This window comes from Pecten maximus, chromosome 10, assembly GCF_902652985.1.
Source record: "Pecten maximus chromosome 10, xPecMax1.1, whole genome shotgun sequence".
NCBI lineage: Eukaryota > Metazoa > Mollusca > Bivalvia > Pectinida > Pectinidae > Pecten > Pecten maximus.
The window spans coordinates 31,347,014-31,467,929 of NC_047024.1; the positions used below are offsets into that span (position 1 = coordinate 31,347,014).

Here is a 120,916-nt window from a genome sequence, read left to right on the forward strand (position 1 = left end):
TGATGTAGTGTGTGATATGCCGTATCAGTAACGGAGAATATATTAATAGTGTGTGTAATATCACATCACTTACTCCGACTCTGACATATAATGGTAGAGTTTTAATTTACATAATAATCCCCGTGTTAAATCACGTAGGTAAAACTCTCCATTCGTATATTTCAATAACATTTACAACTTCATCGCGTAATTTCATCGGTGTATTTTCAGTGACTTTTCATCATCGTGTGAAAGTGATTTTCGTTCACTTCCTATGTGACTTTTTAAAATATGTATAAGTATATTCAATTATCGGTGGCTTATTAATTCAATATGTGAAGAGGAACTTTTTTTTCAACTTTATGCTTAAACCAATATCTACGAACTGTGCTGTTTTAATATATCATCATATCACATATAGCTCCAGATCATTATACTTATGTCATCTCTTGGAGAGACTTTTTTTTCATTTGTTCAACATATATCACCATCTAAAATGGAGAGTTTGCTCACGTGATTATACAGGGAGTTTTAAATTGTTATATAAACTCTGCCATTATATTACATGTCAAGAGTCGGAATTGAGTGAGATGATTAAACATCCACATATTATTTGTTTTTCCGTACTCGTACGACATTTTTATTTCAACTACACTGTACTATGGTTTCGACGGATTGGGAACACCCGATGCAGTTTTATGCCGGGATGAAGATGTTTATTACGTTCACCATATTCAGACATTCCACTATTGCCTTTACATTACTGATTTAATTTTATATATCTGGAACTTTCGTGATAATATTCATCATTTTCGCCCTATATTCACAGCCTAATTGATGTGCGTGAAGTCATCTTTGGGAGAAAAGTTGGTAGTACAACAGAACCAAGAACTCATTAACTTTTCATTTGTGTTATTACTGCAGAGCAGAACTTTTCGACTGATTTCAAGTTTGATGTTTCCTGTTTCGGCCTTTGACTTTACAATTGACTCTTCACCATGATTAAACAACGTCTTAAAATTCAATCTTAAAACTATATATATGTATTATATTCACCGTTAATTTAATAGTGCATATTTCTTTATCGTATATATTTCTTAATTGCCATTATATATTCTAATGATAAATGTAAATTTTATACTTACATTTATGTACATTATATATATATTACCATGTATATGTATTTTTATCATGATGTGCATTCGTAATGGCCGTGACAATAGTTTATAGTAATATACTGTAGTATTTTTATTAACTTTTCTGTTATTGTGACGTTTTACTACAACGATAATTATTATAATGATAATTTCAAAGTAAGGTTATCATTATGTCATTAATGTTACAATTACATATACATGTATTTACATTGACAATATTATCAGTATCAGTATTTGGTAAACTATTCATTTTAATACGTTAAGGATAGATTTCGTTAAATTCTACAAATACTTTTTTTATATTTATTGCATAGAAACGTTCATGTACTACATAGTTTTGATTTATTTAACCTGTTAAATTTACCTGTTCAAAATAAGTGTTAATTACGACTATTTTGCTTACGCTTGATGTCAAATTATATCTAATTTGAAATCTTTTAAATTGCATAGAAACGAAATGTACTGTAATATGTTCAGTAGAAGTTTATATAATTATATATAGAACCTGTAAATAATCATATCTACATGTGCACTTGTTAGCTAATTTGCCAATAATTAGATGGACCTCGGTTCTCTAAACAACTTGGATGTTAGCTATACCGTGTTTATGTAATACTGGTTGTATCCAATTATCTTCTTGTAGTTATAATTAATGTGGTGTTTACATGTAGACTTCATGTCACGAACCCCATAACCATATTAAGTGAGGGGAAATATATCTGTCCGGCCGATGCACATCATGATCATTATAAAAGCTAGCCTTCCATTCATACTAACGTCGCTCTTAGCCGTCTGCGTACGGACACATCATATACCCACCTGCACCAATAAACAGAGGAACCTCAACTCTACGACTTCATCTTTATTCAACTCTACAACTACATCTACAATCTAAACCACAAAAAAAACACATAAGATTATTATATTTTAACACCATTCAAAACTTGTTTGACATGCCAGTTCCCTGATACAGGATCTGGATACCCCTTTGCTTTATGAATGTGTTTGATAATATTCAAGTAATTCACAATCGTGCAATATTTAAATTCCTTGTGATCTGCCAGATAGGCTATATACAAGCACACATTGTCAGGCGTTGTTGGATATATCACCAGTCCACTAAGAACACAAAAGTTCTCATAACACTTCAGTTGGACACCGTAAGTCCGCAATGTTCCCTCTGCCCAGCCACGTTCCTGATACTTCACCACGCTACTAGCTAGGGACGCCTGTAGCTCTGCCCCACCTAGAATGTATAAACAACCAAGACATATGGCTACTCAGTTCAGTTAAGGTTAAAGGAATCTGTCCAACACAATATACAGGGTGTAATGACCACAGTTTTGTCAACATCTTTGGTGCATGTAGGCGCGAAATGGTATCAGCTAACACATTGTTTCTCCCTTCCACATACACAGCCTTAACCGAAAAATTATAGGTGGTTTCCATCCAGAACAAATGTCTAAGCAGGGTCATTACATATGGATATTTACAGGTACCTTTATTAATTATAGAATTTGCTGTCATGTTGTCTGTAAACACAACCACATGTTTATTTTCAAATTCTTGGTGCCATCTATACAAGGCTAAAATCAGCATCACAGTCTCCTTAATGTTAATATGCTGATTTGCCACACTCGGTAGATCAATAGGCCAATTAACATACAAATAGTCTCCGGCATAGAAGGCTCCACCACCGTTATTACATGCATCGGACACCAAACTTGTAATGGGTTTTTTGTCTATAAAATGCACTGTGCCATTAAACACCTTCATAAAAGAAATCCACCAATCTAAATCCTCGAAAAAGTCTGTGGATAGTAACACTTTATGGTTGCTGCCAATAGTTTGATGTTTCAAGTCCAATAAACGCCGTAAAAAGGTACGTCCACCTTTAATCACCTGGCAGCTCCAATTAAGTTTCCCTATTAGTGACTCTAGCTGAGTCCTACTAGCCCTACGTCGACCTCTGAACTCACACAGCAGTTCAAAAAAATCAGTCAATTTATCATTTGGTAGACTTAAAGTCAGCTGTACCGTATCAATTAACACCCCTAAAAAAACCAAGCACTGGCATGGACCTAGAATTTTGGAAAAATTTATGTAAAACCCAAGTCTGCGTAACAGTTTCAAGAGGCAAAACAGGGCTCTGGTACATCGATTGTAATCTTTTGCAATAATGAGAAAATCATCCAAGTATGAAATAACACAAAAATTATACCTAACTTTCATAATTCTACACACAGCACTACTTAACCGCTGAAAAATACTGGGACTCTTTGATGCCCCAAAAGGAAGTTTAGTATCATAAAAATACTGGTCTTCTGTCTCCCCTTTAAAACGCCAATGAAGACCTGTATACTTGTGATCTGAAGGGTGAACTTTGACTGACCGATATGCCCTGGACAAATCGACTTTAGCTAAAAAATCACCTGGCTTAATAATATCGCATGCATCACGAAGGTCCATGTATCTACAGGAGCTATTTACAACATATGAATTAAGGCAATTCCCAGTAGGTTGACTAGCATCATGAATTAATCTCACCGAACCATCAGATTTAGGCACTGTCCCTAATGCACTAACTAGTTTAGGAGGTGTATCACATTTTACATAGTTACCCTGAGTGAATTCAATATCTAATTGTTTCTCAACTGCCTCCCTATTTCCAAAGGCTGACTTATAATTAGCACACTTAACACTAACAGTTTCTTCAACATCCTCATCTGGCCTTGAGTCAATAATTTTGAAACCTTGTTGCACTCCCTGTATGATATAATCGTAATCATAGTCTGTTTCAGGGAGCAGCTCTAACCAAGCTATCACGTCTAGACACCCGGCTGGTTGTCTTCCCTTTGAGTTCTCTGATGTCGATCTCGGTCGCGTGCGTCCCTGCTCTGACCGTTTGGGCGTCCTCCTGTAGTTCCATTAAAACCTGAATGTTGTACAGCATTGTGTTTTTTTTTGAATAACACAATGCACAATGATGAGCCATACGACAATCCGATCGTGTACACTCGCCAGTATTAAAGCGACGACATATTGTCCGACCATCAGGTAAAAATGGACCTTTCCCTTTCTTTATCGAGTACCCTGACCGCGTTCCATGACTATTGTCCCGTATCTCATTCATTGCTTTAGCTGTGACAGCGTCCTGTTTTTGTATCAAGTGAAATTCGCGCAAATTCGGTAAAAACGAATAACATTGTTATTCATTTGCATTTTAATAAATTTGTGCATTTGTTATTTTCAAAATATCAAATACCCACCACTTCCGGTTTGAATTTCAATATGGCTGCCATTTCCTGTGTAGCTGTTTGTAAAGTTTTTCGAAATGCGTTCTCAAACAATGAACATAGCGTCATTAACAAAATACAGTTTTTTTGGAGTGTTTCAATTAGTATTTTGTAGGATTTGTGCCTTCTTCAATTTTCCTCGCTGTTGCAGTTTCCTTCACATGCGCACAATGCTGTGCATTCCAATGAGAATTTTAGGCACTTACAAGCCTTTTTGCAGCCCATTTTACAAACACACTTGATTAGTTCCTGTGCTGTAAGTTCTTGAAAAGCATTCCATGTATCCCAAGCAGATTACTTGCCTCTTCCGTTAAATGATGAGACAGTATCACACCCCGTGAAAGCGTGGAACAGCGGCAGTGTATTTGCCTTATCATTTCCTAAAGTTTTCACCATGTCATGTATAGGAAGAACGCTGAAATGCTTCCCTACGCCAAATGCTATCCATAGCTTGTCAATATTAATCTCGCTGTAGTTGGACAATGCCAACACGACCACATCTGTGTCCACTGTACGGAGATTCACATTTTGGTATTTGTTTGCAATATCTGCAGTATGAAGCAGCATTCGAGTGTCGGCCTCTTCATGATTACAAACAGATAGTAAAGTAATCCCTCCCAACTCACTTCGATTGGATTTCACATTTTCATCATATGTCACAATAAGGTCAATAGGACTCTCTGTTGCAGAAATTTTCTCAGCTAGGAAGTGAAAGAGTTCTGTTTTGTTGTCATTGCGAAGGAAATCAGACCAACCGCTAGGAAGTGGAGTAGAACCACAAACACGCCTTCTTGTTCCTGATCCTCTGTGAACCCGAATGACAGCTTTCAAGCTTTCTTCTCTATAGACATCAAAAACAACATCTACACGCTTGACGCTTTTGCTCTGGTTTAAAATATATGGTATGAATACTTTGTCAGCATACTCGTCAAAGGTTTTTGCTGTCCCAGGTTGCTTGTAGTTAACAACAGCCGCGCCATCAAATACCACAGCTTGCACCTCGTGATCAGGATGATCTTCCCTTTGTGGAAGTACTTCAAGGCACTTCATCAGGTCTTATTTGGTTGTGTGGCGAATTTGTCCATTCACTGATAGAGAAGGTGGACAGCTTTGGTTTTCATGTTTGAAAAACTCATCGAAGTTACCGTTCCTTGTTTGACAGGCGATGTATAGCTTTGCAAATAACGAACAGTTGCTCTGTATAATTCGCAGATTCTGTGAATCTCTTTTCACAATGACTTCTTTGGGACTTGAGAATAGTGCCAGTTTGTTTCTCTTGATGGTAGAAAATACAGATGTTGTTCTTTTTACAAGTCTCTCTTCAATGAATTGTTGAAACTGGTATCTTCCAAGCTTTTGTATTTCATGCACAGTTTTCACCATGCTTGAAGTGGCAATTTCTTTTGAATCCAGCATAAGAAAGTCATCACTTTGGTCCAAAAATGGATTGCCTAAATCCTCAAAGACAGTGACCAATGACTCCACATCATTCAAAAACTTTGTTTGGTAGCTCGACTGTTGTTCGTGATGTCTGAACTCTTCTGGATTTTCATCAGAGTTATCAATACTTTCTTCAAACTCTTCTACAAGTCGTGCAATCTCAGGTCCTGCAACCATCATCTTCTTAAAGCACCAGGGTCCTCAGTCAGTCCAACAGCACCTCCATCAGACTTCACAGTGGCATTGTTCTGTTCATGTGCAGGGTCGATTGCTGTGGCTGAAAATTTTCTATTTGTCTTTTTCACAACAAAGAGGCCATTCTGGAACTCTTCAAACACCAAGGGATGAATTTTCGCCAAGTTTTCCATGTCACGTAGATGCACTGGCAACCATCTTGCATAGGTTACATGGTTTAAGGCAAAGAACCACGGGATCATCTTTTTCAGGGCATCAATGTACAAAGAAAAATTGCGTTCTCTGATAGATCTGACAAAGAGAAGAACTGTCAGTTCCATATCAAGTACCATATTCCAATACTTAAACTGAGGTGACAATCCTGATCTCGTCTCTTTCCAATCTTTGAAATCAGGAGGAGGATCATCAATCATGTTGTTTTGAAAAAAATCAACATGAGCCTTTTCTTGAGGTATGTGCAAACATGCTGCAGTAACTTGGTGTGCATATCTTGTCTTCCAATATGGGTTGCTTTCAGAAATGAATCGGCCATCCCAGACGTTGCGATTTGTGCTTCGGTGAGTGCAGAAACCCAGCCACTGCCATTTAACCAGTCACCGATAGTTTTCAAAGCTGCCATTTCGATATGTAGTCCTCCGAACATAATCACAAATCGATGCTCACCATATAATTTTGGCCAATTCCACTGCACCAGTTTTGCCAACACGTACAATGGCTGATCAAATGCAATGACAGGAACCTGACCTGGATTTAGTGTGTCAGTAGCTTTCTTAATGATATCCATACCATGTTTAATCATTGCAGTACTCTTGGCACTTTCGTGGAACAGGGGCAGTAGTGCAGAAATGGCCAAATGTGAATGGATATCTTCCATGTTGTTGGAATGAAATGATGGCCATGTTATATTCCCTTTGTCATTGTCGTGGCCATCAATGCAGTCCTTGATTCTACCCAACCACCTGAAACAATTGATAATAAGAAATTATTACAACAGTTGACCATTACAACTCTCACCTAACATCCCTTCTAAACATAGGTGGCATAAAGATCAAAAAGTGTTTCTTTGGGCCTATAGTCTATTAATTTCCCGGACTTATTATGAAAGGATAAAGACAAATCCATGTTTTTAAAAACAATTAATACATGAAATTAGCAAAATATTGAATATATAAACCAAAATTCCAAATTTATTATATATACAAAATCAAATGGGTCATGTAATTAATGCTTAATTGAAATATTATTAAAATGGTGTAGCATTTGCAGTAGTTGAATACCCTACTGAAGAAAATATCATGCTTCTATTACACTTTATCTACAATTAGCATACCTTAGTTCGTCGTGATATGAAGAGGATATCGTTGATGAACATTCCTGAGAAGTTTGGATGGACATGTCAGGGACAGCAGGCTCTTTGTTTGGCAAAGTGGCTGGTTGAACCTGTGTATATTCCTCTGGTAATGGACTAACAACCTTACCACATGTATGGTTGTCTGGGTTTATCGAGGTAACACAGCTTCGTGGTATACCAGGATTTTCATTTGAAGTGTGCTGGAAGAGCGAAATACCAGTGCCATGGAAAGAATCTCTCGATGTAGTTGAGGATGGGTTGTAGTCAATATTGTCAATTGCCGCCGTTGTGAAGAGGTCTTTTCTCAGTTTTGGAGGACAAACTGTTCCTTCTGTTTCATACAATTGACATACTGATTCAGCAAGTTCAGTAGAAATATTCAGTACCCTATCATATGAAATACTTAGACCTAATCTGTAGAATGTGTCAACAAGTTCACGTTTTCTCGTTTGACTGTGAAGAGATATGCCAATATAGATACAAAGTGGAGTTTCCCGAGCTTTTTGGTGACGATGAGAATTGGCAGTCTCTTTGACCTTATGAAGCATATTGAATTGGATGATTTGAGCTATTGTCAAAGCCTCTTGTGTACCCGACTCCCTCTTTATATTAGGGCCTTCCAAAAGCATGCTAATCAGTGAAAGGAGAGAGGAAGACAAAGATGACTCCTGGCAATTCTTATCAAATGATCCTTTGAAGACTGACTGCATGCTTAATACATCCAGACGAATTATCTTTGCAGTTTTGACAAGATGACTGGCTTCTGTGTCAAAATCCTCGTCAATTACTTGTCGTAATGCTGGGCCAACGTTGTTGTTGAAAACAAGTAAGGTATCTCTCCCTTCTCTATGTGCTTGCAAATCTGGGATTTAAATAAGGATTCTTTCTTTAAGTCGTGTAGTATGGACGTCAGTGGTTGGTATGTCAAAGTTGTTTAATCGATGGCCATACAGCTCAGATATGTCAGCCATTCGAAATACTGGTGCTGTTTCATTATTTCTTGACTCTTCAATATAATTCACAATCTCGGCAAGAGCGATACCATGGGCTTGATTTTGGGCGTTTCCCAAAAGAGTCTGTGAAATAGAAGGTCTGGATTTGTTATACAGTTTCACCAAGCATTTTGTATGATATTTAGCATCCTGAGCTACCATATCTCCAGAACTAAGTTTTGCAAGCAGTTTCCAAATGATCCTCCACAAAAGTTCCTTATATATTTGCTAGGAACAAAGTAGGGAAAGAGCATTTTTTACAAAATTTCTTATCTAATTGTTTTTTTTTGGGCTTTGTTATCACTATATCACAAGATAGTTAAATCTTTAGCCATAATATGTATGTTATGTCATTTGTTTTTAAATAATTGCTTATGTGCAATCCATGCTTGTTCCAGGGGCCATCTTAAATTTCATCGGAATTAAGAATTTTCAGCATTTACACCTTCATATGAACACAGTAGATAACTAACTAATATTTTTTTTAACTAATTAACAAATTATATTGCATTTAACAATGCAATATTAGCCAAAATAATTAATTCAAAGGCAGATTTCATCAATTTTCCATGTTGATGGTGGCCATCTTGGATTTTACCGGAAGTAGATTTTTTTCAGGATGCCTCCATATCTTAAAAATATCTTTACATACCAAAGGCCTTATGTACCAAATTTCATACTTCTATCACAAAGTGCAGTATTTCTTTGTATTTGGCTCTTATCCGCTGCACTATATTTGACGTCATTGCGAGAATATCAACGTAATTCCGGAAACAACGAACAAAACTTTAAGGTTGGTGACGTAGTATTGGTGTACAATGATTCTCCAAGGAACCAATGGCCCTTGGCCATTATAGAGAATTTTGCTGTCGGTGGAGATGGTCTTTTCAGATCAGTGACAGTAAGAACCAATAATGGAACCACGACAAGACCAATAACTAAGTTTTCATTAGAAATCAACACAGATGATGATCACAGAAATTCAGGAAGACATCCAGCTTCCTCGTAAAGCAAAGACTGTAGCCATGGACAAGATCAAGGAGATGACAAAACGTTAATTTGTTCAATCATATATTTCCATTAGAGACTGTTTAATACTTATGCATAGTTCATAATATATAAATACAGTAAACATTTCAGAATTATTCATTTTATATATTTAACTCAGATAATTGTAATGGTAAATATCTTTATACTGTATAATCAATTTATTTAGTTTGCATTCGCGTGGCCCGAGTATATTGTAAATGTACACCAAACGACAACGTTATAAATTGTACCATGTACTATGACGTCATCAACTTGAATTCAGTTGAAAAGATGAATTGGACGTAGTTGGATTTATTCTCTCAATACATTGTGTATACCTATAGTCTCCCCGCAAATACACAATAACATAAACATTTTGCCATACTTTTGAAAATATCCAGGTGAGCGGTACAAGCCCTCTAGGCGTCATGTTTTTTCTATTTAATATCTTTTTCTATGAAACATTAATAACACCATTGATTTTTTTTAAAGAGTTAACATGTAAGAAGTAATATCTATAAAATCTATTCCACGAAGATTAAAAATAGAACATTTAAAGACGCAACGCCTTTCCTTGACACATTTTCTCAAAAAAAAATCAATTGGTTTTGTTTGGTTTTATTTGTTTAACGCCCTATCAACAGCTAAGGTCATTTAAGGACGGCCTCCCATGCGTGCGATACATGTAATACTTATGTCTATGTATCCAACTTCACAGTACCAGGAGTACCAATGAATAAAGCAATGAGTAAGAGTTATCTCGCTTGTGGCCTTCTGTCTCGACTCATTTGAAAAGGCTCTTCCACTAATGCAACGGTAGTGAAAAATGTTCTTATCACCATATATTAATCACGTTTGTTGACCTCGATGGGAAACGCAAGGGGTACCGGAGTACTCGGGTGAAAAACCCACGTGGTCCAATACCGCCCGATCAGGGGATCGTAAGTAACGCAGTGGAAACTTATTAACAGCAAATTCGTGTTAATTTACAACTACACAAATAAATGATGTGTATAATCGTGTGTCGAGCCTAAAATAACAAAACAATATTCATCATTTTTAAACGCGAGGTACTAAAATCTAAGGACAACAACCGCCTACACTTTGCGGAAAGGATTGACAAAGGATTACATATAATCATCTATAATGAATTAGGATTGACCAGTTCCTCAGAATGGCAGACGTTCAAGATAGTATTCTACGTTAGATGGACTCCAAGGTGGCTTGACTCCAAGGTGTCTTTGATTTTGACCCCAACACAACATTTATGATGGGGTCTTTTTATGGTTTGGTTTGGTTTGATTTGTTTAACGTCCTATCAACAGCTTAGGTCTTTTATGAAAACCATATGGAGCGAAAGTAGATGAAATACTCTAATTAACCATTGCCGTGTATATACTTTTTATACGTCAGTCAAATCTGACGGTAATATTGGGTTATCGCGACATTCGTACGGCTTTGAGGAAGGCTTTGGGTCATGTCCCCTGGCCGGGAGAATGCTTAGTACTTATAACCGCATGTCCCGTGATCGCAATACTTAAGACAAGCAGTCCAGAAAGGGAAATCAATGGAAATCGCGTCTGATCATAAATAGTCTGTTGTTAGCCCCCACCACGAACCTTGTATATTATTGGATTGTGTTCATTTGTCCTTCCTTACTTTATTTTCTCCTGGTTCTATCTCCTACACTACTTATCACTTAATCTTCATACTGGTTAACTTAGTGAAGCGGTTTGATTTAGTTTATTGTTGCTAAACGTCCTATCAACAGCTAAGGTTATTTAAGGACGGTCTTCCGTGCGTGTGACATTCCTGCGTGTGGTAAGTGCGTATGCGTATTTTGGGGGGCTGCCGTATGTTCGTGTTAAGTCTCCTAGTGATAGCCCGGAACTTTTTGCGGATTTATAGTGCTGCCTAGGTGAAGCGGTGTGTCATGTACCGAAATTTGCCACTCTGTATTTTGAACCATCGTTTGATGAGGCATTTCAGTAGAAGGCTTGAAATACTTGAAATATAGCTTAAATGAGAATATTTTGCCATAATTTTGGAAATATCCAGGTGAGCGGTACAGGCCCCCTGGATATCATATCTACTTGTACCGATTGGACCAGAACATTCTTTTTCTATGAAACATTAATAACACCATTGATTTTTTTAAAGAGTTAATATGTAGGAGGTAGTATCTATAAAATCTATACCACGACGATTAAAGATAGAACGTTTAAAGACGCGACGCCTGTACTTGACACATTTTCTCAAAAAATCAATTGGTTTGGTTTATTTTGTTTAACTCCCTATCAACAGCTAAGGTCATTTAAGGACGGCCTCCCATGCGTGCGATACATTTAATACTTTGTCTATGTATCCAACTTCACAGTACCAGGAGTACCAATGAATAAAGCAATGAGTAAGAGTTATCTCGCTTGTGGCCTTCTGTCTCGACTCATTTGAAAAGGCTCTTCCACTAATGCAAACTTTGCAACGGTAGTGAAAAATGTTTTTATCACCATATATTAATCATGTTTGTTGACCTCGATGGGAAACGCAAGGGGTACCGGAGTACTCGGGGGAAAAACCACGCGGTCCCATACCGCCCTTATTGATAGCAAATACATGTTAATTTACAATAACACAAATAAATGATGTTATAATCGTGTTTCAAACCCAAAATAAAACAATATTCAGCTTTTTTAAACGTGAGATACAAAAATCTACCAACAACCGCCAACACTTTGCAGAAAGGATTGACAGGGGATTACAGATAATCATCTACTATAATGAATAAGGATTGACCAGTTCCTCAAAACGGCAGACGTTCAAGATAGTATTCTACGTTAGATGGACTCCAAGGTGGCTTGACTCCAAGGTGTCTTTGATTTTGACCCCAACGCAACATTTATGATGTGGTCTTTTTATGGTTTGGTTTGGTTTGATTTGTTTAACGTCCTATCAACAGCTTAGGTCTTTTATGAAAACCATATGGATCGAAAGTAGATGAAATACTCTAATTAACCATTGCCGTGTATATACTTTTTATACGTCAGTCAAATCTGACGGTAATATTAGGTTATCGCGACATTCGTACGGCTTTGAGGAAGGCTTTGGGTCATGTCCCCTGGCCGGGAGAATGCTTAGTACTTATAACCGCATGTCCCGTGATCGCAATACTTAAGACAGGCAGTCCAGAAAGGGAAATCAATGGAAAGCGCGTCTGATCATAAATAGTCTGTTGTTAGCCCCCACCACGAACCTTGTATATTATTGGATTGTGTTCATTTGTCCTTCCTTACTTTATTTTCTCCTGGTTCTATCTCCTACACTACTTATCACTTGATCTTCATACTGGTTAACTTAGTGAAGCGGTTTGATTTAGTTTATTGTTGCTAAACGTCCTATCAACAGCTAAGGTTATTTAAGGACGGTCTTCCGTGCGTGCGACATTCCTGCGTGCGGTGAGTGCGTATGCGTATTTTGGGAGGCTGCCGTATGTTCGTGTTGAGTCTCCTAGTGATAGTCCGAAACTTTTTGCGGATTTATAGTGCTGCCGAGGTGAAGCGGTGTGTCATGTACCGAAATATGCCATTCTGTATTTTGAACCATCGTTTGATGAGGCATTTCAGTAGAAGGCTTGAAATACTTGAAATATAGCTTAAATGAGAGTATTTTGCCATAATTTTGGAAATATCCAGGTTAGCGGTACAGGCCCCCTGGATATCATATTTTCTTACTAATATCTACTGGTACCGATTGGACCAGAACATTCTTTTTCTATGAAACATTAATAACACCATTGATTTTTTTAAAGAGTTAATATGTAGGAGGTAGTATCTATAAAATCTATACCACGACGATTAAAGATAGAACATTTAAAGACGCGACGCCTATACTTGACATATTTTCTCCAAAAATCAATTGGTTTGGTTTGGTTTTATTTGTTTAACGCCCTATCAACAGCTAAGGTCATTTAAGGACGGCCTCCCATGCGTGCGATACATTTAATACTTTGTCTATGTATCCAACTTCACAGTACCAGGAGTACCAATGAATAAAGCAATGAGTAAGAGTTATCTCGCTTGTGGCCTTCTGTCTCGACTCATTTGAAAAGGCTCTTCCACTAATGCAACGGTAGTGAAAAATGTTTTTATCACCATATATTAATCACGTTTGTTGACCTCGATGGGAAACGCAAGGGGTACCGGAGTACTCGGGTGGAAAACCCACGTGGTCCAATACCGCCCGATCAGGAAATCGTAAGTAACGCATTGGAAACTTATTGACAGCAAATACATGTTAATTTACAATTACACAAATAAATGATGTGTATAATCGTGTGTCAAGCCAAAAATAACAAAAAAATATTCATCATTTTTAAACGCGAGGTACTAAAATCTAAAGACAACAACCGCCAACACTTTGCGGAAAGGATTGACAAAGGATTACATATAATCATCTATAATGAATTAGGATTGACCAGTTCCTCAGAATGGCAGATATTCAAGATAGTATTCTACGTTAGATGGACTCCCAGGTGTCTTTGATTTTATCCACAACACACCATTTACAATGGGGTCTTTTTATGAAAACCATATGGAGCGAAAGTAGATGAAATACTCTAATTAACAACTGCGGTGTTAATACTTTTTATACGTCAGTCAAATTTGACGGTAATATATGGGTATCGCGACATTCTTACGGCTTTAAGTTATGTCTCCTAGCCGGGAGTGTGCCTAGTACATATAATCGAATGTCACATGATCGTAATATTTAGGACAATCAGCGTTTAACAGAGCGAGGTGTATTTTTAGGTCATACGATGTGAAGCGGTGTCATGTAACAAAATTGGCCATTCTGACATGAATATTGATCTATAGACACATTTAAGGAAAAGTTGCCCAGGCTCAATATCCTTTACTACTTATCGCTGGATCTTCATGCTTGGGGCATAAATCAACTAGATGAGCTTGATTAACTTGCACTGACGAGAACCGCATGATATTCAACCAAAGGTGGGCACGTGTTGTAAAAGTAGTTTTTTACTACATATCCTCACATTTATCATGACTGTGATCAACCTTTAACTGTCAAGCATGTGTAGGTAGTTTCAAGTGACCTATTCTAATCGCCTTGTCCTTCGTAAACAATTTACATACCTCTTAGAAAACTCTGAACTAATTTCAATGACATATAGCAGATACTTTCCATGGCCAAAGTCGAACAAAATGGTTGATTATATGGTGGACATCAATTTCATTCCAGTTTATATTATAGGGTTATTAATCAGCCCATATTGCGGCCTCATGCTAATGTCACAGACCGAAGCCTAATAACAAGGTGGAATTGGCTGATTAGTGACGCTTTCATTAACTTACAGCTAGCATATTTTTGGCAATAACATATATTGTTCTATCAATTTCTCATTGCAAACATAGAATAGAATGGGAATATTGGTCATGATCATAGCTTAATATGACGTCAAGCAGTGTTTGACTCACCTCTCTCATATCTACTGATGCCGTGCATTGCCACAGCCAAAAGGCCAGTAGTTAAATAATAAGTAAATAATTTGGAGCATCAAATGTTTAATTGCCAGGTAAATCATCAAAATGGTTAGAATTATAAGTATGGGATGGCAGTTTGATGGTATGCCTATATTTGCTCTTACTGACACAGGGACTGATGGCGGGGACAAAATGGTTAAACTAAGAACTAAGATCACCGTTAAAGCCTATGGGCCCTTTGTTCGAGTGCCCCGATTTCAGAATCGCGATACTTCTTTAACGTTGCGTCAATGTAATGATAATTCAATACTATTTCTGCATCCCCCATATTTAATTATTTACGTGCAATAGAACTATATGCTACAATATAATGTGCTTTTGTAACTAGTTGATGCAATTGGTTTCTTTACTTTTAACATTTTGGTTATAGTTTAAAGTATTTTCTTTCTCTGGATGTCCTTATCTAGAGCTGTTTGGCTCTAAATAACTTAAATTGTCGATGGGCCGTAAACCATCGCATTGCAATACAATACAGTCATATTTCGAACATAGGCCACTTTCAACATCATTTGACTTTTTACCTACATCAAAAGAAATTGTTCTTCGTGCTTAATCCCCTGCACTACTTGTCACAAGAAGCATGTCACTCTGAACTACATCAAAGAATAAAAGTTTGTCTGGGTTAAGACGGTCTTGGGTTTGGTTTGGTTTGGTTTATTTTGTTTAACGTCCTATTAACAGCTACAGCTGTATCTTACATTGCACTTGGAAACTGGATTCATTTGCACTGAACGTGTGATACCGGCAACTAAACTGAGTTATGTTACCGATTTCATTCACATTTATGCAGGCAACTGTTGGTGAATTATGTGCTTTGCATGCAATGAACAATTTACTGTCATCCGTATTTTATTTGATTGTATTGATCTACAACCTGTAGAGATAGTTTATTTCTTTTCGAAAATTGTAACATCTAAAAAATGTTGAGGTTAAAAGCTGCTGGTCTGTACTTGTAGATATGAGTGACTATAGAACGAGTATTTTAAAAAGGATATAGTGAGTGAAGCGATACATTTTTGTATTTCGTAGGCCAGTGTAGCAAAATACTCAAGATATTTCGTTTGTTTGATGTTTCGTTTTATACCCATTTCAACTTACCACTTTTTGCCCTAATGACCTTTTCAGTGTGATGGGTTATTAAAAATGTAATAACTAACTATTGAATACCGTCGGTCTGTCAAACATGAAGTTCTTACACGAATTCATCAGATTCGCATTGTTGGCATATTAATTGTATTCATTGCATTGTCTTGTTTTAAGTTAAATTAAAAATTTCCCTGAAACTACTACGGTTATTATTTTACAGAAATCATGGCAATACTAATGTCAGGAACATGGATGCTTCACGTGATCTCTCACTATAACCAGACAAGTGGAGATATGCTTTTCTCAAAAGTTAATTCATCTTTGCGAGAATGTGCCATTCTCTGTTTGGTACAGATGAGTTGCTACATGTTCGAATTTTTCATGTTGACTAAAGTATGCGACGTGTTCACAGGAATCGCCCCTTCAAACACTTCAATAATTGGATTCGGCGAACCACGTGTAGTACACAAAGAGATAACAAGTAAGTTGGTATTTATTACAAAAAGCATATTGACATTAATGATCTATATTTTTTGTGCGTTTTTTACTTGTTACAATGATGTCTTGCAGGGTAATATATCATACAATGGGAGAAGCAAGAACAGTTTTTCGAAATATGCTAAGTCGAATACACTTAGCCTGCTCTCGTATTGAAATGGAAGATATATTTAGCTTAGCAGTCAAATAAATGGCATATCAGCTCTGTAAGTAGTACAAGTGAACAAAACAGGCCCATTGAGCCTGAAGTAGACAGGACCCACAGCGATCATCACAAAGGCGTACGCTCGACATGAGGGCAAACGACATTAAAGGGGTATAACTGAGTTGGAATAAAGTTTATGTCGTCAAAATAGGACTTATGGAAAATGTGTATTTTCCCCAAGTATTAATACGCCAGTTTTACTCGCATGATAAACCGAAATTCTTAAAGTATTAAGTCCTAAAAATTCTTCATTCGCCCAGAAGTATCACTAATTACCGCAAAGACGGACGGTATTTGTGTACATTTCGTTACTAGTAGAAACACTCATATAATCCTTGTTCGGACATATATTTCATCAATAGAAATTTTGCATGTTTCTGCTGTCTGAACGAAGGAATGTCCCTTAAGGATAATGAATGGAAAATACAAAGAAGAGAAGATATCACATCCCAAATTAAGTCTCTTCTGAAGAGTTATAGGGCAGTGTTTATTTGGCAGAAGTAAACAAAAGATCGAAGAGGGATCTTGGCGCCCGCCTTTGAATGATCTTTATTCTTTTGATGATCTTTTTTCTGCTGTAATCATTAGCAATGCTGGGCTTTGGTTTTGTTTTATTTGTTTAACGTCCTATCAACAGCTAAAACTTTTGCTGTTTTATAGTGCTATCTCACTGAGGCATACTGCCGAAGACACCCATCAGGACACCCCACCCGGTCACATTATACTGACAACGGGCGAACCAGTCGTCCCACTCCTAATATGCTGAGCGCTAAGCAGGAGTAGCAACTACCATTTTTTAAGACTTTGGTATGTCTCGGCCAGGGGACAGAACCAACAGCCTCCTCACAGGGGCAATCGCACAACACAAGGCCAAAATGAGGCATTGTCATGCGAGACATTAGGAAGAAGAAAGTTGTTAAGATAGAAGATAAAAGATAATATCTAATAGCTAGTTTAGTCGCCTCTTACGATCACGAAATGGGGGCAGCAGGTACAATTCTTGCGCCCTACCTGCAGGGTATCAATGCTGGGCAAAAGTAAACAAGAGATTCAAGAGGGATATTGGCGTGCACCACTGGATTATCTTTATTTGTTCTATGTATGATCTTTTCTCTACCTTAAACATCCGATAACAAGGAAATCTTTATATGAAATCTAAGAGACATCTCGGAGAAGACTTTTCTGTGAATAAGAAATAGCAATGCTAGACTTCAGTTGTAAACAATTTTGCTTTCTGGATCAGATCCAAAATCAAATGGGACAGCTAAGGACTAAGGGAAGTCTTCATAAGAATCTTGAGACAAGAAGAACCAACATATGAAATAACGTATAGAACTCTTTTGTTAGACCTGATTGGTTTCGTTACAATCCTAAATACGTATCCCAATAAGTTTCAGGATCATATTGAGAGATCCATTTGATTCATTGTTTGATTCAAACCAACATGTTTCATGAGGTCTGAACGAATTGTTTATTAGTGAAAAGATACAAAACTAGATTTTGACCTTCGAGAATTTGACCTTGACCTTTTAAATTCTGAACAACAAGGGAAACCTACCAATGAAGTTTGAGAAACATCCATCCAGAAGTTTCCAAGAAAAAGCGATAATAAACTTCAATTTTCAAAATCTAAGATTACTGCCTGGTGGCAATTTGTTTACTGGACCAGACTCAAAATCAAATGGGTACAACTACGGTCTGAGAGAAACATAAGTGAAGTTCTGAGAAAAATCCCTCCAGTATTTCTCCAGAAAAAGCGATAACAAGAATTGTTTCAGGAGGGACTGACCACGGACGCGGGAAGATTTCGATGATGATGGTCGGCTTAAAAGAAATTTAAATATTTTATCAAATATCGAAATTTACACACGAGCAAATAAACTGTTGAAACAATTGATTAAATAAAGTAAAATTGAAAACATGTGTCCAGCATTAATAAAAACGTGTACCCAGCATAGTGACAACCATATTGTCCCTGACGCATACACTTTGAGTATTAATCAATAATTTTGTTGAACTTATAATAACCGACTGTGCATGCAAAACGTAAGTGCTGAATTTAGGACCAATTTCTGTACGAACTACTACGCCACAAAAGGGTAATCAAGTTTTGATTTTGTGGATTACGGATTATTTAAGGTAGAGTATAAGACGAACTTGCCTGGTATTAAGTAGAATTGATTGTTCCTCTGATACCGAAGTATATATTATGATCGACCTGCATGATAACATTTGAAAATATTAAAATTCCTTGTGCGATATGTGTCGTTGCTTCTTAATATGCCTAGTAGTACTGTTTTCACCACCTAAGTTCTCTTTCGCCTGACCTTTGGTCGAGGGAGATTCTGAAACTTCAATTATGCAATACGTGCATTGGTGTTTATAGATTGTCAGCGGTCTGGGTATACGTTTGACAGATCCGGCAATATCTGTGTAAAATTAATGCCAGGAAAGATGTCTTGGAAGGATGCCCGAAGTACATGCGAAAAGGATAATGGGAGGCTACTTGTGTTGAGAACTACTAAACAGACTGATGCGATAAGGACATATTTGGCAAGTAAGTGATTGTTATGAAAATAAGTTAAAAATTCGTAATTCTTGATTACACGTGTGTGTTCTCATCAGTACATTTTATAAGACAACCTCCAATTCCTTTTTCGATTTTGATTTATTGGTGATTATTTCAATAAGTTTCTCTCTTTTTTATTTTGAAGTCACATGTATATCTGGCGGAGGATCAAAAGCATATGTTTAATTTGAAAATACTTATTAAGACACATTGTTTCTGATTAATTAAACAAATCGGAGATCTATGTAGCTTTTTTTATAGCTCACATAATGTTCAAATGTCATGTTTTTAAAAAAGACGGATTTCAACTAACAACAATCGGAGAGCGGATATGGCATTGTCGATTGTTATTGAAGCATTTCTCTGTGCTATTTTGACCGGTTTTGATTTTGGTTTTTTACATATGCAGGTATTACCAAAAAAGGTATATTTATCGGCTTGACAGATGCGATGAATGAGGGGCAGTGGCAATGGATTGATGGTACACCATTTGACAGGCGACAAACATTTCTGAACAGAACCCTAAATAACTATGATCAATGCTACCCAAAAGAGCAGAATAATGCGGATTGTGCATTGTTCAAGTCGAATTCTGTATTTGATGTGCACTGCGACAGTTCCCATCATTTCATATGCGAGAGACCACAGCTCATATAGGTTCTGATACCCTCCACAACTATGTGCTAAACAGTTTTTTTCATTGTCCTAAATATCTTCAAATCTCCTTTATTGCACTTCAACTGAATGGTCAAGTAAGCATATACCGTGTCGCGGCGTCTGACGTCCCGTCGCCTGCAGCTAGGGCGTAAGTACGCCTGCCTAAATTTGGGATCTTATCTCTTCTTTCAGAACAACTTTTTTCTTAATGTCTCCTTACTTTTGACCTTTAGTTGAGCGTTCGCCCCTGTGATGAAGGCTCTTGGTTCTGTCCCTTGGCCCAGAGTTAAAAATGGTAGCTTACCGCTCAGCCTTATGGGACGACTTTTTCGACCGTCGTCAGTATAAGGTGATCGGCAGTGTGTCTTCTGCATTATGCTTCAGTGAGGTAGCACTATAGTCGGCATCAGTTCCACGCTATCATAAGGACACAAACACTTACGTAGCGCAGACTACAGATAGGAGAGGCCGTCCTTAAATGACATTAGCTGTTACAATACTTAACCAAACAAAACATCAAAATTCAAAAGGTCTGGAATCATAATATGTTGCTGGTAGACTTGGACGAAGGCTGAGAAAGTTAAAAAAAAAAAAAAAAGGTCTAGAATCAAGGTCTTTGGGCGGTCAGGTTCTTGGACTATGACAGTTAACCTTTTTACATGGTCACAAGGATCAATTCTGATCCTTTTATCCTTGTAAAAAAATTATATTCCAATTCTAATTCACCAAAACGCCTAGAAACAAACTCTTTCGCTGGTAGAATTCTGGAATGATGTCCAACATTATTTGTTAAAAGTATTGACCTTGACTTCTATACAAGTTCATGGGTAAAATATTTGTTAAAGCACAGCAACAAGTTATCTTGATTAACTGAAAGGGAAAGAATAAAGAAAGAAATATTTTCGAGTTGAGCGATGCAGGCCCTCTTGTAACAAACGTAATACTGTTTAAGCTCACCTGCCGGAAGGGGAAGAGAGTGAATGCCTTGGTGCAGCGTCCGTCGTCCATTCGGTGCCAACGTTTTTAAACTTCTTTTCGATAATAATGAGGCACAGAGACTTAATATTGGTCCTGTGGTGTACGGGGGAGAATGGTTACCAAGTTTATTCAAACGAATGACCTTGGCCTGCATCAAGGTCACGGGTAAAATAGGCTCAAATCTTTAAACAGCAGCTTCTAAATAACAAAGAGGACAATGGAGTTGTTATTGGGTGTGTAGCATGTTGATATACATTGTGTAAACGGCTACTAAGTTTGTTAAAATGAATGACATTGATCTACATTCAAGGTCGTCACATGAGTCAAATAAACTTAACATTTTCAAACAACTTCTCAATAACCAAGATGCCAAAGGAGTTGATATTGGGTATGTAGGATGTTTGGATGAAGGGCTACCAACTTTGTTGAAATGAATGGCCTTGACTTACATTCAAGGTCAGTGGGTCAAATAGGCTGAAATTTTTAGATGAATCATCAATAACCAAAGGGCCAAGGGAGTTGATATTTAGTATGGCGTAGGCTGGTGTTAAGAACTACCAAGTTTGTTCAAATGAATTACCTTGTATGAAGGTCAATGGAGTCAAGTAGGCAAAAATCTTAAAACGGCTTTTCATACAAGGTCATTGGGGGCTACACAGTTTGTTAAAATGAATGACCTTTACCTACTTTCAAGGTCACAGGAGTCAAATAGGCAAAAAATCTTAAAAACGACTTCTCAATAACCAAGAAATCCAGGGCCTGTTGCATGGTTGGGTGAACTGCTACAAAGTCTGTTCAATTGAATAACCTTGACCTACATTCAATGTTACAGGAGTCCAATACGCTAATTCCTTAAAGCAACGATTTTACGTTAGCCGATACTTCAATCCCGGATATTACGTAAGTAGTATGTAGGATTGGTTTGGTTTGATTTATTTTGTTTAACGTCCTATTAACAGCTAAGGTCATTTAAGGACGGCCTCCCGTGCGTGCGACATGAATGAGTGTGGTGAGTGCGTATGTATGTTTTGGGAAGCTGCGATATGTTCGTGCTAAGTCTCCTTGTGATAGGCCGGAACTTTTGCCGATTTATAGTGCTACCTCACTGGAGCATACTGCCAAAGACACCCAGCAGGACACCAACCCGGTCACATTATACTGACAACGGGCCAACCAGTCGTCCCTCTCCAAACGTGCTGAGCGCTAAGCAGGAGTAGCAACTACCATTTTTTAAGACTCTGGTATGTCTTGGCTAAGGGACAGAACCCACAGCCTTCCTCACAGCGGCGAACGCTCAACTTAAGGCCAAAAGCGAGGCATCGTCAAGGGAGACATTAGGAAGAAGAAAGTTGTTCAGAAAGAAGAGAAAGATATGATCCCAAATTTACGATCTTACGATCATGCAATGGGGGCAGCAAGTACAATTCTTACGCCCTACCTATGTAGGAATGAAAGACTCGAAAAAATAATGACATGCATACACATAGCCTGGTTTGATGTTTGAATAAAGTGGTTATCAGCTTAGTATATGTATCACAAGGAGACTTAACACGAACATACAGCAGCCTCCCAACACACACATACACACTCACCACACGCATGCATGTCGCACGCACGGGAGGCCGTCCTTAAATGACCTTAGCTGTTAATAGGACGTTAAACAATATAAACCAAACCAAACCAAACCTAGATCAACTCCAAAGTTGCTGTAGAAACAGGTGAGCGATACAGGCCCATAAGGTATCTTGTTGAATTTCAACCTGTTGGAACAAGCACCTTCAGTAGATCAGACCGACTTGAGGAAGTTATCTGGCGTCTGCGCATAGTTCATACCTACGTTACCCATGCTTATTCATTTCGAACTGAGGACCAGCCTTATTTTCAAGCTTAGTATCAAATGTTTACGGTTTCATATATCATGATAGGGTGTGCAGATTTTCAACAAATACGTGACTGATTTGTTTATCTTACTTCAATGAAAACTGTTAAATCCAGTCTCTCCATTAATGTTTGATTGTCTGCATAAAATTGTTTTTTACCACAAATTATAATTATTGAAAACTGATTCGATCATAATGAATACTGTATATACTTCAAGGCTAAGATTGTATTTCAAGCACCGATCATGTTTTAAATCGTTTGAATTTTTTATAATTGCCGATTTTAGTTTTGTGAACTTCTTTCAAGTGTTCGTCCCTCAATGACTCAAGCTGTCGATGGACCTAAAACCATACAAAATAAATACAAAATTTATATCAAGCGAGTGATGCTTGCGAATTAACTTCAATCTTAGTTAACTATAAACTAGAGTAGATTGATAAATAATTACTACGTTGAATGTGTGCAACCTTCTGGGTTAAATTACTTAGGTTCTGCCGAGTGATTGACAAGAATCCCTCTAATCTGTGTCGCACTAATAGAATGACAATATCGCTGATCGGTATTAATTTCTTAATTGGTTTATTGTCTAGGCATTTTGTGATTTTCAGGAATGATAGTCATCTGACCTACAACCTATTCATTTGGAAAGCGATGTATGTAGTTCGCGTTTATTGGGTCCTATAGGGAACTTAAATTTTGCAGAAATTAAACCTTGACCATTGAACCCATAAAGAAATCCACATTAAGCAATCCTTTAAAAATCGGTATTGTCGAAATTGCTTTGTGCGGAAAAAGTGACTCGGGCGGACGGACAACGGTATTGCACTATCCTCTTCCGATCCGATCTTCGATTTTAGAGATTATAAGTTGCAGCTATTCATTAAAATAGTTACTTGCGGCTTTCACTTTGATATTATACAATACAAACAATGCATTTATTAAGACCAAGCGACTTTATGACATTAAAGAAACGTTTATATGCACTTTGCTTTTATGTTTGCGTATTGTGACGTTATTTCAGATTTAGAATGGTTACGGGCAATCTGTCGTATCCTAGGTGTCCAAAAAGAAATTGTGAAACTCAATTTGCATGCTGTTAGAGGAATATCAATTTATGAAATTGAAATATTTAATAACTCCCAAATATCGTTTATCAATATATTTACTGTAACGTTCTATTCTTTTCCAAAATGTGGTTCAGAATCTTAAGAATGCATGCACCATTATTTTTCAATACTATAGGAATGACGTTTTAATTAATTCATGAAGTAAAAGTTTGAAGATAATGACGAGATTTGGAAAAAAAACATCGATGAACTGAAGTATGATCCCACATTTTACATCTCTTACGTCCTATCTGCAGGGCAATAGCTCAGAGGAAGCGAACGTGTTCAATCCGTAAAGTATATCCACGTACGTCTCGAGATTTACAGAATAATTGCAATGTCAGTAGAAGATTCCATGCTCTTTATTAACTTAATAAAACGGATAACGAATGTGCTACTTAAGTGTGGAAGAGTCTCCGTCAGGTTCCGTATATCGAGATAACACCTGGAAGAATGGGAGGTGGGTGGTAGGCAATGCTTATCTGGACTTCACTAAACTATAAAAATACCATTTTTATCTTCTTGACGAGCAGAAAGTAAAACTCTATTAATCATTATCATTTACAGCAACATTTTTAACAATTCGAACTATTTCATGGGGATCAAATGGATGATGGAAGATTGGGAATGTATTTGACTTATAAGGATACGAACGTTGACTTTATTGATAGAACAGCTGCTATTTATAAACCTGCTTAATGAATGGCATAACGAAAGGTGAAGTAAACAAGAGAAATAGAGTGTAAATAAAATACCCATTATTCATTCACGGAAAACTTCATTAATGACTTAATTGATCTGTCGAAGTGCGTTCAGAAGTAACTTGTTAGAGAGCATCACGTATCCCTAGGTGAACCTCTGCGATATAATTAAGACTGTTTGAAGCTAAGATAGGGGAAGAAGTTTTACTCGAAAACTAAATTGCCGGCTGGCATGTGGTCTTAAACGCAGACAGGTAGTGTTCGAGAAAAGATACAGCTTGTCTTTAAATACAAGTATAATGTGCAACAGCATCGAGGAATTCTAACATTAGATAAAACACAAATGTTAAATTGTTTAAAGATTTTTGTCCCAAACCTGTGTCAGAGCTAGATGCCTTGATGTTTTTTCAAGTGTGGTACCGAGCTATTTTGGTAGTTAGGAATGTGTCTGATTCACATGAGTGCAATGTAGCATTATATACCTAGCTGGTTGTCTTTGTGTTATTTAGTCAGAATCGACCAATACGTCGTACAGCTTATTGAATAATAGGTCGTATGTAAGCCACATTATGTATGGAACCTACTAGAAAATTAAACATTTCGTCCTTGAATACTCCGATTTAATACAGATTCCACCCTCTATGAATTATTCAATAAAATGATGCATCGCTTATATTGTTTTCTGTTATTTATGTTCAGTAGATTTTTATAAACAAATGTTTTACAAACAGTATGTTATCTATTAACTGCTGTTCCTTTTGTGAATGTTATTGTGTTTACCTCTAAATTCTAAAATTGCTCATGGGCCGAATCGATTATTAATTCATGGTTGGCAATCATACATTAAAACATTAATGTCATTCATTGTGATTACCCTAAGTATTAACATTTACATCCAACAGGTGTTACATGTATACAATAGAACATGAAGCAGCATACATCTAGGACTAGCTTCACATGAAGTACAGTTTTAAAGTGTCCAAATCATCATATAGATAGTGTAATTTGGCCAGAACCCGGAAAGCAAGGTCAGTTGATGGACCCGAGTTATAAGACAAAACTCACGTGCGAGTGATATAACCGGACGTATACCTCTCATATTGGCTAAATTTCAAACGGCTGATGTATTGTACTTGACATTCATACTCAACCGACTTAGTAATCTCATTCAGATATGTATACTTTATATTAGTATCTGAGGCACATGAACGTAACTGATCTCTTCTCCCAAAAAAATGTCCTACACGTACATGACATTTCAGTGGAAGAATATTCGCAAAATGTCCCTAAATTAAAGAAGTTAAAAGAAATTGTTTTTTATGTTAGGGGTTAGGGATCGCTTCAGAGGTGGTTGTTCAGCCTGTGTTGATAAGGGGTGGGGGTCGGTGCAGCGATGATTTTACAGACTGTGTTGTATGTTGATATTTATTTGAAGTTTACCTGATGATATAACAAAAACTTGTACACCATGGAACATTAAACTTATCTATGCATGGGCTCCAGAAAATATTTCTATTTGAAGTCCGGTAGGTTTTCACGCAAGTCGGAGTTTTTTCGCACTACAATCAGTAGACTATACTGACCAGTGCTCGAACGGGACCCAGTGCTCGAACGGGACCAGTGCTCGAACACTTTGTTTATTTTTGCTTCTCCTTTCCTAAATCGTACTTTCCGTCCGTTCTTTCCACATGAGTAGTATGGGGTGTAACAGCACTTTCTTACCTCCGGTAGCGATAGCTCTCTATCAAGGACGATAATCCAAATTTAGGCAGACGACAATGGTCATCATATAGTGTACAATCAAATATCATCAAACAAACATCGTTTCCGGAAAGGTTAGTATTCATGGAAAAATCTGTATTTTGAAAGAATTATAGCAAAATACATAATTCAAAAGAAAAGTAATGATTCAAATGTAGATCTGACACAGTTTTGAAAAAAAATATCAAAATGACGGACAAAGACAGATTCTGGGTTGGGTGTGACAGCAGGTACCACTACGATTGTCTACCGTCACCTGTCCAAACAAAGGTTGGCCTTAGCTTGATTGTCGACGAGTACCAATGGCTGTGTACCAGTTGTAGACAAGAGTAATAAGTTTTGACATTTCTAGCAAAATATAATAGGTATTTACTCGTCAATGCTACTATGATCTGAATCGGAAGATATGCGCACTGGTCCAAAATGTCAGCTTCCGCTGTGTTCCGATCTATTTTTATCCCACGGGATGTTTGATAATCTGAACAATATTTTTTTAAGAAAGGATGTATGTACATTACAATATAACCGACTTTACCACAAAAAAAAACTGAAAACAAAAGTTTTAAAGGGGTGTTCGAGCACTGGTCTGTACTTACGTAAATACCCGCCATTGCACAGGTGTCATGTGACCTGCTGCCAAAAATAAACCAACGTGCAAAAGTCATGGTGATAGGCTTGAAATTACTAACGGTAAGTCTGCCCTGTATAATCACAACTAAACTTTAACTTTTCAATAGGTATTGGAAATAAAACAACAAAAAACTATGTTTTGTGTTCGAGCACTGGTCGGATGAGTCTAGTATTGTCAAAAATAGCTTTCAAGAGTTGTAAGATTTACGTCTTTTAATCATGTCAAGAATTTCAAACAGCAATTTCTCGTTTAATCGACTTAAAAATGAAAGCACAACCAATGACATATATCAAGCGAAATAGTATGTAGCGGTAAATCTTACACATTTTAATGTTACGGGGGTGAGGATTGGGCGCTGAAAATCTAAAAATTATGCATAACTAGTGGAAATGTTGAACGTATTATCATGGTACTTTTGAATGGGCACATGGAGGCAGGAGGGCACGGTTTCGTGTAAAACGTATACATGTAGGTTCAATTAATATCCTTAAAACAAAATAAGACCTACTATTTGGGCCTAAACAAGAAGATTCGACCGCCATCTATCTGAAAAAAAGCTGTATTTATGATAGGCCACAATGAGGTCAGAGTACCACAACTTAATATACAAAGACATAATCGTTACACGTATATCATATTGAAACCCAGCTACGGTGGAGTGTCGGAACAACTGCGCCGATAAAGGGGTCTCATCTTAACAAATAACTGGCCTTTAAGGACAATTTTTTTTCTACTTCAGCGAATTAGCTTGTCCTATTTCTACATGTACTAGGTCATGTCAAGCATTTGCTAATGTTATATTATTTTATATGTAAACACACACATTCGGCCTTTATCCCAAGATATTCTTTTTTTATGAAATCATTCGGACATTCAGTCCTAACAATTTAAACTACTATTATATATTTACATACACACAACTGTATGCATACGTACGAGGTGGCATGGGGAATATATACGTAGGGCAGATATAATATCAAGAAAATGTGCTTTTTCTATTATTATTCAGTTGAAAGCAATTGATTTACATTCACATAGAGAGTATTTTGTATGTATCATGCTTCCGTGTTCTTTCTTTAATCAAAACAAATGACAGGCGAAAAAAAGGAAGACAAGACAAACTATTCTTTATGATATCATTTCTGCTTGTCTGCTTAAAAAACTTTTTTTTCTCATTGACATGGACCATGGAATTCAAAATGTTGAACTGTCTGATATAACATGTTTGCATGTTTCGGTTGTTTGATATAACGTTTTTACACATTTTTACACGCTATTTCTGACCATAATGACCTTTTTAGTGTTAATTGGCCGTTAACGTTATAACTAATTTTGTGCAGATTAAGGGGTGGATTAGAATGCATGGTTTAAACTGGCAGTTAACTTAAAGTATTTAGATCGCAGCAGGAATCAAAATTCCTGAAAGTAGGTTCTACCATCTTCTCGCGATAACACAGTGAGGTATGTTCATCACTAAATAAAAACATCTTTAACGAGAGTTATATCACACACAAACTAATAAAACAGAATCTTTGAAAAATCCAATTTCAGTGGTAGCTTCCGCTAGATAAGTAGAGAGTGATGTTCTGTTATCTGTTATGTAACAGGCATAATGAGAGCGAGAGGTACTTCAAGGGGTTCTCGTTTGTGGATATCATGTTACGACTGCTTTGCGAAACGCTACGTATCGTTATAGGATATTTCCTAGTCGATGCAGGTATACTCACTTCCGTTTTCTTCTCGCCTGGCACAGATCATGTCTTGAAAGAAACTCTTTAAACAATCAAAGCCAGACATTTTGAATTTCAAAAGTCAATCTGGCAAACCTAACATTAGAACGCCTGAGACAGTTTCAACTTAATGGTTAGTTTTTATATAATAATTTTATTCCAGTATTTTTATTGTTTGAAACGGGAATCATTACATAATGACTAGTTTGTCTTTCCTTTAGTGAGGAAACAAGTAAATTATATCTTGTATCCCTGTTGTAGATGAAAATGTTATCAGCTTGTAATGATAGATTAGATACACGGACAAGAAAAACAGTTGTGTGATACGAGATATGCTTGGTTTGCTCGAACAGGATGCAAAACCCGGGTCACAGCATCAACAACAGGTGAGAAGCTGCACTGCGTAAATACGAATGTTAAGGAGGCCAAACACGCGTATATGTACTTACACTTCATGCAGTATCTCAAAGAGTTTTGACATTTCCATGTGCATGGTGAAGCTGTGATGAACATGCGATAACCACAGGTTAACCAAAAGTGGTGTAATAGTGGAATATATCTCCATGCTATCTATCTTAGCGTTTGACACATTTTGATAACTACCACTGCAAATCTATACAAATGCAAGAAAACACGTGTTCTCGAATCTGTAGGCCACGCTTTGTATTATTATTATTGCAGTGTTTGGGAAACATATCGGTATATGTCAGATAATAACACATGTACGTTATCTATGGGGCTCCATGAGGATACAAACGTGTGCTATAGCTACTTTTGTTGTCGCTTATCTATGTTTCGCCCAATTTTAAACAGTCATCTTTGAATACAACTGTTAACTGTAATCGTACATATTTTCGCGGTAATATCATTTCAACGATATTCGCGTTATAAGCATTCTACTAAATTATGATTGCGCTCATTGAAGTCTCTTACATTTGATTTCCATGATAATTGTCATAAGAGCACCACGTCATGATTGCGCTAATTTCTTTAAATTCAGTAATATGCTAAAATTTGAGTACGCCAAAATGAATACATTTACAGTAAATGATGTGGACATTTTCATAGTATGTAAAATAATAATAGAAATACTGTATTTCGCCCGAATGAAAGACAGCATGACTTATGTAAACACCTTAACACACAACATTCGCTATTTCTATTACACATATCATATCGATACCTATGTATCTACCACACCCACTTACAATCAAGCTCTGCAAGCACATACAGGGAAGTATTCTGTTTGCTATCGGCTCTGTGGTCTTAAATGTAGGAGAAAGCATACGAAAGTTCAGATTGGTAAATATTTTGAATGTTAAGTTCTTTTCCTATTTTGATATATGGCGGGATGCCGAGAATTATCGTAGATGTTTGAACCTCCTTTTTCGAACAGGATATCACTCGCTGAAATTTAGCTGGTTCGGTGCCATATTTCAAAAAATGTAGTGTAGTTTGGTTTGGTTTGGTTTGGTTAATTTAATTATTTGACGTCCTATCAACAGCTAAATAATTTAAGGACGGCCTTCCGTGCACACCGCAGCCTCCCAAAACACACATACGCACTACCAACACACATGCATGTCGCACGTGTGTTTAGGGAGGCTGCGGTGTGTTCGTAATTAGGCGAACAAGTCGTACCACTTCTAGTATGCTGAGCGCTAAGCAGGAGTAGCACCCATTTTTTAAAGACTCTGGTACGTCTCGGCTCGGCGATAGAACCTAAAGAACAACAAAAACCTTCCTCACATGGACAACGCTTAACTAAAGGCCAAAAGAGAGGCAGTGCCAAGGGAGCCATTAACAATACATTTTTAGAAGGAAGGGAAAAGATAATTCAGTCGTCTTATGCAATTGGGGCAGCAGGTTCAATTCTTACGCACTGCCCTGCACTATAAATCGGCAAAAGTTCCGGCCTATCACAATGAGACGTAACACGAACATACCACAGCCTCCCAAAACACACATACGTACTCACCACACGCATTCATGTCGCACACACGGGAGGCCGTCCTTAAATGATCTTAAACCAAACCAAACCCTTCCTGCAGGGAAAAAAAAGATATTTCCCCAAACATACCACATACTCGCATAAAGAGGAGGCCGTCTTTAAGGAACCATAGCTTTTAATAGAACATTAATCTATGACATTACACTCCTAACAAACATTCTTAAATCAGACTAGAGATATTTTAATGAAATTACTCTTAAATGATAGTTTCGATTCTGTTTGGAACAACTTCACAAGCGCTTTGAACTGATTCCCCAACCGAACAGAATTATACGCTGTGATATACTGTAATTAAAACCACATGGACTTGGCATGAACTTTAAAAAAAAAATCCTTGTCCGGTTTCTTCTTCCGGGGAGCTACTATCTTTGATACTGTAGTGCATATAAATATATATATACTGGGATGGGAATTCGGGCGAAGTCAGTATAATGTGACCGGGTGGGGTGTGCTGCTGGGTGTCTTCGGCAGTATGCTTCAGTGAGGTAGCACTATTAATCGGCAAAAGTTCCGGCCTATCACAAGGAGACTTAACACGAACATACCGCAGCCTCCGAAAACACACATACGCACTCACCACACGCATGCATGTCGCACGCACGGGAGGCCGTCCTTAAATGACCTTAGAGCTGTTAATAGGACGTTAAACAAAATAAACCAAACCAAACCAAATCGGGCGAAGTCCCTGTCATTAAAACTACATCTGGCTCACGAGGCAAATATCGATCTAGTTTTTTATTCATAAATCGCAAATGTCAGAAACAAGGATTTGTATTTATTTTCTCGTCGAAAACCTTATTCGAAGCTGTATCACAAAATTAAAGCATTATTATTTTTAAATTATGACACTAAAAGTAAAAACCATTTGAGGTTAAATGGTCAAACTATGGTTCGTTGACCGAACGCAGCTAGTTCGCGTATAATGGCACTAACATTCCGCCGAAGAGGAACGTTATCCCGAACGTCTTAAATGACGAGATAAATTGACAGTTTGATCGCCACCGACCAGCATAGTGGAATAAAAATTCCTGATCCGGTCTCTACGGCAGTATAAATAGGACAAGAGTATATCTGAAGGCGTCGCCCTAGGTCTGGAAGACGTTTTACAGCTGACATTTTGAGTAGTAGACTTATGGTTTTGTTTTGACAGTGTATGTATGTATGCATATATACCAATCAGTCTTAAAGCATTGTTTTGAAAATTCCGTACATTGATATATGATATTACACGTTACATCATTACTTTGTCATAGTAAGTCGTGTAACCTCACTCGAAAATTCTGTAATCATATAAATGTGTTTGTACTTCTGTGCCATGTTATGGTATGATTTTGTATTTTAACGTCCTATTAACAGTAAAGGTCATTTATGGACGGCCTCCCCTGTATGCGATGTCCATGCTTGTGGGGTATGTATTGGGAGACTGTGATATGATCGTGTTTATCTTTTTGTGAGCGGAAACCATGCCGACTTTCTACTGCTACCTAACTGAAGCATACTGTCGAAGACAACGGGTGAATCAGTCATCTCAATTCCAAAAATACCTGCCCTGAAGGTAGGACGTAAGAATTGTACCTGCTGCCCCCATTGCATGATCGTAAGAGGCGACTAAATTTGGGATCTTATCTTTTCTCTTCTTTCTTAACAGCTTTCTTCTTCCTAATGTCACCCTTGACAATGCCTCACTTTTGGCCTTTAGTTGAGCGTTCGCCCCTGTGAGGAAGGCTTTGGGTTCTGTCCCCTGGCCAAGACATACCAGAGTCTTTAAAAATGGTAATTGCTACGCCTGCTTAGCGCTCAGCATACTTGGAGTTGGACGACTGGTTAGCCCGTTGTCAGTATAATGTGACCGGGTGGGTTGTCCTGCTGGGTGTCTTCGGCAGTATGCTTCAGTGAGGTAGCACTATAAATCGGCAAAAGTTCCGGCCTATCACAAGGAGACTTAACACGAACATACCGCAGCCTCCTAAAACACACATACGCAGTCAACACACGCATGCATGTCGCACGCACGGGAGGCCGTCCTTAAATGACCTTAGCTGTTAATAGGACGTTAAACAAAATAAACCAAACCAAACCAATCATGCTATTCATAGGGTCGCAAGGCATTGACTTAGTAAGTCAAAATAATATAGAAGACTCATTTCTGCAATATATTTCAGCTATACAGATACATCAAACATACACTTCTTTCATTGCATTTTTTTGTTGTAAAGGAGCGGTGCCAGTATGGACACACTGGTGGCTATAACCAATAAGTTATATTTTTTTGTATATAGATACCTTGAGGTTAGATGGCCTTGATACATATAAAATTGAGGGCAGGTCAGAGGCCATTTTGAGTTGAGATGGTAAAGTGGGTGTCACTTTCCCAATTGACTTAATTTTGATGAAACTTGATATTTTTGGAATCTTTTTTGATAATTATGATATGTTGAAAATAAAAGTAAGCGACCCAGCTTTATAAATGCCAATTATATCAAATATATTATATTGTTATGCCTTAATACACAAAAGAACAATATAAATATCAGTCTGATATATCAAATCCTACTGCCCATCAAATTATTGCGACTGTGTATGATGCCCCCTGAAAACTCGAAATGGCCTCTGACCTGACCTTAATTTCATGTTAAATCATGACCACCTCAAGGTTTTTATATACAAAAAATAAACCTTATCGATGATAGCCACAAGAGGTCCCAAATTACATTTTTGATTGGATGGGGGTAATCTAATAAACCAACGTACCTTCAATGTTGTTTTTGTCAAGACAAAATACATGACACTGCAAATTATCTGTTCTTCTGACGACGGGAAAACAGCGCAATCATTCTCAATTTTATTGAAATTGTCTTCAGTTTCGGTGAATGGTCTCTTGCTGCAGGGACCGTCTTAGAATGGGTCAAGTATTTATATAATGCATTCCTACATATTGAAGGGCGAGGACCAACATCAGAGACGCGATGCTCTGATGAACCATTTACCACTTAACACTTTATTGGAACGCACTGATTTACAACTGACAAGAGGGAGTTTTACAAACGCATAGCAGGTCTAAATGTTAGCATATACAAAAAGCTGTTGGTCTGTATCACAAGATTTTAGTAAACAGCCATTTTTTTCATTTTAGCTTAACGTGAGTGAACCAATATATATTAACAATTTTACAGGTATCTTTTGTTTCGTCATTTTCCCTTTTTACTCATGATTTGTATTCACCAATAATTTGGCCCTGCCCTTACGATAACTGTATACTATTTCCATAGCATTCAATATCAAAGGTTCCCCGTTAAATTTGGACTAGAGATTTCTCTCACAATCTACGTTGAACACATATAACTGCTTACTGCTCCAAGTAAATTCTAACTGAGACTTGCAAGTACGGTGTATAATCCTGGGAATGCCACAGGTATTTACCAGGAAGGTCTGTATCAGTCTTATCTTGTTTCGCTGCCAATGTTTACAAACTACGTTGTTTATGTACAAGTTATTGTTTGTGGTATATATCTGCACATTGGTGTTAAATGATAAATCATTACCCACCCATGGATAGGTCGAAAGGTGTCCTCATCAGAAGGCGGTGATGGTATCATGTTCGACACCCAGATGTATTTATCTGTGGTTTTTCCTGATTTTTTCTCTAAACGAGCTTATTGTTTAAGATGACGTATAAAAATACTTGAGAATTTTCTGTAAATATCCCAAATTTAATCTCCTTTTTCTATTATTATACCATTCGGAAAGACAACTTTATTATGTCTCCCTTGACACTACCTTACTTTTGGCTTCTGGATAAACGTCCGTCCCATTGAGGAAGGCTTTGGTCATGACCTTAGCTGTTAATAGGACGTTAAACAAACTAAACTAAACTAAAGAGTTCTGTCACCTAGTCGAGACATACCAGTCTCTAAAACTGGTCGTTTTCTATAAGGACGAGTGTCAATGAGACATCTAGAGTAAGAAAACAAAGCACACATATAGTAGTAAGGAAAGATTCATTGACATTGAAGAAATTCCCCTATACTTCAATGCGCCAACATATATTCGACTTCTACGATCATCATGCAGTGGGGATACATCGGGCCTTAGTGTTGGTAGATTCTCCAATGTCCCCTGGACAGAAGAGAAAGGAGAAACCACCCCCGACCCTACAGAGGGACACCCCTTACGACATGAAGCGAGATATAGCAAGGATTATCTGTACGGGCTGACGTATTTCTTATTTATCATAATGTCAGTATTTTGGGAGTGTTACGACTGGTTCTCGCGTTGTCAGTATAATGTCTGCCTGGCGTCTTCTTCATTATGCTTCTTGGAGGTGGCGTTGTAAAGTCGGTACGAGTTCTGCGCTATTACAAATAGACAACCACGAGCATACCGCAGCCTCCAATGTCACGCAAACGCGTGTACATCTAGCATACAGAGAATGCCGGTCTTTAGTAACCTAGGCTGCTGGTAGGACGTTAAGCAAAATAAAAAGCATAACATCATACCATGTTTAGTTACAAAATCAAATTGAATCTGGACGTCATTCAAATGGTACTTCATGTCCCCTTTGCGCTTAGTACTATAAGGTATATTTAAATTAAGTATTAAACTGCAATCTACGGAAAGTTATTGTCCTATAATTACGCGTTATGATTGATTTGTCTGCAATCCCGTGAGAATGACAGGACCTTGACTTTCCAAAGAAGGCAATTTAATACTTATATCAATTGTTATACCCTTAATCAACAGTTACTATATAAATGTATTTAGTAAAATTGCCAAAAGTTTTACTGTTGTGGTCGCCGGACCAAACTAACTGTTAAAATCGACTGTTAAAATTGACTGTTGACCGCTAACCTTTCCGGAAGTACCCGAATGCGTCCGAGTGATTACGACTTTCTGTAAACATTAGAGTTACCTTCCCTTGTCGTCTGCACAACCTGAAATGGCTACGAGTGGTGCAGACGGTTTATGTAGGTTTGCCCTGGCGTCTGAAGACGAAATAAATACAGCGAATTTTGGATGACCGTGACAGCGAAAATACGGAAAATGTGGTGAAAACAGCGGAAAATATCTTGACCGACTTTCTGTTGACATGCGATCTCTCTCTTACGCTGATCAAATATTATTCAACTGAGGATTTGAACGATTTGCTGAGACAGTTCTACTGTGCCGTTCGTAAACAAGATGGAACCATGTATGCTAAAAAGTCCTTAATTTCCATAAGGTAGGGATGACAAAAAGTCGCATGGTGTAGACATCATAAACAATCCATGTTTTAAGAAATCCAATGAAGTATTTAACGCTTGCATGGTGAAATTGAAAAAAGAAGGCTTGGACGAAGTTAAGCACAAAGAGATAATAAACGAAAGCGACATGGACCTGCTGTATGATTCGGGAGTATTCAACTGTGACTATCCTAAAACTCTACAACAGAAAGTTTTCTTCGAAATTATGCTGTACTTTTGTAACAGAGGGAGGGAGAATCTCAGACCGATTATACAGTTCACACAGATAATGATGGCAGGCGCTATGTGTCATCTTCAGTCTCAAGATTAACCAAGAATCACAGAGGAAATGGCAGTGATGATGATCATGATGGGGGAAGGTGTATGAACAGCCTGGTATGTATTAATTTTTTTAACATTGATAATGAATTCACATAAATATGTTTCATTGAAGTCTAGTCTGCATGAAGAAGATAATAATGTAACAACAAATCAACACTGTCAATTTTTTTCATAAATCATTTGCATTTAACAAAAGCCTTGGGGCTTTTTTTTAAAAATTTTCCTTAACTTCCTTGTTTGGAACATTTGCAGTGTAAATACACCTTTAAAAAAATCAAAATGCTAATTTAAAATAATGTGAGCATGAAACTTAATTTGATTCTTAAAAATGCTGAATGATGTTTAAAAAAGTATTCAAAATTATGAAGAAATACTTAAATTTTTCTATTTCTAGGTAACCCTAATTGTCCAGTGACAAGTTTTGAGAAATATATCTCAAAATTGAACCCTGATTGCAAGGCATTGTGGCAAAGACCCAATTCTCAGGCGACAGAACAAGCTCGTGTGTGGTATGACAACATGGTTGTTGGAAAGAATACTCTGGGCTCCATGATGCAGAAAATAAGCAAGGATGCTGGCCTAGGATGTATTTACTCTAACAATTGTATAAGGGCTACCTGTATCACAATGTTGGATAATAGTGGTTATGAGTCTCGTCATATCATTGGTATATCCAAGCACAAGTCAGAATCAAGTTTGAAACAATATTCATCCAAATTATCTGTCGGTGAAAAAAGAGAGAAATGTCTTATGCTATAGCTAGTAAGCTCACTCCAGGGTCCAAAAATTGTGAAGCATTGCCACCAAAGAAAAGTGAAAACTCGTTGATGAATAAAACATGTAGCATGAGTACTATTGAAAATGTTGTGGATGTAGATGATGATCTTGCTGCATTGTTAGCTGACAATAAAATGTTTAACTTGGAAAATATTCCACCATGCTCTCAAGCAAACTGTTGCCCGAGGCCGATCAACAGATCATCTATTGCCCTCAACCCCAGTCAACAATGGTATACTGTTGCTAGTTGCATTGATCAATTGAACGAATTTTCGTGACGTCAGAAATGCATTTGATATAGTGACTTCAGCCAAAATGACGTCATTTAGTGACGACGTCACAAACATTGTTCTTCTTATCACTACACCAGTGCAAATTATAAGAGCTATGGTCTGATGACCTTTTGTTTGTTAATGTTATATAGTCACAATGCAGAGCAAATTGAAAGTTATCTGTCCCATTTCACCTTTAAAATCATAGACCGGAAGAGATGTAATGTCTGCGACACAACATTTCGGTTCTAAGGACGATCATAAGGTAGCAGCAAGCATTGTTGCGACAGAAATAGCTCTAGGATGTCGGCTAGCAAATGATTCATCAACATTCACTATAGAAACCCACGCTATTTACCTCATTCTTCAGCACATCAGAAGAGAGCAATGTTATGACGGTATATCTGTCTAACAGTCTTAATAGAAATCAAGACAATATCTCTTTCAGAAATACCAATTTCACTTCATCCTATAACCTCAAGCTGTCATGTTATATTTGGGTTTAGGTTCCTGGACATAAGGATGTTTCTGGCAATCAAATGACAGATCGCGCCGCAAAAGCGGCATTATCACATCATGTGATTTTAATTTCTAATTTTTATTATTTTTATAATTTGTACGTAAATTTCTGATATGACAGTGGTAAAATCAATGTGTTCAATATGTAGACAACAAAATTACATTCGAACTATTGGAGATCGGTCGCCTTTGTGACAGACCAATCAACATCAACTGGTTACCTCGATCATTAATTACAGCGTAACCAGCAGGGACAACTTAAGACTATGCTGTATTATATGCGTGGCGATTTGAATTTAACTATAGTTTGTTTTCCACTTCTAGATAATAACATTCCTCCGTCACATATGTTATTTTACATGTCCAAGTTGATTCTAGATTCAAGCATTTATTTCCATATGGGTATGATGAACATTAAACAAACGAAATTAAAATAAATAGATGTCATTTGGTTTCCATGGTAACCAAAAGTAACACTATGGTGAGGCATGTATTGTCCGGACTACTCCTGGAAAACCAACTTCAATGAAGACGCGCATGAATGCTAGGGACCAGGTAATTATACATCTTTTTGTCTAATCACAAATACCTGAAAAAATCCTTAGACCAATTTGTTTAACCTGGTTATCTTATTCCATATAATATAAGACTTAAAAAGTTTCCAGAACCGTTACTATGGAAACATAATTGAGGTTTCTGATAGGTCTAAATTGAGATATTGTTCCAGATAGATGTGAATTGTAGGAGGCGACTAAAGGTAGACCCCAGCAAAATGTGCTTTCCTCTTTGTCTTTTGTTCTTCTTTTTCTGTATTTAAATTCTTTTTAGGACATCTTACCGTAAGAGTCGGGATGACCTACAGCCATCGTTTTCCGTCCGTCGTCGTCCGTTGTGCGTAAACGTAAACTTCTCTGTTGGGATTCGACTAAAACTTGCATGAAATGATCCCGAGATTGACATGACCAAATGTTATTTTTGGGTCGGTCCAAAATCTAATATGGCCGCCATCTTGAAAAACATTTCAACTTGCCTCGGTTACATGTGTGCTATTGACCTGACCTTGTGAGGATGTTAAGGAACGAAGCCGACAAAGTGGTGATATTTTTTCGGCCATATGGAAACCTTTGGTACAGTGGCCATTTTGTAACATAATTGCGCAATCATGGTTTTTCTGAACATCACCTATTTTTAAACTTCTTCTCTTATGGTATTCAGCTCGAACTTACCAGCAATGATCCTTAAATGGTCCTGACGAAGTGGTGGTATTTTTGAAGTTTGCCCATCCGTCATCTTGAAAAGACATCTCAAATTTCTCAAGATCCATGAGTAGGATTCATCTCAAACTTGCCTGAATTGGTCTTGACCGAGTGTTCTTATTTTCTAGATTGATCAGAAATCCTAGATGGCCGCCATGACCAACAACCGCTATATTTGCTTCGGAGTTCGTATACTACAATATTACAAGGATTATTAGAGTCAAATGACTACGTAGGGCCATTCGCCTCCTGTCTTCTTGTCTGTTATTTCTGTGTGTGTTTTGTTTTGTGTTTGTTTTGTTGGTGTCTAGACGTTCGTCTTCATGCCCTGGATACTGCAAGAACGCTTATATATTAAAATGTTGCCCACAGACGTGACAAACGTTGGCTCTTCATTAAACGGTGAACGCAGAATGGACTGCAATGTTGATATTACATTCACTGCTATTCAACCTGTAGTTCCATCTAACAAATGCGTTCATTTGGCAAACACCAGTACTAATGTTGGGTTCATGGCCAAGTAATATTTTTTTCATGAATCAGCAAGAACTCTGTGTATGTATGCCAGTATCCCAACCATAAGTGCAAGAGCCGACACGATTCTCCCCATAACCATGCCGTAACGCCTGAAATGCTTCCGTCTACTCCTACTCATGTCAGATGTACAACAAGCGTCAAGTAAAGAGACTAATCTTTAGGTTTAAAAAGCACACACACAAAATACTGGAAATAGTCATTTGTCATTTGATGTTTTAAAATCACACCTTGCATTCTTTTGATATTTATGTGTTATTTCTACGGTTTTAATTAAACGAGTCAACTGTAGGTCTCCCGGACACGTTAGATGTTCTATCACGTGATGGTAAAATAAAAAGTACACTTCCGTTTCACGTGAAAACCCCGTGACTGATGTTTATAGAAAATATAGCCCTGGTCAAAACTGTTGTTAGAGAAGATAAATGTGCTACTTGTTCATGCCTCTCACTAGTACCGCTAATGGCTTCTGAAGTCGGCGAGAAGGGTAGTTATTATCAGATGGATTAGAACGTTTGACATCAAGAATTCGGGTAAGGACTCGTCAGGAGAATACTTCAGATCAATGTAAGCCTGTGACAGGATACACCATTATAAACAGTACATAGGCATAACCATATTGTTATTAGATAAATGCTTGACAAAAAGTTGAGAATTTAGCCAAAAACGTTTATTATACAACTAAGAATATACATTCATGCCAAATTTTGAAAACTTGTAATTCTTGGACTAAAGAGTACCACAAAATCAACGAATTGAATGAAAAACGTTAACGTTTTTGTTTAATTGGTTTCTTTCTTGTTACAATTAGTTGATGTTAATGCATTTTATTTGTTGTTGATTTTCTGTGTGACTGTATTCTCTTTTGGTTTGATAGTAACGTTTGGCTAACATTCAAGTACACTATCGACAGGTTTCCACATGCTGCTTGAAGGTAGGGACCATCAAGATAATTTCGTGTTGATGTTGTTTACAGCCTATCAGCAATTCAATAGTGTAGATGCTAGCTACATTTTGTCTTTGAAGGCTGGGAATGCAAGCAGTCAAAACCATGTAACAAGTATAATATAAACACATGTATATTTACAGTATAATTATATAATGTATACCCCCATGTTATATAGCTTTATGTATGTTCTTCTAGCTCTTCCGGTATTAAAGTGATTAAAGTGGAAGTTGAAACCAAAGCTCACTCGAAATGACACAAGGAATTAGCTTTTGAAAATCATGTTATATTACTGCAAATTTGTTTATTTTGGCGTACTGATAGAGCAAAACTTAATCTAAACATATAGGGTGACTTGGAGCACTTATGATAATTGGCATTGAAACCAAATATAAGAAAATTGAATTATCGCAATCGTAACTTAGCGGAATGCTTACAACGCGAAACGCGCTGAAATAAGATAACCGCTAAAATTTCCATATTAGACACGAATAAACCTTTGAAAATCGCTATTCACGGGGGAAGGGTGGGTGGGAAATGATACGCACAATTCTGCCATTTTCAGGTTTGTCCAGACATACATTTTACATTGCGTTGATTGAACGTGTACTGTCTATAAATGTTTTATTCAACATAAAGCAGAGTCATCAATAGTTATCATACAGGGCATCAAGTCAAACATATTGATATACATCTCATGTATATCTATGGCAACAGACTGATGAGTATCGTATTCTTGTTCGTCGAGACAGGTATGAATTCTAGTATCAAGAGAAGATGAGCTATCTCCAATCGGGAAACGGTTTGTACGGACAGCATGACCAATGGAAGCCAGATCTGTTCTCAATCTTGGTGAATCAAAATATTTACAATGCTGACTGATGTTGAAAAGAAAGAGGTGATAGCTCCTGTCAGCGTCTGGAAAACTATACCCAGCAGAGGCTAAAGGTCAAATCGAAGTAAATTGTACCGCTTAATCATTCAGGAATGCAAGGTCTTCATTCTCACACGACGGTTAAAAGGTCAGTTGTTGAGTACTGGCAAATGATTATCAACCTGATATACCTAATTGGTAGCAAACTCATTATCAGTGGTAAGACATTAAGGGCGAACACAAGAAGGAAGTTTACAGAATGGATATTATCTCGTATTTCTACAAAGATTTCCGTTATGTCATTTCCTGTTGAGTTTGTTGTTATGAGGCTGGTTTTGTATTTTGCATGGTGTGTCAGACAATATTGAAACTGTAAATCTAAGAAATGAAGAGAAAAAGTATACATACAAGTTAAATGCAAGAAGAAAACACGACATTTCAATGCGATCTTTACAACCCAATTAAAAACGCTTTTATGGTGATAAAGTGCTCATTATTTTCTGTCTCTGTCTCCTCATAACCTTTGTTATTCTGTAGCACTACACAAATATGCCCAAAAGCTACCTCTGTCATAATTTCTCTTTCCTGTACATTAGTTTCCGTCCGTTGTAACACATTTCCATATTCAGGTTGTCTTCCGAATTAACCATTATTCCATATTATTCTCAACATTATGTTCTGTTTGGTATAGATGTTTTTTTCCTATAGTGAGTAAACCTGCCTTTGCGGCCACTTGAATTATTTCTTTTACATAATGTACCAACTGTTATTATTATCATTATTGGCACTTTTGAAAGTAAATTGAGTTTATTCGTTTTTTTAATTACCCTTGAGTGGTCTCTTAATACATATTCGACTATAAAATATTATGTTGTCTTGAGTTTTTTTTGAAGATTGGTAAATTCCGATTTAGTAAGTAGGGCGTAAGAATTGTACCTGCTGCCCCCATTGCATGATCGTAAGGCGACTAAATTTGGGATCTTATCTTTTCTCTTCTGTCTGAACAACTTTCTTCTTCCTAATGTCTCCCTTGGCAATGCCTCTCTTTTGGCCTTTAGGTGAGCGTTCGCCGCTGTGCGGAATGCTTTGGGTTCTGTCCCCTAGCCGAGACATACCATGATACCAGAGTCTTTAATGGTCATCTATATAGCAGAATTATGTTGAATTTCAAACACGAATAAATAGCTTACAATTTGCACAAAAATAGGCATGTAATATACCAAAATGTTTGTTTGGACATGTAGTGTCTTAAAATCACAACTATAATTTGATGTAGATGCTAACAATTTCTTCTATAGAGTTACTTTGTGGTAAGTTGTTGCATGGAATAATTCTAAGCCACAAAAATAACCAAACCTGAAAAATAGTCCAGCTGTTATGCTCACAGGTGTCTATAGCACAGGGTAGGAGCATTTGTTTGACCGGATTTGACTTTATATAGGTATAAACACATATTTAGTTTTGACCTTGAAATGAAAATGGCGGCTGTGGATGATATTACACAAATATGGCATAAAGGGAGGCATTTCAGCCATTAAAAATGCTCCTATATCATACATTTAAGACATCTGATTATAGTAAGAATGACCATTTTAAGATAAATTGTCAAACTGGTGAGTTTTGGGCCTTTTTCAGAAATATGTTTTTTACCCCAAACTCAACGGATGAACATTTTTTCCTAAAAACAGTCTTCCTGCCATGTCTAGAGTTCTCTATAGTATCTAATATGAGCATTTTTGGCGTTTGAAATACCTTCTTATATGCCATAATTGTCTGATCTTATTCACAACCGCCATTTGCATTCCAAGGTCTAAATAAAATCAGTGTTAATACATATCATAAAGTCCAATCTAGTCAAACCAATGCTCCTAGTTTGTGCTTTAGACCCTTGTGAGCAAAACGACATGACTGTTTTGCACAATAAATGAGATACGAATGAGTTAATTATGTCCCCCTGAAACATGCATTTTCCTCATGTTTTGTTGAAATTTACGAACTACTGAACAAATTGAATGTCAACAGCAAGGCCCAAAGTTTGACATGATACATATCAAAATTTTATCAAGTTACTTCTATTAAATTGCATCCTAGTAGGGATGTATAGCCTTGTAAATATCAACTGTTTTGGCTGGATTTGCTGTTTAGATGCCCCTTAAACATGTTAGTTGCTACTCCTGCTTAGCGTTCAGCATATTTGGAGTGGGACGACTGGTTCACCCGTTGTCAGTATAATATGACCGGATGGGGTGTCCTGCTGGGTGTCTTCGGCAGTATGCCTAAGTGAGGTAGAACTATAAATCGGCAAAAGTTCCGGCCTATCACAAGGAGACTTCTCACAAACATACTGCAGCCTTCAAAAACACACATACCCACTCACCACACGCATGCATATTGCAGACTGCGACACTGTGACAAAAAAAAGGGACCTCGGGAAATCCCACGATCGCGACACTTGGACAAAACGGGAACTCGGAACATCCTTATCCAATGATCGCGACACTTGGACAAATCGGGACCTCGGAACACGTGTGTATTCCTACACATGCGAAAGCCAAAAGGCTATATAAAAGTCAATTGCTTCCAAATCAACGCGTCAAAAAATAAATACTTATACGCCTTTAAAGTAAATAGCAAAAGTGTTCAAAAGTATTTTCCACTATATACCGAAAGGTATGAGTGAAATATTTGGCGGTCTTGCTTTACAAAATAATGCCGATGTTGCCAATATTGATGTTGTTAACATATTTGCGCTTTTAACGATCAGAGAGCATTAATATGTTCATTACTTAAAGATATTTCTTTACAGTATCTTGAGAATATAGCGTGCAACAAGATTAATTACAGAGGGAGTATATTTCGATTTAGAGAAAGTCCGTGGTGTTTACGATATATCCCAGATAAGGTTTAAGAGAACTCGAAAACCACTATCACATCAGACGTTAAAGTGTAGAGTGTTTAAGTTTAAGATTACGCTTCTGAGATGTTTAAAAATAACTTTAAAAATCACCTGACAGAAAAATTCCGTCGTATTAAAAAGTTCTTGTCTGGAATTTCATTTTTTTTCGAAACCAAGATCTAAGCTCCTTCAGTGTGAATCATCCCTTAAATCCTAAAATAACTTCCATCAATAGTCTGTCTGACTCTTATTTCTTCCCCACATTACCCCCTCACCATCGACAGGCATTCCTGTACGTTGGCGTGGTGCCAACACGCCTCCTCAAGAAACAGGAAGTGTTTGTTGAATACCTGTGATTTCCTATTACCACGACACGCCCCACGTGAAATATGATTGAGTATGTAAGTAAATTAGCATCCCGTGAGAATACAATTACACTAGAATAACATTTATTATCTAAAGGCAGTTCAAGGTAGTTCATGTATTTGCGTAACGCACGCTTTATGCATCTTGGAATTTCATTAATAATTTCGGTAACATCTGATAATGAATCTGTACTTCGGTGTCAAAATATTGACATGTATAACGTGGATTCCGATATAGCGAGTATCTAGACATAATCTTGCCTCCAGTTGTATTATTACTTTTGCGGGGTTCCTGAACAGACAGGTTTAGTTTCGAAAATGGCATTATCGCTACCTATCACTATTTCTGAAATCGAGATGACGAATGAACTGTATCGACCTGCAGCTTACACAAGAAAACAATAACTTCCATCAGGAAAATGCTAATTTTTGTCTACTTGAAAGCGGTTAATCTGTTTAAAATATTTGTTTGGCGTGGTCATTTCTTTATTGTCTGTTTCTGTTTGAAAAAAAAACTACTTTTAAGCCACCGTTTACTGGCCCTTGTGGCCTGTTTTTTGTATTGACGAGCTCTTCAGAATATAATAATAATCTAGGTATCAATGACGTCACTTGCTGGCTGAAACCCGAGATAAAGATACACTTGTATATTAAATAAGTTTTAAAAATAAACAGTCCAAAACATTTCAAACCACTGTGTTGTCGATGAGATCTCATTTTTTTCTTTTAATTTCATTATCAATTATCAATTTTAGTTAGATATCGGTTAGCTTTGTAAATATTTTTTTGTTGTGTGGTGGCAGTATACAATTAAATAGTTTTGATAATGTGGATACATGCTTATTAACAAGAATAAAACTGTTTCATTAATGAATCCTAAATCTACTGAACGCAAAAGACAAATAGTTTTTTTTAAAAGGACGTGTTTATTTTTTATTATCATTACGGATAAAAACTATGTATGCTATAATTCGACAGCCTTAGTCTAAGTCACGTATGTACTTCGCACACAGAAGAAACCATCTTTAAATGGCCATCGCTGTTTATATGACGTTAAACAATTTCAAACTAAAACAATCTCGTTTTTAAAATTCAATTAATTAATGTTGTTGTAAGAATGGTACTTGATGCAACTCTGCTTGCATTCAGACACGACTTGTACGCGTCCTTGTGACATCAAATATATATTTTAACATCCTTGCCAAGGATATTTAATGAAACATACCAAATGGATGAAGGGAACATTCCTTTCTGATGTGATATAATTCATCCAGTGAATCCTGTGGTTATTAATAAACGTTAAAAAGTGTATTTACGTCAGCGAATTATATAAGAAATATGATTTGGCAGCAAAATCTGTAATCAGTATCCTCATAACATTCAAGCGATGTTAATATATTGATAAAATCAGGTTGTTCCCTGCCATACCTGCCGTCGAGAGGAGATATTTAAGATTATATCTGAGAATGAGAAGACAACGTATGTTTAATCTGACTGGATGTAATCACATCAAGTAAATGATTGCCGTGTCGGGACGATAAGATAGGGAGTGTTAATCCGTCTCAACTCGATCAGCGGAGAAGTTGTTTCCATTTATTGTGGATTAGGTACGCCCCCTAGGGCAAACCTCGGATTAAGTACATATGTTCTGTTCATGTTTCAAATCTGATAAAAATGTTACAGTGGAATATCATTTAAACTAGTGTGGGCACTTCATCTACCATTAGAGCAGTTGCCATGATACATACTGGACACCCTGTGAAGCATTGGTGACATACTGGCTACCGACCTCAATGTTTTGCTATGAATCGTCTTTATAGACTCTTTACAACCCCCAACCCATTTAGTTTGAAACTGAAGAGACTTCATTAAATATCAATTTTACTTTTTTTTGTAGAGCAAGTATCTGTTTATTCAGGGTTTACTAAAAGACCTTCATCTCTAGTACTATTGCCATCACATGAAAAATCACTAGGTTGTGTTGTCTTTAAAAAAGGGTGAAATAAGTCAGAAGTAAAAACAAACTAAATGTCTTCGGAAATAGTTTCCAGTGTAAAACTGCTGTGTTGTAGTAACATGGAAGCGCCCGGATGTACATGTAAGGAAAATTGTCTGTAAATGTTTTGTAGTTATAAACCAAATTGCGCCGAGATGGAACAAAAATTACATTAATGTGTTTTTGCATCAATTCGCTAATGGAGGAATCGTGTTTGGCTGATGTGAGTTAAGAGAACCAAAAGAAGGGTTTTGTTTTAATGCTGCGGGTTGAAGATGCCAGCGTATAACTGCAATATCTGAATGCTCAGTCAGACTGCTATCCTTCGATCTGTAGTGGGCGTGAAGTATACATCTATCAATTTCGGGCCATAGAAGTAGACTCATTTGCTCTCCGTTACTATATTTGATTTAAGTGGCTTACGTAATACAAACCTGCAGTACATAAATGTATTTGAAGATTTTCTTCTTTCGAATAATTATAGATGAACATTGAAACCCACAACTCATACTAGAATAAAAAGATATCCATTCATCAACAGCTGACGGTATCGCCACCTATCGTTATCTACAACCCACAGACTACGTAGCGGTTATCTACAATATATCGCCATTATTAGGGTTACCTACAACCTATCTCCATTATTCGGGTTACCTACAACCTATCTCCATTATTAGGGTTACCTACAACCTATCTCCATTATAAGGGTTACCTACAACCTATCTCCATTTTTAGGGTTACCTACAACCTATCTCCATTATAAGGGTTACCTACAACCTATCTCCATTATAAGGGTTACCAACAACCTATCTCCATTATTAGGGTTACCTACAACCTATCTCCATTATAAGGGTTACCTACAACCTATCTCCATTATTAGGTTTACCTACAACCTATCTCCATTATAAGGGTTACCTACAACCTATCTCCATTATTAAGGTCACCTACAACCTATCTCCATTATTAGGTTTACCTACAACCTATCTCCATTATAAGGGTTACCTACAACCTATCCATTATAAGGGTTACCTACAACCTATCTCCATTATTAGGGCTACCTACAACCTATCTCCATTATTAAGGTCACCTACAACCTATCTCCATTATTAAGGTCACCTACAACCTATCGCCATTATTAGGGTTACCTACAACCTATCTCCATTATTAGGGCTACCTACAACCTATCTCCATTATTAGGGCTACCTACAACCTATCGCCATTATTCGGGTTACCTACAATCTATCTCCATTTTTAGGGTTACCTACAACCTATCGCCATTATTAAGGTCACCTACAACCTATCTCCATTATTAGGGCTACCTACAACCTATCTCCATTATTAGGGCTACTTACAACATACCGCTATCAATAAGGCTACCTACAACCTAGCACCATTATTAAATTTACCTGCATGTACAACCTACCGCTATATTAAGGTTACCTAAAATATACCGCTATATTAAGGTTACCTAAAATATACCGCTATTTTAAGGTTACCTACAACCTAGCTACCCTGATATTAGGGTTTCCTACAACCTACCCCTATATTAAGGTTTCCTAAAATCTACCGCTATATTAAGGTTACCTACAACCTACAGCTATTAATAAGGTTACCTACAACCTAGAACCATTATTAAGGTTACCTACATGTACAACCTACCGCTATGTTAAGGTTACCTAAACTCTACCGCTATATTAAGGTTACCTACAACCTACCGCTATATTAAAGTTACCAACAACCTAACTCTATATTAAAGTTAAGGTTACCTACAACCTACCGCTATATTAAGGTTAAGGTTACCTACAATCTACCGTTATATTAAGGTTACCTAAACTCTACCGTTATATTAAGGTTACCTAAACTCTACCGTTATATTAAGGTTACCTACAACCTCCAGCTATTTTAAGGTTACCTACAACCTACCGCTATATTAAGGTTAAGGTTACCTAAAAACTACCGCTATATTAAGGTTTCCAACAACCTAGCTACCCCTATATTAAGGTTTCCTAAAATCTACCGCTATGTTAAGGTTACCTACAACCTAGCTACCCCTATATTAGGGTTTCCTAAAATCTACCGCTATATGAAGGTTACCTAAAATATACCGCTATATTAAGGTTACCTACAACCTCCAGCTATTTTAAGGTTACCAACAACCCACCGCTATATTAAGGTTACCTGCAACTTTCACCTGTATTAGGATCTTGCGTTTTGATTTATTTAAAGTTTTTATTTCCGCTATCGATATTTAGAAATACGTAGGTTGGCCCGAAATCAAAGACGGATAGCTACACGGCAGCATAATTGTGTTCAGAAAAGCATGTTACAGAAGTTTGTAACGCAGACTTTGGACACGACATATCTTTAATTAAGAAATTCCAAGTTTCTTCTGTCATATAAAAAGTACTTTCTTCTAACGCGGTTGAGACAGATGGTCCGTCGATATATTAAGATTCAAAGGTGTTGTGGAATGGTGCTTATAGCTGCCTAACTGCCGATGTTGGAATACAGTTATTTTAGGCGCGTTCATGTTGTTGTTTATGTCAATCAGAATTACACCAGGAATTTCAGGCGATAAAAAAGTGAAAGGTGCCAACATACTCTTTTAGGATTTCAGATTTGATCTAACATGTCTTAGAATATGCATTTATTATGTAGGAGAATATTTTTCCAGTTATGAAAATGAAACGAGAAGTAGTTAATTTCCGGAAATTTGAAACGTTTCGCAATGGTTGACTTGTGTAATTGTGCTATATGTACTAATATAACCCGTACTGATCGACTGGTTTATTTGTGCTATATGTACTAACCCGTGCTGATCGACTGGTTTAATTGTGCTCTATGTACTTACCCGTACTGATTGACTAGTGTAATTGTGATATTTGTACTAACCCGTACGGATTGACTGGTTTAATTGTGCTCTATGTACTTACCCGTACTGATTGACTAGTGTAATTGTGATATTTGTACTAACCCGTACGGATTGACTAGTGTAATTGTGCTATATGTTCTAACTCTTACTAATTGACTGGCTTAATTGTGCTATTTGTACTTAACCCGTACTGATTTGCTGGTATTAATTCCTAACGGTCCATCAACTCTTTAAAAGTCATAAAGACCAACAAATTGTGAGCAACATGGTCATAAAACGAAACAACAAACAAACAATATATTCGAAAATGAATTTAAAAATATTAATCAGATTTAGATATAATTTAAGTTGACAAGTGTGGCCTATATGAAGTCATATACTATGGTACAGACCGACAGTTATGAGACAAATTTAATTGTGCTATAAGTTTTAACCCGTACTGATTGGCTGGTTATGAATGCTACATATGTATATACATGTACAAATCAGTACTGATTGGCTGTTTAAATTGTGATATATGCTCTAACCGAATTGATTGGCTGGTTTAATTGTGTTATATTTAGAAATCCATGCTAATTGGCCGGTTTAATTTTGTTATATATAGTTACCCGTAGTGATTTCATGGGGTTTCATGAAGAATTTCCACTGAATGGCTGGTTTAAATGTTTACTATGTGGAGGAAAACAACATCATTATGGTAAAGTACACAACGCACATTTCACGTGTATATCGGGGATGCACGTGACTTTTGTCGGTAAGGTTAATTAGTTGATTAATCTCTCGCACATTGTCTGTAGTATCAATCACCTTGTTAATACATAGCCTCACTAAACTAACTCCCTCTGCTATCTAACTGCGGGAGAGTATCATTCAGACCGACCTAGAACCGTGGCGAATGCATGTGTGCTCGTGAAGAATGCACGTGTGCTCGTGAAGAATGAGTGAATTGCAACGGAAGGGAGTAACTGATTATCTTTACCTATCGTAGACATCCCTTATCATCATTGGCGTACAATATTTTAAGCCTTTTTCCAATGTGTATGGCTAAACTATTAGATGGAATTTGGCACTCCCAGAGATTTATACCAGCCCAATAATGCTGTTTTCATGCACAACACATAGTCAACATTCTATACATCTCTTGCTGGCGATAGTACAACTGTAGCACTTTAATCTTGTATCATAACGATGACGTCACCGAGAAGAATGCTGTGATATTTTGAGACGAATCTTACACGTATGACGACTGGTAAACTAAGTAAAGTTTAATGGGATATTATCCTGTTACATGTAAATAAGTTAAATTGGATTTTAATCATATTTTTCGATATTTTACGTTGTCCAACACGATCAAACGAACCAAACCTTTTTATTCCTTAGCGCACCTGGAAACCATCCTTTCGACATAATAACCGATATGATATACCATTAACTTTGATTTAATGAATAATCAAAATTTAAAACTCAGCTACACTGTTTGTGTCTGTGGTAAATGATGGACTTATTGTAAACACTAGCAAACTATGGACTACAGAATCAGTGTGAACTAACAGATAAGTAAACGAAAATTAAATCAAATTGTAGAAGTTGACAGTGACGAGACAGGAATGTTTCCGCGGGAAAGAAGTCTACAGCACTGGAAGGAAAATTCAGTTTTCGCTTCACATGTTTATATGTTTATATATGTGAGGTAACCAAACTCCTGCCTAGCGCTCAGCATATATAGGAGTGGGACGACTGGTTCCCCCGTTGTCAGTATAATGTGACCGGGTGGAATGTCTTCCTGGGTGTCCTTGGCTGTATGCTTCAGTGAGATAGCACTATACATCGGCAAAAGTTCCGGACTACCACAAGGATACTTAACACGAACATATCACAGCCAAAACACATATTTGCACTCACCACAAGCATGTATGTCGCACGCATAAATGACCTTAGTTTTTGATAGGATGTTAAACAATAATAAACCAAACCGTAACTGAACACCATAATTATACGAAGGTCCTTACAGGTCGGATGTTTATCGACATATAATACTAAACATATTTGGTTTGGTTTGGTTTATTTTGTTTAACGTCCTATTAACAGCTAAGGTCATTTAAGGACGGCCTCCCGTGTGTGCGACATGCATGCGTGTGGTGAGTGCGTATGTGTGTTTTGGAAGGCTGCGGTATGTTCGTGTTCGTGTTTCCTTGTGATAGGCCGGAACTTTTGCCGATTTACTAATGTACCGATATATATAATATAACATATAATATATATATAACACTAGATTGCGAACAATTGCGTTACTATGACGTCGTTTTGATCATCGTCACGACTATGACCTTAGCTGTTAATAGGACGTTAAACAAAATAAACCAAACCAAACTAAACCAATTGTTCTTTGTGTCAGATTGGTTGCAAATCAATCATAGAAAGGAATTTGATTTAAAGATGTTATATGAACATACAAGGAATTGGATGAAAATAAAGAACGTATTTAATTAAAACATGCAGATTTTAACATAAGGAAATGCACATATAACAATTTAACGCTTGTTTGTTAAATAAGATATTTTTAACCGTTGAGGATATGCACTGAAAAAGTACATGTTCAGCCTAAAACGTGCGGGTATACAAACTAATGACCAATTATTCCTAGAAAAAACATACCTTTGACGGACAAACTAATGGCGGTAGTGCCTAACAGGTGTATCCTATCAATCCTGTCTAGGTTTGCTTATCAGAAGTGTTTTAGATGGTTGAGTCTAGAACTAGTGTAGTCCTTTTTATCGTCTTAAACCTATGGCCTTCAGAAAATTCACATCCTGTTTAGCAATTTTCGTGTCTGTTTGTCTTGTTTGCTATAGTGTTCGGACGTTCATGCAGTAAATGTTTCTAAATTTTGATAAACAAACCGTAATGGCGTGGTAAGAATGTTAGTACCGGAACCCTTAATCATGTGAGTCCACATTTAAGGATAATTAACCAGTTTGTTTTTCTATACACCATCTAAATGTACAAGAATGTTTCAGCGAAACGATATGTGAAAAACAGCTTCTAGTGCCGCTAAATTGTAGGCAGTTTGCTTCAGTGAGGTAGCACTATAATGTCAACATCAGCCTCGCGTTATCACAACCTTAGCTTCCCAAAATAAACACGCCATCCACAATCTTGCATCTCGCATACAGGAGAAGACATCCTTAAATGGCATAAGCTGTGGATAATACTTTAAAAAATACAAAACAAAATCCTTCGAGTTATTACGTGTTTGTGAATGACGAATGGAAATCTAATTTTAACAAATTTTATTTGCGGAATAAAAATACGTGTTGCAAACTTATTATTCCTCTTTTCCATACATCCATTTGATAAAACATATCAAATAACACTGTGCCAGATGCATTTCCCCAAACAAATAAACAAGACAATAACAGAAAACCGTATAATCGTAAAGTACTGTTTAATATGCGCAATCCTGTCTAATTTGGGGTAAATAGACAGGGACAGTACATTTGTCACAATAACAGTATTGAACATGCTTCCGGAAGGATATAATTATTTAGTTACTGAATGGACTCCTGTTGAATTTTAAACATGCTTCCTTCTTATAGCAGAACAGACATCATTTTCTATGCTGGAAAAAAATTCTAAGCTATTCACTGAATAACAGGTAAATATTGTTTATGAATTTTTAAAAGCCATTTTGTTTTCTTCATCGAACTGCTTATATTGGTGAATTTAATACATTTTCTCCAAGACTGAACGCCTGCTGGCTGGAAAGTTATTACACTCCGGATGCAGTACACATTCTCGAATGGTTTATGTGAATCTTGATTTTCCTCTTTGAGACGATATTTCAAAGTTGTATTCTTCTTTTATTTCAGGATTCAATAGCAATGTACAAGTATAACAGATACCGTAGCATGTGAACGTTGTGCGAGTAGACAGCAGCAGATGTTATCTCAAAACTCCAGGAAGCCGCAGATACTAACGTCTTTGATAGTGGATATTATTTACATGCATTTAATCCCAGGTATCAAAATGCTGCAGAAAAGATGCATGCAACCTCTGCAGAGAATGCTTCCACCTCCGTATATGTAGACGATCACGTGTTGTTATTAACGCATTTGTTCGTAGACTTCATTCTTTCACCTTGAAATGGGGTCGACCTTTTAAATAGTTGTATACGACTACCCGATAGTACGTAACAAGCCAAAGTTCAAACGATTGTATTTACATGTAATATTGATAGGTAATAACATATCCGTACACCAAAACATAATCTATCCTAGCAATGTTCACAAAACTTTGATGGACCAAGTTTTTATCAGACTGATGGTTTGACAATCCAAAATAAAAACAAGTAGTAACGGCGGACTGATAGGGCAAAATGCCGTCCTGCTTCATGTTTGGCCAAATTATGAGGGCGAAAATTCGCACTGCTTCCTATAGGCCAAAGACATACACTTTTCAGTTCAAGGGTTTTAATCAACTGATTTAATTTACTTCTAATGTTCACTTCTTATTTTAAAACAGTTGACTAGCATACTTGATAGCTTAATTTAAAAGTTGAAAGTCAGCAGTAATTAACTCATTTACCTCTTGACTTTCTTAATGAACTATTCCTACCTATGAATTGGAAGAGGTTAATTGTGTATTTAAGGGTGAATGTGCTTAAGAGTTATTTATCTAGATATCGACATATTGATAGTCATTTAAAACCTACTTAATGTATTTACGGTTAGTTAAATGATAAATCTGAATGATCAGTCAGTAATCACAACTACTCCTCTAATATAATAAGCCTTTTCCAGTTTATTAGCGGCTTCTTAGTTGATATATACAGTAATATGCTATGATTTGTCGCGTTTTTATTGGCTTGTAATTTAACGTTGTCACTGTATCATCATGACGTCATAACATCCGGGTTTGGTTCAGAGATAATAAAAAAACCTATTACCCCTAAATCCTTTTTTTCATTAAGAAGAATTTAATATTGATTATGTGGAATAACTAGTTGACGTTTCCACTATAACCTTGATGTTATTCACATGACACATATATTTGTACAAACGTCCACAAACATAGCATACATTTTAATATCAGTGTTGGCACCAAATATGACCAAGCAAAAGGAATAACAATGAAAAACAATGTCTTTAACTTATTTTAATTTCTCAGTTATGAATTTCAACAAGCGTTTTAATGACATTTTTACAATCTTCAGACTATCTCCATAGCAGCATTCGGGCATTGATGTGATGTCTCGTAAAGCACTATACATATAGGTAACGATCATATCAATGTACATTATAAATCACAGCCGGCCTGTGAGCTATACCAGGAACTTCGACATAACTATGGCAACATGCAGGCGTCGAAAGGGGGATGGTTAAACTTATATGATACCATTAAGCTAATTATTTACAAACTAAAGAACAAACACGACGAAAATAAATAAAATACAGGAGTGTCTTTTCCGCACTCCATTCTGAATCCGACTTTCTTTCATATACTGTTCTCCTTTAGGACGAAAACCACAGCATTTTCTTTTTTCGAATCACTTCAATGCATTGCATACATGCATTTTATGGAATAAAACCCCATATGTTAACTTTTCAAAGATCCCCCTTTCGAGCCACATTTGAACAACAAAATTATTAATAAAATCTAATCAAAATAAATACAATTAGTTCCAATAACTTAGAACACAAGGTATTTTAATGTGATGGATGAGATACGCTTAATAGTTAAGTATCTCAGTTCCCGGAAGTTTAATTTGATTTATATTACCAACATTTAAACATTGACACGTCATAATATTAGTGTGTGACGTCATGCTTCACATGATGAATTATCAAACTGGGCTTAAATTCGACTCGAAGACGAAAGGAAATTTTGTCACGACAATTATTTAACATTAATTACAACAACTATTGGATGATTAAAATATATCAGGTACTAACAAAAACAATATATTATCTTTAATTATAATTACTTGATACAATATAAATAGACTAAAGTATATACTCAAATACTTAACTAATATCTACAACAGGTTTAATTTTTAAATTAAATTCAAATAATATACATGTAAATACTCTTTTTACTGAGAAACCTCGCTAGTCAAGACCGAGTGTATTCCAATACAAGGTTTGGAGTTCCAATATTATTATAACAAAATTGTGTTGATAAAGATTATATTTGGAAGCTGTCTGGATAATATAACTATTAATCGATTCCGGACTAACGAGGTTCCACTGTATATGTCACTATGGATACAACCACAAATAAGTTACATCCGGGTATCACCTATATTGCATACGAGTCCTGGCCATGCATACAAATGAGTTTGGCAATATTTACACATTACGCACACGTACACAGTCAAAGGAATACACATGTGTCTCACAATCTACACAATCGAACTTCAAATAACCTCATCAAAACCACCAGAAAGTGTAAATGTTCCTGCCGAACACATGAAATCGAGATATACCAAGGTCAGTTGAAGGCTAGGTAAATTAATGTTTATTTTGTGTTGATGACAGCCGTCATGATCTAATGGTGATCAACTGCTTCTATTTTCTGTATCACAACTAGCTAAGTTAGTTCTTGTATATCGATACATCCGACATTTATCATTCACAGTATTAGAAAAGTACATTCTTATTTGGCACTTTTTTAATTTCATTACAGAATATCGTGATCAGTTTGAAACTTGTTTTTGAGAAGATAAAATCAGCGTTATGAAAAGGCTCCGCCAAAGATACCATGGCAACGGATTTGTAATTATATTATCTCCTTTATGAAGAAGGGAGGCACTGAATAAGATCCAGACGTATTTGAAGAAAATATTCCAACTATTTGTAAAGCATTCCCATCAATTAAGCTTCTAGGCCAATGTAACTCGAGAATCGTGACCAACCCAACCACTCACACGTCTATATAGCCAGCACGAGCGTATGAAATTCACGTGCATATTGTATTTCATTCAACGCCAAGCTAAAGCTATCAGTCTAGTTATGAATTCCGAAGCATAGTAAGATTTCTTCCTTTTTTCTTTTTCTATTCGATTCATATTTTAGAAACGTGTATATATTCATTGAGTTCAAACAAACATATCATATCCGATGGTTAAGGGTACGTTGCCATTGTATTGTTATTTCATTATCTTATTCCAACCTCTTGTATTTGCCAAAATGTTACCCAACTCACCACTGTAAGTAAACCATACTTTAAAGATATTGGCCTAGCAGATAAAAACTTGTCTTATACCAAAACAAATCCACTCCATTATGTCAAGAAGTAAGTGTTGCCATGATTAAAGTTGAAAGCTGAGATCAACAATCTGGCAGATGGTGAGATAGATCTCGATTCTCAAAGACACAGTACCAGAGATGAGCTCATTTAGAATGGTAGACTTTGGATAGGTACTACATTCAGATCTCAGGTATTTGTAAAAAAAAAAAGGTTTATATCATAAGTTTCAATGACTTAATGCTACAATCAAAATTCCTTATAATTACGTCTTTTATATACAGAGCATCAATCAGCTTCTCTTGATCATAAAATGATATTGATCCTCGTAAATCAGTTCCCTTTGTAATCAGTTATGGGATATAAAGACGGGCCCCTATATGACCCCTGGTGGTAGAGATTATGAGATAACTAGAACTGATCTCAGACCAGAAATGTCGGAGTACCCAGGTGTTACGTATTAACTTTAGCAGAAGCATCTCAGACGCGGTCTGTTTCATGTTAAGGTGGTATAAACAGATATTATGTACACTCTGGCATTTCAAGCCTGTGTGTAAAGGAAGTCAGGCATAGGATAGTGATAACCATTCCATGTTCCACCTGACCTTACAGCGAGTTAAGTGCATGAGAAACAAAACTTGTGTCTAGAATGTATCGAATCTAAACCGTAAATTTTCAATATATATTTCATAAAGTTAAAAACCAAATACTTTCGTATTGTTACTTCGAATACTAATCATGATCAGTTCCAAAATAATTTCAATTTTAAATCATACAATTTTTCACGAATTCTTTTTATGTTTAAAAATTCTTTATTCTAATTTGCTGAAATGTTTTGATCGTTCTATATTTTTGATAAGTCGTGAAGGTTAATACGTTTTGAAAAACGTTAATCAACCACGCATTGTAATTAATTTACTTAAAAGTCGAATATTCAACTCAACTTGATATTATTTAAGGAATAATGTGCTTAATCCCAGGTTTAGTTTCTACCAGAGACGTAGATTGTATGTTGCATCCTGTTCGATATAGATAACGAGAAGCATATCTACGTTCTAACGAAAACCATAATCTGATATCTCGCCAGCTTCACGAGGAGAAGATATCGTTTACATGGTGTGGATATCTAGCTACTTTAGGTACCAGACTGTTGGAAACATTGGTTATTAAGGAAGGGCAAACATTCCTAGGTATGACCTGTGTCGAAAGTCTTCAGATATTTAGAACGAAAGTGTTATTCATCATTTATTCTTGAAATCATAACCTCAACAAGATTGATATACATTCCTATCCAAATGTTAAAACTAGTGCACTTCCACACTGTATGTTGATGTTATTTGAAGCATCATATGTGTATGTATATGTGTGAAACAATTGAAACCTATACTCACGTACTGAACACAACAAACTACTGTACTGCTACAGAAAAATATACATTTTTACAAGATTTTAACATTGATGCTTGTTGTAATGCAAGATATCTATAATTGACATGTTTCGTTGGTGATATATTAAAAGTTTGACAATTACATATATGGAATTGTCTTCTTGGTGTTTTCACATTTGTGCATGCATAACAATTGGATTGAAAGCCCTTTCGTATACTAATGAAGTAATAAGAAACGACATGCTCCTACTGGAAAACTATATAGGCATTACCTTGTTTAAGTTGAACATATTTCGTAACTCTGATATAAATCACCTCCAATTTGCTATGGATTACAATCACTTTTGATATCGTCACATCCGAGTTAAATTATATAATTTAAAAGGATTTAGTCGACATCCGAAATCGATTTAAATTAAAACAGAGAACTTTAAATCCCTTATTTTCACTCGCGAGATATACAGCAAATCCCAGGAAATTTCACGTATTAAAACCTCCAGTACATAATGCCGAAATAATCTTCTTTCATGATAACGTTTCATTCTGCTCTATGTATCAATTTAACTCACTTATCACTCGAAATAAACGTCCTCCAGTTCAAACAAGACACAAGATGGCCCCAGTAGCAATACATAGTTAAATAAACTGACTCCCTCCAGAAGGACACCGAAAGGTAACGTCTAACGGCGATGGACGTTGATGGTGACCAAAGGCCTATTTTGGTTATCCGTGACGGTCACCTGGGACTCCTTAGTGACCACCACTTTACGGACGTCGTGACTCTGTGTGATTGAGTACCGTTTTTGCGCCACTTGTTTCAGGGGTGCTTCAATATATAGTTTACCCTCTTCTCCAATGTAGGCCGAAATGGCGGTTTGATCAACACTGTCAGGTAGTTCATACTCCTTATTGAATTCTTTATGCATTGTTCTACCTGTTAATTTTTCTTCGTGTTCTGCATGTACAATTAACTTCTTTTTGTCTGTTTTCACTACAATTTCCTCCGGTTTAAATTCACCCACATCAACACTTAAGCGGAGTTTACGTGTTCCGTCCGGTTCGGTAATTATAGGGTTCTTTACCGTATTCGTGCTGACCTCTAGCGGCCGAGCTATGGCGATCTGGTTGTTAGGAGACGGGGTACAAGACATCCCGTTTGTTCCGTTTGTTGTTGGACTACCGGTTGATACTGCGTGTTGAATAGGCAAAACAGTTTCCTTTCCTAAAATCTGTCCACGAACTGGCCCTTCGATGGAAAGTATCCCGTCTTTACTGAGAATACACTGGAGTTTATCTTGGTCCACGTTACTCGGTATATCAACCTGCCGGCTGTACTCCTTACTCACAGAAGATGATGTAGACTTCTCCTCGTGCTTCGCCGAAACAGCTATTTTATTATCTTGCACGCGAACCTGTATTTCCTCTGGTCTAAATTCGCTGACGTCAAAGCGTACTTTGAATTTCTGACCACCGTGTAAGTCGTTTACAAAAATAGTCTTTAGATTATCTAACGTATCTACTGCATTACAACTGCCACTTTTTTCTGTAGGCTTCAGCTTAAAGAATTCGTTCTTCATACTCTCGAACTCACTATCCCATTCCTTCCTACGCTTTTCCATCCTGACTTCCATATCTTCCCAAGACTTGACTTGCCTGTCCTGGAACGTCATATCGTCCCTCTTCACCGGCACGTGTAGCTCTGATCTGAAGAGTGCCATAGCGTAGGCCCGATCTATATATACACCTAGGACGGGGCAACTGAAACTAGGCGGGCTGGCTGGTAATCACTTTCTATGATGCTGGAGGGAGATTAAAATGCCACTGCGGAGTTTACCAGTATTCTGAAAACAGGTGATTGAAATCAATTAGGCAAGTAGTGCTATACAGTTTACACAAGAGAGGCGGAGACGGAAGCTACTTTGTAAATCCTTACGTGAGATTTCTCCCATAGTGAGTCTACAATGAAAAAGCTCACGCTGCATTAAATACTTTTCATACAAAAAATAATTGCTTAGAATATGCTCGCTTAGATGACGAAAAGGAAAGCACATGCATATATAAAATAAATCTCAGTAGTTTTTGATAATTTGTTTAGAAAATGGAACTAGAAATAAAGAACTTGTACATACTGGCATACAGTCAAAACCGTATATAAATGATATTGAAGGGAGTAGAGTAGTGTCTCCAGAATTTGAGCTTCATGATTTTGGTCCCTAATTTCAAACTAGGGGCAGATAATCTAGTATTAGAATTTAGCTAGGCAATTCATAAAAAACCCATTAGGGTCTAGTGGCCAATCTAGGAGCAGAGAAAAGCGGCCTTTATATAGAGGCCAGTTTACTAGTACTTGTGCTACAGTGGAAATAGAAATAATTTACCTTTAAAGACAGATTTTTGTTTTATATTAATGTCATTTAAAGCAGGTTTGAATGTGTTTTAAAATATTGTTTAAAGTATAAGGTGAAATAGCATACAACCCGTGTTGTATGAAATATTGCGTTTCGCTACACTTTAAAAGCACATTGCTTGTCACGTCGTCATACCTTAAACCGAATTTGACCTAGATTTGTATGGTGGTCGTTGTCGCTTACTCTTCTGGCACACCTGGTCCTATTCTTATACTTTTTCAGAAGTCTCTGTGAACTATATATTTGTATATGCTGCCCTCGTTTAAGCGATTTTGAGTCCGAGTTATGGTTTTAATATTTATGTCGATATAACGTATTATTCGCATTCTATATATCTTAACTCATTTTTGGTAATGGTAAATATATCAAAGTCTAGAGAAAATATATTCAATTTGAAATATATGAATGAAAAAAAAATCACTTGTCAATGATTTAAGAAGATATGAGTTTTCAAGATAACCCACAAATCTATCAGAACATAAAATTCATACAGGTCCACGCCCGAATATATATCCAATTATATGAGATACTCAACCAAATCACATGAAATACACGTGTACCATAATTAATCGACGTTCCTGGAGAATATTTTATTCAAATTATATGACATATCAAACTGATTTAACTGGCATCACATGAAATCTCCTGTCACATGTGACACACCGAACCGACAATATGACATATCCCAATTACGTGACATAGCGCTCCGTGTCACAATATATACTTTCTAGTGAAATATGTCATGTTACCTGTATATATTTAACATATACTTAGTGCAACGCAGCTAGTTTAACAGCTAACAATTTTTGAACCCGTTTATCCTTCATTATGGTTTTACTTGGGGAGCACTGGCCTTGAAATATCTGCTAATTGCCTCTTCGAAAAAAACATATACATAACATATACATATTGGTGTTCTCTTCTCTGTAATCTTTCACGTCTGATAATGTAACAGGAGTCATACATCGTTATACTCGCGGAAAGTGACTTTCAAATGTTACACCAACGGTATACCGACGACCCGTGAAATGATGAATTCCGTGGAATGTAACTTATTACTTTTCCGGCTTGAGCAGTACCCTACCCCAAAGGATCACATAAACACTTGCCGGCTGCTGTAGGGCAACACTGGTCATTTGTTGGAGAGTCTGTTTACATAGAGCCGTCACTGGTAAGCAAAGTGGTACTGGCTTATCTCCATAGGCGCAGAGGCAAGACATAACATATTGTTGAAATATACACGATGCTAAGTGACCCACGGTTTAGATAACCTTGACCTATATACACAAAAGGGTGCCATTTCTCCAACATTGAAATGATAATCTTTATTTTTTTTTTTGCAACAGAGAATGACTGACTTGTTTTAAACACTAGCTGACATTTTTACCGATTCATATCGCCATTGATGTGATGTCGATGAGGACGGATTTATATTAAATAATCTATAGCTCCACAATGAAATATAGATATGACTGTTGTCTATGCTTGTAATGGTTGTGTAAAATCAAAAATTATATGCCACAATATATCGACACTTACATAATACGTTGAGACACATTGCTGCTAAGGATATATAGACCGAGACCGAACATGTTATTTAGAAGAAATATGTTTTCTGTGTTGATCAGTGCGTCCTGTACCACAATTGGTGTACGCCATGATGTCTCTCAAGTAAAATATTTCTGTCATTGATACATAGTAGAAATGGAATCAACGTTAAAGAAAACTATGGAAATTTAATTACTATAAAGTTCATGAAAGATTGTAGGTAACCGCCAGTTGTAGACACAGTTGAGAAAAGAATCAGAATGGTGTCAAAAATGACACTCAAGCAGATTTACCACTAGATCTATACGTGTTTTAGAGAACAATAACACAAATTTGTAAAAGCAGAAATTTAGACGAATGATAACCGCTAAACAGAAAACATACGTCCGTCTGTAAAACACTGACAATCGCAAAGGAAATTGTACAAGGTTGGACAAATTCAGACAGCTTACTCACTATATATTCGGTTATTTTGGTAAATTGAGTGTGTAAACTTTAATATTATCAAAGATTATTTGAGCAGTGAACTTCTCTCTCTCTCTCAGACATTCTACGCTTTATGTTCGCTTATTCAGCGCTGACGAAATATGATACATCTTGAAGGAATACCAGTGTTTATTTTAAAATCAAGTGCTGAAGGATTGACCGATAACGGGTTAACACTCGAGTAAAATTGACAAATCTTCTCAAAAGCCTATAAGTTTCATGTTTCATTTACATCATAAAAAGTCTCAAGGTTCAAATCTGTTAGCATATACAAAATTTCTAAAAGCTGTTGGTTTTTATCACAATATTCGAGTTACCATAGCCACTTTTTAGATTTCATGCTAAACTTGGGTGTACCAATAGATATTTACATTTTCACATGTTTTGTTGTTTTGATGTCATTTCCTCTGCTCATTATTTTTACTCATCCCGTTTTACCCTTATGACCTTTAAAACGTTGGTGGGCCGTTATGAATGTATAACTAACCTCATTTACGTTAATGTCAATACTGTATATATTTCGATTACAAGAAGAGAATACCGAATTGTTAACAAAATCGTTAGAGCGATAGCCATATGTTGACAAACGAAACAACATCACTAGCAAAAATACTTGATGCCTTGTAAATGATAAACAAGTCAGGATCCATCAGGAGAAACGACTCATATAATGTGTAATAGCTAACGAGAGACTGACAAGGTCTAACGCAATCGTAGTTCATTGTCAACCTCCCTATAAGTGTAATAGCTAACGAGAGACTGACAAGGTCTAACGCAATCGTAGTTCATTGTCAACCTCCCTATAAGTGTAATAGCTAACGAGAGACTGACAAGGTCTAACGCAATCGTAGTTCATTGTCCACCTCTCAATACGTGTAATAGCTAACGAGATATTGACATGGTTAAACGCATTCGTAGTTCATTGGCCACCTTACAACAAATGTAATAGTTAACAAGATAATGATATGAATCGCTATCGTAGTTGGAACTGAATTTCGATGAATGGAAGGAAAACTATCGAAAACAAAATCCTAAGAAATTTGAATTAGATAAAGAAAATAGAACCATATATTCAGGAAGGGTTAAATTTGCTGCTTCATAGACAACTCCTGACATTTCAATAGATTCGGGGTAGTGACAAATCGACCGCTGGCTATATCAAGGAGAATCGAACACGTCACTAGGAAATACATTGTAGATTTTATTCTAATGGTATCATGATGGATGTTGTACATATCTCGAAACTTTGTTGTTTTTTATGTTCAAGGATAGAAATACACTGGTTATAACAACAGTTGTCAACGCTGACAAACAATATCACTGACCTTTTCTTGAAACCCTGTAAACTATTGTAAGGCAATGTCTGGATAAACATGATGAAGTTAAAGTTAACAACGCATGTGTACGTGTACACCCTATTGTATCTCAACATACATATTCTGTTTCAAGATTACATTGGCGACAGATAATGCTAGACGAAAAACAATAGGTGTTATTATTATCTATTTAACATTTACCAATATTTAACATATGTACAACACAAAAAATAATTAGGTGTTCTTATCTATTTGACATTTCTCAACATTAACATATGTAGAACACACAAAAAATATGCAATAAGAAACACAATACAAGGGAATGGGGTCACCTTAAACAATAGGTGGTGACCAATACGCTTCACATTGTTTTGTCTTTATCTCTTAAATCCCAAATTAGCAAATAAATGATACAAATATATATCATTACACAATACCAATCACGCAAACCAGGTCTTCCATATCACCACACAGATACCAGTAACCAACGTGTATTATTACATGGAGACACCTTATATCTGCTATAGTTTGCTACATGCCTATTACTCACTACTGTATAGAGCAAATAAACAATAGGATAAATTAAAACCTGCTGACGATAACTGAAATCAAGTTTTATATTTGCAGTAATACAACTGAATATTATACTTTGAAATATTGTCGACACTTTTTACTATGCCGACAAAATGTCGCTGGGTAATATTTTTACACTATGAATTCACTACCTTTCCCTGGCGAACTAAATCTAGGATATTTAGATAACAAATAAAGAAAAATAAGGAAAATAGCTGACAAGTCAATTAGGAAATGATAGGACAGAAACAAATCACCTACATGTCTGATTATATGATTACACTAAAACAACGACCCAATTTCCTGTTCACGCGGTCCAAAGATAAACAGAACAGCTATCTAAACAACCATAAAGAATAACGATAGGTTACAAGTCAGACTGAAAAAAGAATATAAACCAAAACGGCATCAGATAAAATTACCTTGTAGTTTTCATAGATAGAATACTTCCGTGGAGAACACAGTCCAGCATACCGTCTGTTATGTGTAAGGGTTTGTTATCTACCTGGTCTGACGGCCGACTACCACTGCCCACGTAACTACAATGAAGGAGACTGATTAAGTGCCTTCTGGAGTTGATGAGTCTGGAGAGTCACTACTGCTCACTTCGATAGCATTCAAGGAGGCTCAGCTATGAGGAATCCCAAGCATTCTTCATGTACATGTACAGCATACATTTTTTTTCATGCATCTTCGCCCAAATTATGCGTGTAGGTGTAAGGTAAACACAGACTGAGTAATGAAGCTATTTAGAGCCGAACTTGATCGTATTATGGTGATAGAAATTTTAAGTCCGATATTTTATTGGTAAACGAATGCGGAAACATGATAAGTTGAATTCAGCACGTGATGTTATGTTATAATGATACTGTCCTACATCCACGCAAATAATTCATCCTGTACTTTTGAGAAGATGCCAGGCTTGTGAGAAACTCTGCCAACATGGATATGATGGGCTGATCATGTTTGATAACAGTTGTCACAGAACTAGACAGGGTGAAATATTGACTCTGCTAATCAGAACATGCTCGATTCACGCGTGTGTAAGTCTTTCCTATAGAGGAAACATGTAAACAATATTAATATCAATATACCACCGAGTGTATATCATTCTCCCGCTTCCACTCTCTTTCATGAAATATATCCATTTGTCGCTATATCTACCAGCGTCTGAATTTTATGATTATGGATTAATTGATAATATATTATCATGTAAGACTTAAATAATGTCTACAGCTGCTTTGTTTTCAACGGATTCAAAAACAGAGTGGCTTGGTTTGCTGACGTTACGGACTTCATCATAGAGGCAGACATAAACATAACAATATCGTTAATACATAAGTTACATGGTATTACAGAGAATATCGCATGCACTGAACCGTTTACCGTTAAACATATATTATTGAGTTGTATTGACCTAAACCCTACATCAGATAGCTCCTATAGCAGTATTATTGGATTGTATTGATCTAAACCCTACAACAGATAGCTCCTATAGCAGTATTATTGGATTGGATTGATCTAAAACCTACAACAGATAGCTCCCATAGCAGTATAAATGGATTATATGGATCTAGAACCTACAACAGATATCTCCTATAGCAGTATAAATGGATTATATGGATCTAGAACCTACAACAGATATCTCCTATACAGTATAATTGGATTATATGGATCTAGAACCTACAATAGATAGCTCCTATACAGTATAATTGGATTGTATTGATCTAAAACCTACAACAGATAGCTCCTATACAGTCTTATTGGATTATATGGATCTAAAACATACAACAGATAGCTCCTATACAGTATAATTGGATTGTATTGATATAAACCCTACAATAGATAGCTCCTATAGCAGTATTATTGGATTGTATTGATCTAAAACCTACAACAGATAGCTCCCATAGCAGTATAATTGTATTGTATTGATCTAAAACCTACAACAGATAGCTCCTATACAGTATTATTGGATTGTATTTATCTAAAATCTATAACAGATAGCTCCTATAGCAGTATTATTGGATTGTATTGATCTAAAACCTACAACAGATAGCTCCTATACAGTATCATTGGATTATATTGATCTAAAACCTACAACAGATAGCTCCCATAGCAGTATAATTGGATTGTATTGATCTAAACCCTACAACAGATAGCTCCCATAGCAGTATTATTGGATTGTATTGATCTAAAACCTACAACAGATAGCTCCCATAGCAGTATAATTGTATTGTATTGATCTAAAACCTACAACAGATAGCTCCTATACAGTATTATTGGATTGTATTGATCTAAAACCTACAACAGATAGCTCCTATACAGTATAATTGGATTGTATTTATCTAAAATCTATAACAGATAGCTCCTATACAGTATAATTGGATTGTATTGATCTAAAACCTACAACAGATAGCTCCTATAGCAGTATAATTGGATTATATTGATCTAAAACCTACAACAGATAGCTCCTATACAGTATTATTGGATTGTTTTGATCTAAAACCTACAACAGATAGCTCCTATAGCAGTATTATTGGATTGTTTTGATCTAAAACCTACAACAGATAGCTCCTATAGCAGTATAATTGGATTATATTGATCTAGAACCTACAACAGATAGCTCCTATAGCAGTATAATTGGATTATATTGATCTAAAACCTACAACAGATAGCTCCTATACAGTATAAATGGATTATATGGATCTTAAACCTACAACAGATAGCTCCTATACAGTATTATTGGATTGTTTTGATCTAAAACCTACAACAGATAGCTCCTATAGCAGTATAATTATATTGTATTGATCTAACACCTACAACAGATAGCTCCTATACAGTCTTATTGGATTATATGGATCTAAAACCTACAACAGATAGCTCCTATACAGTATAATTGGATTGTATTGATCTAACACCTACAACAGATAGCTCCTATACAGTATAATTGGATTATATTGATCTAAAACCTACAACAGATAGCTCCTATACAGTCTTATTGGATTATATGGATCTAAAACCTACAACAGATAGCTCCTATAGCAGTATTATTGGATTGTATTTATATAAAACCTACAACAGATAGCTCCTATAGCAGTATAATTGGATTGTATTGATCTAAAACCTACAACAGATAGCTCCTATAGCAGTATAATTGGATTATATTGATCTAAAACCTACAACAGATAGCTCCTATAGCAGTATTATTGGATTGTATTTATATAAAACCTACAACAGATATCTCCTATACAGTATAATTGGATTGTATTGATCTAAAACCTACAACAGATAGCTCCTATACAGTCTTATTGGATTATATGGATCTAAAACCTACAACAGATAGCTCCTATACAGTATAATTGGATTGTATTGATATAAACCCTACAACAGATAGCTCCTATACAGTATAATTGGATTATATTTATCTAAAACCTACAACAGATAGCTCCTATAGCAGTATTATTGGATTGTATTTATATAAAACCTACAACAGATAGCTCATATAGCAGTATAATTGGATTATATTTATCTAAAACCTACAACAGATAGCTCCTATAGCAGTATAATTGTATTGTATTGATCTAAACCCTACAACAGATAGCTCCTATACAGTATAATTGGATTGTATTTATATAAAACCTACAACAGATAGCTCCTATACAGTATAAATGGATTATATGGATCTAAAACTTACCAGAGATAGCTCCCATAGCAGTATTATTGGATTGTTTTGATCTAAAACCTACAACAGATAGCTCCTATACAGTATTATTGGATTGTTTTGATCTAACACCTACAACAGATAGCTCCTATACAGTATAATTGGATTATATTGATCTAAAACCTACAACAGATAGCTCCTATACAGTCTTATTGGATTATATGGATCTAAAACCTACAACAGATAGCTCCTATACAGTATAATTGGATTGTATTGATATAAAACCTACAACAGATAGCTCCTATACAGTATTATTGGATTGTATTGATATAAACCCTACAACAGATAGCTCCCATAGCAGTATTATTGGATTGTATTGATCTAAAACCTACAACAGATAGCTCCTATAGCAGTATAATTGGATTATATTGATCTAAAACCTACAACAGATAGCTCCTATAGCAGTATTTTTGGAAATTGTATTTATATAAAACCTACAACAGATATCTCCTATACAGTATAATTGGATTGTATTGATCTAAAACCTACAACAGATAGCTCCTATACAGTCTTATTGGATTATATGGATCTAAAACCTACAACAGATAGCTCCTATACAGTATAATTGGATTGTATTGATATAAACCCTACAACAGATAGCTCCTATAGCAGTATTATTGGATTATATTTATCTAAAACCTACAACAGATAGCTCCTATACAGTATAATTGGATTATATTTATCTAAAACCTACAACAGATAGCTCCTATAGCAGTATTATTGGATTGTATTTATCTAAAACCTACAACAGATAGCTCCTATACAGTATTATTGGATTATATTGATCTAAAACCTACAACAGATAGCTCATATAGCAGTATAATTGGATTATATTTATCTAAAACCTACAACAGATAGCTCCTATAGCAGTATAATTGTATTGTATTGATCTAACACCTACAACAGATAGCTCCTATAGCAGTATAATTGGATTATATTGATCTAAAACCTACAACAGATAGCTCCTATAGCAGTATTATTGTATTGTATTGATCTAACACCTACAACAGATAGCTCCTATAGCAGTATAATTGGATTGTATTTATATAAAACCTACAACAGATAGCTCCTATAGCAGTATTATTGGATTATATGGATCTAAAACTTACCAGAGATAGCTCCCATAGCAGTATAGCATCTATCGGAGATGAGACTGTAAACATATACAAAATCATGAACTATCTGAAAGTCTTAGGTCTTTACAAGATATGACTAACTATAGCCACATTTATCTTTTTAAATTATGAATGTGTGCACCAACATTTTTTTTTTTACATATTTCGTTTGTTTGATGTCTCGTTGAATACCTTATGTTTACTATTTATTTTCTCTGATGATAGGTTACGTGTGAATGGGCAGTATAAAATTTTATTATAACAAAAGTAATAACAATAAATCAAAATTGAGATATCCGTCTGAAAATTTAGCAACTGTTCCTAGATGTATATACTGGAAATAAATCCTACAGTTGTAATATGTTTAACATTACAAAACCAAACCAAACTAAACGCGAAAAATTAAATCTCATCTTGGAATTCACAGTGAATTAGAGTTATTTATACTGTACCTGCCCTCTCTATATACAATCGTGTGCAGTGGTGGATTTTTTGTTTTGGCATTTTACATACCATTAACAATTTTTAACCAATTGGTTGTCTGCATTCCATTTAAATCTGCCAAGAACATAAACCGTTTGTTATTTCTCGTCATACAACAATATACGTTTCTTATATTGTTCATCTTAAGAACGAATGATGTCATACGTTCAAAAATAGTTCCACTAAAGATACGGATGTGAGGATGTGATCCATATCTGTCATGCTGACTATGTGCACGTGTGATTGAAGTGTTTAATGCCACGAGCTTATGTTTTTCCTGTATATTCTTATCTTCATCCAAAGGGAGCATGTTTGTTAAATGTTGCAGTTGTATTGTGTGATAAACAGGAGCGGATGGTTCCTGTTTATCAAGAATGGAAACATTTTGACAGATATTTGGAAAACAACCTACATGTTTTGCGTTCATGAAATTATATAACTAACACCGGAAGTTTATAAATAAAACGGAAACATGTAAGACTTCAATCTCCAGAATGGCAAAGTTCTTAATAGCATTGCAAGAAACCTGTAATGTAACTTTGATATTATTCATGGAATGCATAAAAGTTATCTAAATATTTTTCTTTTATATTTATCTTCAGAACAACGGGAGACAAGATGTCTCAAAAACAATATGGGATGCTTCTTTCGCTGATAGTTTGTCCATGTGAAATTGCATCGTGTGAAGTCTATATCGCGCTCCGAGATAATACACTGTCACCATTATCTAGCACGTTTGTGCGGGAACACCTTCCTCAGGAGATGATGTTTTACTAAACCAACTCGTGAGTTATATTGGTTACACGATATGTACCGTGAAGACAAATATAAGACCCTATGTTCAAAATGAAGTGCTTGATAACAGACGTACCAAAGTCTTCAAAAATGGTAGTTGCTACCCCTGCTTAGCGCTCAGCATTTTGGGAGTGGGGCGACTGGCTTGGCCGTTGTCAGTATAATGTGACCGGTTAAGGTGTCCTGCTGGGTGTCTTCGGCAGTATGCTTCAGTGAGGTTGTACTATAAATCGCCAAAAGTACCGGACTATCATAAGGAGACTTTACACAAACATACCGCAGCCTCTCAAAACACACATAGGCATACACCACACATGCATATCCACGCACGGGAGGCCGTCCTTAAATGACCTTAGCTGTTGATAGGACGTTTAACAAATAAAACCAAACCAAAATCTCTTCTGATATGCTCTGTTTTCTCGTTACTAATGGTTGCGCTATCTCCCGGGACACCTAGGGCCACAATAATGCAACCGGCTGTCTATCTTATGACATTTAATTAAGATGACACAAACTCTTGACTGATATATAATAGATTATCAACGGAATCATACAATCTGTCATGGAGTGTAAACAAAAAATTACACTGTACTACATGCGAAGACTCAAATATGGACTCTGCAAAATCTATTGGACTTAAATATAAGGTTTGACAGGTCCCTGTTTCAAGGATATTAATTATATGGATAGCTTTGGCCTGTAGGGTATGTCTGACCGTATAATTCAAAATAGGGGGGATAAGTATGAGAAGTCAGCTGGGTATTTACTAGACTAGCCACCAGACCCTCAGTTTGTTTTTGTTAAGAATTGCCAAGCTAAATTCTAATACACGATTATCTGCCCATAGTTTGAACTAGTCAGACATATGCTAGGGACCAAAATCATAAAGCTGAATTTTATTAATAATTTTAATATTCTAGAGACAGGGAGGCAGTCTAAGTCTTTAATAAACACAGTGTTAAGTCTAAATGCTGAAGAGGGCAAATTTTGGTATGTTGTCTCTTACCGCAATACTGGGGAGCATTGCATTTCCTGTTTTTGGCATTTTAAAGGAAATATGTTCTTCAAACCAGAAAAAAAAAATAAAAAGGTTATTGTGTTTTTCATAGTTGCAAGAATATTTTCAAAGTTCCCAGAACTCACAAATACGATAGCGTTAGGTTCATAAATGCATACGAGAAAAAAAAGTATACATACTCTTAACCACTGTATATAGCATGAATCCATGGGTGAGAGACCTATGTATCAAGATATATATAAAGGGGATAGGAATTACTGTAGGGTCGTGTGTACGACAGAAGGAATGGATATATATATAATACATATTTATTTTGTCGTCTACAAATTAAGAATATGGGCCGCGTCAGATAATCGGAATGCCTTGTAGTTTTCTTGGTTATGTACAGTAGTTCCGTCTGTTGTTCGTTAGGAGATTTGACACATGTTACCGCAAGAAATATATACTACTAGACATTTGATAGATGCCATCATGATAGGGAGGAGGTAAGTTCTAATAAAGAAATTAGGTTATCAAGAAAACATCATGAACAGTAAATCTAACCCAGACTGTGTGATATATTCCTGTACTGTAAACCTAGTATAGTAAAACTAACCCAAACTGGAGTGGTGTGAGATATTCCTGTACTGTAAACCTACTATAGTCAAACTAACCAACACTGGAGTGGTGTGAGATATTCCTGTACTGTAAACCTAGTATAGTCAAACTAACCCAAACCGGAGTGGTGTGAGATATTCCTGTACTGTAAACCTAGTATAGTCAAACTAACCAACACTGGAGTGGTGTGAGATATTCCTGTACTGTAAACCTACTATAGTCAAACTAACCAACACCAGAGTGGTGTGAGATATTCCTGTACTGTAAACCTACTATAGTCAAACTAACCAACACCGGAGTGGTGTGAGATATTCCTGTACTGTAAACCTACTATAGTCAAACTAACCAACACTGGAGTGGTGTGAGATATTCCTGTACTGTAAACCTACTATAGTCAAACTAACCAACACTGGAGTGGTGTGAGATATTCCTGTACTGTAAACCTACTATAGTCAAACTAACCAACATTGGAGTGGTGTGAGATATTCCTGTACTGTAAACCTAGTATAGTCAAACTAACCAACATTGGAGTGGTGTGAGATATTCCTGTACTGTAAACCTAGTATAGTCAAACTAACCAACACCGGAGTGGTGTGAGATATTCCTGTACTGTAAACCTACTATAGTCAAACTAACCAACACTGGAGTGGTGTGAGATATTCCTGTACTGTAAACCTACTATAGTCAAACTAACCAACACCGTAGTGGTGTGAGATATTCCTGTACTGTAAACCTAGTATAGTAAAACTAACCAACATTGGAGTGGTGTGAGATATTCCTGTACTGTAAACCTACTATAGTCAAACTAACCAACACTGGAGTGGTGTGAGATATTCCTGTACTGTAAACCTACTATAGTCAAACTAACCAACACTGGAGTGGTGTGAGATATTCCTGTACTGTAAACCTAGTATAGTCAAACTAACCAACACCGGAGTGGTGTGAGATATTCCTGTACTGTAAACCTAGTATAGTCAAACTAACCAACACCAGAGTGGTGTGAGATATTCCTGTACTGTAAACCTACTATAGTCAAACTAACCGAAACCAGAGTGGTGTGAGATATTCCTGTACTGTAAACCAAGTATAGTCAAACTAACCAACACTGGAGTGGTGTGAGATATTCCTGTACTGTAAACCTAGTATAGTAAAAGTAACCAACACCAGAGTGGTGTGAGATATTCCTGTACTGTAAACCTACTATAGTAAAACTAACCAACACTGGAGTGGTGTGAGGTATTCCTGTACTGTAAACCTAGTATAGTAAAAGTAACCAACACCAGAGTGGTGTGAGATATTCCTGTACTGTAAACCTACTATAGTAAAACTAACCAACACTGGAGTGGTGTGAGGTATTCCTGTACTGTAAACCTAGTATAGTCAAACCAACCAACACTGGAGTGGTGTGAGGTATTCCTGTACTGTAAACCTAGTATAGTAAAACTAACCAACACTGGAGTGGTGTGAGGTATTCCTGTACTGTAAACCTAGTATAGTAAAACTAACCAACACTGGAGTGGTGTGAGATATTCCTGTACTGTAAACCTACTATAGTAAAACTAACCAACACTGGAGTGGTGTGAGGTATTCCTGTACTGTAAACCTAGTATAGTAAAAGTAACCAACACCAGAGTGGTGTGAGATATTCCTGTACTGTAAACCTACTATAGTAAAACTAACCAACACTGGAGTGGTGTGAGGTATTCCTGTACTGTAAACCTAGTATAGTCAAACCAACCAACACTGGAGTGGTGTGAGGTATTCCTGTACTGTAAACCTAGTATAGTCAAACCAACCAACACTGGAGTGGTGTGAGGTATTCCTGTACTGTAAACCTAGTATAGTCAAACTAACCAACACTGGAGTGGTGTGAGGTATTCCTGTACTGTAAAGCAGATCTCGCCGCGCATTCGGCATTGTCATTTACACTAACTGATTTTAAACTAAATTTCATCGATTTGTAAGAGTATAAGTATAGTATCAATATCACAGGAGCAAAATGGATTGGATCAATATGTAGACAACACATTAGACTCATTGAAATAACTTTTGTTGATTGGTCTCCTTGCTCGAGACAAGATTGTTTTTGCCCGTCTTCATTCATCTATATAACGCATTGCTACTTGTTAAAGCGTAAGGCCCAGTCTCAGTTCCTCAATCAACCATGTACCGTTAAACATTGTATATAGGCCCAGTCTCAGTTCCTCAATCAACCATATACCGTTAAACATTGTATATAGGCCCAGTCTCAGTTCCTCAATCAACCATATACCGTTAAACATTGTATATAGGCCCAGTCTCAGTTCCTCAATCAACCATATACCGTTAAACATTGTATATAGGCCCAGTCTCAGTTCCTCAATCAACCATATACCGTTAAACATTGTTGATAGGAATGTATAGATTAACAATCTACAACGTTTCTTTATCACCAGTACAAGTATAAAACTTCTTTTCGAAACCGTTAACGTTAATATTCACAACATTCAAAAGAAAAGGGGATATTTCATGTTATGTCTGTTAAACTGAAAACAGAAACTTTCCACTCTGAGTGAAAAAAAACCCATTCACAACATCTTAAAACTGTCGGTTTTTACCAGTATATGAGTACCCTGAACCACATTTGTCATGTAAAGCATATGCCTGATAAGACCAATCAATTTTAAAATGTTGTTCTTGGTTCGTTTGTGTTATGTTTCTTTTATTCCCCATTTTTACTCTCGATTAGTTTTGGCCCGAATCTTTAATGTTGATGTTCAGAACGTAATAACTAACTCGGTATGTATTGTATTTGGGGTTGAATGTCCTCGCAGACATCCGAGTGATGTGAGGAAGAATATCAAGGAGACACCGACAGAGGAAACACCAATAAAGGATACAAGGAAAGGATAATAAGATGGTTGTAATGGTCTCTTCAATGCTCACAGAGCAGTCAGCTCCTTACACAATTGTGTTCATGTAATTTAGGATTTATCAACAAAAATACCGCGACGTCGGACGCCGATAAAAAAAGCCAATACATTTTCGTCAATCTGGATCTTAACGAAAATTCTTAAAACACAGGCCAGTTCTTTACACCAAATCAGCATCAAACAAAATAAGTTGATATGGCTTTTTGGAAACATGTTACATGGAATACATGTAGCCATTGAACAATATATGGCCGTTCAGTGCTTACCATCAAGTGCCGGTAATGTTAATCCTTGTCGTTACATAACATTATATCATCTTCGTAATTAACGCGCGTTCTCTCAGATGTGAAACAACTGCGCAGATTTGACAACAGTCTTGTATGTACGGAGGTATCCAGACAATGTCTGTGTGAACCTGATTGTAAACAAGAGCGAGTTCAGCGTAGTCGACCGCAATTTATACACGCCCGACATCATGTTTCAACATGTTTGGTCGGTAATGAGGTTTAACATTCAACGCATTTTGCGTGTTCATATACAAATAACGTTCATAGTAATTACCTAGACAATGATCACCTCATTAGTTTTCCGCACAGTTCTGTTAGAATTTGTTTGGTTTCCCACCTTTCGCCGAATTATAACAGAAATTTCCTGTACCTATGATCAGTGCAAATTATCTCCTGTCAGTTAGTTAACTCATTATTGAAATGCAGTAACGCAAATATATTTGAAATAAAACGCTGAATTATGTTTTTAATTAACCTATCAAGTATGCTAGGAATATAGACACTAGTTCTTTATTTGTTAACCGTAACAATCACTAACTTTATATTGTATAAGTAAAAATGCGAATGTAATTCAAAACTTTTTCGAATTTTGTAATATGATCATATTTACAACAAAAACATTAAAACGCGACAAACTTCGGCTATTAAATTCTCAGCATATGGACACACGGAACAACACGCGATGTGATAGATTGGGAATCGTTGCACACTGAAGCAAAATTTTGAATCACAAACAAATAAACGTATCCTAGTGAAGTAATCAGTTATCACGTAACTTTTGCTATTTACATTGCATAATAGTATTTCTACCGCAAAAGATGGGTGTTATTCAACTCCCAAGGCATGGAGAAATCATTACAACTGTTGAATAACATTCAGTTTATACGGCGTGTGGAATAAACGCGTTTTGATTGGCTGGCACGATGACCTTTGACCGGAACAATTTTTCAATCAGGTGGTTCAATGTAATTTGATTGGCTAACACTTGAAGGCCGTTTCACGATGTCCTGGAAATGATAACGCACAAAAAGCAGTCCGCGGCTGTTTTGTTTTATTCTTGAAAATATATAAAGATTTTTATCAATTTATTGCTTTGAAAGAATGAACCTACTAATCATTTTGTTATGATTTGCAATGAATGATAACATTTCCATACGTTTCTGAATTAGTCAGTTTTGCATATTAATTAGTGGCATTTAAAATTAGGTCATCACACCTGGTATTGTGAAAAGAACACACGTTGACACAAAACAGATCGATTCATCCTCAGAGTAGCTTTTCTGTTGTGGTAGAAACAGGTCACACAAACTCGTGGTGGTTGTATTTGGTGTTTCTTTCTTTCGAGTAAGTTATTTTATAAAAGTTACAATAACACTCGCTAAAGCTCGTGTTTTTGTAACTTTTGATAAAAGGGATTAGTTTCTCACGACGATGAACAAACAGCATAAGGGGTATTTCGAAACACTTCGTTATTTAATTAAATATCAAACCATAACAAATCACAAAAATAATTAAATTACGGAGGCACGGTGGTCAAGTGGTAATACACAGAGCTGCAAACCAAAGGGTCGCTAGTTCGAGTCCAGGCACGGGCGCTGTGCTGTATCCTTTAACGTCGAATCATCTACATTTTTGTATTTGAGAAAAATATCCTTTCGGCAAACACTTCAAAGACATAGAGTGGATATGTGTGAATGTAATTGCATGGAAATGTATGAATAGGAATCATACGTACTAGTCAAGCGTTCAGGCGATGTATGATAGCATCTACAGTTAATTTAATGTCAAACAGGTGTGGTGTCAGGGAGATACCTTCTCGGTGTAGATATACCCAAGTGAATAATTCCCCATCTCCTTTTCTATTGATAAGAGAGATTTATCAAATATACGCCATGGCAAGATTAAACTGAAACAGACTGTATCAAATTAGTAACAAGTATTTAATTATCTCAAAAAAGTGTATTCAAATTTATATTTAGAAAAAAAACATCAGTATATGCCATTCAATTTCAATCAATCAAACTGACTCATTCTACTAAAGTTTACATGGTGCAGGTATACCACGTGGGTACAAATGAACTATATATGTGTTAATGATTTCAAACAAGCTCTCAATTCCAACTCGTTATCATGGGTAATTTTTCTTTCCGGATTTCCTTGTAAAGATGAAGCATTTCATAGTAGAGATAAGGTTCCATGAACGATGCAACCTATGACTGTTTCATTTTGCAGTGGTTTGTAGTGTTACAAGAGAAACCCTACAGAAGCATCTGTGATGTCTCATCACTTTGGCATTTTATTACTTTGGCATGGGTTGTGAAACCTTACCCATTGCCTATTTTATACCATCCGTAACCCCGTCTGTACCACACTGTCGTAATTAAATGGGTAATAAGTTGGCAGTAACTGTCAGTCTGTGCTACAATATACACCTGTTGGTCGTAGTAAACTCCGTGTTCAGTGGTAAATCACAGGTAAATCACAGGTAACAAACGGATAGTTGATGTGCTAAGCTAATTAGTACCCTATAACCAATAGGCTAGTCCGGATGATTTACGAGAAATAAGTAAAATGTATAACAGACTAAGGCTACCGACTAATACTAGTCTGGTTTCAACGCCTTATTCCCCTACAGTTGCTTGCTGTATACTTACCGTAAATAGGATAACAGAACCAGAATCGACTCCAACTTAACTTCCGGTTATGTAAGGTTTCTAGATTTCGGTGTTGTGCTAGTTCCAGTGAGTTAAGTGTGTCTCGGATAGTCAGACTATAGTACCACAATGTCGGTACATGTATACCAAGAAACATAAAAGAAAACTTTTGCCGGATGGTCCAAAAAACAAGGTATAAATCATCGTAAGTAAAAGTGAATATTACTGTCACGTGAAGCAGGTGCTGCATTAGACATTATAGATTGAATGTTCATTCATCTTAGTGTACACAGGGAGGAACTTAAACAGGTTTACTGCACTCAATCATTGCAAATATGTAAAGTGAAAATGTTTGGCATGATTTATGTTTAAACAAATATTACCACAGGAGATTTATCATGCTTTGTTTAATAAATAATTAACGATGATTCGTGCATTATTGCAGGATATACAACGAGGACGAGGATATTTTGCAATTAAATTAATAACGAAGGCCGCAGGCCTGAGTTATTAATTAAAATTGCAAAATATCCGAGTCCGAGTTGTATATCCTGCAACAATACACGAATCAAAGTTGATTATTTCTATTCTACCATGTACTGTTTAGTTCTGAGATCGACCTCTTTCTAATAGAAAAACAGCAAAGAAACCCCGGGAAAACCTTATTTCTTGAGTATTGTATTATTTGTTGATGAAATATACAGGCAATACAGTACTACGATCAAGAGCATCTATCATATGGCATTGATTTTGAAAATTAAAAAAAAAAAGGATAAAAAAAAAGAAAAGAAAAAGAAAAAAAGGAGGCCTCCGTAGGATTCGAACTCGCGTCGTGATAAAAATATATTGAAAGACTAACCCATTAGCCCACTCGGCTATAGTAACCTTTTATGAAACGGGTGAATATTAGATATTTAAAATTGTGACAGCCGTGACTCACGACCGTGTATTATTGGCACGAGCGTGGGTTATTGGAAAATAAAACGTGTTTTAAACCAATCAAAACCGGCGTTACATAGCAAACATGGTATAATTATGTGTATGTGTGTATCTTTACTATCTATTATCATTTACCCGATTTCCTACATTGAGGTTCCGTAGGGTATGGATGTAACCGTAGATTTGGTGATGGTGCAAAACCCTTTATACCTAGGGTGTCAGAATTGAGCGTGCTATTACAATAGCATAAAAACCTAGTGAATTCCGTATCTTTATTCTGTTAAAAGGATTACACAAAAGGAACATTTGGTAAAATAGTTAAGGAGAATTTATGAAACGAAAGGATATGCTGAATAACGATTGTAGCGATCATCATGCCGTTGTTTCGGCCGTTGTCAGTATAATGTGAGCGGATTGGGTGTCCTGCTTGGTATCTTCGGCAGTAAGTAACCGGTTGAGGAGTACTGCTTGATGTCTTCGGCAGTAAGTGAACAAATGTCTGCGGTAGTATGTGACCGGGTGGGGTGTCCTGCTGGGTGTCTTCGGCAGTATGTGACCGGATGGGGAATCCTGCTGGGTGTCTTCGGCAGTTTTTGTTTGAGACCGGATCGGGAGTCCTGCTGGGTGTCTTCGACAATATGTGACCGGGGGGCTGTCCGGCGGAATATTTTCGGCAGTATGTTTCAGTGGGGTAGCACGCATATTCACCACCCGCATGCATCTCGCACACAGGGGAGACCACCCGTCAATGTCCTTAGCTATCGATAAAACATTTAACAATACTAAACAAAAAAAACAATGATATTGAAAAGAACACAAGGAAGAAAAAACCTGACACTTCAGGGGGCCTACAAATAGTCGCCTTACGGCATGAAGTGATATACAGAAGGCATATTCTTCGCCCGCTCCTGCATGGTGTGGAACTGGAGAAATAGTGTTAAAATGAGAATAGATATAATGATTTAAAAAAAAATAGCGGCAGCTGAATAAACCCGTCCCGACTTTGTGGTGAATGAGTTATTATTTAATATTGCTTAACGTCCTTTCAACAGCATTGGTCTTTTTATACGCTATTATTGATAAAGCAAACATTCTGAACTATTTTTAAGAATTTAGACGTGACATGCAGAGTAGATAAAACTGGGTTTTTTTCATTACAATGTCTTGACACAGCTTCAAGCATGTCTTTGGGCAGAACTTTTCTCGTAAGAGAAAGTCGATGGGTTCAATTTTCTAGGCCGTGACAAATTAATTAAAATATTACTTGACGATTACTACTTCCCATTCAGAAATTTAAAGTGCATCGTATATGCAAGAGAACATCACTCATTCCTGTGTCCGTGTAATAGGTCGGGCGAGGTGTTAATTCAGTAAAATCACACTACAAAGTGTCCTTAACTTGGTCCCATTCAAGTAGTCCGACCTCAAATGACCTTTTTTGTGGTTTTAAAATAATCTATATTTAGTTTCTCAAACTGTATCAACAATATGATACAGGTCGTCATATAGATGAAATCTCGTCCAAGCTATTTACAAGAAGTATATATGCTCTTCTCAAACCCAAGTTTTAATGTTTCCACTTCAAAATAATCTACTAAAGTCTTATGTATAAAACATTGTAAACATTCTAACATTTTATCGTTTTGTTTTAAAGGAACTGACGTCATGATTATCGGCATTGACAATAACAGTTCCTCTCTTCAATCTTTGTCGTTCATTTGAGAGATAAGGGCACGACATGTGATGTATATGAAAACTATTGAAGGCGGAACCATAAAGATGTCATGTCTGACTCGGAGGCTCGATCAGTGGAATAGATCTGATCACAACTGAACACCTTTTACACTCCTGGTGGGGGTGTTTTGATGGATCTGCCGAGTATTCCTAGTGCCAACTCTTCTTTCCGTGCATTAGCTTGTCATATTTTGAACATAAACAAAATAGTTAACATATCTGAGAGGAAAATAAACACTTGTGGTTTTTAATCGAATTTATGAATGTAATGTTTGTGTATGTTTTGGGAGGCTGCGATATGCCTGTGTTCGTCTCCCTGTGATGTGACCTTTTCTCGACTTTATAGTGTTACCTCACAGAACCATACCGCTGAAGACACTCAGCAGAGAACCCCACCCTTCTGTCAAATTATACGAACGACGGGATGAAATAGTCGTTAAGAAGAACTAGTAACTGCTATTTCTATATTATTACTGGTATGTATCGGACAAGGGACATACCCAAACCCACAAGAATCTGTACAAGAGGAGCAGGGAAATACTGGGTTCTCTTTTGTCTTCTGTTTAGGGGACATGACATTGGGGAGCCCAAGAATAGAACCAGCTGTATTTCACTGTATATTGTAAAAGGTACAAAAAATGGCCCCTAAAGAATCGAAGATAAAATAGATCTTCTGTCACTGTGGCAATATGTAGGATCACAGATATCCTTACTTCACACTCTCCTCAAGCATGCAACTCGCACACAGGGGAGGCGGTCCTTAAAATGAACTTACCTGTTGATAGTACGTTAACTAATACTATACCAAACCAATCTTTCATTGATGCTCGGTCAAAGGTGAGGCAGTGTACAACTGATAAATCATGAAGAAAGTTGTTTAGAAAGAGAGAAACGGTAATGTCCAAACTTCAGTCGTATATAACGATCTATTACGGCCTACCTCCATGAAGCTTCCACATTATAAAAGAGCTCCACAACATGCAAGAGTGATTCCTATCTAGAACTGTTGTGTACATCTAGTCGATTCCTATCTAGAACTGTTGTGTACATCTAGTCTCGGCTATTTGCCGACATAACTGCAGTTCGGCAATCAGATATCCAATACATACATGGAATCAGAAATTTTATTTGATCTGGTATGATTATTTTCAATACATTCAGATAACGCATGTACATAAATTATATGAATCTTGGATCCACAGAAAAAAACAGTACATTCACGAAATCAAATTCTGTATTGGCTCTGCATATGGACGTTCAAGCTGTTTATATTTAATATCCAGTCCAGGAAAACTTTTAGCAAACATGTTACACGCTTAAACGATAGGAATCCAAAGTTTACCTACCACGCCCTATTGAGTACAAAAAGATAAAATCAGGAAATTAAAAACAAGAACATCATGACGTTAACGCAGGATGTAGACCAGATATCTGAAAATAATGAAGGTATGAAGACAGATGAGCTGTTTTGGACCATAGTTTATCAGTTAGCGCGGAAGTGTATCCAAAAAGATGAATAAGTATATACATCGATACATCTCTTTACAGTTAAATTACGTCTAGACTTCGCCTCCGCGTATATGTAGAGTAACAGAATGTAGCTATATCAGGCACTGATACTATCGGGAATTTGGATCCAGTGAATGTATAATTTATTAATGCTATCCACCGACGTCAAACGTTTGCTTGGTTTGTGTTTCCTATATACTCTCACCGGAACTCTCACCAGACAAAAATATCGTTTGTCAAATGAAAGAAACATTACTGACTAACCTTTGACGTCCAAATTAAAACCATTAAAAAGATGATATGATGTTAGTCAAAATAGCCGGCCGACCTAGCTGAATAGAGTTTCTATAAAGAACATTTTCCTGTATAAATATGAGGGTAATTTGCATTATCCCAACAAAATGTTTCTGAAATGTGAATATAGCATGATACTGTCATTCTATTGACATCGAAATCGAAAAGCTTTACTTTAACATACCGCAGCCTCCCAAAACACATATCGCACGCACAGGAGGCCGTCCTTAAATGACCTAAGCTGTTGATAGGACGTTTAACAAATAAAACCAAACCAAAGCGTTGCAGGCCAGAACACCGTTTGACCATCGAGGTAAAATGTTGGCTTGTAGAGTTATAGTCAATATACACCCTGAACACCACGAAAAAAGAAATGTCACTAGCATACTGGATCGATAGTGAATTCGTTTTATTGTAGACACCAGCGTAAATGGGAGACAAGAGGTGAATAGAGCCGAGAAAGAGTGGATGTCTTTAACCTATCTTAATGTTGTTAATATAAAGTATGAAATTACGTGAAGAACGTAAGTATTTTAATTATTATGACTATGTGTTACTTGCAGTAAAAGGCACTGCACAAGTAAATGTTCAAAATTCCATGTACTCGATACGGAATTCTGACGTTAAAATACATTTTCTGCTAACGATGTTTTTAATTGATATGTAAGTCATCCTACTAATGTATACCTATTTCACTGGTATCTCGGTATTACATTAGTATATAAAAGAGATTCCCAATCTTATAAACAGCTATTATTTTCTTAGTATTTTATAAAAACGGGATTACCAAATCATCCTCCTTTTAGCGAAAGTAATTTTTTCATTTTTGAGGATAATTAGTTCAACATTAAATAGCTTTCTCGTCAGATAATATTACCTGCTGTTCCTTTCCACTTTTGTCTGAACATGTATGCTATTTTGATAGAGATTATCATAACAAATTCCACAGCGATACGTTATCTAAAGATTGCAACACCGGTCTATTTCGGTAGGCAATATTACCTACTGTTTTTAATAAGTGAACGATTGAGTTACGTTCTTGCATCCCCACTTGGCCAAGTTTGTGTTTTCCTTAACGATTCCGCGGATATCCAGCTGTATCCCTGCCTTTGATTCGGAGTGTTATTTCGCCAGGACAAGCCTGTGTTTACTCGTCCTATCTCCTGTTGCATGGTATCGGGTGTAGATAACGATGATGGACAGGAATCTAAGATTTCACGGTTCGCTGCTTTGATGGAATTATGATGAACCCAGACCTGAGATATACGTATGACCCAGATTAACGATACCGAAATATATCCTAATTATATATACATACATTCTGCTTACTCCAGTGCCTCTATAATCAAAATTCCCTGTATACCTTATAATTACTGTAATATGTAAGGTGATTCGGTTTATGATGCCTATTTCTATTTGTCCATGTAGACTACAGTGTGCCATTAAATTAATGACGAAAATCACTTTTACGTTTGGCTTAATTAAAATAGTTTGCTCCTTTCAAAGTCAGCAATTGCAACCTGGGTACATCAGTTATATCTGAAACTGAGACATTTTGAGAGAAGTTTCCCTAAATCACTTCATATCAAATAAATTGGCAGTCAGTATATGTTTTACTTCAACATAATCTAATAAACAGATCAAAGTATGACGTCTTTGCTGCCGTCAAATATAGATTTACGAATAGCATCGCTACTAAAAAGTACATTTTTTAACATCTCAACCGGGAGGTTTGTTTTAGCACTGTTAAATGGTAATCGCATATAGAAAAAAATGAATTTATTATCATCTAGATTCTGTTTGTTCTATGCTGTACCTTAGTTTAGACGAGGTATAATTCATTTGGTACTAAATTTACCACGTACAATAAAAACAGCGTCTCAATCTTAATCACAACATATTTTATAGATTTACAATATTTAGAAAAAAAGATTGTCTGAGTATAAATCTGAACACCGTACTATAACGTACACCGTCCGTTACTACCAGTCAGCTATTGCTCGATTTGATTGATTGGTTAAGTTTAACGGCCACAGCCTTTGTCTCTTTAAATCAAATAATATTGAGCTGGAATATGTTAGAAAGAAAGAGCGCAAATGAGATGGTAAGGGTGAAACGAGACCGTGTTTAGATGGTAAGGGTGAAACGAGACCGTGTTTAGATGGTAAGGGTGAAACGAGACCGTGTTTCGAACTCAAAATCGAAAAAACGAGGGCACAATACCAACGACATAATGTTTCGGGTGAACAACGTTATGTGTAAAAACGTAACGATACAGATTGTATGTTCTAGTTTACATACATATTGAAGTTTTAGTGCCTTATTTTCGATCCCATACTCGAGAAAACAGTTAATTCTACCTATTTATAAATGGTCACGTGATTATCCGCCTTCCGTTAAAATAAAATGGAATGTGAGGTTGGTGTAAGACATGTAATGATATAAGAATGTCATATCAAAGCGCTTACAACAGGTGTGTATTTTTAACGGTACAAGATGACAACGTTGTCGGTATTACTCGGGTGTTATAGACAATGGATGCAAGTTGCAATTCGGCTTTTGACATGATTCAAAAATAAGAACTAAAACATTCGTGATACAAATAAAAAAAAAAAAGAGGAGTTATATCAAATGTATTCTGGCTGGGCACTTGAAATTAAGTTTCATTTCAAGTTTGCGGCGTTTTAGTAGTAAGAAACCCCATCTTTTTTGGTTTGATAACAATTAACTGGCATTTTAATAAATGCTCAATTTTCGACAAACAAAGTGTTTGCTGTTTTTTGCCAAAAAACATAGCAGAGTAATTGTGGGATTAATGTATGTTCCAACATGTAAAATACGATGGTATAATTAGATTTATGTAAAACATAAAGTAATGTATATCATCTATTTAATATGTAATTAGTTGAGTTTCCGGACTGATATAGTAGTCCAGTTTTGTTATTAGTTAAGTGTGGTATTTGATATAGTTTCCGGATTGATAAGATTTTCCGTTTCGGCTTTTAGTTTCTCCCAGAATGGATAGTCACGTGATGTTTTGATTTTGAATATCACGTGACTACTACAGAAAATTTTCACTGCCAGGAAGAATTGGTTTATCCAAGTAATTTGCTAATACCCACCTCCTCCCCTACTTTAATGTCCTCCTAAAGTTAGGATGTAGGGTGGATTGCATTTCATATTATAGTTTTACTTGTATGTTAATGAAAAATATTACTTGTATTTATATGTCTATTGATGTTTATATGTCTATTGATATCATTGTTTTACTTGTGTGTATAATGTAAAAGCTTACTTACATGTATATGGGGCGTTTTATTAGTAAGAAACCCCATCTTTTTTGGTTTGTTAACAAATAACTGGCATTTTAATAAATGCTCAATTGTCGACAACCAAAGTGTTTGTTGTTTTATTGCCAAAAAACATAGCAGAGTAATTATGGGATTAATGTATGTTCCAACATGTAACATACGATGGTATAAAAGTCCTTTTACACTATATGTCTTTGTGCTGGGTTCCTGTTCGGGAGCCAACATATCGGGCTGCGAAGACTGTTCTCAATCATTGTTCTGAATGTACATTTGTACATATACACAAACGGTTACAGATTTGCTTCCCCTTAAACTTTTAGATTTAACATTTGAAATGCGGGCACGCTTAATTTTCGTAATAAAAGGAAAACCTTAGTTGCATATGATACATATTTAAGAAATATTACATATGATATTTTCAAATAATATTTTTTCAAAATATATTTTAGTCGCTGTAATAATATGAATGGTTTGTGTCATGTTCAATTGAGACGACAGGGGAAAAGATATGTCACATTATGTTAATTAATATGCAATGAAATATAAGGGAAAATGTATCGTTACTTAAATTAATTGCACCTACACAAGTAAAACCAGTGGAAGAATTAACCAATTAATATGAACAGTATGTACATTTAGTTTTTGACCTTAAGACAAGTCGAGTTTTTCTGCTCTGCAGGTAGGGCGTAAGAATTGACCTGCTGCCCCATTGCATGTTCTCTTCTTCCCAAACAACTTTTTCTTCCTCATGTCACCCTTGACAATGCCTTACTTTTGTCGCCCTTGACAATGCCTTACTTTTGGCCTTTAGTTGAGCGTTCGCCCCTATGAGGAAGACTTGACCGAGACATATCAGAGTCTTTAAAAATGGTAGTTGCTGCTCCTGCTTAGCGATCAGTATATTAGGAGTGGGACGACTGGTTCGGCCGTTGTCAGTATATTGTGACCGGATGGGGTGTCCTGCTGGGTGTCTTCGGCAGTATGCTTCAGTGAGGTAGCACTATAAATCGGCAAAAAAGTACCTGACTATCACAAGGAGACATAACACGAACATACCGCAGCCTCTCAAAATATACATAAGCACTCACCACACATATGCATGTCGCACGCGCGGGGGTCGTCCTTGAATGACCTTAACTGTTGATAAGACGTTAAACAAATAAAACCAAAAACTAAGACTCGTTCGTAAAGAGACGTGTATCGTTTAAACATTTCATTCTTGTTTAAATCCGCCACCTTCAGATTGCTGACTCGTTTTTATATACTATATTGTCTTTTGCACTATTAAGACAACATCGACAAAATGTAATATCACCCGTATTAGAATTTTACTGGTATTCCGCATAGCTGGAATACTCTAGCAGCATTTTGGCACACGACTTTTTATAGACCTCGCCTGCTGTCGTACCGTTTTGATTCTGTTGAATTGAAAATAGATGTTTGTAGCATATATAATCTTATATTATCTCTCGATTTCGTCAGTATACAGGAGCGTCCGAAACTGCTGTCGAAGCAACTATATGTCCAGCAGGTGTGTCTATTAACAGGTGATTTAAGGCCAGTATCACAAACTGAATCTATCCGCTGACCAAAATAGAACCTCAGATATCGATGAAGCATGCAGTTGTGATTAAATTAACATTCTATCAGGAAATCTTTTTGGCATGGCGAAAAGAGAAAATATCCAAATGTTTAGATCCCCGACAGAGCAATATGCATTAAATCTAAGTTTCCGTATTATCACCCAATCATACAGAGACTTCCTGAAGGAGAGCAACAACCGCTTCTGACAAATCGGATCCAGAGATAAATCTGCGTTAATACTTGAAGGTTTTTGCTAAAAGATGACGATGGACGTTTATGATTGAAGTGTGCCCTTTGAAAACATTCCACGAAAGATGAAAATTCCACGAAACACTGAAGATAGGTAATGTAATAGCAGCATTTCTACGCAAGGCGGCGACATCATTCTATATTCACTCAGCATATCTGCCCATAGTTGATGATAGTTAAGAAAAAGTCAAAGTGTTTTTTCAAACCTTCGAAACCTATAATCTGATATTTGTTTAGCTAACATTTTACGTTATCTTTGCGATTTCGTTAATACTGACACTTTTTTCGATGTTTGAGATTGCACGTGGTGTTTTTTTTCTACAGGACTTTAGTTCTCGAGGTTGTCGTGACCTTTATACCACCTTAAGTTCCTTTGAATAGTGACACGGTTCAGATTATGCTATTGTACTTGACGATCCTTTGAATTCCAAAATTGAAAATAACGAATTTATTAGTTTATGGGTTCATTGCACACAGTTCCCATCCAGATTTTGAAATTTTCGTTCTGCCCGTTTTGCATTTCCTCCTAGGTGGTATCAATACTTTAGGCCGTTATCGTAACTGACGAGTCTTAGGCGGACGAAACTTCTGTATGATGTACTTTACTTCACTGACGAGTCTTAGGCGGACGAAACTTCTGTATGATGTACTTTACTTCACTGACGAGTCTTAGGCGGACGAAACTTCTGTATGATGTACCTTACTTCACTGACGAGTCTTAGGCGGACGAAACTTCTGTATGATGTACCTTACTTCACTGACGAGTCTTAGGCGGACGAAACTTCTGTATGATGTACCTTACTTCACTGACGAGTCTTAGGCGGACGAAACTTCTGTATGATGTACCTTACTTCACTGACGAGTCTTAGGAGGACGAAACAGCTCTATGATTGCCCTGATGTCACTGAATAGTCTTAGGCGGACGAAACAACTGTATGGTGTCCCTAATATCACTGAAAATTCTTAGGCGGACGAAACAACTGTATGGTGTCCCTAATATCACTGAAGAGTCTTAGGCGGACGAAACAAGTGTATGGTGTCCCTAATGTCACTGAATAGTCTAAGGCGGGCGAAACAGCTGTATGATGTCCCTAACATCACAGACGAGTCTTAGGCGGACGAAACAGTTGTATGGTGTCCCTAATATCACTGAATAGTCTTAGGCGGACGAAACAAGTGTATGGTGTCCCTAATGTCACTGAATAGTCTAAGGCGGACGAAACAACTGTATGGTGTCCCTAATATCACTGAATAGTCTTAGGCGGACGAAACAAGTGTATGGTGTCCCTAACATCACTGACAAATCTTAGGCCGACGAAACAACTGTATGGTGTCCTTAATATCACTGAAGAGTCTTAGGCCGACGAAGCAGCTGTATGATGGTCCTAACATCACTGGCGAGTCCTACAAGGACAAAACAACTGTATGATGCTCCCAACAACACTGACGAGTCTTAGGCGGACGAAACAGCTGTATGATGTCCCTAACATTACAGAATAGTCTTAGGCGGACGAAACAACTGTATGATGTCCCTAATATCACTGACGAGTCTTAGGCACGAAACAGCTGTATGATGTCCCTAACATTACTGAAGAGTCTTAGGCGGACGAAACAGTTGTATGATATCCCCAACATTACTAGTTACATTACGCATTAGTGATCAGATTTTGATGCCGTTGATACTGCATGTAATTCGACAGTACTGAGGATGTCCTGTTGACGCTTTCGTGTAACCTTAATGTGTTGATAAGTAATACTCCTTGTGACTGATTATAATACTACTATCGGACGTTGCGAGACACTGTTGTCTGTCCTGACGAGTCATCTTACTGTCTGACTCACTATATTGTCGATACGTTATTATTATCTTTGGCCATCATTGTACTCACGGTTTACTTAATTTTATCATTGTTGACTAGTCGTTAATACTGCCATGGGAAGTTGTGTGGCATCATTGTGTTCATGAGACAGAAGCCCGACCATGTGACACCATTTTGTTGATGAGACTGTAGCCCTACCATGTGACGCTGTGTGACATCATTATGTTGATGACGAGAAGTCATTGTGTTGATGAGACTGTATCCATACCATGTGACGCTGTGTGACATCATTGTGTTGATGACGAGAAGTCATTGTGTTTATGAGACTGTAGCCCTACCATGTGACGCTGTGTGACATCATTGTGTTGATGAGACTGTAGCCCTACCACGTGTCGCTGTGTGAAATCATTGTGTTGATGATGAGAAGTCATTGTGTTGATGAGACTGTATCCATACCATGTGACGCTGTGTGACATCATTGTGTTGATGAGACTGTAGCCCTACCATGTGACGCTGTGTGACATCATTGTGTTGATGATGAGAAGTCATTGTGTTGATGAGAAGTCATTGTGTTGATGAGACTGTAACCCTACCATGTGACGCTGTGTGTCATCATTATGTTGATGATGAGAAGTCATTGTGTTGATGAGAAGTCATTGTGTTGATGAGACTGTATCCATACCATGTGACGCTGTGTGACATCATTGTATTGATGAGACTGTAGCCCTACCACGTAACGCTGTGTGACATCATTGTGTTGATGATGAGAAGTCATTGTGTTTATGAGACAGTACCCATGCCACGTGACGCAGTGTGAAATCATTGCGTTCATGAGACTGTTGCCCTACGACGACACGTGACATCATTATTTTCATGACACAGTAGCCCATGTGACATTTTGTGACATAATGTTGATGAGAGGTCATTGTGTTGATGACACAGTAGGCATACCATTTGACGCTGTGACATCATTGCGTTCTTGACACAGTAGCCCTACCACGTGACGCTGTGTGATATCATTGCGTTCATGACAGTAGCCCTACCATGTGACATCATTGCGTTCATGAAACAGTTGTCCTACCATTTAACAGAAGTGACTGAAAGTTAGATGAGCAGTAAATACTTCCATTTATGATATTGTTGACAGGAGTAGAATATGTAAAATTATTGTGCATATAAAGAGGATATTGAATGGTTTCCTGTTTAATATAACATATATTTCACGAGTATGACAGAATATCGATATTTCAGGAGTGCGAAGCACAAGTGAAAAATATCGAAATATTCTGTCATACAAGTGATACGAGTCATACGAGAAAATAACCAATTTATCTATCTCCGTGTCGATATGAAAACCCGGCAAGTTTCAATGAGATGAATACAAAGGTTTGCTCTGATTGGTCAAAAACGAAAAACTTACATTTGTACTGCTCATCGCTGCAGTGAAAATATAAGTTTTATTAGTTTGATCATTTTCTATATTTCACTGGCAAAAATGCAATAAAAATTTGTTTCACAAACGTCCCCATTCATACTTACAACAATAATTTTAATGCAAATCTGGTTCATTCTGCAGACCCCAATGATCGCAATGCTGTTGTTTGGTATAATCGTCCATTGATGTTTTTGTTTAATTTGTAAATATATCGCAATAATGTCACAAATAGCCAGGACGCCATAGAAATAACAACAAAGCAGACACCAGGAGATATTTAAATTATTGACAACATAAATACGTAGATGTGTAAATAATACTGTTTGTCAACCTACAAGGCTGTAGTATGTGTTCATCCCTTTAACATGGAAGATGATCACAATTTTGCACCTTCAGTAAAAAAGAGTGAATTATTATGAAGCTAAAGGGAAATAACTCTCAGTTCTGTCTGTAAAATCCTTTGTACTTTTGAGCAGAGCTCAGTCGAATTTTCCTATCTATGTCTGGATCTTCGAATGACACCTGGCCCATGCTTTTGCTTAAAGGTGGCACTGTTAAAATAAAATAAACATACAATTATATAAGTGTTGGAAATCTGTGTATACGTCATACATTGCATGTCTCTGGCTGAAGTTAAAACTAATCGTTTTTAAAGAAGGAACTGCAATATACCGTTTCATTAACAACAATCACTATTTTTAGATTACTTAATTGCTTCCTCTGAATATGCCAAAAATCGATTCTTAACCGTCTTTTCTGATTTATATTTCATCAAAAGACACTAAAGAACTAGTTTGATACTATCTGAATTTTTGCTATTGTCTTTCAACTTGATTTACCTTTTAGCTCACCTGGCTCGAAGGGCTATCGAGTTTGTTCATATCTTAAAATGACCTTAACCCACTTTCAAGGTATTATGCACTTGTTTTAGATTAATTAAAATGTTTAACCAATAGCCATAGAGACCTGATATTAGACCTGTAGCATGCCGGGAAGAAGAACTACACATTTTGTTTGAATGAATAACCTTGACATACTTTTAAGGTTACATGGGTCAAATGTGCTAAATTCTTTAAGACGGCTTCTTCACATAAACCAAGAGACATTGGTACAAGTATTAGGCCTGAACAGGTTGCGATGAAGGACTTCAAACTTTGATCAACTGAATGACCTTGGCCTATGAATTTAAAGGTCACTGATCAAACATGCTTAAACATGTAAGTTTTTATATAGAATAACAAAGTATGTCTGTAGCATTTACTTCACGGCTACTTACGCTGTACATTGTTTGGAGCATCCCAGGAATGCTGGGCATTACGTAGATGATGCCTCTGTGATGACGCTGAGTGTAGCCTTGTGTTAAAACTAACATCGTCATATACTCGTATAAGGCCTGCAGTGAAAAATGTTAAATTGTGTTAAAACTAACATCGTCATATACTCGTATAAGGCCTGCAGTGAAAAATGTTATATTGTGTTAAAACTAACATCGTCATATACTCGTATAAGGCCTGCAATGAAAAATGCTATATTGTGTTAAAACTAACCATGTTACATTATTATACATGTAAGCTGAATACACAAATCAAAACTGACAACTGTAGAGGTATATGTAGGACATTATAAAGAAATAACAAAGATATAATTGTTTACTTTAGAGGTAAATGCTATTGTATGTATCATATTCTTAATTTGTGTCAAGTTTTCGCGTTTGAAACTTTTTATCCGAAGAGTTCTCTCCCTTCTATCATTCATTCCTAATTAAATGCTTGTGATTTACATGATAATTTCTGTCATATTGACGTCGCACTGAAGTTTAATACATGTATGTAATGACGTTAGAAAATTCATTACCTGGTCCATTAAATACTTCTAAATAAACCAAGCTGAAACATCATTTGATAAACGTATCAGTGTCGATATAATGGACAAGAATATTTTATTTGTCTTTTTATCAGATCCACGAAATTACATGAATCTGACAAAAAGCATATAGAAATATATATGTATATGTATGTCAGATTGTTACATTAAACATTTGGTAAACAGTACTAGATTGTTAAACACAGCTTACCGTCGACATAACACACCCTGCCTCCGCCGTGTCCGAGCACCTCCTTAATGTGTCGCCAGGTACCACCAATACGGCCCTGTCGGAGTCTGAAAGTCAAAGTGAAACATGTGTTAAACATACAGGAATATTTAAACTAGGTTTCACAGGATACGATAGGTACATCTCGACGAAAATGAAAACTACATCCATAGATAGTATTACTGATTACCGAAGTATACGGTAATCAAATTTATTGAAGCCATTATGGAAGTTTAATATGTGTTAGTATAAGGCCGGAGGAGTTGTTCCCCTTAGTAGATTTAAGCTAGACCTCTGTATCCTAGAGTTATCCCGCTTGATAAAGCATTGTATAGCATTTCCCAGTAGGCAAAGTTAACTTCCGGTCATTCTCATTTTGAACAAGCACGAGTGTGCAGGAATTTTAATTCTCACCCTCACCTCCCTAATTTTAATGAATACCTTCATTGTTTTCACTTTATATACCTACACAGGTTATATGCCCGAAGTAATCATTAGCCAAATTTTGCTGTTAGATTTCTTTATTTCAGTTATCTCCAAAGTCATCAGGACATTTGGAAACATATACTTGGCAAGGACTCTGTACGGTGTGGTGCATGGGTTGCTATACTTGGGAAATCATTCTGGAAATATGTATTCTTTGCTTGCTATTGGACTGTAAGTATGGTCTTCAATCATCTCATGGATTCAAGTGTGAGCTTTTCTGGATTGGACTGTTTATGCCAGTGTGCTCATCATAAGATCGCGTGCATAGTTTATAACAGACTACACAACTAAAAGAGTTTATTGAAATGTGCCATTGTTATATCTAAGGACTTCCATACTGAAATTCCAGTGGATTTATAGTGATATTATTCCAGTTATGTGCCATTGTGTTGGACAGTGATATTGATACTAAATTGTGAAATAGTATTGACAGTTCATAATAACACATCAATGTTTTATTTGTTTATCTTGTCGCAGATTTGCTGTTTTGAATAAATTTGGCGGAATTCTGGCAAGTTGGCGGCAGCATGTGTCAATAAGCAAATTCCCCCTTTCATTTTAAAGTGGTATGGGTATCCAGGGTAGGTCTGCTTGGTTTCCCAAGGGACATAACTCAGGAGGAAAAGGGATAAGGGGAGATAACTCTGCAAGAGATGGATGATAGATCCAAGGTTATGTGTTGGCCATGGAGCCATCATATTGGTTTATAGGCAACTGCTTGGAGCACGGCGTGCTTAGCACAAGGGTTGTGTTTGCCTGGTTTCCCAGGGAACGGTCCTATCTGGTTGCTGTTTGTCCGGTCACCATGCTGGTGGGCATTCAGCTGGAGATATCAGTCTCTTTGTGAGTTTAAGGTTTATATGCTTATTGACTCGTGCTGCTGCCATCTGGTTCATAAATCTGTGGCCTTCTCCCAGCTTGGTGTTTGAGTTGTTTGTATGTATGGAATAAGGGTCTTGAAATAATAAACAAATAAAATACCACATTGGGTTTATTGTGAAGCTGAAGAATAAACAATTAAGAATTAATAACTATGACTTATGTTACATGATGTTTAAAATTCCAGTTACTTGTACAGATGGCAATTTTCCTCAATGGGAAAATGACTACCTGTGGCTGAGTGATAGCGATGAGATGATAATATGTCCATTCTTTTTCACGAGATTGTTCGGTCTCTGTGCGTATTGATATGGAGTGGATTACTATTGTCTGACATTCAATTTAAATCAAAGCTATTGATCAGTTGATAAAACATGAACCATAGAATGTGGTATTCCCTAGATAACATGTCTATCTGTAGACGGAGACATACATGTAGTTACACTATTCCATGTATACCTAGGAGCCCCGGGGTTGGGGAATCTGTAGGCGGAGGCCTAGAAACACTATTCCATGTTTACCTGGGAGCCCCGGGGTTGGGGTATCTGTAGGCAATCTTTGACGTCAGATCTGCGTATGTTTTTCTGTAGTTAACTTCAGATTCTTCTTTTTTCTGTGCAGGCTAAATATAAAAAATAACTATGATCAACTGCAATTGTGTATTCATTATGACATCTCACTTTATGAATCATGCAGAATATATGGGTGTGATAGATTCACATATATGGATATAAATTGTCGTTATATCCTTTTCTGTCATATTGTGACAAAATATATTGTCAAGAAACGAATATGTTTTAATGATTAACTGCATCGAAGTTCAGTACAGGATATATATTTTCATTATGATTATCTATGTTGTAACAACTAACGGATATAAATCATGCCACAATAATATGAAATGTTTATTATTTTGATACAATTAAGTCTCTCTCAATAATGTGAGTTGACGCCATAGAAAAAATATACAGTAAGTTTTAACATATCATTATTAAAGAATTCAGACTAAATGGCTTATTCTATCAAACAACGTATATTACAACCTTTAAATGTTTGAAAATTGAAATGTTCAAGATAGAGACGTGTTCAAACAAATTGTATTACAGTTCATACTAAAGCCGCGTTCAATAAATCAAGTGTATTACAACATTTGAAATTAAAGCAGTGACATAAACGATATAGTTCGCTAACGTGTTGTTTTCACCGGATTGGTACCATTAGTTTCCGGTCATTGAGCTTAGTGGTAGAATACAATATACGGCTACCAGGAATGTTACAAATTTAGGATCTTATCTTTTTTTCATCTTTCTGACAACTTTATGTCACTCCCTCCCTATTTGGCCTTTAGTTGAGAGTTCGCTCCTGCGAGGAAGGCTTTGTGTTCTGTCTCCTTGCCGAGACACAACATATTGAATATATCAAAATGATAGCTGCTATTCTTACTTAGAGCTCAGCCTTATGGGATTGGGACGACTGGTTCGCCCGTTGTCAGTATAATGTGACCGGATGAGGAGTCTTGCTGGGTGTCTTCGACAGTATGTTTCAGTGAGGTAGCACTATAAAGTCGGCATCAGTTCCGCACTATCACAAGGAGACAAACCCGAATATATCAAACCTCCCAAAACACACATACACTCACTACACCACGACAGGCCGTCCTTAAATGACCATATACGTTGATTGGACGTTAAACAATACTTAACTAGATCAGCATGAAATAGCGTACTAGGACATATAATGGTTTATTTAATGACACTGGGGATGTAATAGACAAGTTGGGAATTCTCGATGTTTGGTGACATCAGTGTTGGCCGTTGAGTTGAGTGTTCTCCTATGTGAGTTAGACGATATACTCTGTTCTCTGGCCGTGATATATCAGTCATTAACATGATATGTATTGTTGTCTCTTTCACTCTTAGCGAAATTGATGCATCAGAAAACAGATTGCCACTTCCTGCGCAGTATCGGTATGATCTCGGATACTCAGAGATACGCAATGATAATTCCGTGACATTGCACTACAAAGCGACCCTTAAGCTGGCCCCATTTAGATTGACGACACCATTATATGATGTTGTGTTGATAGGATATGAAACGGTTGTGACCTAAACGCCGAAATTTTATTTGCCATCAGATTTTCTATTATTGTAATATTTTCATAATGGTTGCAAAATTTGCATTTAAAATTACGCGTTTTCCAGCACATAATGGTTAAGTTTGACTGACCGTTTTATATTGCTGCCAATTGTTGTCGGTGACAGTGGTAGGGATTCCGGTTCCGCCCCCCGAGCTCTGGTCCATCGCCATTCTCATCCAGTCATTCATATGGCCATACGTTGTTCTGTTAACAGAGAAAAATGTTCTATAAACTTCAGGATCAACAGCTGTCACTTACGCCACACATTCTACATGAACGCAAAACGACATGATGGATAACCGATTTAACAAGTCAGATATCCTGAATGAAAAATGTGAAATCATGGATTGGGATTGTAACTTATATCACAAATATGTATAATCATTATTATGATCATGAAATGTGTGTTGAATAATACGCACTGGATGGACATGAAGGTAGAGATGAGAGGAACTTGATTAAATTACATTTGTTGTAGTACAAGTATATACAAGATTATAAACATTCCGTCAATATACAACGATTTATGAAATCCTGTGTGAAATATTGCAGATATTAATTAAAACTGCAGGAAACAGCTTTCCCTTCGTTTTATCAAATCTAATTTAGTGTACATCTTCAATTATACGTAGGTAGTATCTTGGTGTTTTGATTGACAAGTTTGTACCTGCGTTACTCATGATTAGAGATGTTTGATACACTTCGAGTTCAACAGAGCAAATAATGTGTCGAATACAATACGAAGAAATATACAGTCGTTTTAGATATGTAATACCTGTATCGGTAAATGTATCGGTAAAACCACTACGGCTGTTATAATAATGATCTACCTGGATTGTCAACACAATGGTATATAGTCAGTACAAATACATTCTTAGTGTAAATAGTCAGACTCACTGCATGGATGGGATAAGCACGCTTTGTCTGTGAATCTGTTATGACACAATGGTATTACCATATAACCTCATAGTACATTGTATATTAAGACGGGTAGCTCATATCTTAAGCCTCCCGATCAAATTATTGTATATGGTACATTGTAACATTACAAATATAATACAGGCATTGGAAACTAAGTAATTTGATTTAACTACAATGTATAAATGCATATACAAGAACTAATAGACATATTTTACGTATAATTGCATTAACTACTTCAAAGTGTTTGATGATCAATCTGTGTATAGACCAAATATATCACATATATAATAAACACCATAATGTAATTCTCCATAGGCACTAGTACTATACAATCTCATCAGACGTGTTCAGATGTATTGTTGTTAAAATGTTTGAACTGCTCCACTGATCGTCGATATAGGAATGAATGAAGTGATCGCATAGACCGTATGTATTAACAATATACGTCACATACCTGGAGTAAGACGATTAATGTTTACACTGCTTACTAATGGTATTGTTTATCAACCGTAAACCTAGTGACTCGTAAGAATATCAAGTACAACTACAAACGTAACAATCTTAAGACGAACATGTAATACTTATATAAACATTTTACATGTGTTCGCCCAATAAAATGTATTTGCTCATTTTAAATAATTTTTCTATCGAGAAAACAAAACTCCGTTTCAAATAGATATTTAAGTTAATGACTCGATTTATAGACATCCAAAGATATACATGTTTAAGCATTTATGAACTTTGTTTCATCTAAATTTTGTAAATTTATTGTTTGTGACCATAGTTTTCGATATCGTTGCGGGTGAGTTAGTCATCTTTATCATTCTGGTATATATATATATTGAGAACTACCATCACTATTTAAAAGAATTTAGACGTGCAAACAGGAAAACCACAGAACTCGAGAACTTATACACCTAGCAAATCTGAAGTACGGAATGCACAAACCTGGAAACACATCAAAATAGGTAGTAAACTAATAAGCGACACTTGCATAACTATATTGTTTCAAGCATAACTAAACATATACTATATATACCTATAAAGATACCTAGTATAACAATACAGATAACCAGTATAATCATACAAATACCCAGTATAATACTATACAGATACCCAGTATAACTATACAGATACCCAGTATAACTATATAGATATCCAGTATAACTATATAGATATCCAGTATAACTATACAGATACCCAGTATAACTATACAGATATACAGTATAACTATACACAATACCCAGTATACCTATACATATACCCAGTATAACTATATAGATATCCAGTATAACTATACAAATACCCAGTATAACTATATAGATATCCAGTATAACTATACAGATACCAAGTATAGCTATACAGATACCAAGTATAACTATACAGATACCAAGTATAACTATATAGATACCCAGTATAGTTATACAGATACCCAGTATAACTATACATATACCCAGTATAACTATATCAGTTTAACTATATAGATACCCAGTATAACTATACAGATACCCAGTATAACTATATAGATACCCAGTATAACTATACAGATACCCAGTATAACTATACAGATACCCAGTATAACTATACAGATACCCAGTATAACTATACAGATACCCAGTATAACTATAAAGATATCCAGTATAACTATACAGATATCCAGTATAACTATACAGATACCCAGTATAACTATACAGATACCCAGTATAGCTATACAGATAACTATATAGATACCCAGTATAGCTATACAGATACAGTAAATATACTATACCAGTATAACTATATCAGTCTTACTATATAATACCAGTATAACTATACAGTACCCAGTATAACTATAGATACCCAGTATAACTATATAGATACCCAGTATAACTATACAGATACCCAGTATAACTATACAGATACCCAGTATAACTATACAGATACCCAGTATAACTATACAGATACCCAGTATAACTATAAAGATACCAAGTATAACTATACAGATATCCAGTATAACTATAAAGATACCCAGTATAACTATAAAGATATCCAGTATAACTATAAAGATATCCAGTATAACTATACAGATACCCAGTATAACTATACAATAACCCAGTATAACTATACAGATATCCAGTATAACTATACAGATACCCAGTATAACTATACAGATACCCAGTATAACTATACAGATACCCAGTATAACTATACAGATACCCAGTATAACTATACAGATATCCAGTATAACTATACAGATACCCAGTATAACTATACAGATACCCAGTATAACTATACAGATACCCAGTATAACTATACAGATACCCAGTATAACTATACAGATACCCAGTATAACTATAAAGATATCCAGTATAACTATAAAGATATCCAGTATAACTATACAGATATCCAGTATAACTATACAGATACTCAGTATAACTATACAGATACCCAGTATAACTATAAAGATATCCAGTATAACTATAAAGATATCCAGTATAACTATACAGATACCCAGTATAACTATACAATAACCCAGTATAACTATACAGATATCCAGTATAACTATAGATACCCAGTATGACTATAAAGATATCCAGTATAACTATACAGATATCCAGTATAATTATGCAGATACCCAGTATAACTATACAATAACCCAGTATAACTATACAGATATCCAGTATAACTATACAGATACCCAGTATAACTATATAGATACCCAGTATAACTATAAAGATATCCAGTATAACCATACAGATATCCAGTATAACTATACAATAACCCAGTATAACTATTTAGATACCCAGTATGATTATACAGATATCTAGTATAACTATACAGATATCCAGTATAACTATACAGATACCCAGTATAACTATATAGATATACAGTATAACTATATAGATATACAGTATAACTATACAGATATCTAGTATAACTATACCGAGACCCAGTATAACTATATAGATACCCAGTATAACTATGCAGACATCTAGTATAACTGTACAGATATCCAGTATAGCTATACAGATACCCAGTATAACTATAAAGATATCCAGTATAACTATACAGATACCCAGTATAACTATACAGATATCCAGTATAACTATACAGATACCCAGTATAACTATACAGATACCCAGTATAACTATACATATACCCAATATAAGTATACAGAATATCTAGTATTACTATATAGATAACAATATACATCCAATCATGGATGAACTATACACGTACCCCATATAACTAAACAGATATCCAATATTATTTCACAGATACCCAATATTACTATACAGATATCCAATATTACTATACAGATACCCAATATAACTATACAGATATCCAGTATAACAACATACATCCAATCATGGATGAACCAGACATATGTATTAGTTTCATTACAATGGAGTTCATATAGTACATGTGCATCACCAACAAAATTCAAACTAGTGGTATACCAAATTAAAAAGACAACATCTTAAATCAGGGACGCACTGAATCAAAAATATCGATTTTGAAATCCTGGAGTGAAAAATAAAAATAGAAATAAGAATGTCGATTTCATATACCATAAAAAATCATTGACAAGGGTAAGCAAATGTTAAGACAATATCGTAAACCAGGGACACCAAATCTAAAGTTAAGACAATATCGTAAACCAGGGACACCAAATCAAAGGTTAAGACATATATCGTAAACCAGGGACACCAAATCAAAGGTTAAGACAATATCGTAAACCAGGGACACCAAATCAAAAGTTAAGACAATATCGTAAACTAAGGACACCAAATCAAAAGTTAAGGCAATATCGTAAACCAGGGATACCAAATCAAAAGTTACGACAACATCAGGAATTAGGCACACATGAAATCAAAGACAACATAAACCGAAGAGGTTGAGTGACATACCTCTGTCTCTGTATGAGTTGGGACAGGTCCTGCCATGGATAATCAGGGTATATAGAGGCAGAGAAAGGCCTCTGTCGTACATCGGGAGGGGTAGGTTCACCGGCATGCATAATTACAATGTGTTATCACTTCTAAATAAAGTCCTTCTTAGTATCCCAAATCACATGCATTTCGACAGAGTAATACCATTGTGTGACATGGAATATCTACACACTTGTTTCGGTACGTTAGAATGGGTGTATGTACATACCCGAGTTACATACTTGATCTTAACTGTATCTAATGATACGTCATTGTTAAAAAGAGGGATACGATGTTTTACAATATGTATGAACACAGCATTTGAATAATTATACTATACTAAAATACGTTACAAAATGATAAACGAACAATTGTCCCGGTTAAATACGTGGTGTTTAAGTGCAGTCATGATATACACTCTTGATTACGTTAATTTGAAAATAAATTGAAATTTAATATAGCCCCCTCATTGTGCCCCAATTATCTGTACTTATATTCGGATCCGTACACCACTATACATTGTCCTTGGTAACTGTCACGGGATATACATGGATATATACATATATATATTACAACTTTTATCGATCGACTGCAGTGTGAATTGGGCCTTACATATATATGTGGGGTATTCATACAATGACATGGCTTGCCACTTCAGTAACTATCTTTGTAATAATAATAGATTGATCTGGTAGGGCTAAACAGGGGCATTACAATTAAATAGGTCCATTAGCTATGGCCTGGCCGATCACAGATCGATCCTATTGTCTCTAATGCACTGACTATGTACGTGGGTGTTTATCGGACTCTACAGGAAGATATATAAAATATAGTCTGTCTAACTGTCCCCAGACTTCATACATACCACTACTTTTTTCATGAAAGTCACCACTTAGTGAATTCTTGTATATCAATAAAGGACCATTGAAAACAAAAACAAAACAAAAACAAAATAAAACAAACAAAACAAATCAATATCTAACTTGCGGAAAGACTTTTATCAGTACGGCTTGTGTTAATTTGCTTTACCCGTTCCGATGTCTTGTTACCAACAGATACATAATTGTGTAGTATGAATAAGTCCAGGAAGGATAAACTCTCAAAAATACAACCAACTACCCAACAGTATCCTACATGTACCACACTCCAAACGGAAATGTAAGGTAAATCAGTGATTCTATACCTGGCTCAATCGACCAATCCAGTGGTGATATTAACTGTGTATTGTCTTTAATTGTATCAACTCATGTACAAATCTATACAGATTAAAACAGTAGGGGTATAATTTAAAGTGTACACAACGCAATGAGGCTCTCTCCAATGTGTTCGTATATTCGCTAGCCTAGGCTTCCGATAACGTTTCGTGGAGTGAAACGTCATCAGAAGCCTTGGCTAGCGAAGATGATGTGTTCGTAGTTTATCAAAGAACTATTATCGCCTAGAAAAAAACTAAAGATAATAATGATTAGAATTATCAACAAATGATCACGAAATCGAAGTGGACACAACAATGACAATCCTAGTCATAGTGACAATATGGTTAACACGATATCAATAATCTATGGACAATATAGATATGTTCGGATTTGCCATCTTTGTTCGGGAAATTTAGAGGGTTATACATGTTTAAATAACACGTCAATGTCGATTAACATGGGATGTTAATTGACTCAGTGATTTGTGAATGCTCATTAGTAAGCGCCTAGTGTTACTCCTTTACAGAATGACATTATTGGTTTTCAAATTTAATTGTCTACATATTTACCAGACTCTGTATTAGTATATATGAACACAATAGCGTAATGTATAATTTACAAAAGATATGAATACTACGTAAGGTAATTATCTTTTATGTTATTTTGAACATCGTACTCTTTAAAGTGAATCTCAAGCTTTTAGCAACTTTAGCTTAATAGGTTTTGACAATATGTAAATAGAAATAGTTATTTGTGGACCCATATTACACACATATAAATGTTTACTTACTCCGGGGCATACCTGCCCGCCAGAAATGACGTTCTATACTGGCAGAGTCCATCTTTAGACTATTATACCATACAACAGAATAGGGTTTAGTTAATCAATCATTGTTCCTGTACAAGGTAAACTTTTTTCTTATTATTGACGGGTGTTGATACCTGCAGTCTGTTCTTTATAATTATGTAGCCATGCTCGACAAGCTCTCCTCCATCGATTATTCTACTAACTTCATATACTAATACAGGTCTGTAATATTAAGCTGCCTAACCTTTTTCGTTATTGTATCTTTTAATTAAATGTAAGTTATAATGTGACACTACTATTTAGAAACCCAGAATTCATCTGTTGATTTTGTATCATATAATGAAGATGTTACCTTATATAGTGATGTTATTTACATACGTCACACTGCATGACAACATGATACAGTTAATGTTCTATGTACATGAATATAGCAATATATATCTTTTTACATATTTTATATATAATATTTGTTTCATGTTTCGGTTCATGCATGTACCCAGTTCTTATTCATCATCTTTTGGCCTTAGTAATGAATGAGGGGACAATGAGTCATTGAACAGAAAACAGCCGGTCTTTGTCTGAAAAAATCTTGAAAAACGCCCTTCGATTATGTAAGAATCAAACAGTTACAGTACCGCCTACATTACCATGTATATCTGACACGTGTTCGTTATAGATCATGTACATGATTAATGTGTTGAAATTATTAGAAAATTTTCTTTGCGGGCGAACTTTAATGGCTTTCCTCAATTTCAAATTAAATCCATTGAAATGCTACAACGCTCGATTGTCAACCCAACTGTACAAACTCTGGCATGATTATCGTCGCATGTCCCCGTCGCTTAGGTTGTTAACATTCATATCGGCCTGGAGTCTTCATTAGATAATAGAATGGATATAACATTAGTCAACTTACCCTGCCGTAAGGCATTTACATATTATCATGGCTGTCTTTGTCACAGAATTAATGTTTATATACCCGAGGTCAGTATCAATACCGATGTATGAGGGTTACACCATTAATTTATGACATCATGTTTTTCATTAATATTCCCTGTGTATTTAATTTTTTTGTTTTAGATATCATGATTAAAAGACATACACTGTATATACAAATTAACAACACTCATGCATTATCATTATTTTGTAATATGGTTATAGTCACAAATAAAACGAATCCTATACAACCAGGTCAGTACAGGAATGGCCTTTGTTTCCATAAGTCTTAGTATGATATTAATGTTTGTCATTAATACAAATTAACAAAATCATGGTTCTTAAGACAGTAAACGACAGAATTCTATTTGCTTGAAGAAATCTGAAACTTTCATCATATTTTCGATCTGGATAGCATGCATTAAAAACAGAACGTTGGCTTAAACAAATCTAGTAGTACACTCATGATTATATATAGACATAATGAATGGTGATTGCGTGCAAACTCGTGCTTGTTAGATACATAGTCACAAAGAAAAATTCAAGAGTGCAAAACAAAACGAGGGAATTAAAATACAGTTAAACAACACATTGTCTAAGAAAGGCAAAGTTTTCACTGGGTAATGAATATTATTTTAAATGAAATGAGGTCATACAGGTAGGATCATATGTATCAGGAGATCAGAAGTTAAATAATTCACACAAACCCTTCATGGTGTTTCCTCATGGCTGATAAATGAAATATGAATGATGAGTGATACGAAGTATAGCTATAGTAAATGTTTATCAATGCTACTTTACATCAAAACACGCAGAAAAAAAATCTGTGAAATCAAAATTATTTAATATTATGCAATGTGTCTCTAAGCTACATGTATGTCATTGGATGTGTATATGAAACTGTATTGATTGAGTAAAATTTGTCCATAATGTGTATTTGAAAGTGACATCGAAAACGTAAGGTAACACTATTTAACATTTCACATTGTATTTATTCAAAAACAATCTACTATCATTTTCAGTGTATGACAACATGCAGTTTTGTGATATACAAATTGATACCAGTTACCAGGGACATATATATTATTATACGTCCCTGCAGTTACAGAATGATTTCAGAACACAAACAACTTATCTAAACAGTGTAGAATACTGTCTGATTAGAAAATACGTATGTGTACGAGATCGTATTTCTAAAACAACGACTGAAGTTCTACCGAAATTAGAAACGAAAACAGACCCCTACCCCTACCTTATCAAACCTTGTATTTATAATGTTAGCTAATAGAGAAGCAATCAGTGATGAACGTAAATAATGTATGGTGTAAAAGTTAAAAAACGTAAACAAAGTATGGAGTTCAAGTAACAACGTTATATACAGGTATGTTTTGATTGTAATCAATTACGTTGTGATATGGATATTATACACATTCATGTATAGACAATTTCGGATCGTAGTCGTTGCTAAGCGACACTCTTCCCTACGGAGATAATGATCAACATGAATTTTAAAGTTAAAACAATTCAATAAATCAAAAGGCGTGTTACCTGAACTTATCTGATTCCGGGTGCGTTACTGTTTAGAAAGTCCGTGCATAACAACGGCAACTGTTCCGTTACACACCGAGGTATTAGGAAAAAATAAGTCGTGTCGATTTCCCCGATTAGGGTATATTGTGATCAATACTTGTTCAAGTATATAGAGGCAATCCCGTACACAGGTAATCTGGCAGACTGCCAAGACTTTTAATGTATACGGCACTCTCGGTTAGGTTTTAAATACGTGACTTAATATATTCGTATATATACAAATGAATCTAAACTCGGATTCACACCAAAGGTGAAGGTCATCCCAGTTTTGTCTGTTTAAGGGTTGACAGTTTGTCTTTAAATGGATTCGAACTTGTAAGTGTATATAGTATAGATTTACAGTAAGTGAAGGTATACAGGTACTTAAAGTCTGGAACATTGTTGTATAAATCCACTTTAAAATAATTCATGTATGTAGTAATCGTCGATTTCTTTACATATATCTATAGTCCTCAGAAAATGTGTAATGAGAGAAAGGGTTAGACAATGGCTTTGTATCAGGAATGTAATTGGGGAACCTAGCACTCTTGGCATAGTAATATGGCATTAACTAATCGAGTTGAATAATTTCATAGGTCATGAACCTCGAGGCGAGTTACGTTATCAATTATCGTAATAATTAGCTATACGTTTCATATTAAATTTACACGAACGGTTGATTCTATCAATTTTAACGTAACTCGTATGTTTCAGAAATTAAATGAAAAAATAATTTTACTGTCTGTGCTTATCGTTTAGTTATGACGTTTCACACGGGACGGTATGTTAGGGAAATGCGTCTGTCGTTCGTGGATATTTGCATCATAAATTGAGTCTTTAGTTTTCAGGTACTACAAAGCGTCATACACATACATATTTGATATCAACAACGAGCGATTAAAAAAAATGGAATTTTGAGTAGTTTTGTTATATTTCCTAAACTATCATAATGCAGCGAAAGGTTGATTCGCTGTACAGTACACAGTTACTTGCGTTAATTAAAATTGCAGACATATTCAATATCGATAATAATAGATAGTGACATGAGGGAGACATCAAAGTTCCACACTTTTATTATCTAGATTGTTTTCATTCGTTTACTAACGTATCTATTGTTTGAATACAATTATATATCACACACACACCTACAAACACACCCCCCCCCCCCCCCCCCCCCCCCCCCCCCCGCCCCCACACACACATTGAAACACTAGTAAATATGTATATAAATGTTCTTGAAAAAATAATCACCCTAATTTAATCTGCATCAGTAATGTTGACAAATCACGTGACACACTTGTATAAAGACGTGTTTCGCCTTGATTGGTATAATTAATTATTCATGCATTCACAGTCAAACAGCCCGACACCTGTGCACAAAAGACATGCTATCGATATACCAGGTAGGTCTCTTAACACAATACTATATGACAAAGTCTAACTGATGTGATCAGTCCCGGCAAGTTTACGAGGCTCGTTATCTGATACTGGCTAACATGGGTATACCAACGCCTGTAGGTTTTAAAAGTGCATTTATAACTAACTTCTTTAACTGCTCTAGATACTGTAACATTAATTATGATATAGTGAAGACTCAAATCGAAGACATCTGGCATAGTATATATTGATAGATAATCCAGCCTACCTCATTCACACTACATAACCAGCCACTTCAATTCCTAGTAGATAATCCAGTCGCGTTCATTCCAATATAACCCGACCGGTTTTATTCTCACTAGATAACCCACTTACTATCATTCAAAATACTAATGTAGATAATCCAGACAATTTCTTTCCCCAAAAATAAGCAAACATCCTTAATTTCCAGTCTATAAACAAGCCACTGTCATTTCCCGTGGATAATCCAACCCTAATCCTCACTATACAACACAGCCAACTTCATTCCAAATAGACAATCAAGCCACTTCTATTCCCAGTAGATATAATCCAGCAACCCTCATCCTCAGTAGACAACCCAGCCAACTTCATTCCCAGAAGATCACCAGGTTACATTTCTTCTCAAAAGAAAACCAAACCACCATAGCTCGCAGTGATTTACTAGAATAACTTGTCCTCAACTGACTATAGCTGCTGATAAATATAAAATATGATATAAAACGATATAAAACCATACTGGGGTAACGTTGTGCAAATGTTACAATGACTGGATAGTGAAACAGTTGAATTAGTGTTGGCATGACATTGAGAAAATGGGGGTGGGGAGGAGGAGGACAGCTTCGAAGGATTGAAAGACACTCAAGATATTATATAGCGTCTTTAAATACAAATTTGGAGAATGAGACATGAATTAACACAATTGGACCGTTTTCATTTTACTAAATTGTATGGTAATCTTTTCTAGTATGTTATTTTCAAATAAATCTTGTATTTGATGATTTAAGCGATAGTATCAACTTTAAGATATCACTTTGTGCATTTAACTTTCTATGAGACTCGAAATATAATTCATGTATTTCATTGGACACTGATCTTTTCAATAATTCTAAATGATACTACATGTAAAAAGTCAAGACATGTTAGATAAAACGTAATGCAACACACAGTGGCATTAACGCAAAACAGAAGAATTCGAAATTGGAGTCTCTTCGACAGATCGGTCAGAGATTATCGTCGTTTCAATTACGACAACTTTTAATTAATACTTTATTACTATATATCCCATAACACAATACACAGACTTGATACATGATAGTTTGGGATATTTACTTACTTTCTTCTGCTACTTGGACGATACCGTAACAGCAGAGCATCACTAGAAATGTCTTCTGTGGGGGAGTACTCCATTTTATCTGAAACGTTTAAGTTACAAGTTTATGTTTTACATCGACCAAACCATTGTTTCCGGAGTGAAGTTTGAATACTAATACCGGTCCGACCGGTTGCAGATTATCCCCGGTAGGGTTTTAACAACGGTTTATTGTTTAATCAATACAGTTAGACTGTACCAGTGTGACAATGGGTTGACAGCAGGTTACAATAACAATACATGTGATATATACAATTTCTCGTAAGCCATATTATCTCTCTAACATGTTCTAATGTACAGCTTCAAATATTGTCCTAATAATATTTCATGTTAGCATGGAAGGAATTAAAACCATTTGATGTAGGTCGGACCTGAAATTACTCTACTCTAATTAATATGGAATGGTCTAATCAAACACATACATGTTATATTCATAAGAGGTAAGGAAATTGTATTAAAGAATACAATACGTAAGTATATCAGAGCCAGGTATTGAACAAAAGATAAAGCCTTATACAAACCAACGGACCACTTAATCATATACATGTTTAACAGCTTAACAGAAACATATCTGTAATATATCAGCTTAAAGCAAATATTAATGTAAATGAAAACAATGAAAATTATCATATAACTTACAAAACAATAACATTACCTTTATGATGTTTTCTCGCAGTGACCGTGTTTTGATTCACGATGTTATGTTCCATTTAAGAACGGGCGAAAACAGTTATTTGAAATCATTATTATGTCATCAAGCTTATTGATCTATTTTAACCGTTTCCTGACTACTTCATTGACGTGTGTGCTATTATGATCTTCGACACTATATTATTATTTAAACTATCGCGTTCATCATGGCTAGACAGAACCAGAAGTTGACATACTACCGTGTTAAGTAATATATAGATCCCCGTCAGCTCCTTCTTTTGTACTGTAACGTCGCCAAGGAAATAACGTGTAAAAGAAGTTGACCGAATATTGTTTATACTGAGCTTACTCCTTCTTTTCACTTATTACAAAATGTTACCCATCATAACCACAGGTTATAAAGAAAACTGAAAAATACACCATGACGTCAAAATGCCCAAAGACAATATAGGAATTTATGTCGGAGAGACAAGGCGATAAGACACGAGTCCAATATGCCTTCTGTGGGTTTTTTGTTGTTTTTTTTCTCCGTTTCGGAATATGTATGTCTAATGTCATTTAAGTTCTAAGTGTTTCGGTTTAAATGACCCGGGACACATTAACCTACAGCATGTATACCATCTTTTAATTGGGTATCCGTATTGATAATACAAGCATCGAGAGTTCGCCTGAAGCTAAGGTTGACCTTACTTTACCTTATTTACAAAGGTACATATTTATAAATGTAACATCAGGCTATAAATCAAAAGATAATAAAATGCCCATTATAACGAGCTATTATTGAGGTGTCCGTCGTGGAATCCAAATGAGATCAAGTGGTTACTACGTCATCCCTTTCTATTATTTACTTACATATCACCATTGTTTCCCAACTTCTCTTCTAATATATTGGAATTCGTGAATGTAAATAACGGTTTAAGTAAGTAAGTAAGTCTGTCTAAAATGTATCCCTGGCAAAATACAGAGGAACAGCAGAATATAATCAGGATGACGCTCTTTCTACTACAATTGACTGTGGCTGTTGAAAAGATTTATTGATTTCATGCTGTGTTCTACAGAGATAAACTTTGATCCGGACAAGTTGCGTTTATACGAATGTTCTCTGTAGAAATATGAAAATTTAGTTTTGTTTCAAATGATCGGATGCCATTTTTTGATGGGAGTTTATAACAAACATGTACTTACCTTATTTTCCCTTAGAGTTGGGTAAGCAGAACCAGGATCAGATTAACACTTTATATAAACCACTAGTTTGCCAAATAGTCACACAGGAAGCTCCTACAGCTAATCAACGTGTACCGACAGTCTCGAGTTCTACATAACACTTGACAGAGTTCAGACTTACAAGTTAAATGACTGTACGACAGCCTTGAACCTCAGAATATCAGTGTTTTCATGAGATACAGGTATGGACTTCCTCGTACATATTACTATCATTATGATAATAAGAGGGTAATATTGTCATCACTAGGGATGAAGACTTCTGTACTGGTAGGGTTTATAATTAACCTCTTAATATCCGAAACGTTGGCAACACTTTCTAGACAATATCACTGATCACACTGTTAAAACATGTGCATTGATTTATAGTTTTTTCTCTCAACGTTAGTGCAAAGCACACTTTGATAAAAGTGAAACATAATTATAAATGTGGCACATAAATCCTTAGGGAACAGGTTCCGCTCTAGTTTTTAAAGATAACTTTCCGTCAATTTATCATGAAAATATATTGACGATGTGTTGCCATAAAATTACAAACATTTTATTGACCATATCGATCGGATACATCTTGTAGCACTTGTTATCAGACTCATAAACATGAAAAAAATTACCTTGATTTTTACTTACAATGTCAACCAGCAGAAACAGCTTATAACTAAGTGGTAAATTAAGTGTGATGGTGATTTCAATTTCCAAACTGTTTATATTCCTTTCAAGGTAGTAGCAGTGAGAACATGTCCAAACTGATTCTTCATCCAATGGCTTGTTCCCATTGTCACATGGTTTCTGTGTGTGTCAACTTATATTGTCGACTATCACCCACTTATCCATTTGTGCACTCTATTACATCAACTAAAGCTGATTTCCTGGACTTTTAAATGCTGTATCATTTGTTGCAACAATGAGAAATATGAGTATGCACATATTTAAAAAAAAACAAACAAACAAACAAAAACAAAAACAAGAACAAACAACAAACACTCAGGCACAGCGTTTTTCCCCACACCCCTTAACTCACAACTATGCATTTCTACAGACTACCACGTCGGTGTTGGAGAAATCAATATCAAAATCAAATGCACTTCTTCGAGAATCTCTTTATGAAGGGTTATTAAGGGTTATTATCACCATTATCTTTCTCTATTCTAACAATATATATATATATACATAATGGTTTTTTTTTTTAATAACACGTTTCGAAATTACAAACAATTTTAATATGTTTTTTCCCCTTTTCCTTTAGCCAGGTTACTTTAGAACTGATAATACGGTCCATCATTTCAATCTTTTAAAATTTTCTATAGTTAAGCCTTTTTTCTATGATGCATATCTTTTCTAAGTACATTATATTTCTTCATCATCATTTCTTTCCCAGTTATCTCCTTTTCCTGTTTTAGAATATGAATAGGATTGTTATTCCTCTATCTCCATAGGCAATGCCGAAGTATTTATGATTATTGAATTTCTTAGGCCCTTTAGCACAGTTATAGATCTAATGATATTATTGAATTGACTGATTTGTGATCAACATAGATAGTTATCTTATCAATTACATTGGATGGTTTCCCCGTCCACTGTAATCAGTAATCAGAAGGATTACTGTCTTACGAGTACCCTCTTGTATGTCATTAAACCTATACGACAATATAATTCCTCAGGTGACGAAATCTTCAAACATTTATCTATCACAACATTTGAACTTCAATTGAACGATTGAGGGATGGAGTCACTAGTAATAATACTTATATAACTATCTTAGATGTGCAAGTCCTATAGGGCGTTAGGTACTAATGACCGGTTTATAGTCACACCTATGACACTCCGCGTGTCAATGATGTGTATCAGGATCTATACGAGCTGTGGTCTCTCACACATGAAAGGCTGTGTGGCGTTGCAGTGCACATCGTACAAACTATGTGACTTTAACGTTACACAATCCGCATTTTTAATTTCTTTAAGGTAAGCAGAATCGTAGTTATTTAAGGATAGACCTGACCACATGGTGCTGTCAAAAGGTGTTCCATCACTCCACATCCAAAGTCCCTCGGTTACCCTATCCGTCATGCCGACTAAGACGCGGTTAATGCCTTTACCTGTAACATGTGAAAATTGAGTCTAAGAATAGACGCCTGATAATACTATCACCACTATTCAAATGTCGACGGACCTTTTTTTTCTAATTCTGAAAACATGACAATCTAGACCTTTTGCCGGCTCTCAGAAAGTGAAGTCCCCGTGTTGAATGAAAGAAGTGTTCCTCACAAGTGTTTTGTGGAAAGTGCTTATGATCTTAAGACACCTCAAAAATACAAATAAATCCAAGAAATATAAACAACAGAAACTATTTAAATGGAAGTACTCAACAGCGAAAAATAAAAAAAGATGGAGTGTTTATATGACTGCATTATTGATGAGTACACACATACACACTTACGAAACAAATCAAAATCGCTGGAGTACTTTAAACATTTATGTTTCTGCTCGATATTGTCTTTCTTTCCTAAGGGTGATTCCATATTCTGTTGAAACCATTTTTTTAAAGTTCGAATCATATTTATTACTTACTATTCAGGTACTGCTGTGCCCCTTTAATCTGTTGGGCGGTAGTTAACACCAGCAGCCTCCCATTGTCAGTTTCACATTTCCTTTGGGCGTCGTCATATGTCTCAATTCCGTCCATGTACTTTAGGCAAAGATTCCCGATTTCATCGAAAGTGTAGCCGGATCTTTGACAGTCTGAATCAGCAATGTGCGTACCTATAATTGACTTTTTAGGTTCTCGGATAAGCCGATGTCATGAAAACGATGTTATGAACAGATGACAGATGATTTAAAGATGCCACACTCCAAATAAAAGAGTAACAATAATAGACTTTGTATAATTTTGTACAATACAATGTCCTATACAAAATCACACCGTAATATTTCCCTGGGTACTCCGGTTTCATCCTACAGTAAGACAGTGCTTCTATCCGGGCCATCAAGCGTGATTAATATAAGTTTATATAACTTGTTTCGCAATTGTTGTAAAATAAATAAAGTTAATATTATTACCACTCTCCGAAAGTTTAAGCTTCTAAATTTGCTAAATAAGCTTATTAGCCTTTTAAATTGATTTCACCTGACATACCCCTTTTTCTGTTCATGTCCTACAAATGTCTGTTAATAGCAGCGCGTATATTTTAAGATGTTTTGAATATGTATCACACCAGGCAAATTTGACTGATTTGCGAAATTCTGTTTTGGTCGAGCTTCGCAGTAAAACTTTTCTTTCTCACTTTTGTTGTGCCACTCCCATACATACCATTATGATATAACTCAATTATCTACCCCATGCAATTGGAATAAGGTTTTGATTTGTGAAATCAGAAATTTTCTTTTTTGTCTGATTTTTAAAGATAAGTATTTCTGCATTAGCACTTGCATTTTTAGTTGTGCATCAAATACATCATTGCAAATTGAAAACAATAATCACTACTCATTTTGTGTTTGACTTTATTGATTTAGACTGAATCATGTCCAGGTACTTTGCCATATCGTAATTGGTAATATTTCGAAAGCGATCGGTTGGTCCAGGATTGCTTGTATATTTAGCTGTCCAATAGCAACATCAGCCATTTTGTTGCTTGTTTTATTGTTCTTGACCACATATCATTTCTCCCATTTCCTCATCTTCGTTTGCCTCAATTGTATCAAGAACAAAGTCAAGAAGCAGTTCTGTATCAGAATAGCTAAGTGGCTGCTCTTTTCTTGTTCAAGATCTTCATTTTCAGGCAGTTAAAGTTTAAAATCCCCATAATTGCTAGACTTTTTGGAGAAGACGACAGAAATTGCAAGATTCCATACAGATAGCATCCAAACATGAATTCTTTGCAGCAAAATTTACTTCAATGTTACATTTATTTGAAAAACTCTCCAGATCAGAAAAAGTAAACATTTCTAAGGATGTAGAAATTGGTAAGGATTAACGAAATCGTTAAAATTTGTAGTTGATAAAATATTATTACACCAGTTAGTAGAATTCGTGTCTTTGCTGATATTCAAATCTAATCATCTGTTTATTACTTTACCATATCCTGATAATAATCTTATTAACAAATTTAACACACACACACAAAAACCTAATAAAGTAAAAGGAAATATTATCGTGAAAAAATATGAAGAATGTGGTTTAAAAATGGTAAATATTAGAGAGTTTATTGATTCCTTACGTTATCTTTGTTCAGACGACTAATAAAAAACTTCCTCTAAATGGCAGATATAAACTTTAAAATATTTGCTGCCATTGCTCTACTCTTTAACTCTGAAGACGATTACATAAATAAATGCATGTAAACATTGCCAAAACGATATAAAAAAGATATATTTGCGACCCAGAAAAGACTAAACTCAACATCTTCCAAAGTCACCTATATGGTATAATCCGAAATTCAAAGTTAGAAACCAATCTTATTTCCTATAGAGACTGGTACAAGAAAGGAGTAATTTTATACGGATAGGTGTAAAACCCTGCTAATAGAACATTCAATACTTTACTAGAATGTGTCTAAATGTATTATGCCGTTAATAACGTCCTTCGTGTCAAAGCTTGCTGTCATATGTTAAGAAACTCATTAAGACAAAGGCTGTTCTAATTTTCATTTCCATATGGCACGGGTATAATCAATGCATATTTTAATTACAATGTTAAAGTTAATTTGTATTGTGTTCCTAGTCTTGTGTTGTACATGTACATGTCACTGGTTTATTGTAATGTTGAAATTAACTGTCTATTTATAGTAATGTCGCGTGGCTAATTACCTGTGGAGTCCAGTGGTCGTCTTGTGCAAGTCCATATAGCGTGTTGTTTGTCTCCTATATGTAAATTAGGGATGTGCAAGTGTAAGAGAGCATGCAAAAGTGAGTCAAAGTTTAATAAAACCTTTTGCAATACCGCGAACGTGGCAGTAAGACGTGAGCCGTGCAGAGCAAAGGACTCATCTTCTTGGGCCCTTGTATTAGCTTTCTGCCTTTGATTTTGGACGACATTTTAACCAGACTGATGTCCTTTTTGTGGATACTTACAGAATATGTAACATTTATATTATATCTGACTATTATAAGTGAATATAGTATAGGACACCGGGTGGTCATTTCAAATTCTTATTCTTCGCTTTTTTTCTCTCTTGTGACACATATATACCCGCAAATACTGAAATATTTTATTTTCTAATACAAAAGGGGTGATTAATGAATAACATTTATTGTAGAAATAAGAGCAAGTCGAACAGGTAGAAAAAGGTAATCGCATGCTTATACAAAATTAATTTCCTTTAAATCAAGGATGGGTCAGACCGAATTTGGACAGATTCCAGCCATCGAAACAGAAGTGTTTTGAAGAATTTCAAATTCTTATTTCCCCTATTGAGCCCTACCCTTCAGACATCTAGGGGATAAGCATCACTCTTTTACAAAATGGGTTCCTCTTCATCAAAACGTGCTTCAGACCAAATATGAAGCAAATCCTTTCATCTGAATTTGCTCTATTTTCCCTATTGGACCACGCCTCTCAGGCCTCTGGATGGTCAGCTCAAACACTTTTACAATTTTGTCTCCCTCCTATAGATGCTTCCAGTGCAAATAGGATGATACACAGTGAATAGTTCTAGAGAAGAAATAGTTTATAGTAATATAGCCAAAATGCCCCTTTTGACCCGCCCCCTTTAGCTCCAACATTTGTACCATGTTAAATCCCCACCACAGAGAATTCGGAGAATTCGTTTATAATATAGTCAAATTGGCCCCGCCCCTCGTCCTCCCTGGTGTCAACCCCACCATTTGTACAATTTTGAATCCCAACAACCTAATTATGCTGCCAGTTCATTCCGTCGCTATAAAACGCATGCGCAGAGAAGTTTAATAATGAATTGTGGGAAAATAACAAATTTGTATAAAATGTCATGTCCTGTAGACGACGAGGATATTTGCAGGGAATGAATCGCGAATTCTCCCACAAATATATCCGCGTGAGTACGGACAAACGGACATCACGGTCTGGCTTAAGCTAATATTGGTCCTTGGGAGCAGATCAGTTGATAACTATAAGCGAGAAAACCGCACTAACATGTATAAAGTACTTACTTGTAGTTCCTTTATATACTACACGTGGTATACTAAATGCAGCTGTTGAAGTGTCGGATTGGCCGATTCCTGTGAATACGTCGCATACTTCAGTCAAAATGAAGAATTCGAACATGTAGCAACTCATTTGTGCCATGCACTGTATCGCACATTCTATCAAAGATGAATTAGTTTTCGAGAGATGCAGATCTCCACAGGTTTGGTCATGGTGCGTGATCACGTGATTCAGCCATGCGCTTGATCGTATTATCGCCATATTTTTCTTCTGTAAAATAATAATAGTGCTACCTTTACAGAAAATGTTCAATTTATTTTAAAATCACATGGTATTTTTGAGCAAACGATCAATAACAGAAATACCTTTCAGGAAATATCACACAGAAACCCGATTACATTACTACGAAATCGTGGTCGAAGCCGAACGTGACTACGTGTCTTTTAATCTAACACCAGGTTCCGATGTTAATGTCAGATATAATTTGAAGGGAGTTTTAGTTTGGTTTGGTGTTGTTTTACAGCCTGTTAACACAGCAAGACCGTATCAAATTCATATCGTATAGTTTAGTTTCTTCCAATGTAGCTAATAAAGGCGTGGTTAGAGTTATGCACTTTCCTAATAAAAGTAAAAGTTATAAGTCATAATAGTGTAAACAATATGATTGCCCATGCGCTTTGCTGGAAATGGAAATATCATAACAAAACAAGCAGATTCCCGACACATGTCTGAAATGATTAAAGACGAGTCAATATCAATATAGAGGAAATAGGTACAAGGCGCCTTTTTCGTACATGGTACGTAGTTACATGTCGCCCGTGCTCCTGTGAAAGTCATGGAATTGTTATCGGTATGCGAATATCCTAAAAAGTTGTCAATATTGTGCCACATAAATACATTATAAATTGAAGTTAATAGCCAATACTGTCAATATTTTATTGAATACACAAACTTTGTGTTAATGTGATTTTGATGCGCGATAATTTTGATAAACTGCGAGGTGGTTCATAAAAAGATCAGTCAGCGGTTTTAAAGAAAGAAAAAGACAACAGAAAACAGAAAAACAACCATACTAATAAAACCAGAACAGATGCTCTCTTTTTCATAATACAACCGCGAAGTGGTTATATTATAATAGGTCCTGCCTACACGTTATCCTATGTCCTTGGCATTGACCTGCATCATATATGCAGTACAGTCGCAGCGTAACATTAAAAATAATGTTTGGCGAGGATTATGATATCACCCTTATTGTGTTATTTGCCAGACTTTGTCAGTAACGAAATACACACAATTGGGAACACCAGGTTACACACTTTTTTTTTCTTAATGCATCTAAAAAATTGTACACCTAACAATGTAAGGTATTCTTTCTTGATTTGAAATGAATATGACAGAAAAAATATTTAAATACATACCAACAGTGTGCAAACATGCGAATGGGTGACCCCGTATCTGTACTGAACTGATGTAATTTGACCCTTCGCCATTTCTAAATGTCCACTTACACTCTAAACGAAGACGGAATTTCTATTAGTCCTCATTTAAGACCAGTCCGTAACCAAAATGCAGTTCTTTATGTGACCAATCCATCACATTGTCGTAATCAAATAAGTTTTCCTTTGTTTGTGTAAATATTATAGCTTTCTGAGCGTAAACATTTTGTTGCTTAAAAGCGGATATCATCACAGAGTCTTTCTATTCTATCTTGAAGGATAAATGTTAGGCTGTTTTAATCAGTCAATAAGAGAAACAAGTCCATGACGAATCAATCCTCGATGTTGAGTTTACGGTTCGCACGACTTTGCAATGGATTTATGAGGTTTATGAAATAATCAGCATCCAATAAATGTTGTTATATAAATTTTGGCTTTTTCCGAGTTAGACTTTGTACTTGTCTCAGTTCGATTGTTCTTATAAATAAGTGGTTTTGTAGCTAAAAGTGCACTACTATCTTCTGTAATCATGATAGCCCCTAAATCTTGAAAAGGCCATTCCCTACGAGTGCACGCCAATGATGATAATACGAAAAGATTGCATGACTGTTTAAATACTTAAGTATTCACAATCACCTTTAACTCCAAGAAACACAGATAAACGGCTGTTTTATAATCCCAGTGTGTACTTCAATATGATTGTTACAAAAGTCATCTACATTATACATACATGTAGATAATCTTTGGACTGCATCAGTTAAGAGTATAAAAAATATCTTCAGTTCACCTTTAGGTATTATGAACACCTTTTTTCTTTAAGTGAATTAATACTATTTTGATGGGAGGGTTTTTAACAAATAATGTACATACCGTATTTCTCCCTAGATGTAGTTTGGTTGAGCAGGATGCAGGATAACTATCCAGGAATAGATTAATACTTTATACTTTATATAACACCAGACGATACTCCCACCTAAAGCTCCTATATCTGATCCACGTGTATCGATAGTCCTAAGTTCTATATAACACTTCATAGCATCCAGACTTGGGAGGAGTCAAATTGCTTAAAACAACCTTATTGGATATAGGTATAAGGTTTCCCCATGCAGATTGTTATCATGAATCTAAAATGAATTATGTAAATATATATATATATATATATATATGTTTGTAATTGAGTTTGTACATTTGTTGTTTTGATTAAGGTCCTTTTCCGGGTCTTTTGTTAAGCACTTTCTAAATGAATTATTCCGTTCGTGTTATGATTTACTAGATCATTGCTCGAGTCGGGTAAATGGACCTGGTACGGCAATAGATAGCTTTGTTTTATTAGTCTTCGGGTTAATTGAGAAAACAAAGTATCGAATTCCTCTTTCACCATTTCCCTCTTATTGGGCTATTGTGGGCTATTGCAAAAATGAAATGGCACCGTTCGGCACAGGATGTGAAAAAAACAAACCCCCCCCCCCCCCCCCCCCCCCAAAAAAATATCAATGAATGTTTTATCAAATTTGTATGTGACGTTTCACTTGAAAATCTGAAAATTTATGTATAAAACAGTACTTGTTCTTTATCTACGAAAAACCAATATTCCTCCGCCTCCACTAACATACAAGGTATATTGTCCGAGCAGTTGCAAAGAAAGAGATCCCATCAAGTCGTAAATGATTACCCTACTTAACCGCTTATCATAATGCTTTAACAGAGACTATACCATTCTACTCTTCAGGATTGTTTGCAGGCAGGTTACACCTAGTTCCTTGGCATCAAATCATCAATCATGAATCAGAAAGAAGATATCAATATATCTACTTTCTACATTTTAACCAGCCATGCATGCTATTTCTACACTCTATCTAGCCTTGATATTTCACAGATATTCCATATTGCTGTTTGTTGTCTGCCATGACCAGCCAAGCATGTTATTTCACAGTATTTCTGTATTCTGGAATCAGCGTGTCCGTCCGTCCGTCTATCTGTCTGTTTATTACCTACTTCTCCCATGATTTCAACGAGACTTTGCATACGTTATTTTCATGAGAGTTATGTTCTTTTGACTACCTTAATACAACTAAATTCCATCACTTTTAGATCCCCAAAGACAAATTTAATTGTCATCGGAAATAATTCAAACATTATTAGATTATCACCATGGATGACATTTTAATGGTTTGCACATTGGTTGGGCTAAAATGTATCAAATCAACTCACATTTCAAAGATCTTCTCAAGATCCAACTATGTTAAAATCAACTAAATGCTCTTTATAGATAGAAAGGTAATCAGATGCTTAACCAAAAATGAGGTTTTCAACACCCTTTGGTCTCACGTTTCCCCCTGTTGAGAGGGTAATCTTTACTATAGTTTATATAGGGAAATCACATTTTTGAACATCATATGTTGAATGTGTCGAATCGACTGAACATTTTCAGAAGTCAGATGACCGTTGAGGCCCATAAGCATCTTGTTTTGTGAAAATCACTATTACTAGATAAATTCGTTTCCACTCTATATTGCAAATATTTTATTCCACTAGAGGATGTGTATATATATATACAGTGTGTATTATTTATAATATACATTGCGATCCAGGTATTCATATCATCTTATAGACGACTCCACAATGATCATGACTGGGTATCGGGCCGACCATCACTGCGCCATTGATGTGGCGCAGCGGTATAAGCTGTGGG

The 120,916-nt window shown here is 36.1% G+C and overlaps 3 protein-coding genes and 1 long non-coding RNA gene across 7 annotated transcripts; 1 reads left to right on the top strand and 3 right to left on the bottom strand.

The window, feature by feature from the left end:
• Positions 1 to 36,174: 36,174 nt before the first annotated feature.
• LOC117335452 lies at positions 36,175 to 37,101 on the top strand. Its single transcript, XR_004534405.1, has 2 exons — positions 36,175 to 36,426; positions 36,767 to 37,101. It is a non-coding gene; the product is annotated as an uncharacterized LOC117335452 (long non-coding RNA).
• Positions 37,102 to 54,818: 17,717 nt separating this feature from the next.
• Positions 54,819 to 65,269, bottom strand: LOC117335453 (major egg antigen-like). Its single transcript, XM_033895458.1, has 2 exons — positions 65,065 to 65,269; positions 54,819 to 60,152 (listed from the first exon to the last, which is right to left on the bottom strand). The coding sequence occupies exon 2, from the start codon at positions 60,027 to 60,029 to the stop codon at positions 58,992 to 58,994; it is 1,038 nt and encodes a 345-aa protein (XP_033751349.1). The 5' UTR covers positions 60,030 to 60,152; positions 65,065 to 65,269; the 3' UTR covers positions 54,819 to 58,991.
• Positions 65,270 to 91,363: 26,094 nt separating this feature from the next.
• Positions 91,364 to 110,747, bottom strand: LOC117336143. Of its 4 annotated transcripts, none has more exons than XM_033896528.1 (7): positions 110,638 to 110,747; positions 108,766 to 108,844; positions 96,783 to 96,897; positions 95,078 to 95,178; positions 93,174 to 93,259; positions 92,376 to 92,492; positions 91,364 to 91,650 (listed from the first exon to the last, which is right to left on the bottom strand). In XM_033896528.1, the coding sequence occupies exons 2-7, from the start codon at positions 108,837 to 108,839 to the stop codon at positions 91,538 to 91,540; spliced, it is 606 nt and encodes a 201-aa protein (XP_033752419.1). In that variant the 5' UTR covers positions 108,840 to 108,844; positions 110,638 to 110,747; the 3' UTR covers positions 91,364 to 91,537. The 4 variants fall into 4 exon arrangements, with proteins under 4 accessions (XP_033752419.1, XP_033752417.1, XP_033752420.1 ...); XM_033896526.1 differs by lacking the exon at positions 110,638 to 110,747 and adding an exon at positions 109,457 to 109,526; XM_033896529.1 differs by lacking the exons at positions 108,766 to 108,844; positions 110,638 to 110,747 and adding exons at positions 105,173 to 105,194; positions 106,014 to 106,214.
• Positions 110,748 to 111,915: 1,168 nt separating this feature from the next.
• Positions 111,916 to 113,381, bottom strand: LOC117336144 (C-type lectin domain family 4 member F-like). The gene is made up of 2 exons (XM_033896530.1): positions 113,239 to 113,381; positions 111,916 to 112,766 (listed from the first exon to the last, which is right to left on the bottom strand). The coding sequence occupies exons 1-2, from the start codon at positions 113,351 to 113,353 to the stop codon at positions 112,522 to 112,524; spliced, it is 360 nt and encodes a 119-aa protein (XP_033752421.1). The 5' UTR covers positions 113,354 to 113,381; the 3' UTR covers positions 111,916 to 112,521.
• Positions 113,382 to 120,916: the final 7,535 nt, after the last annotated feature.

Excerpts from the sequence above, each read along its gene's own strand:
- LOC117335453 (XM_033895458.1), bottom strand. The coding sequence starts at position 60,029 with ATGGCACTCTTCAGATCAGAGCTACACGTGCCGGTGAAGAGGGACGAT.
- LOC117336143 (XM_033896526.1), bottom strand. The coding sequence starts at position 109,511 with ATGGAACATAACATCGTGAATCAAAACACGGTCACTGCGAGAAAACAT. Across the intron at positions 96,898-108,765 it reads CGTCCAAGTAGCAGAAGAAA|AACAACGTATGGCCATATGA; the intron begins GTAAGTAAATAT and ends CTCTGTTAACAG. Across the intron at positions 93,260-95,077 it reads CCCAACCCCGGGGCTCCCAG|ACTCCGACAGGGCCGTATTG; the intron begins GTAAACATGGAA and ends TTTGACTTTCAG.
- LOC117336144 (XM_033896530.1), bottom strand. The coding sequence starts at position 113,353 with ATGGACGGAATTGAGACATATGACGACGCCCAAAGGAAATGTGAAACT. Across the intron at positions 112,767-113,238 it reads GGCACAGCAGTACCTGAATA|GTAAAGGCATTAACCGCGTC; the intron begins GTAAGTAATAAA and ends CACATGTTACAG.